This window comes from Ptychodera flava, chromosome 14 (assembly GCF_041260155.1).
Source record: "Ptychodera flava strain L36383 chromosome 14, AS_Pfla_20210202, whole genome shotgun sequence".
NCBI lineage: Eukaryota > Metazoa > Hemichordata > Enteropneusta > Ptychoderidae > Ptychodera > Ptychodera flava.
Window position 1 is genome coordinate 3,179,195 of NC_091941.1, and position 131,811 is coordinate 3,311,005.

Genomic DNA, 131,811 nt, shown 5'->3' on the forward strand with positions numbered 1-131,811 from the left:
TACTTGAATGCGGGTTATACGGGGACTACCAAATGCAAGCTGGTTTTACTCACCATTGGTGCAGTATGATAACATTCAAACGCTTCAATGACATTTCAAGTGCAATTTGGAAAAAATATCATTTACACTAGCAATCACAACTGAACTAGAATGACATACACTCCAAATAATAACGTTGGTTTTGTTATTTTGGGCATATGGATGATAGTTTGGCAGAGATCGTATTCTGTTTCCATGCTGCAATCTTGATGAACAGATCAGTCACGGTGTTGAAATAAATCAGAGTATCCAAATGTTATACTGTGAGGATTTGAGTCAGTCTTCAACCAGGCTGACATACGTACTGTCTGAGAATTATGGCGGGTAAAATGTAAACGGCTTAAGCGTCTTATATCTGAAAGGGAGGGTGTCGTCGGAACTGCGCGTGTGCGACTTTCTTGTTTACAAACAATGTATTTCATGTATAATACCTAGATGCATCACGTCGACATAGCTGCAATATTTAAATTTTACGATATTTGTTGTTAACAAACATGTTTTAATTTTCATCAATCGCCAACGTACCCTAGATACAGTTTTTACATCGGTCGTAGGGGGTCCCTAGCAACCTTTGAGCAGAGTTCCGACGACACCCTCCCTTGAATACTCATCTGATAGTTGTAGATCATATATCAAATATATAGTAAATAAACTCTGTAATACATGGTAAAAAAGTATCTACAAGAGTTTGTTGATCATCGGCACCAGTTTGAGGATAGCACTTGCAAGGAACTAGTATGCTAATAATGTATGTAATTTGCATTACATAAGTGACATGATATTATTGGAGAAAAGACTGGAGTGACCTTACGCTAAACTTGTACATCAAGGTGTATCATTTAACAGGCATTTGTCCTGGGATTTCACCAGGTGTGAGACCACATGGTTGCTGGACCACCCACTACTAGAAGTGAAAATACTCGTGAAGAATGGTGCAATAATTTCACGGTCTTCAGAGAAAAAAATAAATATCACACATTTCACAGATATTTTATCGATGGTAAACTTAAAATTACAAAATTTTTATAGATACCCTGGCTAATTTCAGATTTTGAGACTGATATACCAATTAAGAACACTTAACATCCGTAGTAACATTTAATATGACAGGTGAATGGACGACATATTATGTTCGACCGCAAAAGACATTTTCTTTACTCGACTTGCCACGAAGAAGAGAGCAGATTTCTTTGTTTAGAGCAACTGCGACCGAATTTGTAAAAATTCAACCTTCAAATTAATTCGTGGTATAGAGTAGAGGTACGTGTATTCCACGAAAATGTAACTATACTATTGTTACGATTTGAAGCCGAATGAAAAGCACAAATGTTTCCCCTTTTCTTTGTGGCAATCGTGCCGCAACAATTATAAGGTAGGATCATTTTATTAAAGTGTCATATCCGACTTTTGCAACCTGGATTCTGTATGTGGAGAAAACTTGAAAAGTGGTAAGACGTCGTCAGTACGTGTGTAGATGGCACAATATTCGTTTGAAACCCCCCCCCCCCGGACGAATCTAACAAATTGCCATGTGTGATATGTAATTTTTGAACTTTGTATACTTCCTGTTTGAATATCCTGTATACTCAGTAGACAAAGACAAAAATCATGCCAACACCAGAAAATGTTCTCAAACACCCCCGGATGGGCGGGGTAATTGAAAAACACACAATAACGTAACATCAAATGCTTGCTATCAGTATATGTAGAGTACTTTGATTTAATGAAATTTTGGTGAAGTTGGATCAAATATCAATCGTTTACTTTTACAGTGCTGTAAGTTAGCCTTATTAATGTACGTAAGTGTTTGTCAAAATTAAACCCACAACAGCATACTTTGGCAAGGTTACTTACATGTATATTCTGATTCACGGACTACAGGATCGTAAGAGTGGTTGGGTGTGCTAATTTCATCAGTAGTTGAGTTGGTACAGTAAGCTAATAGTTCATTTCCTGTAACAAGACAACAAACATAGGTAGTAATACTTTGATAAGTTTCTTTACTTTTGTTCGGTGGATCAACGACAGATTTCTGTCCAATGCCCTAATAAGATATTACACACCTCAGGGACAAATTTCAGAAAAGGATTTTTCCATCCATTATACATTGCAATGTGATAAGATTGATTTTGAAAATAATCAGAACATTGGGTGTTCATCATCTTGTTTCCATGCAAATCCACATTTTTCCTAGTATAGGATTAGATGGACGACTATTGTGAATTTCGAATTTACAGTTTGGCTTCTAAATTCTCAAGTTTGCATGCGCGGTGATACGACGCCTTTCTTATTACGATTTTTTAGAGAATAATTAGAGGTGCCTTTCGATAAAACAGGAAAGCGTTCAAGACGTTGATTTTCGAGCTGCATATTACCTTGATGTGTGAGAGAATGTAAAGCACTTGGTTTGCTGACACACTTGGTTTGCCGACACACTTGGTTTGCTGACACACTTGGTTTGCCGACACACTTGGTTTGCCGACACACTTGGTTTGCCGACACACTTGGTTTGCCGACACAGTATTTATGTACGGCCAGCAATGAATTAAGGTAGAATGCACATCGGGAACAGTTTTTTCAGACTCACAAACTTTTACAATATTCGTTTGATCTACCACTTGTGGTGTCTCATATTAAATGTCTGGGAGTGAGAAGCATTTCACAGTCTCAGTATTGTAAAAGACGGGAATTCTACCCCCACCCTTTAGAGATAACACGGGTGGCGGCCATTTTGAATTTCATATGTTGGTAAATATTGGTTAATTTGTTTCTCTATAGTACCGAACATAGCATGGTGACTCCCCTCCCCATTTTTATTCTTGAGTTTGGAAGAGAATGGTTGAAAGATTGTTTGAGGAAAGTTTGTGCAAAATTTGAAGTTGCATCCAAGCTTCAGTTCAGTTCTGAATGATAACAGTGGTTGCTAGCCTACTCGATGTTGTTATGTAGACTTGCTCAAAGCTGAAAACAAGATTATAAACATGCTATTGTCAGTAGACCTAGAAATGAAGCTTATTACTAGATATCGCATAATCGAATTTATGAAAGTATAATCAAACATTGCAGATGCTTTTTAAAATGGTATGTAACAACATAAGCAATTTTATGGAAGTTTGACACAGTATGTAATAAGTATGTAATAGTCTTTTTTTTCAAACATGCTATTTTGAGAACTGTATTTCATTTGTCGTTCATTTGAAATATGTATTTTGGTATAGAGACTTCAAAGTGTTTGTCCACCTCTTTCCTATCGAGTGTATATTCATAGTTAAAAGCATATTTAGGTATTGATAACAAACGACGGCGTTGTATTACGCCACTTTGTCATCAGATCCTGTATACAGTTTCTGTCCATGAAACCTTCAAGTCAACTGTTGAAGTTTAGGTCACAAAGTTTTAGTCATTACCCACAAAAGAGGATAAGTAATTTTCTATGTTCAGTTTACTTCAATTTCTATTTAGCGTTTTGACGATTTACATTGATAAAATTTATAGTTTTGTAACATGTTAATTGCAATAAAGACACAGCTGTTACATTTTCTTGACATATAAATAATATGATGATCTGGTGTCTCAGAAAAGTTCAATAAACACATACTGGTATATGTTTTACGTTTATTAATGTTTCCAACTCCCTCCTTTTCAATCACAATATTGTACTGATGACCCCGTGATTTGAGTGTTAGAGTTTACAATTCCCCGCTTTAATTCTCCTCCTGATACTTTTTTAACCGATGCAATATTGAAAATGTTAATTTGTTTCCACAACTGTCTGTCAAACTTAATATTGATGGAACGGCATCCATACACCAATCTATGTGACGTTTCAAATCTACATGCGGGGTATGAAAATGAAAAACACGAACAGACCGTGTAAACAATCAAAAGAACAACATGTATCATTCTTTTACCAGGCTCTACCATGCATATTGTTTGTCATATTCCGAAAGGTGTCCTTGACCTGAGGTGACCTCAACAAAGAGTCTCATAGGATATACCTAACCTTTCGATAAGAACTCAAGGAGAGTAAGATTATCAAATATCGTATTTCTTTTCTCGTCTGCTCTCCAAGTCTGTCGGAGTGCTTGTAAGATAACACGAAGGTCATATTTTGGCACGGTATTTATTCATGTTAGAAGAACAGGTGATACTGTGGAAAACCTTGGTGGGAAGAAAAAACAGCCAGTGTATAGGTGCCGCGCGACAGCTACAGCAAGATGGTAGCTGTTACAGTTGGATGGTTGTCGTAGCATCGCGTATGTCTACCTTATTTGTCTTTAGGTGTGCAGCTCTACGGGACTACTGTTTGTTGCCCTACAAACATGGCAAAGGAACTCCGACTTCGAGTTCAGCTAACACACCGTGGCGTATACAATTGATGTTGTCATTTCAACTTAGCTATGGTAAGCCTACATTATCGTTGTGACACATTTTGCGCCAGTCCATGTGAAATAGTAGTTTGTTGAAGTTTTCAAGATATTTTTAGATTTATTTGATTCTCTGTTCCGTATTTTCATACGGCAAAGCGATTTTCATTTATACGCTCATAAAGGAATGCTGATAAACAAAGCATGGACGAGCAAAGACATAAAAATATAACTATACAGGAACAAATAACTTAATGGTTTAATAGCATAAATTGCAGCGCGAAAGCTCACATTGATCCTATTCAAATCACAAATAAGGTCAATAACTCTATGAGCGTATAAAGGTAATCATACATTTATTAAGGTAGCATGCGCCTCGAAAGTGAAAGACTTAAACTTTTGCTCAAACTTTCCCTAAGGAATCTTTCAAACATTCTCTTCCAAAATCAAGAATTACAATCGGATATCACCGTGCAAATGTTGGTACAGGAGAAACAAATAACCCAAGATTTATGGATATTTAAAATTCAAGATGGCCGCCGTCCCTGTGTTAACTCTATGGAGAAAAATAAAATTTTCGAATTTCGAAAAACTAAGCCGATGAAAGTTTTCTTACACCAAGAGCTTTAGAATGAAACCCCCACGAGTGGTATATCAGAAAAGAATTGTAAAAGTTTGAGTGTCCAAATCTGTCCCCGAGGCGCGTCCTACCTTAAAACAACATGCCATATATGCGAAACTGACAAGACATGGAAAAGTGAAGAAAACGACTCGGATCTAACGCCTAGAGATTGGTCAAATGTTATGAAATTTGGCGGAAAGCTGCAAAATAATATTACAGACAATGTGAATCGTTTAAAACATAGAAATATTGTTTATTTTTTTATATTAAAACACATACATGTATGTAGGGACGATTATTTCTTACGAGTTAACTCGTGCCACAACGAGTTAATTTGTGTGGTTAGATTTAACGCCTTCTGTAAGTTCTTACGTCATAGCACGTTCTTACACGTTCTTACCTTATAGCAATAATGTCAATTCCCTTGCATTTTTTCGCTTTTTTCCCTTTCCCAGGGTTTGGTTACGCCCTCATTGTTGGTCCAAGCTTCGGTATTGTTGCTCTCCATATCAAAAGAAGGTACGTCCTTGTCAGATCTCCGGTAACGGCTGGTGATTGCATCCTAGCGACAATACTTGTTCCCGTGTTCCAGATTCTGATAAACAAGTATGGCTGGAGGGATAAGTTATTCATTTTCGCTGAATTTACAGATATGCATCTGTAGAGCGCTTTTCAAAGTAACGGACTCTCAAGTAAACGTGCCGAAAGCAACAGGAGAGAGTTCACAACAGTGTGCAGGTGAGTCCGATGTCAGGGAGGATTCGTCGAAATTACCAGCTGAGCTGAGCACGACTCGACCTAGATCTGTTCATCAAGGACAAACAGTTTGATGTCTTTGCCATCGCAAATTTGTAAGGCGCTGTTGGCCTGGTTCACTGGCACACCGGTACGCTCGCGCATGCAGGTGATCTTCTACTTGCTCCATTAGAACAGCCGGCCTTTCTACTTTCTCCTAACTTGATGAGACGCTAAGACAGTATTTATGCGTTTGTTTTCACTTATATCTTTGCCGGGGTGACAAATATCGTAAGTGCACTTACGGAAACCTGTGTCTGTTCATGCGGTTCACGTTGCAATTCTTGGTTTTCAATGCGGTGTTCCTGCAAACCTCATGACTCATTGGTCAACAGAAAATTACAGCAGCGATTGGTCTGTCGAATCCGTTTATGGAGATGGTTGCATTTATAGGCCCAATCACAGCAGGTGAGCATATGCCCACCTGTTAGTGACATTGCTAAAGATGCATTACTCATTCGGATCAGATACAGAGACCATATGACTTACCATCTTCGGAAATTTGACAGAAACTGCATACAAGTTTTTATCTAAAATAGGAAAAAGAGAAGAACTGGAAAACGAAAGGTTTGATTACAGACAATGTTATGACTATCTCTATCGAATGGAGATAAACTAAGGCAGGATGATTACCATACAAAACAAAATGTTCTTGTATTTTCAGAATTTATTTCAAATATATTTGAACAAAATATATTCATCGAAATTTAATCAATGTTTCTGCATCGTACTCCATCTTTTTCATCTTTGATTCTTCTTTCGCGGTATTTTCAGGTTTGACATTTGATCAAATTGGCGATTACGACGCGTTCTATTTCATTGGTGCATTTTCCCTTGGTGGCCGGTCTTTTGGTTGCGGTGTGGCCGACCCTATCATAGACGGCAAAGCCTCCTGAATTCGGAAAGACGAAGTCTACCTGAACGCAAGTCCCTTGTAGAAAACGAAGGAAATCGCTGCAGTTCTGAATTGGTATCTAGGAGCATAGCAGTGGAAATATCAGCCTCATAGAGGCTATGGCATTGACAGAATAATTGTGCCAAAAGTTATCATGATTCCGACAATCTAGACATGTCAAGGTCGAAACAATGTTAAATTTCTCATATAACAAGATGAAATAACGAAAACAATAAATATAATCAGATATATCTTACTTCAGATCGTGTGAAATACAGTCTGCGAGTAGTATACATTTGTTTTATCAAAAATATGTTTGTTTGGCGTGTGTCTTTCGGAATATTGATTTTGTTAAGAAAGTTATTCCTTTGGGGTTGTACAGACTAACGAAAAGTGCAATTCATGTTCTATTCTATGATTTTTTTTGTAATTTGTATTTTAATTATGCAATTTGCGGTAGGTAACTATATCGTGATATTATCCGAGAAAAGACTGAGAAGTGATCTTATTTGATACATCGATATGGCAACTGTGCGTGGAAGTGTATCATTTAACAGTGATTTGTCATGGGATTCTCTACCGCGGAGTGACGTCAGTAGGTGAAATGCATACGAGCGCGGTGAATGAGAGATCAGACGATACAGAAGAGCGAATGACACAGAAATTGTGTGGACAAAAAGCAGAACTAAAAGTTATGTCATTTAGGTATATTAAAACTTTGAATATTGTTTTGGTGGTTGAAAAATCCGAACCCCTTCACGGTGCTGTGACGCAAAAATGACGTAAAAAGCCGCAAGTACCCGGATGACCCGCGGTCGAGAATTGTATCAGATGTTAGACCGCATGGTTGTTTGACCACCATACCGCCACTTGAAAAGTAACTACAAGACTTGTGAAGAATGACAATGACGCAATAATTTTACATAGCTTTCAGAACTAAAGAAATTTGATACATGTAATGATTTTTCTTTTAAAATTACAGCATTAGACTGTTTGCGTAGATGTCCTTCAGGATGATTCGACATGTAGGGGCTAAAATCACCAATCACCTATAATTACAATGATAATTAAAAATTGATTAACATTAGATTTAATAGTAGATCATGACAACAAAGATTTAAAGCTTCATAAGCTGTATCTTTCGGCTATTTTTTCAGAACTTTTGTTTTGTGGCTTCCTTACACTTTCTGCATTGAATGCCCAAGCTGCAATTTAATGCCAAGTATTTAGCATATCAACACAACCTACATGAGTATAATCTCCATTGTTATTGTTGAAAATTGTATTAAAGTCCAGACTAGAATTCATTTGTAAACAATAAACAGTGATCACTACACACATACAAGCTGTGTTGAAAAAAAAGAATACTCGAAATTACAGCATGACAAACGGATTAGGGTCAGACACGGTAGTTGATATACAGAAGCAGAATACTGAAAAAATTGCCACAAGAGTTACAGCTTTCCCTTTAATTGCCTAGGTCAAGTGTGCAGTGTAAAGACTTCTTATTTCCACCGCGATTTCAAATTGATTTATTGGTAATTGTATGGCACCAAAATCTCACATAATGAAACTGGAGTATCGGACTTTTATCATATATGCGTCACAAATCCTGGCAACAAGGTTTTGTCAACATAGGATTTTCAATACGGTGATATAATGTGCAGTATGTCACGTCTCAATGTGTAGCAGTATACTGTTTGAAGTCACGTTGAGTCTCGCCGCCAACAACGTCATAATAGTGCTACACAATGGTCTCTCCTTGGTAGGCTGTAGTATTTACCAAGGTATTAATGTAAGAGATGGACCATTTGATATCCGAGTGCTTGGAAGATGGATTTGGAGCATTATTTTTCTCTGTTCCACTTGGAATTATTTTTTTCGACTAGGCCAATTCTTACAGCTTTAAAAATAATTCTACCCAGGCGCGTGTGAACCTTATTGCCAAGACTCCTTTTCTTTAGTTGAAATGTTACCTTGATATAATGAGAACGATATGGGAAAGAAATATATAGCAACTCAAAGTTGACATCCAACTGTAGGCATAAATAATCTGCTTCAAGAAAGTGGAAAGTGAATAGAAACAACTTGTGCAGGAAGATTAGTGCTGATTGACGACAAAGTGATTACAAAATACCTTGTCGAGGACGCAGAAAAAGACACTTCGCTCTGTGTCATAAAAGCGTTCCGAACGAACCCACAAGATTTTTAAGGCCGCATTCAAAAAAAATGGTGAAAGGGGGGCTGGAGGAATTCGGGGGGGGGGGTTCGAAAATTTTAGGGGTAGTCGAGGGGGGACTTGAAAGTTTTGCTCTGCCTAGAGGGGGGACCTGAAAATATTTTGGCTCCCAACATTTTGATGTCGTCCAATGATTCTAATGTTAGTAATAATTAAATAAAATCTGGAACCGTTTTATTTCATTTTATGACTTTAATCTCGAAAAAATCTAAAAATGTATGAATGCCAGTAAATTTTCGTGAAAACAACAAGTTGGCCTTGTAATGGGGCAGGAGCTGCAACTGTTGATAATTGTTTTCAATATTGCTATGCAATGTATCAAACACAGTTTCTTGGTGTCTCTCTAAGCATGCTGAAAAACACAATATTCAGTTTGTCAACAAAGCCCATTTGTCTAAACATTGTTGATAATTGAATTAGAGTTCAGACTACCGACTGAAAGTTATTTGTCAATGATACAAATGCACGGTACACGTAGGCTGTGTTGGCAAGCTGAATACTGGACAGCTCAACAGGCTACATAGGGAGTAGAACGAGAGCACAATTGTTTAAACTTAACAAAAATATTGTCAAAATGCAAAGTTAATACAGCTACTGCCGTGCTACTGCATACTGGCAGTGACTCTGACTCTGATGTAGTTTAAGAAGAGTTTCGGTCATAGGACACTCAATTGACAGTAAACATACATGTACACAAGATCCGGCCAGACAGCAACACATAATAATAATAATAATAAAGTACATTTGTAGTGCGCCTAATCTCTTAACAGAGCTCTAGGCGCAATAGTGACAATACAATATAACAGAGGAAATGTTGAACCACCGGGACTGGAGACTACGTAAACGAAAAAGGTTAAACTACTGTTTAAAGAGAAAAGTCTTGAGGGAACGGCGGAAGGAAAGGGTAGAGTTGGAGTGGCGAAGGTCAGAAGGAAGTTTGTTCCATAATGCAGGGCCAATGTAAGAGAAAGATCTCTCGCCAAAAGTCTTTGTGGAAACTCTTGGAATACTGAGAAGTCGAGAATCTGAGGAAGAGCGGAGTTGTCTTTTTGGAGTGTATTGATGTAGAAGTTCAGAGAGATATTGCGGTCCTGTGCCCGCAAGTGAATTGAAGCAAGTAGATACAACTTTGTAGTGGATACGAGAACTAATAGGCAGCCAGTGTAATTTTTGCAAAAGGGGTGAACATGATCATACTTTTTAGCATACAGACGAGACGAGCGGCAGCATTTTGCACTCTTTGCAACTTGTCTATAAGCTGTTTAGGGCAACCAGAAGAAGACAATTGCAATAATCTAAACGAGACAGAACAAGTGCAGAGACCAACGTTTGAGTAGCCTGTACGGAGAGAAAGTGACGAATAGAGCTAATTTGTCTAATTTGAATGTATGCAGCTTTGCAAATATTCTGCACATGTTCACACATATTCATGTTAGAGTCGAGTGTGACTCCTAAGTTTTTGACACTGGAGGTGAACATTATATCAAAATCGCCAAGAATTATGGATGAAGAGAGGAAGAGATGATTTGGCAGCTTGTCTGGGTGAAGCTATAAGTATTGCCTCTGTTTTACTGTCATTCAACTGGAGTTTATTCGATGTCATCCACTGCTTGATGGCAGTGATACAACTTTGCACAGATTCAACAGTTGATTTTATTTGATCGATTGTGGTTTCCTTGTATAATTGATTGTCATCGGCAAAGGCGTGGTGATTTAATGAGTATTTTCTGACGAGGCTAAAAAGAGGGTCAGTGTACAACACAAATAGGACAGGTCCAAGAACTGAGCCTTGCGGGACACCAAAAGAGATAGATGATGTTGTTGATCGTATGCCATTGATAGTTACAGTTTGAGTTCTGCCTGAGAGGTAAGATTGAAACCAGGATAGAGCAGTTCCGGAGATGCCAAAAGTATGTTCAAGACGGTGGAGGAGGATGCCATGATCGACAGTATCGAATGCAGCAGATAGATCTAAGAGAGTGAGAATGGTAATTTTGCCAGAATCCAAGGAGGTCAGAATGTCATTGACTATTTTCAATAGAGCAGTTTCAGTACTGTGGTGTGGTTTGTATGCAGACTGAAGAGGATTCAAAAGGTTGGGGGAAGTAAGATGAACACTTAATTGTGATAGAATAATTCTTTCAAGTATTTTAGACAAGAAAGAAAGGTTTGAGACAGGTCGGTAGTTTTTTAGTTGATTTGGGTCAAGAGATTGTTTCTTCAGCAGTGGTTTAACAAGAGCAGTTTTGAAACTAGTAGGGAATGTGCCCGATGCAAGGGAACGATTTATAACCCGTGTGATGAATGGTAACACGGTGTCTAAGCATTTTATCAACAAATCGGTTGGCATTGCGTCTAGGTCGCATGTCTTTGCAGTGGAACTTAAAATGACATTCTTTACAATATCATCGTTTACAAGATTAAAGTTACTGAGAGGCATACCTCGAAAGCAACTTTCTGAGCTCAAAGGCTGGGAGATATTTTGACAATCAAGACTGGCTCTGATTGTCTCAACTTTTTCTTGAAAAAAGTCCAGAAAACGCTGTGGAAGTTCTACTGCAGGGAATATTGTTGGTGTAGGGAAGAAGACTATAGGGGACTAATAGTTACCATGGAATTTGAATTTCGGCATATGAGAACAATTAAATATTAGACAAAAAAGATGGGGTCACCATGCTTGATCTTATACAAATGTACGATGAAAAGTCACAGTTTTTCTAAAATCACTTAAAATCAATATATAAAACCATTCATTTCAAGTTCATGCAGTGAATGAAATTGTCACATCTCATCGTACAATAACACAAAAATAAAATTTTGAACAGTAAAGACTCTAATTTAAATGAAAAATGTGTGACTAAATGGAATCATTTATTTTTTGCCAAATTTGCCATTATTACACCCAAGATTTCTGAGATTAAAACATTAAGTTGATGGAAAATTTTAACCTTCCAGTATTGTCAATTTTGTAAAACATTTATAAGTAGCATCTAAGTCGTATATGTCTTGTACTTTTGGAAAAAAAAAATTTCGATAGGTCACTGTGCTCAGTTTTTCACAATAAGTGTAGCCAGGAATACACAATTTTCATACTCTCTCATGATTGTCATTTTGTGTGCTTTTCAGCTGGTGTCATTGACCTGGCCGGAGTTGGATAAACTCAAGTCAGCTTAGACTGATAAATCAAAAAAGTCCACTGATGCATTTAAAAATGAATCAATTTAAGAACTTGCCCTAGGTATATGGCTCTACAACCTGCTGATAAGAGGTAGTGTTGAACATCTACGTGCAGAACTACGCAATACATGTTTATTTTTATTCCGCGTGCATTCCTAATATATATATACGACTACATGGTAACTGGGGGACTTGGACATTTTTGATCATACAGACGGGGGGACTTGAAAATTTTTGAGGGTATTGAGGGGGGATCTGAAAAAAAAAAATTCAATTGCGATTCCTCCAGCCCCCCCAACCATTTTTTTAACGCAGCCTAAATGGTGCGCATGCACAATCGTCAGGAGAGGGGAATTAAGTGCACGGAGGTAACTAATTACTGCAACTGCTGGGAAGGTAAGGAGGAGTGTTTGATTGCATATTTGGGCATATATATTGCCTTTTCTGCATTAACTGTATCATTTGAACTTTTGAACTGTTGATTGGTAAAGAAATAAGTAAAATGAATGAATGAATGAATGAACGAACGGATAAATAAATAAATAAATAAATAAATAAATAAATAAATAAATAGGTTACAGTCAATCAATCAATCAATCAATCAATCTTTATTATACTCAACTCACACTAGCAGAGAGTGTGGTATGGTACATTCCAAAATTGGACAAAGTACAAAACTGAACACTTTCATGAGGACAACAAAGTATCCAGCTGTTTAACAGCGAGCAAAAAATGCAATCCCCCGGGTGCCATCCCCAAACGCGTGCAAAAAATTTCATGACCCTTCATAATGCTTGCGTGAAAAATGATGGCCCACTTCTTAAAAAACCCGGCCGTCTCCTCTCCTCCCCTTCCGTAATTGTTTTCCATTCCCTGATATTCACCAAATCCCAGAGTGTGTCGGCAGAATGCTCTGCGCTACGCATTCTTCCCTGTGGCTGTAGAGATGCGCGCCCGCAGCCGGGAATGCAGAGAAATTGACCCTTGTGACCGCGCACATTCATGATGTTGCATAACTAAGTAGGAAAGTGACCTTGCATCACAATGCTGTCAAGCGAGCAGCTGAGGTAACAAACAAAACAGCGGTACGGCGCCTCAGTTGTGATACAACCGGCCAAGCGAAGCTCAAATCGTCGTTGAACATCAGTCGAATTATCCATATAAGGTAAATGCCAGTATCATGCCCTTCAAATGTTTCATGTGTTAACGAAAAAATTCAAAAAACGATATTGGATTCCATACAAGTCGGGCGTAACGATTAGTTGTGCCACAATAACGTTAACACCACAGACTTTGCGCGAGCGATGCCGGAGAGTTGGCGCTATGTTGTATCACGGTTACGCTAGAGCATGGAGCTCCATGAGTGGAGTAACCGGGCTGTGGGTGTATGAATAATGCGCACATCCTGGACTAAAATACATATGCTTGACCGCCAGCCATAGTTATTTTCTTGAAAATTTTTAACAAACCTCCAGTGATTGAACACACAACTGATACCTCAGAAGACAACATAGAGGGACACTTGGTGATGTATTAACAAGGCCCCGCCAAATGTTAAATTTCATCAACTTGATTTTGCAAAATCCTCACAAAACTTGTTTTCAAGGCTGATATACCGATTTTTCTTATTTTTGACCTTGACCTAAAATTTGGAGCGGAAAGTAGAGCTGTTCGTAACTGCCCTCCCCCTGAATTTTGATGCCTACTGCCCTCCAGTATCTATTGTCTGCCCGCTCCCCACTCCACACAACAATTCAATGTCCCCCACTGCCCTCTCCCCACTACTGAAATTCCCCATTGCCCAATAGATGCCCACTAACCAATCCAGATTAATGCAAAACCGTGCGAGCAGCTAGCAGTATACCTTGGAACATTGCTCCCCTCTAAGTTAGACGCTCAATTTCCCCTCAAGTTCAATCAACCATGGCTTTCCCCTCCCTCTACGTATTTTTCCGTACCCACTGTCAAAAATGTTCTCCCCGCCCACTGAACAAAATGAAATTTCTTCCCCGCCCACAGTAAATACCGATTATTCTCCCTGTCTGCTGATTAGTTTTGAAATTTGCCCACCTGCTGAACTGCGCATGAACACCTTTTTGCACGAACAGCTTAGTTTGTGGCATCTGATTAACACACGATTCACGATACTGCAGCCAGGTATTTAGGTAGTCAGTATCATGGAGATAGAAGCGAAACTTCCAAGTCCAACCGCCAGGTAAACAGAGAAAGAGAGAATTATTGATCTTGACTAATTAACCAACCAACAGGGCAAATTTCTTGTGACGGTGGCATTGCATCATGGTTGTTATCCCAGTTGATGGTAAACGTCAGTAAGAAATCAACGGAGATCGCGATTGGATGCTCTTCGAACATCCTGTTCTCCATAGCGTCATGTAGTGATTTGAATGTAACATGTATAGTCACTTGGTCTTTAATAAAAGACCAACTTTTTAAAAGTGTGTGATATCAATTCTTATGCAATAAAAAAGAACAAGCTTGAGTGACACTTCCCTTTTCCGAAATTGTAATGTTGCAAGCAAACTTCCTCAGTGAGAAAATTTGGTATTAGCACAAGCAAAGACAATTAGACTTAGTAAGTTCTGTCTGCACATATTTAATATGATAGGTACGGTGTAGTAATTTTGCAGTAGAATTTATTATTGTCAATAGTATTGCTATTCCACTGAAACAAACTTCTGATGTAGGAATATTTATGCAAAAAGTTTTCAGAACCTTGACAGAATGGGACGTGGGATAGTAATCTGGTAACTTTCAAAGACTAGATGCACAAAATACCAGTAATCCAAATGTTTTTGTGAAGGTTGAGGAAGCGCCAGTACAGTTATTATTCTGACACTCTCAATTATGAGGGAGTTGATTAAGAAAGGAAATATTATCACAGGAACACGTATATGTGTCACTTTTTATCAGCTGTCAGGACTCCTGTCAATACTTGTACAAAAATATTTTGATTTTTCACTTTCCCCCAGTAGTTGAGACATTGCTGCTACAGTAAATATTGACATTTTGAACCTGCCTAGGCTTCTGCATTGTTTTATACAATAATGGTATTTCAGGCAGATTTTAAACATTTATTGATTGTTATATAAGACACATACAAGAGTATCAATGGCAGAATATATTTTGTTTTGTTTCTTCTGAAAACATGCAAACACATTTGTGATATTTATAGAGTCAAACACATGCACACACTTGTTCTAGAAAACTTTGCAATCGAAAGAATGTATGAATGCTAAGCAATTATAGGTCTGTATTATAGCAATGTAGGTATTTGTGAAAACTTATCTACAACTATGCAATAACTATGTATATTACTTCATTTATTGTAGGACAGTACGTGACAATGCTGGACGAAGGGAAACTTTCCATATGGGTCCGTTTTTACATCTATGCCATTCATGGCTATTTCACAGAGGTCATGTTTACTGCCGGATGGGAATTTGTTGTCAACATCAACTGGAAATTTCCAGGCTGTTCTAGTGTCTGGTCGTTATTTATATACGGTCTTTCAACAATTATCATAGAGCGTATGTATTTATTGCTGAAGGACCGTTACAACATTCTAGTGAGAGGGCTGATCTACACAGTCTGGATCTATTTTTGGGAGTTTTCAACAGGCTACGTCCTCAAACAGTTTGATGCCTGTCCCTGGGACTACACTCCCTTTGATGCTGATTTCATGGGACTTATTACCTTGGAGTATGCTCCGGGATGGTATATAGGCTCCCTGATGTCTGAGCAACTCCTGATTAAAAACACTCTGCGACTGGAATTTTCAGGATGCGGTGACAGTAGCGCAGCTGATGGCAAGACTAATGGACCAAAGAGCAAAAGTGAATGATACAGATGTAAAGGTGAAAATGTGAAGCAATTTACAGTTGAAGAGCTGGATCTATTTTTGGATTTGATAAAGATGTGTCCTTACCACCTTGATGACAAAGTCAATTAATTGTGATTGTTTTATGTACACCTGTACTTGTTTCGTTGGGTTGTGAAGTCTAGTGGAAGATCTTATATTCATGGCTTGGAATCTGACAGTTTTAATCCAGATGTTTTATTGGTAGATACTAGAAAACTGATCTACAACTTTATTGGAAGGCTAACTCAGGAAAAGTTCGAAGGAACAACTGATGTCATCAAACTCATTGATTTCATTTACAAGGAACTTGAATACACCAGGACTTGCACCATGATGCCAGTGTGTGAGTTTGACTTCTCATCTCTAGCGTTTAAAATTATCATCATTTTTACAGTTCCGCCATATTCATGTCTCTCAAAATAAATGATTCTGCAAGATTTGGGATAACAAGAGATTCTGTATGGCATGAAATTGCTGGCAAGGAGACAGTTTCACCTAATTGCATGGTATAGCTAGTCTGATTATGTAATTTAACCTTTTCCATTAATTTCCAATCACTCACAGCTGAATCACCATGGTAACACATCCTTGCAGTCTACTCTGTTTCAGACACAAGGCCACGTTGTCCTCAAGATGCAAAGTTAACATATCTCCAATGAAGCTTTGTACAGACATAAACAAGTCAAAATTGAAATCCAACAAGTTTTGTCCAAAACAGTGTCCAAGAATTTAATGACCAAATTAACCAGCAAGTGGTATATTAATAAAGTTTCCTGCTGTCTGCATGGATTAGTTTTAAATTACTATCTATAGATTTTCATAGTTAGAATAACAATTCACTTTTTTAGGTACTATATTTAACGTTTTTCTAATGTTCATGCTTCAGATAGATATTACAGCCTATTCACTTGTTGGAATTTGTATTGTTGTGTCTATCGTTAATGGTTGTACGGCTTGTACCTAGTCAAAATATTTTTGTGAGTATTTGCATCATAATTTCAACATTTTTATGCCCAGTTGGTTATGTCATCCCAAAACCAATGCTTGTTTGGTGAATTTCCCTGTATAGTTAGAAGAAGTGAATTGCTAAAATAGGACACCCAGGGCAAAAAGAACCTGAACAGGAGAGTCCCTATCAGGGAAATCATCAAAGTCTTCGTGAGAACCAATCTTTAGCTTCAGAACATGTCACATGATTATTCTAGACTGTCATGTGATCATGACCCATGATGTTCATGTGACTAGATTGTGAGATACCCATGGCTGTTGCTTTTATATCACATTACGTGAACAGAATTCCTTCACCTACATTGGAAATCTTTCCTTTAGGTTAGGGTAACGTAAAATGTAGTACATAAGTGTACTATGCTCCACCACTGTAAATTCTAATTTGAGTGTGCCTGGTGTGTCATAAAGATGTGTAAGGTTTGTCATGACTAAGTACATATAAATATTTCTAAATTATTCAGCGTCAAAAAATTAATTTTGGTGCTATTATTTAGCAGTCCATGTGATGACTGTGCCAGGGTGAGGGATAAATTTTTAAAAATTTGAAGCATTTAAGTATTGTAGTGTTGACAAATTTAACATTGAGATGTAAGTAATCTTTACAGAAACGCACTTAGCAATGCAATATCATTACAACTTTACAAACTATATTATCAATCAGCAGCTAAATCTTGGTCTGCCAGCTACAGGATTCATGGCATAACATTGAATGCTCATGTCTTAGTGTAGAAGGCAGTTTACCCATTCCCATTTTTCAATGAGGATAAAGAAAGTCCATCGCTGAAAGTGTTTAAACAAAATGCAGAGGCTGTTATTATAGTTTCTAGCAACAAAAAGACCTGGAAGTGATTGGTATGTGGCAAAGTTTTAGATTGAGACCAATTCATTCTTATGGTCTGTCTTGTGAGATTTTGAAGAGAAATGTCAAGAAACAATTATTTAAAAGTATTTTACATTTGTTTATTTCTGAAATAGCATCGTTTTCAGAGCTACCTCATTGCAAAGGAACTTTAAATTTTTGTGAATGATGGTACAATATTATATCCAATTTTTTAGCAAGAGTATAGTATCTTTAGCATTTCCTACAGTGACATGAGAATGAACCATTGTCATCTGGTATACTGTCTTCCCCTTCCATTCAGATATTCAGTGAATTTTAGTCCAAATTTTCAACAACTGTTGGCATGACAACAGAATAGTCATTTTAACTAGAAACAGTTTAGAAAACGTGAGTATTTATCACGTGTCGAATAGAAATATTTTATAGAATGAAGGGCAAGTTAGAGTGAATATATTCTGAAACTGTTTCATGACCAAAGGTGACCTTCAAAAAATATGTTCAGGGGTAAATATTATGAAATATTCCACAAATAATAGTAATCTTCTGTTCCTGACAAGTTAAATGCTAAAATGTTTACTGAAATAAATGTCCATGTTTCAAATCCAAGGGGAATTACACAAGAAGATTTTAAATGCTGATGTTGGAGTTTGAATGTAGCATGCAATTTCATTGTTGCCATTTTAAAATGAAGTGTGTACGGTACTGTTATTTTTAGTGATAGATATTTATTAATGATGCATATTTTTTTTTAATGCCAAAGCAATGCAGCTTTTGTTTCAATGAGTGAAAATACAATTTTAAATTACAGTATTTGTGTTTGTGATTTGTACTATTGTGTGCAAATTGTTTTAACAATGCAGTACTTGTTCTCAACATTTTCAGTGTGTTATCTTTCTGCCTGTATCTACTTTTTATGAGCTTCATTTCATCATAGACCTTAAAAAAAGATTACACTCGATGGCTTTATAGACCATCAGTAAATAAAAAAGCGCTGTTTCCAGTTTTATTTTATGGGAATGAAATCCATTACTAATTTTCTTCTGTGAAAACAGGGAAACATTGATTTGCTATCTGAGGAAACTTTATCTTCTTTGTTCAATAACCTCACTGATATATCCACTGGAAATTTGGAATTCCTAATATGTTATGAATTTCTGATTTAAAGATATGTAGGTCTTTCCATAAACAGGATGACTTCATAGTCTGTTACTGACCAGTCTCCCTGACAGATTTCTTTCAGATTAAGTAGTTATATGGATTATTTGTACCAAATGCACAAGTACCAGGCAACGTCATGTTTCCGTTTGTTTTAAATGCTGAAAAGTGACTAAATAACCAAGGCCAAATGAAAGAATGGAATGTTAAATGTTTGCTTTTGAAGACAGAATTGTAAAAAGCCAGTACTCTGACACTTTTAGATGTGTGATCGTGTTACTTTGATACAGGATCAGCCAAAATAATTGATTGACAGAAAGGCAGAGCAGAATTTACTGTAAATGTGTAGTACTTCTTGGAACCATAGACCCTAGAAGCTGACTCTCAGGGTCTATGGTGAACCACTGCTGATGTAATACCAGAATAGTATCCGTCCAGTGTCAGTCTGTATGTATGTATTTATGTCTATATGTTATTTATTGATGAATAATGGATTTATTTATCAACATATCGCACATAAATACATCTACTGGTATGTCCTTTTGTCTTTCATGGTGACATGACCTTTATTGTCAATGGTTCTGTTTTGAATATTACTCAAAATAGATGCGTTTTGCATTGTGTAATATTTAGTCTGAAATTCTGGTCTGCATCTGGGATGGCAAAAAGTTATTTGTAAAATTTACAAAATACAAAAGTATTAGCAAGAGGCAGGTGATAGGTCAATTTCAGTGCACAGAAATTTACATTGTTTTAAGTCAGGGTTTATTCTGAAAGGAGAATGGAAATAAGCTATGGGAGTATTTCTGTAGAAAAAATAAAACCAAAAATATGACTTATTCACATTTCTTTAATGATGCTGTATGTATTGGGTTTGCAATTCTCTTCTTTTTTCTTGCGTCATTAATCTGTTGATGTGATTCAACATGCAAATAACTGAAAACTCAACCTCTTGTGTTGCTATTTATGACAATTTAGCTCTGAAAATGAGGTCATTTTCCAACCATTTCAACCTTTAAATGCCATCTATGGTATTTGTGCAGACCTATCTCTTCTGTAGTTTAACAGTGTCTGTTTGTTTGAAAGAGTACAAATGAAATTTTTACATCAAATTAAGTTTCACATCTCACTGATGTGGCAACAGACTTCCCAAGATAACAGTATTGTGATAATGGTAATACTTGGTGTTTGAGACTTGTATCTGTAGTGTATACACCATGAATTTAATATCAACCACTGTCAGATTAACCCACTGTGTACTTTCACATTCCATAAATGGACAAAGGTTAAAAATGTAGTCCATTTCTAAAAGTGAAAACATTCACAGTTTACTGAATTTACAGTTATGAATATTTAAGATACAAAAAAGTTACTTGATATACGTTGAACACTGCCTGACAAGTTGACAAGTACAAATTTTACCATTAAATAAAGCAACAAAATGCAAATATGTAAAAACATTCTGTGCACAGATTTGAGTATTAGAAGCATTTTGTTTTCCAGTTTGTGCTGTTTCCATAGATGTTATTTTTATTTTCATGAGATTTATGGTTGTTTTAATGAGAAAGAAGTAGTCATATGGTCATGGCGTCAACACAGAGATAATATTTACATCCAAAATCAAATGTCATAGGGTAGGATTAATATCACGGTGGTTGTACACAGAGGGATGTCTCAGTTGCCAAGAAGTGGACCAACTCAAAAGCTATCTAGCTGAATACATTGCTCCTGTACCAAATGCTTTCTGTATACCTATGCATAGAATCCTTCACCATCTGTTGCCAAGTATGTTGTATTCTGTCAGTGACAGCGCCATTCTCTAGTGAATTAGGCCAAGCATGTACATGTAGTGAGTGACATAGTTTATAATTTTATCTCAGTGGTGTCAGCAATATTATTTTTGAAAAAGTACTGTACTTTTTGTTGCAAAATTAATCAGATATTTTTATCATCATTGAAATCTATTACTTGCTTTCCTTTAACCACCTACCCAACAAACGTGTATATCATGAAGGGTTGCTAATATGGTATCAAGTTCTCCACCAGTTTTTCAGATTGCTTAGCTTGAAAATATGAAGAATTTTTGGCCAGATATGAATCCCTTTGCAATGATTGTTTTGATGTTCTGTACAAAAAATAATTTTACCTTTCGTAGATATGGTTTTCACAAAATTTATTCATGAGCTAAGTGAAAAATCAAATGTAATCTTTGCTCACAGTGACAAGCTGGTAGGGCCTCACATAGGACAGGGCATAAGCTGTGTGCCATGTAGTACAGACATTCATTGCTATTTTAGGATGGAAGTGGCAAAAGAGGAAAAATAATAGTCACCAGAATAAATCATCCCAGCCATCTAAATGTCAATTTATAGTACCATGTCAAGCATTCAAAATATGTCACTCATTGACATTTTTGTAGTATAGTCTTTCTGATTCAAAATGATGTATGTGTTGCGCTGAAGCTTGTAAAAGATATGTTTGATGCAAGTTTATTTGTGTGGGATTGTTTACATAAAGTGCTCTGCAGAAAAGATGTTTGATGCAAGTGAATCTGAGTAGGACTGTGTACATTAACTAATGCTTTGAAGAAGTGTTCCTTATTAAATGATGACTGTATGCTTAATATGGACCAAGATATGTAACTCTATATCCCATATTATAATCATACCAATATATTGCGCATATGCAGTGATCTGATAGTCACGATGAGAAAAGAACCATGGCATATTCATGATATACCACAGTTGGCACAAGCGCGAATTCTTGGCAAGTGCAGAAACCCTGTTTTGGCGTTTAATCCCAGAATTTCAATATACTGTTATGATATGATAGCAATAAAGCACACAGGGACGGTATACCACCTGATTCTGACCGATCCACTTCATATATGCTCACACTATCGCTTATGCATGTATATTATGAACTGGTCAAAATCTTGTGGTATATCATTGCTGGGGGTGCTTTAATTAAGACACAGGTTGACCAAGTTTTCAGGAAACCAACATTTTGACACAAAACCATGAGAATGTTTTCTTTCTTTGATGTGCAATGTTGTACATATTTGACTAGATGTTACTGTGATTGCAATGTACATTTTATCTTTAAAAGTGTTAGTTTATCAAATATTTCAGGGCGCATTTCCATAATAAGATTGGAAGTACCGTATTCCACTACCTAGACCAGCATGGACCTCTGTAAAAGTTATGTAATGCATTTGTTTTGTGAACGTAATTGTCTTCCAATGCAGTGTGATATTTACAATCAGTGAATTTTTCTTATAATAGATACCAATCAGATCTGTGACTGTTCATGAACATTACTGGTATTGTTATAGTGTGTAATTTATAAACACCATAAATTCATAATATAGCTGGTGTCTCCACCAACTAATGCAAATGAGAATGTATCAAAGTGAACCCATGTCCAGTACTTTGTGTTACCTAAACCTACAATTTTCAATCAGTGTTTATTGCTAAGGGCTGAACCTGTAAGTAAATTTTACAGGGGTTCCCCAGACATGTTACCAGGGTTCCTCATGGCACAGTTAATGCATGCACCCTTTGCTGCCATGAATGAGATAAATGTATATTTGCAGTTGTCACAAGGTCACGTTATCTGATGTGCATAAATTGTATAGTCAAAAAACCATTTAGTGATTTGTTCAATTATGATAATTGTAATAAATCACTATATTGTCAAACAATTGAATGGTAAACCATGGTCACTTTAATTTTGTGACGGAAAATATCAAAGGAAAAAGCTGCAGATCATTAATGCTTTTGAATAGTCCAGTTTGTGTGTAATTCTTGATTGGAGAATAAATCACAATTAAAATGCATAATTTGGCATTTTATATCTCTTATGATCAGAGTATTTATTTCTCCCATGATTCACTGTGAAGTATTGAATTTTTTATGTGACATCCTATCTCACTTGTCCCATCACAGGGGCAAATATGTAAATTGCTACAATCTACCTTTGCAACTCTTTGCTGATGTTCACTTTCCTGTAGCTGTCAGTTTCACCCATTTTCTCTTGACTTTCAATTGCCTGTATATCAGCCTGTATATCAACCAACAACCTAGCAGCTGATGTAGTCCTATTGTTAGTTTTCACAGAAAGCATCAATAAACAATCACTGCATTGCACCTGAAATCCAATACACATGCCACTTTGAATGATATCTGTACTATTAATTGACTAAAATATACTCTCTGAAACCAGTAAAATAATTCTTTAGAGGGAACAGCATTGCCAATTTTTTATTTCAAATATTGGTAAATTAAGAATAATTCGTCTCCCTAATACCAAAAATTGTATAAAAGTTGATGTCAAGTAGCTTGCTTTTTAATAACAACGTCACTTTTGATGATTTCTGAATATTTTTGTGTGTATTGGATGTGACCACAAATTCTTGATCTGATACCTGCTGAAAAATATCTACCGGTGTTTGGCTTATAATTGCAACTGTATACTATTGTTGTTGATGAACTATAAGCTAAAGAACTAAAATAAGTTTTCACCAAACTCGGTATGTTTGCATGTAATTTAGGCTGTGTTAATGAGCCAAATAAATGGACATTTCACAAGCTAGGGAAAAATAATGAAATGACCAGGACAAACTTTCCAAAGGTTGTCAGTTACAAAATTTTTACTGTTCCATCAATCATAAAGTGTAGATTTTACACAGTAAACGTAGCATTATGCTCTTCCCAAACAATTTGGTGAAAGGAAGCATTGAATATGTGATATAAAAGTCTAAAATTTACCTGAAGGCATGATGTTATAAATAAGTTCCTGTAGTTTGACCTCCGCTGTTTTATCTGTTTCTCTTACATACAGTAGCTAGTAGATTGCCATGTTGTTGTTTTTTCCAAGCTATTTTTAGCTAAATTGCTTTTCAATGGTGATTACCAGGAATCTTTTTTTTTTCCGAAGTTTTTCCAGAGCCCCCACCCCCGATTTTCCAATTGCTCAACCCTTATCAACCCCCTTCGCAAGTTTCGCATCGCGGTCATGCACTCGTCATTTGTTTGTATGGGAGCCCTCAATCAGCCCTTGTGAGAAAGGATGAAGCATGCATTAACGGACACGGTTTCGTCAGTCAGAGTTCAAAATACTTTTAGTTTATCCAAGTCCCTCCACAATCACTGGATTGATATAAATTACCGTATAAAATAAAGATTTTATTTTGCTTTCTTAAATAGCTCAGGTTATTGATACAGGCAACTTTTGTACGGCTCGGTCAGTCCGGCCATAGCGTGTCATCATCGGCGAGAGGGCGCCGTGACCTTTGCATCGGCGATGTCAGTAGATTCAGCTGCAAGTCGAGCTCAACGGCGGTTTCTCTCATCAACATTCAATATATTGCCATACTGAAATACTGTACAACAGAAAGGGTACACAGACATGTGGGTGTTTGGCTATGGATCATTGATTTGGAAAGTTGATTTCCCGTACACTAGACGAATTGCCGGATACGTTGACGGGTTCAAGAGGAGATTCTGGCAAGGGAGCACAGATCATCGCGGTGTACCGGGCAAGGTTTGTACTCGCTGCGGATCCGTAGCCCTGCGACTCCCTCATGTTTTTATTTTTGCACTCCCCCATACAAATAGTCAGGGAGTGGCAGGGCTACAGATCCATAGCGAGACATTGGGCGCACAGTTGCTTGGGGCTACAGTAGTAGGGTCTACATATAGACGGTACAGTAGACGGCCGCTGTACCGTCAATGGTTTACACCAGCTCGTATACTCCCTTCGAGTCTTTACTGGTGAGATTCGTCTCTGATACCATGAAGGTACTAGGTCTGAGTTAATTCATTTCCCTCCCTGGATCCGACGGAAAAGATAATTTTATAGTACAATGCTGAGTCACAGTGTGTAACTAGCGCCATCATCATCACCAGTGGTCAGAGGCACTGAGAGCCGGTTTTATACAAACAATGTGTTAGGGTTGATACACAACAAAACATCCCATTTATATACATTCCTAACGTTTTGATGAATTGAAACATATGCATGGTCACTACATCTGAGATATATCATTATCACGTAATTTGTTGTTTGATTTGATGAGTGTGAATGAAACAAAGCATTCTCCTCTACATCTGTACCAGTATATATGTAAGAGTGAAAACCTTTCAACATTATATCAGTAAAATTTTATGAATATTTGAACAGACTCCAATCTTCTTTAAAATTACAATTTCATGGAGCATCTGAAAATTATGATATCCATTGATGAAGCGTTCCCATGCCAGTTTTAGTCTGTTGGATTCATCGATGTACATCCATGGTTTAACGTACAATGCTGTTGTTTTCCGTATGCTATATGCTGTGAGCTGTATATGGGGGATCTCAAAAACCATTTGGCAAATTTTTTTAAACCATGTTGCGATGCGATGGTTACTCTGGCAAATATCACCAGTTGATTTTTTTTGTTTTATTCATTGTCTAAAAGTTGTTTTACTTCCTTTGGACCAGAAGTCCAACCTCAGTACTGGAGAGAGGGGCTCTGCTTCAATGGACTGATGTAAAGGCTTTTCATATCATGATCTTCACACTGTGTTTAATGTTGTTTTGAATTTTCTTCCAGCCTGGTAGAGTCGTTACACTAATAGAAGATCCAAAAGTAAGTTACCAAATTTTCAAATACTTCATGAATGCAATGTTAGGAAGCAAGTGACACTGATACAATTGTGGTTTCTTTCTGACATGACATGTGAGATTTCATTCTAGTGTAAATGAGTGCATCTCCAGTGTTTTGATTTGCTACACCAGGATGCTCTAATGTATTCTTGTTTTTCCTTTTATAGGAGACAGTATGGGGCATTGCATATGAAGTTCCAAAAGATGAAATTCAGAAAGTGAAGGACCATTTAGACTACAGGGAAAAAGGTGGTTACACAGCAACCACTGTTCTGTTTCACCCAAGAGACAACAGCGTCAAACCAATACCAGTCACTATTTACATTGGCACTGAGCGAAATCCAAACTATCTGGGAGATGCACCGCTTGATGACATTGCTAAACAAATCTTTGAATCCATCGGTCCAAGTGGCAAGAACATTGAATATTTGATGGAGTTAGCCAAGGCATTCAGGGAAAACTTTGAAGGCATTGAGGATTTGCATCTCTTTGACTTGGAAAGAAAAGTTTTATCTTTATCAGAAGAACATACAGATACAAAAACAGATGTATGATCATTGATGGGAAGATATCATTATTGACTCATCTCACAGGAATTCTTCACACAACTGTGCAACAAATGTGCACCCTCAGAATGTAATCAACTTTAAGACACTGTATCAAGATTTGATAAAATGTGTTATGGATTTGTATTATGGAGGTCAGATGAACAGCCAATGAGACCACTGTTATTTATACTGATAATTTTAATCATCATCTGTTTACAGAAATAAATGTCTTTCACTTTTTAACATCAGTGCGATGGAAGTGTGGAAATCTCTTCCCTAATCACAGGTTTGGCTTTCATGTCTGTCATTATCAACAGGTATAAGTGATAATGAGCAGAACTAACAAATATTACTATTGTTTTCTCATGACAATATGCAAATCTGTGGTTACATTCATATCTCACACTTAAAAATTAATTTTCATCCACTTTTTCTAATCATCTTATTTCATTGGATTACAAAGGTTTTGCAAAAAGAGCTTTCATCTCAAGATTAAAATTATTATTGCACAGGTTCATAAATGTTGATTTAACCCCTTTTTAATCAGGTTTATCAATTACTATCAGGTTAAGCTGATTAAACTAATAGGGCATTATATGTCCTACATATAATTTAACAGACAACTATTTGAAGACACTTTGAGATATTTATCATTAATTTGATTTTTCTCTTTCTTAGCACCTTGATTGTGTTGTACTGATATTAAATGACTTCTCTTGAAAAGAATATTCAGAACAACATTAACAGATATCATCTATATCACATGGTGACAAGTTGTATTTATCTGTTGACACTGAAAAATTGTATGAAAATAATTCTTGTTAATGGTGTTATTATTATTTAAAATCAAACATTCCAGGAACAAACTATGCATTCAATATGAAAGATACCAGGGCAAACAGCAAAGGCTAGTGTTGAAATAACCTCAATTACAGGTCAGCTGTTATTTTAAAACTACTGCCTCACATAGCAGATTAACTTGAAAAGCAACGATGCAGCTTAGGAGTGGACTCAGCATCTCTGATACATTTCAGTTTAATCTAAAACTAAGTTTTCAAATTTAAAATCCATATAATGCATACACCTGGGAAGTAACACTTGTCAAGAAAACAATTTGTTTCCTAATTGTATAACTACATGATGATGTACGCAATGCTGATGTTTTTTCCTTTTGAGTTGTGGATAGAGTTTGTCACATGATGCATTGAGAAGCATCATGAATTATCAAAGTGTAATGACAACGTTTAAGTACCTGCATTGTAAATGTAAATGTGATATGACACTGTCATTACCAATGTTGTCAATTCACTGATTTGTAAAGTAAACCATCAACATTGCTTGCCATGTTGGATGAACTATTGATATAAACCTTAATCAGCAGTTAAAGAATGCATTGCAGTCCATGTGACTAAATTGAGGCTGTACAGGCAAGATCAATGATATAAGATTTGAATTACGCATAGAATAGTGTTACTTGAGAGACTACAACTTTAAAGTCATAAACAGTGTCCAAACATCAGGTCAAAGTGCACATATTTGCTGAGTCATATTAATTTGAAAGTCATAATCATAATAAAGTCAGCCCCCACATGAAACTTAATAAAATTATAACTTTCCCCTGCACATATTTTTTAATTCTTGTGCCACTACAAGAGATGTTTGAATCAATCTGTTTTGACTTAACTAATCTCTCTCTTCATCCAAAATATTGTAATAGCTGGATCTGAAACAGATTTAAGAGGGGGAGGAAGTGGAGGAGGAGGAGGAGGGGGTGCACTTTGAGCAGATGGTGCAGAGGTACCGGTACTTGGAGCTGTAGGAACACTGTCGGTTGAAGGACAGCATGAAACGCTGCTTGTTTGGCAACTACCACATGAAGATTTAATCTTCTCTTTGTCTCCCTTACATGACGAAGTCTCGGTACAGGAGTCTTTGCATCCAAGATTATCTCCGGGTCCTGGCATACAGTCACAGGTTTCTAACATCTGATGGATGAGTGAGAAAAATAAAGATATAACAATTACACAGGGACAATAAGCATTGTAACTTTGTTGAAGGGATGAAATTACAGTTTTAAAATGGATTTTGTCACATTCTTTTGTGAAAAATCATTCTGCTCACTGAAATATTCTAAGTCAATGGGTATCATCATCTTGTCCTAAACCTTGTTCATCTGAGGTGCAGGTGACACACATGCAATAGCCAGGCTGTGAACAGGGCTTTGAGGTTTGACCTTATCACTTGTCAGTGGCAGAAAGGTAGAATATTATGTGAAACAAAAATAAGAAAAATATTTTCAAAAGATTATTGTCCATTTTGAAGGCTTCCAGCTGGTTTTCAAACAGAAAGCATTATGCATTTAATGGAAGCGTAGTCAGATGCACATAAAACATGGACTGACCTGAGCACCTAGTGTGTTTACTGGCTCACAGTAGATATATCCGATATGCTGATAAAAATCTTGTTTGTCTTTTGTACACAAGTACACAACATTGCGCCCAGTATCTATAGCATGCTGTTCTGATAGTCGCATTAATTTCTTTCCCAGACCCTGTCCTCGTCTTGCTTTGTCCACAACCACTGGTGATATAGAAACAATGCAACATCTCGAATGTCCACAATAATTGCAGCATGCACAAAATATGCATTGGTCACACAGTGCTCTTGTTGTTTGTGTAAGATGTAATGGTGAGAAATTTTTCACCAATTCTGAATATTGTGAGCTGATATGAATCATAAATATGGTTGAAAATGGAAACACCGATAACTTGCCTGATTCTATCAATACAGCTTTGCTTTCACCGATAACCCTGCAAAGTCTGCTGTGACCTAAAACATGCTCCTCTCCATCGCTGTCTTTTTCAACCATTACCAGAGAATAGGGCAGGTCATCAGATGATTTGTCAAGTGAGTGGAGTCTTCAAAAGAAATGAAAAATAAACAATACATCAAGAATTGTGATCCTGCCTGACAATCTAGACAATCTAGAGGGCTTGGTTTCATGGATTCAGTTTGAAGAATGACACTGGCTAAGTTATGGAGACTGTATGAATTAAAAAAAAAATAGGTTGTGACTTAGATTATTTCATGCATAGCATACACGACTGGACAAATGCCAAGGGCTGGACCACTGACATGTGAGGGTGGATACATTATGGAGAAAAGGTTAAAAACACTATAAAGTGTTAAGATTTGGTTTTATACTAGTTCATACAATTCTCATTTCACCAAATTTCTGTTTTTTTCCTTCATAAATCAAAGGCATAGGATTATTCTCATCCCAATACACTGTACTGTTTCTTTTACAATTCTCTCCTCTCAGACACTTAAACTGCGTGGCAATTTACAGTGATTGTAGATCAAGCTGACTAATAAATTTGCTGACTTCATATATCTGGAGTTTTACCTTCTAAAAAACTGAATACTGTTTCAAAAATTCAGGTTTAAGAAGTTTCATAATCCAAAGGTATGGTAAATATCTGTTGCATTCTGAGAAAAAAAATGCTTGAAGGAAAGGAAAGTTCCTAAACCACACTGACTTGCCATATTGAAAGCATGGAATCATTGAGAGAAGAGATTGAATGTCAGGAGCAATTGTTTGATGTCATTACGCTGATTGGTCCAATTCAGGGTAATATAGAAGGTTAAGGTTGGCGTAGTAACTGTTGTCCTGAATAAGACACCCTAAATTAAACACACTTAATGACTACACCTTACTGGGCGTACTATTTGAAAATGAAAATAATGATAACTTGAGAATCCAAATGAAGCTGACAGGTACAGCATTAGTTCTTTTTTTATATGATGCCCGTCCATACCAGTGCCTGGAGTTGCCTGTGTGCATGCATGCATGTACACAGGCAACTCCAGGCACCTGTGTGGAGGGGCATGTACACAGGCAACTCCAGGCACCGCTGTGGAGGGGCATGTACACAGGCAACTCAAGGCACCTGTGTGGAGGGGCATGTACACAGGCAACTCCAGGCACCTGTGTGGAGGGGCATGTACACAGGCAACTCCAGGCACCAGTGTGGAGGGGCATGTACACAGGCAACTCCAGGCACCTGTGTGGAGGGGCATGTACACAGGCAACTCCAGGCACCAGTGTGGAGGGGCATGTACACAGGCAACTCCAGGCACCTGTGTGGAGGGGCATGTACACAGGCAACTCAAGGCACCTGTGTGGAGGGGCATGTACACAGGCAACTCCAGGCACCAGTGTGGAGGGGCATGTACACAGGCAACTCCAGGCACCTGTGTGGAGGGGCATGTACACAGGCAACTCCAGGCACTGTGTGGAGGGGCATGTACACAGGCAACTCCAGGCACCAGTGTGGAGGGGCATGTACACAGGCAACTCAAGGCACCTGTGTGGAGGGGCATGTACACAGGCAACTCCAGGCACCTGTGTGGAGGGGCATGTACACAGGCAACTCCAGGCACCTGTGCCCCTCCATATGAAATGGTCTATCCCCTAAAGTTTTACAGAGGAAAGTGCATCTCTTAAGTCGGAGTTCCTGATCATCTCTCCTACCTGAGGCCCATGAAATAACAAACCTATCCTCTCCTCGGTCTTCATTGACCAAGGGGTCAGAGGGGCGACCCTCGTGGATTATGTCCATCGTGACTTTGTCTGAGGGTCACAGCTCGGAAGTTACGTATTATAGTTACCGTGCAGTTTTACTTCGAGGCCACTCGCTGTTGAGTAAATTAGCACATCCCTCTTTCAAGTCTGGTCTTTTGTGCAAAGCACACATGTACATTTCCCTTGCCATGGTAAATTCAACGCGTATCAACTTCGCGGTGTGGTTGAAAACATCTGGATCAGTTGCTTCTCACGAGTGTGACACTAGTGCGCCCTCAAATGGTCGGGTCATTCTCGGGTCAAAGGTGGAGTTGGAGCGCCGAGTCAGACAGAACTTGCTTGAGTGTAGAGAAATGATGGCAAATATCGAAGAATTTCCTGAGCCGCTGTCGGCAAAATATCGAGAGTAAGTTTTTGAGCTTCATAAAACGAGTCTTTCAAGTCATGGTTTAAGGCGTGGTGATAGGACAATTACCATTAAACTGTGTACTAATATTAGCGTCGGACATGCCACGATATCATCGAGAGAAGGTGAAACTCAAACTGGCAAGACTGAAGATTAGTGGACACACACAAAAAAAGATTGTTTGAATTGTCAGTAACCTAGGGAGTCCACTCATACCATCACTTTTATTTAGAACCCCATGAGAAAATCCACTTGAATTCGCAACCAGAGGAGTGTCCACTAATTTTCAGTCATCCCCTGAAACTCGACTTTTATTAAGCCGGATGCGGAAGGGAAGGTGTCACTGTCACAGGCCAAAGACACAGGTGCATGTAACCATTAGCAGATGTATCAGCAGTCGGCGCAGATACCTGCCAGGCGAGTCAATTGGTTGAGCGTTTCTTGATACTACCACTAATGCTCAGCCTGTGGCCTCGTTTAGCGGGTTTTAGCACAGGCGACCCAAAATTATTACTGAGTTTTTCATAGTTTTCTCTATCATTTTCTCTTGATCGGAGTAAATAAAATAAATGGTTATATAACCTAACCTAGCCTCTGTGACTCTTTATTTATTTTACACTCCATTACAAGGACGTATATCTCTCAGACACACATGCTGTAATTAATTAGTCAACACAATTAATTATGCTAATCCGTGGACTTATCAGAGGTTGGTCAGCATCGGAAAGATAGAGATGTAAATGAATAAGGAGCCAATTTTAGTAACCTTTCCTATCTTTCGTGATGTTGACCAACCTGTAAAATCCCTGATAAGTCCACTGATTAGCAATAATTAGTTATGTTGACTAATTAATTACTGCATCCTTGTAATGGAGTGTAAAATAAATAAAGAGTCACAGAGGCTAGGTTAGGTTATTTAACCATTTATTTTATTTACTCCGATCAGTCAGAGCATGAAGAAAGGAGAGAAAATGATACAGAAAACAGTATGAAAAACTCAGTAATAATATTTGGGTCGCCTGTGGTTTTAGACATCAACTGCTTAACCCAGCTATATTCTAAGCACCTGTGACAGGCAGATGCAGTCAAGTTGAGTGACTTATGTCAATGATAAAATCAGTGATCACAGCACAGGAGATGCCGCGGCAGATAGGGTCATTCATGTTTATAATCAGAGATGTTGTATGGCTTGATTTGTTAATTTCATTTTCTATCAAAAATATGGAATTATAAATTATGGGAATGGCATCACAGAAGCCAGTCCGCTGGCAAAGTTCTTTGTTATTGTCAACTTTTCCAGTATCCTGCCACTGAGTGTCAGCCCTGTCGCTTGCCTACCTGTCAAGTCAGTAAAAACAAGTATTGAGCCAAACGTACACTTTATTTTTACCTACTTGTGTGCTATAGTAGTTTAACTCAGTAAAAATATTTACATTATCAATTTTTCTGGGCCTTCCAATTTTCAAGTATCTCTTAGAAATGCCCACTTGACATGATTGTGAAATATGAACTTAGCAAGGTAAAGGATAAAGGATTGCTTCAGTGGATTATAGAAATGTTTTTTTTACGTAAGCCATATTTACCAAAGTTATGTGTTGTAATGTTTATTTGGTGTTATTGTGTGTGTTTTTATAGGCAGTTTGCATACCCAACAATTAAAGACCGCCTTCCAACGATTCTCACCAGAGTTGTGGATACTGTCTACCAATATAAAAATAAAGCATTTGAGGAGTTTGGTGAGGTAAGTTCACTCCATTACACATCAACAGGATGAGGATTAATGAAGTTTTAGTCTTCCCAAAGACAGTTGTACACATCATATGACATGGGACCAAACGCTTTGACAGAAACACCATTATTTTATGCATTCTTTTAGCCACACCAAATCAATCAAGTGTATATATATGTGTTTATACAGCTCGTGAAACAGAAAATAACACGCAAAAAAATAAAATTTTTCAAGTTGATGGTAAAGAGAGATATGAGACACTATGTTTGTTAGTTTTTTTCGGTAAGGCTAATAAAGCTTCTGGTTTTGAAATGTTTGCACTATAAAACTGAGTGGGCTTCATTGTTCTATAAGTTGTCAATTGTAACCATCATGGATTATTTTATGAAGTGGAGAAATTAGTACAAGTTTAGCTAACCCTCATTTACATACATTTGTTACCGGAGCATTTAATATATTGTCATGCCAAATTATAGAATTTGATGGGTAAATATTGTTGCTGTGTAGAATTAAAATTCAGCAAGGAATGTATTCTGAATGTGTTTATTGTTATTCTAACAGTGTGGAATAAATGACAACAAAGCTATATAGAAAAGAGATTAAGAGTAATTCATGGAAAAGTAAATTTTTTAACCTATCCTTCCTTAATTCAAGGATCAAACTATCTGCTGCACATACTGGTTTGTACTAGTGCTGGGCAGTGGAGAACGTCAAAGATCTGTAGATCTCAATACTGCTGGCACAGGATAAAAAATCTACAATAATACTGATGTCAGTCTTTCAACATATCTATTTTTATTCTTTTCTGTCAGGATGGCCCTGAAGACTGTAAATTTATTGTTAGCAAGTTGTCTGAGTTGAAAAACTACATGCAGACAGACAAAGCTCTGAAAGCATTGGAAGATGACAGAGAAGATGTTGAAATATGGAATGAATTCATAGAGAAAGAAAAAGAGAAATACGGAGCTAGCTTCCCAAGTTGGTTCAAATCACCATGGTTACTGGTAGAATGCTACATGTACAGAAGAATCAATGACATCATCAGGTTAAGGTATGTACAGCTTTATTCTTCCTGCACTGGTTGCACAGGCCCCTGTCTTCTTGCATATCACACCCAGTTTTAATGTACCCTTTCACCCCCAGTTCCCTGTATACAGGTCCAACTTTACCATAGAAAACAATGGATTTGGGACAAACCATGGTGGTGAAAGTTTTAATGTAAATTTGCGGATGACACACTTAAACACTGTGCCACAAATCACTAGGTATTCAAAAGTTTTGAAGATGTTTCCTACGTAGCCTTCTCACAGTGAATTCTCCAAGACAATAACTACTGGGTACTACACCCAATAGAATAATAAACCAAATAACCACTTGCTTTTGTAAATTCCCATATACATGTAGCTGTCTTATCAGATATGCTGTCAAATTTTTGAAATGTTATAACAGGCAATAGTCTCAAGCCAAAGCAAGGTACAATATATACTCTGTCTTGGGAGTATTTAATTTATGAAATAAAATAACAACCTGGATAGAAGTTGTAAGGGAGATGCCTGGATCAAATATAAGGCATTTAAGTGTCCAGTAGCTGAACTTGGATGTACTAATAATAGATATCCTATAAGCCATTACCACATATTTTCGCAATGTTTTAATCTTTTGAAATCTTTATAAAGTTTGTTTTTATATCAAAATCTCTGAATTCATATTGACAGTTCAAATCTGAAAGATTATGATCCCTTTGGTGATCAGAAGAGGCATGCATTTATTGTGTCCAATGAAGCTGAAATTATTCTCAGCGAGTACTTGAATGGTGTCACCAAAGACAGCAAGGCGGCAACTTATGAAGTATTTTCTGAATTTGTTCAGGTAAGAGAAATTATCTTTCAATTAATCTTGCTTCGTTTTAATCCAGTACTGTTTGCAAGTTTCTTAAGATCACTTGGATAATTGGAATTCATTTCTTACAGATTGCACTGTGGGGCAACAAGTGTGACTTGTCAATATCTGCTGGAATTGAAAATTCCCAGAAAGTCAGTCCGTTGGCTCATCTCCAACAGATGAAATCCAAGATCCTGGTTGATGGCACTCCTCAGCTATGGCAGACTCTTCAAGATTCCAGGAAAGATGCCAAGCCAGTGAGAGTTGACATTGTGCTTGACAACGCTGGTTTTGAACTCTTTGGTGATCTTTGCTTTGCAGAATATCTACTGCGATCATCCCTGGCCGATGTCATTCATATGCATTACAAAGCAATGCCTTGGTTTGTTTCTGATGTTACGTTGTCAGATTTCATATGGACTCTACAGACAATGGCTGACGATCCAAGTCCAGTTCTCAGTCACCTTGGCAAGTCCTGGCAAAGACGTCTCCAAGACGGTTCTTGGGTTATCAAGGGGGATATTTTCTGGACCACCCACTATGACTTTAGTAAAATGAAATCAATCGCTCCAAAGTTGTACCAGGATCTCAGTGAATCTGCTCTGTGTTTCTTCAAAGGAGATTTGAACTACCGCAAGCTGGTTGGTGATTTGAATTGGAAACATACCACACCCTATGATGTCACTCTCAGGGGGTTTCATCCATCGGCCCAATGCTCACTCCGAGCGCTGAAAGCTGACCTCATTCTTGGCTTGAAAGAAGGTCAAGCTGAAGCCGTAGAGAAGGAATACAGTGATTGGATGATCAGTGGAAACTTTGCTGTCATTCAGTTCAGCGGAAAAGTTGAAAAATGAATGCCACATCTGAATCAAAGGTCAAAGATGTATGTATCATCACAGTGTCATGTCGATTCAGAACACTGGCAAAAGAATGTCTATTTCTTGCTATAAAGACACTGTCATTTGCTTGCAATGCTAAGAATATCAGAATTACAGGTATAAAGTTATCACCCAGGGTCCTGGCTAGTGTAGGCATTTAATAGATATTTACATTATGGATTTGGAGAACCAGGCATTAAAAACTCACTCTCTGTTAGACTCAAAATTCAATTCATCTCTTACTTAAAATCATCAGTGTACATTCTCTTCATCCACTCTCACAAAATGTTGCTCTCTAACTAATAAGAGTAAGAATACTGTATGCAATATACATATTAAATGCATATTATACATATTAAATGCACATCACAAGTCACACATATCACTGATAAATTTTCTCATTTCTAAATATGGACTCATGTTTTATCAAAAGGTTTTGAATAAGAAATCTTTTTCCACTGAATATTTTAAGAGAAATACTCTTGAGCAATTATGCTTTCTTCAGGTTTAATAAAACAGGTCTAACCAAAACAAGGACATGTGTGTCGGAATTGCAATATTATTTTGCTTACAGACACCAGAAAAGACACTGACATGACACCATAGTGATACTCTACATAATCATGGTCCCTCTATAGAGGGACTGTGACATAATTAACTCTCATGCAGATTTTGTTAAAATGCAGGTGCTACTATTACGTGTCTGGGATGAATCTGTCCATGTTATCAAACTTATATGATTGTAATCTGACAGGCATGTCAATGATTTTCATGTGATTTTGTCGTTCAAAATGACTTCGTGAAATTATCAGGAAATTTTTGGTAATTATAAATTATATTACCATGCCCTGTCCATCGCCTTTTAATTGGTCGAGCTGAACCACATGACCACAAATACACAGTAATGGTTTAATTGAAGGAATAAATTTCAACCGACCATTGCATTAGTGGTAGATTGTTGCGTAGATCATGGGTTGAACACATTGGTCCTTAGCAGTAACTACTGCCAGTAACTGTTGCCGGGAAAAGTCAAGCGACTTGGGCAAGTCTGTGACAAAGTAAGTGAAGCTTCACGTCTTTTGTGTGAAAATACTGACCAAGTCAAGAGTGATGGCAGACATAGATGAGCATTTTGTCTCACTTTGAACAGTTACCATAAAGGGCATGGTTGTGTCATAGAATGCACCATGGCGTTTGTGTATTCTTTCAGATCACCAAGTGTCGACCTTTTCACTATGTAACAGATCAGGAACAGTAGAAAAACAAATTTACAGAAATTGAAGATTAATCTTGGGATTAATTTCTTCAAGATTGAAAATAACACGCACAGACATTTCATCACAGAGTTTCATAAGCAATTATATTTATTCTTGTAGAATTCAGGAAAAAATCACTAACAAGAGAGGTGTTGATGACAATGTTTATCAAAAGCAGTAATACTGAGCAACACTACAGGAATACAAGGCAAAACTCAATCAAAAACATGTTCACAACATCACTTTTGAACTGTGTATTTTGTTTAGCTTTCATCCAGTATGAGAAGCTGAGTGTTATCCAATGATGAGAAAATTACAAATCCCCCTGTGAGGTTTTCACATCTAACTGGAAGTATTGCATGAGTTGTATACACTGTCACACATCAGGACATGCATGTATTGAAAATACTTAGCAGTATAAACACCCTTGGTTTGGTGGTATGTTGGACACACATCATGGCCGCAAACAGTGCTGTATGTCAATTACAGAGAAAACACATGATTTGTGAACCTAGCACAATTTTCTGCAGTCTCCTCATGAAACTGTTGTCAGAAGAAGATGCACTCGCAGAAAATGACTTCAGAATTCACAAACATTCACTCAACAGGAAATGTTGATTGGTATGGTATGATGAGATGGCATCTCCATTAATGAGTAGGCATCCCAATTATAACATTCATACCCCAATCTCTGTAACAGTATAACTTTCACAATACTGAAGAAAAATGTATTTTACACCGTGAAAGAATACATTTCATGAAACAGAAACAACAACAACAACCAATTTTGTCTTGTAGGAAATAAATGAGTAAAGAAACATAAAACCATTTCATTGCACTCAGAACTTAAAAGTAGAACTAGAATTTGTTACAGATGTTTGATCTTCAAATAGTTTGGGAATGAAAAAGTTTGTTATGATATCAAATTTGGCTTATCAGAAAGACAAACAAGAAGTACAATGGTGAAATTTAAGACATAAACCTTGCTGTACATGATATTCTGTAACCTAGAAAGTAAAACAAAAAAGGTGGCAGATATATACAGAGACATAAATCTCTCATAAATACTGGTTTATGAAATGGCCAAAATATTGCAAAATATTTACATTTCTTTTTCATGTGACCTCAAACATCACAATAAATACTATGAAATACACTGTACCCTAAAATATACTTTTGATATCACGATTTATGAATATCTGCCAAACTTATATTATAATCCTGTAAAGCTGTTCAGATGTAGGCTATCATACATGTATTAAATTGGAAGCTTGATCATATTTCTGTTAGGTCTCTCCGAACTAATCTTACACGTATGCTACTGCTTTTCCATGGAAAACAGCTTCCATGGAAGAGCATTATATACCACTTGCAGGAATTAATGGATTTATCAATGTTCAAGATGATAGATACCCATAGACATTCTATCTTGGTTGAAGCATTTCAGACTCTTGAAAAGATCACTGGACCAATATCCCTTGTGGTAGAAATCAGTATTTGTCAACCCATAGACATTCTATCTTGGTTGAAGCATTTCAGACTCTTGAAAAGATCACTGGACCAATATCCCTTGTGGTAGAAATCAGTATTTGTCAAGGGGCCCTTTCAAGATGAATTTACACAAACACATTCCTTAGGAAGGTGTCAAATTGTACTGTGGCTAAGCATGGCCCAATGTCTTTCCACATTTTCAACTGTCCCTTTCTGAGTAGAATATCTTAGCATACTTGTAATTGATATCATTCATGGAGCTCTTTCAAGAATAATAAAAAGACATTATGATACTCGAGGATGGATACTCAGTATCTTGCTCTACATAATTCCATTTATGAACCTAAGAACATCTTGAATGACACTCCATGGGTCTGTATAAACCAACATGAATGAGTTTGCAAGACACAGAGATATTGCCATATACATACTTGACATTGCAAAAAACAAGTAGACATATCTTTTTTCAGTTTCAAATATGCTACTTTTAAAATGCCCTATCTGCTCCAGGGCTTAAGTGAGAACTCACATCAACTTCAATAGCTTAGTTTTTGTATGCAAGCACTGGATAGTATTTAAGAAGAGAAAACAATTTATCATAATTCATCATAAATATAGTATATATACAAGTCTAGTTTCACTGTTTATATACAATGTAAGGCAACAGTGTCCATGTAAATTTCAATACTTGATCTGAAGTAGGTTTTGTACCTAAACACCAACTGATATGTTCAAGAATTCAAAAGTGAAACAAAAATTACTCATACACATTTCTTCAGTGATATAATCACAAGAAATTTTTAAAAGCTGCTGTTTGAATAGCATCAAAATAACAAAACAAACACACACAATATCTTTTGCAGCATGATTTTTACACCCAATACTATAACACTGAATAAATTTGACATTGAAAACAACTATCCATACTGTGAAGGTCAATGAAGACTGACTGGTTTTTATTTAGTGAAATGAAGAGATGTGAATATGTCCACATGTACACATTTTAATACCCAATGCACGATTTAATTTTTTCAACACTGTACAAGAAAGGCTGAAATTTTACTACCTGGTGAATAATCACGGCGTTTTAATGGAGAATTCTAATTTCTTTCTCTGTGAACCATCCAACATGATTTTGGTAGAAACATAAGGTAGTGCTGTGTAGACTCAATTAGGTTCAAAGGTTTTAAACCTTCTGACAGTCCTGACATTTTAACTTCAGCATTATTCAAAGTACTTTTATTCTTGCTTTGACTGAGGTATAACCACGAGTATGAATTTTTTTACTTGATGTGACAACAGAATTGTAGTCTGCACACATCATTATGGTACTCCTTTCCTAACAGACTTTTAAAGCTTCAGACACTATCGATAGTCAGCCAGAAAGTAACACAGGACATGATGTAAAGGTTATGAGATCATCATACACAAGTGTCACTCTTTCATTCTTTGTATCCGTACCAGTCACAACTGGAGCAAAGGGAAAAGTTAGCCAATGTTTGTCTGCATTTTGGGGCTACAGGAAACCCAAGCAGTTAATTTTGTTCAGTCATGTTGCATTCGACAAGATATTTCTGAATCTCCAACAAAGTAAACAAAAAAATGGTGAATGAAACAAGTTCAACTTCACAGAAAATCTTCCCCATTGTACGCCAATAAGCTTGATTAAATCTGTCGTGTCAATGAGAATGTTGAATTTGGATACTTTGAAATTTAAAAACCATCGACCTTGCAAAAACATTTTTTTATCTTTCTTGATAAAATGCACACAGTAATAGCAGAAAGTCAATCTATTCATGTTTTATAAAAATATTTCTTTTTCTTTCATATCAATCATCTGAAACAAACAATCTAAATCCCAACATTTTCTGGTGCCGAGACCAGGATGGAAGATATACTGAAGAGACATACTCTGCTAAGGCAAATGACCAAACTCAAGCAGGCGGCTTTGAACCTTAACATTTCTGTCAACTCATATTGCAATGTACATAATAGCGGTATAACTTAAAAAAGAGCTATGTCCAGTCTTCAAAATTTTGTTAATCACATATAATCTTTTATGTACATATTTCTACATATAACCAGACCACAAAAATGCCAGTGTACAGTTTTTACATCTCTTTCAAAGACTAGGAGACTTCCATTGAGTGCGGTGCTACTCCGTTCATACCTTCAAATGAAGAAGTTTGTTTTGCTGATGGGTTACCCTGTGGCAGAATACTCTGCGGTTTCTGCTTCCTGTCTTTGATCAGTTGGTCTTGGCGTCTTGTTGATACCAAATTTTTCATGGCTTTCCTGTTTGCTCCTCCAGAATCACTGTCTGCATAGATATGAAACAGATGCTATTTATGTGACATGATTTCTTTATGTGTTCCGAATCCTAATTTCAGATCTGCTGATCAGTTTAAACTCTGCCAAAATACCTTGAGATCAGATGCCCCCTACTCTCTATTCTTTTAAATCAAACCTTAAAACACACCTTTTTAAATTAGCCTTTAGTTAATATTTTTATGTACTTTTTGGGTGATTTAACGTTGCCAGATTAGTTGACATGCAAAGTGTTTTTGTTGATTTTTAATTTTTTTCACTTGTATATTTTTCTTTTAGTTGTGAACTTTTCTCATTTCTAAATAGCAGTGTAATTTTACAGCATCTTTGATCACTGTTATCACAGTGGATATAGACACTTTATAAATAAATCATTATCATTATTATTTATTATGCTAGGTGATAACCACTCAGGGATTCCAAATTCTGAACAAAAATAAGCCTTGACAAGATTCAGTCATTGTAATGTTTCATAGACAGGTATTCGGCATTGAAAAATATCAGTCTAAAATACAAGCACTGTTTCTGCGAATAAACTGGGAGACAACAACACCAGCACTTCCAAAATGTAGTGAGACATTTATTATAAAATTCACTGATATTGATTCACAGTGCTGAATCATGAATCCTACATCCCAGATGTAATAAGTGTAAATATAATAGACATCAAAGAAATCAGACTTGACTTACTGTCTAACGATGCTCTCAGGTCGTAAGTTTCTTCCTGTGTTGCACTGCTATAGGACAGCTTGCCATCTAGGGAATTTGGTGAGTCTGTGAAAGTACAAATAGGTTCTAACAAAATGTTTTCTTTGTCATTTACAAATCTACCACTTATCATGGGAACAAGTGTAGAGACCTTGATGTGAAATTCAATGACCTTCCAGGCATTTTTCAGCAATTTTCTTGGAGGATTTTTGCATGAGTTATACCAGGTTTGTTTGAGTGTTTGACTAGGGCAAGTATTTGAATCTTATCAACATCTACCATGTATTGTATCAGACATTTTCAAGAATAATTTTTACAGGTCCCTCCAACACAATAGACATTTCCACAACTGTCCCTGAAACATGTGAAATTTCATGACATGCAAGAAGTGTACAAAGCTAGAGAAGCAAAAACTTAAATCACTGAATGTCTTGCTATTACAAAGCACATACATGTAGTTATTTCTAACTGGATTTAAAAAACATCCATGTTATTATTATCTTTCATTGTAATTTATGATAGGAGTAATCTAACATGTTATGATGAGGAAACTTTGCTGACAGTGCATCACGCATTCAATCTGAGTTAAACAATTCCTCATAGGGACACAGATATCTTTATCCGAGGACAAAATGTCTGAGACAGATGTAAAGTTGATAAGTCCCTATCAATATGCCTTGCAATGTTCCTATCTCCCAGGGAAACAGCCCCTGGAAACAACAAAGAACTAAGACTTTCAGTTTACCATCTTTCCTGCTGCTTGCTGCGTGTGTTATCTTCCCTTGACTCCCTCCCTTTCCCTTGTTCTGTGAATAAACCCAAAACAATCGACCACAGCACACGCACATGCATTTTGCTTATAAAATCAATAATAATAACGATCCTATGTGTTAACTTTATTTACATCCCACATAGCGAATATTTGTAACATTCTGTGTGCACAAATTGCTGCAGATTATCGAGTTGAATAGCCTTGTCTAGCTGGGAAGTGGAGAGACATTGAGGAAAGAAAACACACTCAGCAAGCAGCAGGACATGTCATACACCACCAGTCTAAGTTCCTTGCAGTCTTCCTAGAGAGAAAGGAACTTTGCAAGGGATATTGATAGGGATTTATCAACTTTGATGTCTCAATAATTTTGTCATCCTGGACAAAAGAAGAAGACTCACTTCCTCTCATGAGTCTCATCTGAGCACTGCTGTATTTGCCTGGAAACATCTGGTTTCTCTGTGGCTGTGCCTTCTTGTACTGAGGGCATTCCTTTGTTGTACGATGACTAAAAGGAGATTTGACATAGTGTGGTAGAGTCATTGGTGTTGGTGCTGCTGTTGACCTCTGTGGCTGTACAGAACTTGGTCTCCAGTCTGGATTCATGCCTGGAAATTGAATTGTCATACCAGATTAGAACAACTTAGTGAAAAAAATTTGATGTGAGGGAAGCATAATGATGACGATCACAGTTATTATAACAGTACTGCCATCAATACAGGTTAATGGCACTGTGTACTTCCAGTTGAACAACCCGTGAAAATACCAGAAGTACCGGTATAGAGAGATATTTTATAAATTTTCACTTTTGACTACACTTAGAGAGCTTAGCAATGTAAACACACACTCAGTATGAACACAGATGGGCACATAAATGGAAATATCTGAACATAAATCACAGAAAGAAGACAATACATAGATTTTGTAAAAGAACATGAATAATTTCTTAATCATTTTGGTCAAATTTTTGTCATACAAATTACTTCCCGTGTCGAAATTTTAAATGATTTGAAACAACGTACTTCAAAACAATATGGCTACTCACTTTCTTTTTTTGATCCTGTTCCTGGTCTGGTCACCTTGACTGGTTTGACTTTGTAAAATCTGACATTTTGTGGACGGACTGATTGTTTCTTTTTAGCATACTCCATGTTCTTTTTCTTGACCCATTCAGTATGTTTATTTTTTCTGAGCTGCTCAATGTCTATTTCTCTGTGATTGAAAAAAGATGAAATTGCTTATTTTGAAATGCTCACCGTTTAAAATTCAGATTTTTACATTTTAGGCAGTATTTCATTGATCACCAATCCATAAAACATTACATCTCATCACCCTGTGATCAAAGTAGACATGCACATCTGTGCCCGTCTTAATGGGAGTAATGGTTCAAAGTTCATATTAAGGTAGTTTGCACCTTGAAAGTGAAAGACAAACTTTCGCTCAAACTTTCCTCAATGAAACTTTCAATTATTGTCTTACAAAATAAAAATGAAAATTAGGGGTCATCATGCAAATTTGGTACTAGAGAAACAATTTACCTAATATTGTTTGATATTTGAAATTCAAAATGGCCATCATCCTTGTGTTAACTCTATGAGGAAAAAACTAAAATGGTGAATTTTTTTTTATTCTAAGAGATTTACAATGAGCCCTTAACAAGTGGTACATCAATGAGCAATTGTAAAAATTCCAGAGTCCTAAAAGCTGTCCCCAAGGTGCATTCTTCCTCAAACAAGAAAACACAAAGTGAAATAAAAACACTCTTGAAGGATGTACCGGCCTCTACTGTACATGATTATGCAGTCAACCGCAAATCAAGGATTTGAATGCACCAAATAAAATGTTTTTCCTCACAGGAATGTGTCAATGTAACACTTAATTCAAATATTTGGAAACTGGAACCAGTTTTAATTAACAAGTACAATGCCTGTTTAGATGGAACAAAGACTAATGGAACACGTGTGGTTATTTGTCTCCATGGTGATAAACAGTTTCTGTCAACAAATGTTAATGAATATTAGAACAGAAGTATTCACTTAAAGTTCTAATCACAGTCATAACAACTGTAGCTCTTTAAGCCCTGTCACCACCATGGTTTGTCCCAAATCCGTTGTTTTCTATGGTAAAGTTGGACCTGTACACAGGGAACTGGGGGTGAAAGGGTTAAGCCCTGTCACCAGCTGGACTCAAAGAACTTCCAATACTGCAGCTACAATCACAGGTCATAATGTTGTATTTCCTTTGACGTACAGAACTCAAATTTCCTGTAAGAATAGTAAAGCTCACCTCGTTGCAGTATTGTTGTCTTAATACGTTATTGAATTATAAAATATTTTCACGTATGACTGGCAAATCATACATAACCTCCCAATACTTTTAAACCAGTTGGCACAAACATCAACATCGCTCATTAACTGCACACTTACTCAATCTCATCTTCCTCGGAATCATCGTCAATGGGTAATGGCGGGTTGTAGTAATCCATGGTTTTCATGCGTAACCACTGTTCCAGTGTTGGTCTTCTTCCTGGTGTCAGTCGGTTCAACTGTTCCTCACGTAAGTCATTCTGTTGTTGAGTTTTGAGCCTGGACTCCCTAGCTCCCATTGAAACTCTCTGAGTTAGCAATCAAAAAAATAGGTAAACAGGTAAATAACTCAATCAATCTATAATAATAATTATAAATAGGGAGCAACAATAAACATTAATCATAAGTAAACTTTACAAGTGCTGATTTCCATCTTTTAAAATATTAATTTTGTGGTTTCTCTTAGACTTGTAAAATCCGGCTTTGATTTCAAAGCAGCATCAAATTCTTTGCCGATACATTCCTGTAACTATAATCATTATATGCAAATATGATATCAGTGAACATAATCACATCCTGAAAGTACACATATGTTGGTCCATCTGCTGAACACATTAGTAAACAGTGCACTGTTCTCCTTCAAGTGTAATACTCTCCTCAAAAGCAATGTTAATAGCTGGCCAATACTCTCCTCAAAAGCAATGTTAGTAGCTGGCCAATGCAACAGTCACCATCAAAACCATGTTAGTAAGTTAGTCAATACATTTTTACCGTAAATGTGTTGTCAGCTTCTTCAAGTCCCTCTTGAAGCTCCTGTTCCATCTTATCATTGTTTTCTTTGTCTTTTTCCTTCAAATTTGAATGAGAGAAGACAGATTTTCTCACCAGATGCAACTTGACAAGTGACTGGTTGTACATTTATACTTCAATAACACAGCACACACATTCATGAAAGACCAACAGTCACACTTAGTCACACTTTTCTGTTATCCTCCTCTGATTATCAATCCATTCCCATGAGTTAGAGATATTAAGGCACAATTCGCCTTGGGGACAGATATTTGGACTCTCAAATTTTCATCATTCTTTTCTGATCTACAACTTATCGGGGCTCATTTCAAAGCTCTTGGAGAAGGAAAAATTTTCACTGTCTTAGTTTTTGCTAAATCAAATATTGTATTTTTCCCCAAGAGTTAACACAGGGATGGCAGCAATTTAGAATTTCAAATATCGGTAAATGTCAGGAAATTTATTCCTGTAATAACAAACTTTGTGAAATGAACCCTGATTTTTATTGTTGATTTGGTAAGAGAATGAATGTATCTATTAAGGAATGTTTCAGTTTGATTGCAAGTCTTTCATGTTTGAAGCACATACTACATTAAGGGTTAATCTGTGTACATTGCTAGCAATACATGTGTGTTGAATTCTACATGCAGTGAGTGTTACTGTGATAATTTCAAATCAACAATGAAACTACCTGATATTGTCTAATGATGAAAGAATACTTTGACAGCAATAAGGGTTTAGAACTTTTTCAAAGTATCATTTATTTGTAGAGATAGCTGATATTGGCAGGTTGTAGATCAGTTTGACCATACACCACTTACATGTTTTATATGTCATTTCTTTTAAAACTCACAGATATTGAAATGACGAGTGCAGGTGGTTAGTGTTTGTCAATGTATGCCAAAACCCAATCAAAATTATTGGCCAAACTGGAAAGACAGGAAAACATCAATCTGAAAAGTGAACCTTACTGCTTCATGCCGCAGACTTATGTCCAACTGTCTTGAATTATGGTCCACTCTACGTTTGAGTTCATTGAGGTGTCTAGCCAGTTCAGCTTTGTACAGCTCTGCCTCTTCATGGATTTCGTCAAAGGCTGGGTGGTTACACTTGATGATCTCGTCAAGAAATGACAATTCCTCTGTTCAAAAGAATTCAAAGAATCTGTTATCCCGTTTGTGAGTACATGTCTGGCTGTGAGAAAATGTTGATCCAACTGTTTCTTCATTATGAACGTACTTCTTTTGCATGAAATTTCACCCAACCTCTGAAAGTAAACTGGTATTTCAAAAGAGTTTTGAAAGTATGGTTGATTTTCGAAATATCTTTGATAAAAGTACAATTATTGTCACTCACCTTCCAAGTATTTATCCCAGTTTAACATTTTTTGCTGAACTTCAAATGCGATTAAATCCGAATCAATAGGCATCTCAGCTCGAGTAATCGGTGAAATGTTTCTTGGGTTCTGTTGATGATGAGTTTGTATCAGTTCGTTTTGTCTTTCTTCTCTCAATTCAGCACTGAGAGCATTTTTCTGTGCATCTCCTTCACTGTGGACACTCGTTGGAGTGCTAGCTCCTGCTCGCCGGGTTCCTGCACTTCTTGTCGCCCGTGGCCTGCCTGTTGGAGAGTTCCTCGGAGGGCTTCTAGAAATAACTGGTGGAGGAGTCTTCTCCCCATTCCATAGTGATACTGGTTTTACAAATCCCTGGCTAGCCTCTTTATCATAACTAGTTTCCACGATAGCTTTCTGAGTTTGCACTTTCTTTGTGCCTTTCTTCTTCTTATCAGCTAGCCAGGGTTGAGGGGCAAGGTAAGGACTTTTCATTTTCTTTGAAGTCTTTTCTGTATCTTTCTTGTTCTCAGTGTCCTCTTCTTCCTTCACTTCACCATTTTCAAGAACTGTTACGGTAGTTTCCCCGTTCTTTTGTTGTTCATTTCTTTGCTGTCCTGATGAATCAGCAACTGACGCTGTATTTGTCTCTGAGTTTTGTTTCTGGATGTCACCGTTTGCAATAGCTTGTTCACCTGATTCACCGTTGTTGCTGCCAGGTGTATTTCCACCCTCCTCTTTCTCCTTGGCTTCTAACTCTCTTCGTCTCTGATGGTTACGGTAAGTCCTGCCGATGATGATGGAAGCATCATTTATAATTGATGAGGCTCGTTTACCACCAACACTCTTCAAATATTCAACCGTATATCTGTTGCCGCCTTTTTCCATGGCTGAATCTAGAGGAGTGGAGTACTTGAACTGCAATGTGAAAAAAGACAGGACAAAACATAAGCATGGACGAAATACTGATAACTTCAGCAATTGTGGCCATTTTATTTGTTAAAAATCAAACTTTCAGAAATCACCAAAACACCATATCACATGCATAGATAGAGCTGATCCGTGACCTTACTGGTTAGGTAGAGATGAAATATATATAGCTGTAATTGCAAGTGTACTTGACTCCCGATGTAAGATTTTGTACTCGGATACAAAATGTCACTCACTGATTAATGTTATGGATTTTCACTTAATTTGTGAGTTAGTTTCAACTAAGTGGGCAGTGTGACAAATTGTTGAGATGAAGTGAAGCCATGATGTTTTATTTGCTTTGTTTTGTAGTATTTATATCTCACTCTTTCAATGTCAACATATTTATTCTGTGATAAAAGATTTCATAAAAATTTTGTCTTTCTATTAAAAAACTCTATAGTTTCAGAACAGAAGTAGAAAGACTTTTGACAGTTGTTTTTGTTGATACTTAGAATGAAAATTATTTGTTGTACAAGGGATTAGCTTGTCATGGTAAAGTCAAGGAGCATTAGCTGAAATTGTTCAAGCAGTTACTTCCATGTCTCTTTCAAATTAGCACATTAATTATGGATTCATTTCAGAAACAAAGTGACTGTGTTACAAGACATTCTGGTAAGTTTCTCTACCACAGTGTACATCCTGGGAAATATGCACAGAGCAAACCATTGCATCGACTCGTACTGCTTGTACTAATTTGCACCAGTTACATTCTTGAGTTGAATTAATACACACCCTTCTCCATACATAGGTACCTACAGATGTTGACAGATGTTTCACATGTTTTCATAATTACTATTAACTAGTTCCAGTCAAGCACACAACAGACTTACTTCGTCAGTTTTCATAATTTCGTTGACGCGAGCCCCTGCATCAACTAACATTTTACAGATGACTTCATTATTGGCAGCGGCCGCTTGGTGCAGTGCGGTCATCCCTGCATCATTTGCAGAGTTGGGATCGCATCCAAACTCCAACAAATATTGCACAACATCTGGTTGAAAAAAAAATCAAAGTCAGGTTAGCATAATTCAAAACTTGATCTACAATATGACCATTTGGATTTCTCAGTGAAAACAGCCCTTGATTCTTTAACACAGATGTTCTTATAAATCTGATGTGCAACAGGATACTGTTAAGAAACTATACAGCCTGACCTCTACATTCACAGAAGGAAATCTTTGTCACAGAAACATTCAGAAAGTCAAACAATACGTCTTGAAAACAAAAAAACAGCTCGAGTTATTACCTTGCTTTTTTAATTACTCTTGTCATTTGGAATTTTGAAGGAGTGCATCTTTTCACTTTGTTTGAAAATGACAATAGTCTTTTGACTTGGTTAAACAAAGGTCATCTGGATGTATTCTCCATTAAATAATCACAAATCTGAATCCTTTGATGAACTGTGATGAGAGCATTGATCTTACACTATAACACGCATTGATGACCTCTACATTGCTGCATTACAATTTAATGACGCAATACTTCAGATGACTTCTTTTAAATGTCTTTACTCATTGACATCAAAGACATTGAAACTGTAAATTTTTTCCTGTTTGTCAATCCATTGCCAAATATTTCACCATCATGGTTGACTCGACAACCTATTACCTTTTGATAACCCAATGTCATCTGCTAGTCTGACAGACTAATGCTAAAATTTGCCACTGATACAAGCGATCGGCATTTGTATCTATAAAAAATCCTCCCATCTCCACCGAAGTTTATGAGTAAATAACAATAGTAAGTCTTCTAAAGAATAAAAAACTTCATCTGTTTTTACTTTGAATTTTTTTCAGTCAAATTCACTGCATGGGCATAAAAATATCAGAAGTATCTTATGTCACTTCACCATCGCGGGATGACAAGCGCATAAAATTTGTAGCAGGTTTACATTGGCACTTGATATTTTCTCTTCCTAAGCTATTAACTTCTCACTGCTATGTGTGACAATTTCCTGCTTTTTTTAAAGTTTTTAACTATTTCTTTCCGTAATGTACCACAGTTTATATTCAATTGTTCCCATAAAATATATTCAACTAGGAGGATATTCTAGTTTTGTTAAATTCAGGATTAAGCCAGTGAATCAAGTCTTAAAATAATTTAAAAGTTAGAATATACCATACACAATATCATTCTTGCATTTACAGTTCTCAGCTGTCGGTAACTTTGGTTCCTTTGAAGTATTCACATGTATGAGTAAACATTCCCTTGTCAACTCAAACACACAAACAACACTGAGGTTTTAACACTTAGCAATCTGGGCTGGGTCTGTTTTGTGAAGGATGTCTGTCTATTTGCTCATTTGCTAAAAAGCTTCAGTTAATTAAAACTTAAGCTCTACTTTAATGAAATATTGAAACTCTATAACTTCAACAGAAAGCAGTTGTGATACACAGCAAAGCAATTAAGACTAGCCACAGCACATAGCTATGTTTTAATATGTTGAGTTATAATATTCCAACTAACTTGGCACTGAAACTCTAACTCATATTTTAATATCTCATTCTCTGTCCATATTTTCTGGATCGCATCTTTTTCTCTTCTAGGAATAAGATGTCCTGTCCTTTCAAATAGATATTGGTATTGGTTTAATGCAAACTATACTACACAGATGGCATGCAGGCAAAACGAACTGAATACAAAATTTTCATGTGTTACTCAATAGCATTTTGTGACAAAGTCAAGTATGAAATATATGCAGCATCAATGTTAATTCAAGCAGAATAAAAAGAAAGCTGCTATATGTTAGAACAAGAGAGAAAAAAATGACCTGAATTATGTATGGCATGGACAGATTTTCCACTCACCTCTGTGTCCTTTATGGATAGCGTCGTGTAATGGATGGTTACCAGCCTTGTTGGCCATATTCAGTGGTGCCTTGGCATTGGCAAGTAGTTTCAGACATCCCAAGTTACCCTTGACAGCGGCACAGTGAGCAGGGCTGCCAAAATCAAGGAAAGGCAGTCAAATTTTAAGTGAGGAAAATTCAAAGACAAATGAGTGAGTTGCTCCGTTGCAGAGTACAGTCATTAGATGTGGATCATGTAGCACAGGTGTGTGAATGAACACGACTGGTTCAGCTACTGATGTATAACTTCCAACAACTGAACTCCAAGGCTAATTAGCATATGACACATGGTAAACTTCAAACTAGACAAGCCAGGTCAAACACGGTAAAGTGTCTCCAATGCTGAGTCTATACAACATGAAAGCAATCATGATCTGATTTTGATATGCGTCACATTTAAAGAGTGGCTGGAACTAACGGCGGTGTGGTTTTCACAAGTAAAGTGAACTCACCAGAGACTGCAGAAAGCTTTCACCTAGTTCACTTAAAATATCCTTAAGAAAGTACCACCTTTTAACGGAACACAGCTGCCAACAATGTGAACGTACTTTAAAGGACTATTCTTTGATGTATGACTGGCTTTGCTTACTAACTGAGGAACACTTGAATGCATTTGAACACACTCAACTGAATAGGCTAACAATAATTGGCCCATTCAGACTATCCCCCTAACGTCTGGCCCATCAGACACTAACCGGAAAAGAAAAGACATTAACATAACTGTACCTTCATTTTTGGTTGTGAAATTATCCAAGCAAACACACTAGAAGCTGTGAAATCCCTTGATAAACTCCTCCAAAGGGAATCAAGACTTTTGCTCAGGCTGACTTTGTGCACTGATCATCAAACAAGTTTCCTATAGCAACCAGCGATGACCTTACAGTAACGAGCAACAGTTATCTGAGACTATTGTCATGTTGATGATTTGTGTAAGCAGACAATAAAGCTGTCATTGTGTCAAATGCCGACAATAGACAGCAATTGTTGTCCATCAAAGACAGTTACTAACAGTTACAAACTTTAAAGACCCCTGTCTTTCCCGTTTTATGTTTGTCACAGTGGATCTGGTAGGCTGTAATCAACTTTGCATGTAAAAAACAACAATACATAGTAACGACATCTCTTCATTGACGAAAACATCTTCCTAATGTAATCTTGCTCATCGTATCAAATGCTGCCCTCACCGATTATGGCATTAATTTCCTTTGATTAGCCTTACTGTAATGCACCATGGAAATATAATATCTCCATTCCCTACATGCAGGGAACCTTAAGAAATGTGTAAAAACACTTTAATATTTTATTTCCGACAACAAAATATCACCACTCCAGTGTTATGTTTTTGTACATAAAGGGTATCACGGTCAACTACAACAACGACAGCATCAACTACAACAACAAAAATAATGGCAACTACAATAATGATAAAAATAATATTTGTATCAATAATAATAATTTGATAAATTTGAAATGAATTTACATGTGAATTGATATCTTGAATCAGGAAGAACTTTCTCCGAGTCAGTTTTTCATTAATTTGGTCAACATGATACACGGAATTCCATAAATGCATTGAAATTTCAATCATTATCCGGTATAATGTACTGTTAATAAGGTTGTTTTCATGACTTCAGAGTTCTGTCTAATAATTGTCTTTTCCCTGTCTGCACATTCTCATTCTCAAGAAGCCAGGTCTAAAAGTTATCTCTTTTTTCTGAGCAAATATTTTCTGTCCAGAGTCACAAAACTCGCACATCAAAAGTCAAAATCACATCCTCAAGTCTAGGCAACAGTAAACAAAATAAAGTCCTATCTATCTGTCAAAGGTTGGAATCATATAAACTATGCCATGGGTTACTGGTCAGGAATGAGGGTCACATGTCTGATTAAAATACAGTAACACAAAATCAGTGAGACATGGCTAGTGTATTTGGAAAAATATGAGCATGAACCTGTGGCTGTTATAAGTGCAACGAAGATATTAGTCTACGGCCATTGCAGCATATGCATCAACATATCACTAGGCTTGGGAAATCTGTTCTCATCAATTCTACAAAAGTTATACGGGGTCAAGAGCCTGGTTGGTACATTTGTATTCAAGTTAAGTGGTAAACTGATTGTGATAACAAAGTTTACTTTAGCAGATAATCCTATCCATGCACCTCATTGGAGGAAATCATAAACATACGCACATACATAAAAGAATAACAGGAATACAGTATCATGATTAAGATTTTTTACCTTCTTCCTTTGATATCTTGCGTTGTAGTACTGGCATTGTATTCAAGAAGCAAAGATACACACTTCAGGTGTCCCAGTGTCAAGGCATAAAACAAAGGTGTACAGCCATTTTTGTCCTTGGGATCAACTTCAGATTTGCAGTCAACGACAAGGGTCTTGACACACTCTGGATGACCTCGGCTACCAGCACAGTGAAGGGCTGTCAGTGAAAATAAATTGTTATCTTTCAAGTTACTTTCAAATCAATTTAATTTCAAAAGAGAGAGATGAAATCATTCACAATATGTATTCATGAATCTCTATTAACTTTTGGACACTGAAGTGAAGTATATCATTTTTTAAAATCTGAAATAAAGAACATTTTCAATGCTATAAAAACTTTCCTCATCACAAAATCTACGGTTCATAACATCCACAAAACACCAAAAACATACCACATGCATCACTCACAAACAATGTCTTGAGAACAGAAATAATTTTAGAAATTTAAAGAGTTATTACAAGTGTCTTGTAAAATTCTCTGTTATCTTTTAGAAATGATAAATTATCAAGAAGAAGAAAGTTTTCAAGTATTTGTTCAGCAAGATTAGTTTATTATCATTTATTTTGATCAGTATTTAGTTTGATAAATTTGGCACTTACGCTGTAATTTTTGATGGCCATAACAGAATCAGACATTGATTGACAAATAGTGATCTAGAAATAAGTTTGTTACCTTGGAAACATACAATGGTTGCCACTACTTGTATGTTGTCCATTTGTATTCTTTAGTGTGCAACCTGTAGAGTGCGCCCTCACAGCTCAGTTTCTACCAAAATTTTGTTTTTCCCGATTATCAGTAAATAAGTAGTATTTCAGATGTTCTCAATTCAATTACTGAGACTTCAGTATATTTAAATGTTTTTACTTCGAGGTATGGAATATTTCCCTAAGATTTATTGAATGCAGTGATGAATTCACTGCAGATATCTAGTTCAGCAATCCCATGTGTATATAACTAGTAACGGTTTCATATAAAACCTCACTTTCAAAATATTACAATGTATTAAAAATTAAAATGTGTCAATATCTGGGACAACTACCTGTCAACATATCCTTATCAGTTGCCATGACGTCAGCTCCTTCCTGTACCAGCATCTGACATGCCGCACTGCTTCCTGCACTGGCTGCCCATAGCAACGGCTGGCGGCCATTATTATCCTTACAATCATAGGCAGCTTTGTTTTTCAGCAGAGCTTTGAGACATCGTAAGCCTAAGTGTTGCACCTGAGTGTCCCCACACATTTGTGCTGCATAGTGCATGGGATATGCATCATGAATGTCTGGCAGTGAAGGTTCTGCTCCATTCTGTATCAGGTATTCTATCAAGTCACCATGACCACAGACTGAAAGAAAAGTTATTGTTTGAGGTTTAATCTTTCCAAATTATGGTTGAGGAAATCTATTCCTGATCCAAGGAGTGATTGTCCATAAGAAGTGCTTACTTCAAGGATTAAATGTGTAACACTCTGACATGCATTACTTTAATTCATGTGATGATCAAAAAATTGAAAATGCCATAAATCTACCATAATTGGCTATTTTCATGACCCTTACATGACCTTACATCCTGGTATTTTGAGGGTTGGAATTTAAATCAACTTGTTAGATGGCATTCTCTGTTACAACCAACAGTATTTATTGAATTCTGTGCTGCACTGCCAGTGTGATTTATTTCATACAAAAAGCAAAATGTTAACTATTGAATGATACATCAAACAGAAATACTAGGATACAAAATCATGCCGGGGCATACAAAAAGCTCTGACTGAACTATTTTTATCTTTTGAGCCACGCCTTATTCACAGTAGTTTGGCATCATCAATGCTTTTTCCCACAAAATATTGACTTCACATCTGAAAAATCTTTTACGTAGCTTTTTCGACAAAAGGAAATTTTTTAATGTTGCACCAACTGATTGGCCTGTATCCAGCTTGTTCATGAGCCCTATGACATGTTCACACTGTAATGTGTGGTACGGTACGGTTGATGTGTTACTAGGAGTAACAAGACATGCATCTCACAAGGGATCCATCCAACATGTAGCTGAACCCCAAAGGACTTCAACCTGCATGCTCTAAATCATTTAGCACAAATCTGTGGCTTCTCTCTGACATGTCTCTCAAGAAGGGAGGGGACGGCTTACATACAACACCGACTCTACAACACTGATGGGCATTTTCAGATCAGGTCATAGTACATACAAATAGGCACAAGATTTGTAGAAAATGTTTTCTGACTGCAAGCGTACCTGATGCAAAATACTGCATTGACATTTGAGAAAGCTGAAGCAACAGCCATTTTGATACAGACACACGATAAGTTGAGCCGACTGATTTCTTGGCTGACTATAAAGACAAAATCTTCATGACTGATGAATGCTGCTTAAAATGTCATGGTGAATCATTTAATATAAAACCTTCATTGATTAACCCTCTAAGACAAGAAGAATATGCTATTTTCATGTGAGCGCACATCAATATTGACCATTCTAATTCTTTCCATCACTTTAGGACAAGATTGAGAGCTGACAAGGATTTCACCACATTGTAAATTCTCTATACATGTCTTGGATTAAATTGGACCAGTCTTCTCAATGGAATGAGTGAGAAGATCAAGTTAGTACGACTTTCGGACTTGAACATTCAATGAACTTTTCAGAAGATTTATAACCAATTCAGGAATCTGCAGCCTTATTTAGGTCAACCACTTTGACTTTGTTATAGATCACTGAGTGACAATTCAGTATTTTCAATAAAATAAAAATATCAGTTGATAGGGTAATCCACAAGTAGAGAAAAAATAGGTAAGTACTTTTGCTTTCCAACAAAAATCTGAAAATGTTTTCAACACAAATCAAACTATTGACCTGAAAGCACTCTGAACAAACAATTCATACCCTGTCATAAAAACTGAAAAAGTCACCATTTAACTGTTATATAAAACAAATGCTGTGATTCTAAAATGGAAATACCGGTAGAATAACTGGTCGGAGGCTTCTGATTTGTCAATTTCTACAGATACATAGTAAAATATTTCTGTGGATTGTTAATAATAAAGTATTTATTTTAACAAAGCAGAGTCATTTTGACTGTCATTAGTACAGAATTTATGGTTACAGACAGGACTGTTTTATATGGTATTTACAGTATATCACGGACTGTGTGTTTTACTGTCATAAATACAGTATTTAAGAAACTTACCCGTTGCCCAATGAACTGGTGTATGCTTTTCAAGGTCAGTGCCGTTAATATCAGCATACTTAATTAGTACTGAAACCAAGACTTTATTAGCACCAATTGTTGCCAAATGTAATGCTGTATGTCCATCCTTATCTTTGACGTCAGCAATGCTGCTATTGGCTTCCAGCAAAGCTTCCGCGCATTCTGCTTCCTTGTTTTCCACTGTGTAATGCAAGGCAGTCTTTCCTTTGTTGCATTTTGTGTCCAGGGGAACCTGATTACGGAGAAAATTGAAGTAACAACATCAGGGTACTGGCTGCTTTCTGTTCGATTTGTTTTCTATTCAAGATCATGAAGATTGAATCCTGTGTTATCAACACTTCATCAAAGCCTACAGGTGAACACTGACATTGTAACAAAGAGATTTTACAAGTGATCAATTTTATCACAGGACAACAATAATATAATGACAGGTCTGAGATGATATATGAGATGCAAGTCACACTAATAATCTAATTTTGCTCACGAAGATTGAAATGAGGGACAACATGGTCATTGGTAGTTTTTTCATGACACACTCACCATAAAAAATCTCTATACTTATTACATTTAAACCCTTAAAAGCCGAAAGTAGTTCAGTTGAAAATGTTGGCAGGAAACATCATTGGAAGCAGGACAAATTCAATTTGATGTCTTTGTTTTCTTAAAAAAGAAAACTGATATTACTAGCAAAGAATTACACTGAATGCTTTTATGTATGAATATTAATTTCAACTTTAAAAACTGAAAACAATTATCAGAAGCATATTTGAATTACTTGGTCATTTTTCATATTTACGATGCACTACTGTGAATTGTCCACATTTACACTGCATGAAGAAAGGCACATTTGATTACAATAGGCTAAATATACAGGTCTATTCCAGAATAAAATAGTGCTGGTGTTAATTTTTGCAATGTTGCATGAGCACAATACAAGAAAAAAATTGTTTAATGGTGGTACAAAATCCACAAAAAGCCAATAACTGCTTGTAGAAACTGCACAAGTGAATGTTGTTTTCTTTCCACCCAAGTCCATTAAAATTCTACTGTCACCTGTTCCAATTTTGCCAGTTACCATGGAAAGAGAAAATCTAACCAATCACAGATTTTAAGTGGGTGGCCGCTTTTTAAAAATAGCGCCCTCACATTGGCATTTTGAATACCAAGGAACGCCCCTTTGACCATATATGGGCTTATTTAGATTACAGGTGACTGTATACCTTTAAAATTCTAGCTTTCACTTCTGGGTTATCATCACGTATCATCTAAGACAGTACCTTCAGTGCCCTGGTTGCCATGGTTTTACCTATCTCTCTATGTGATTGCTGCTTATTGTCAATGAAAGTCACTTGACATGTTGCAACAAACATGATTAAAAATCAGTCATATGGAAAAACCGCTTGTTTTTTGTGATATAAATAATTTAACCAATAATACACCAGTATGTATGCAGAACCAATGTTATTCACTAAATTAGAGTAATTATCATATTTTTTTCAACTGTATTTGATTTTGTGCATAGTTGGATGAAAAAAGTTAGTTCATTTGTCAAAACTGTACCGGTATATGCACCTTTGACAATAATGATGAACACTACAGGTATTTGTTTATCAAATGTACAAATTTGAATTGAACTTCTGAGTGAGGGCTCACGAAATATATAACATATATTTTGATTTTTTCAAAAAGTAGGAAGTCACACCACTTTATCTTCAACAGCCTTTTGAATGCCTTTGTTATTTGCAGAGTGATTGACAAAGAATACACATACCCCTTCTATGATAAGCAACTTGATTTGTTGATGGTTTTCTCTTTGGCAAGCTATCATCAACGGAGTGATTCCTTTCTCATTGGCAGAACTCAATGTAGACATTTTCTTCTCCTTCAGGTACTTGATAATCGTTTCCAGGTAACGGCAGTCACTACTCATACATGCTAAGTCTACAGCAGTAATGTCATTGGCATCAACGACATCTGGTCTGGCTTCATTACTGAAATCATAGTTTACACATACATGTACTGATCAATTTTCATGAAAACTTTCATTAGCTTGAAGAATTCCTTGGAGATATATGCAGGGCTGTGACACATATGTACCTACTGAAACAAATATGTGCATTTACCCTATTCTGTCATACCAATATTCCAAAGATCTGTTAACAGCAAATATCCATTATTGGGAAGTTTAAAAACTCATGTTTCAATTCACCACATACAAACACAATATTCTATGAGAATTTTTTCAGAACCATCATATGTAATACAGTATATGTACGAGGACATAAATCCTGATATTTTGTGAATAGCTTTGTGGTATTTGACACTTGTTATACTAGTACGATGCATCAGCATTATTTTTCGAGCAGGTAACAACAAAGAAACAACTTTTCCTCTTTAAGACAAGCAACATGACCTTTTTGTTACTTATTGGTCTCTGTGTGATGTACAGAAGCAGAAACTAAATACAATAGTTTTACTGTATGGAGATCCTGTATTGTAGTGATTTGGTCTTTGAATATTGGCTCAGATTTTTATTAGTAAACAACACTGTTATCATTATACACCAAAATGGCTTCTATAAATGTATCACTGGGCTGAATTTAAAACGTGAGCAAGTCAATGCACATGCACACATAAACAAACTGATTTGACAAGTAATATGCTAGGTCTATTATAATTAATACTTCTTCGAGGAAAACCAGATGCTGTGGCTGCATACATAGTATAGGGACAATAAACCTGTAGAGGACCAGCTAGTCCATTTATCAAAGCATTTCATAAAATGTCTTGTTATTTTATTTCTCTCTGATATTTAATGTCAATATCCTATTTCTTGAAACCAATTACAAAAGCTGTACTGGACAGAACATTTGTCACAATGTCTTTTTCTCACAGAATGATAATTTTTATCTGAGGACAAAGGCAGTCAGCAACTCCTGTAAATGATTTCTGATAGTTTAGTATAAAGGCTTTGCAAAATATGTGTATGTTGGGTTGCAACACGCTGCCAATGGTTACATGCAGAACAAATAGTAATTACAGCTATGTGACAAATAGATGTGACACAATACGGTCACTGAATGGAATCTGTGAGTATTAAGAAAGGCAGACATGTACGGGTACATTGGAGTCAGTCACTGGAACATTAACATTTCCAGTACACTGAGATCCAGTATACTGAGTACCTGTTAAGTATGGTCTACACAACAGCCATTTAATATACTTTGTGCTCTATACCTTCCCATGCAGCTGTATTGACATTGATTTATTCCTCAACAAGATGAATAATTTCCCCTCTGCCAGCCTTTAAATGTACTCTGCATGGCTGGTTTGTTCTCAAAGTTTACTTAAGGACCAGCAGAAGACAAAGCTGGTGTTCAAATTCGCCGTTGCCATTCAACAGAACAAATAAGAATTGGGTAAAGCTGATTCAAATCTTTCCAAGGACGTTGAAAAGCATCTGTCATTTCTGTTTACAGTCTCTACTATGTTGCATTTAGATAGTCCAGTTTCTCAGTTGCTATAATACCACACATATTGTACACTATGTACACAACAACATTCTACAATGTGTACCAGTTACTATCACATTTCACGTTAAATTTTCAGGAAAGAAAGAAAGAGAAAAAGAATGACCATATTCCTAAAAGATTTTGCTCGGCTACTTAAACTAGTACATTTCAGACCTGTGTTCCAATTTACGACTCGTCTTTGTCATGTTCCTTTACCCTTATTTTTAAAATTGGACTTTTCTAGAAAAACCAACACAATAACTGCCCATTTCCAATCATCATAAGTGATATATGCAACAAGCCATACATGGATTTTGGTCAATTAATTTCTACAACATCAGAGTCAATAGACCATAGACTCTAAGCCTTTTTTTGGGAGTCTATAAACTGACTCAAAAATTTACAATATACTGTACACAGTACATGTACCACACCTGTAATGATAAAAATGGCTTTTTATGCAAATGAAGTATTTTGGTTTGTCTTACAGAGCACAGCTTATTTAAGTGTGCAAGTTAAATATCTATTTAAAGCGGACACCATTTTTCCTAAAGCATTTAAAAAACCCCAATTGTTCAACTGGTAATAGTGTTAAAGCAAAGAGAAGAGAATTAGTAGTGCAGAATGAAATACTTCGTAGATCACTGAACGTATTGCAAACAAAACAAGAAATAAATTCATGGGCAAACTTTGCTGATTGAATACTGTTATCTATCTAATGGAAACTAATAACTGTATTTTCAGAGACATATTCCACACTTTCCGTTTTTCTTACCTGAGTAAAAACTCCAGCAAATCCAGTCGTTTGGTTTCTATTGCACAGTGACTAGCTGTCTTATTGACGTCGCACTCTTCTTTTTTGTTCACGTCAACTCCAGCAGTAACTAAAACTTCACAGCTATCTAGGTGGCCTTGTTGGATAGCATAGATAATCAGAGGTATTCCTTTGCTGTTGGGCTCCTCAAGAACCTGAAAAAAAACGATAGAGCCCGTGAATTATAATAATGATACAAGATATCACGAAAGACCTGAGCCAGGGTACGCATCACGGAAGGTGTATCGGATAACCAAGTCAGGGACGACCTTTGTCGGTACTGTTGGCATGGAAGACAACAAATGTCTAGGGGCATAAACTGTGCAACAAAAATTTACAAGCTCACACGGAGAATACAACAGATTGTTGTCTGCAGAGGATGAAGTTCAATGCAGAAAATGAAAATAAAACAGAAAGTCGTTGCTGCACAAACACTAAAAATATATTTTCAGATGAGCTCTACTGCACAAATGTAATAGATTTAGCTATGCTGATGTCATGCATAATTCATGTTTCTGACTGAAAGCAAATGCAAAGGTTCTTGCTTTATTCATTGTTTTCATCTCCTTGGTACGTACAGAGTGAAAATGCAAGGGAATATGACATTCAGATACAGCCAAGTGATGTAGCGGTATGCTCAAAGGGAATGACAATGTTTGAACACAGGCTGTTTGTACATGTTCATTTGCAATTTAAACTGATAGAAAGCATTAATCATACTCGAAAGAAGATATATTCACTATTGTTTCTCATTCACTATTGTTTCTCATTAGACTGTGAATCCTGATGCAACGTTTAAAACTCTTGTATTTTTTATGTACTTCCCCATTTTTTTGGAGATCACTTTTGATTCTGAGTGCGTATATTTTCACATTCAGGTCAATAGTGCTTTTGTTTACATTGTGTAAAATCTGGAACATATGAACGGATAATTTTTACTTACTATTAAATTTATTAAAAACACTAAATTTCTTCGCTACTATAAGATACTATGATTGAAGAGAAACCAGAGGAATCAATTGTCTTTCATACCATATTACCTATCATTTCATTTTAATTTGCTCATTTTAAAAAAATAAATTATGTCAATTAATTAGTTTCTTCCAATATGTAATGGGATAAGCCATAGACAGTAGAGAATCTACTGTCAATGAATAAGCATATTAATATATCTGTTACAAAAGCTAACCACATTATGGGACTACATGTGGCCACACCTGTTCCATTAAAATGAAACGCCAACTGTATTTATCCCTTGTCCGTAGTATTCTTGATTATTCATCCCAGTCTTGGGCTGTCACAACAAATTAATCATTGCTACATCTTGAAGGTGTCCAAAAGAGAGCTACCACATATATTCTGGGATACCAAAAGGAAATATATTAAAGAGCATATGATTACATTGAATTTGCTCCCGTTGAGCTACAGGAGAGAATTAAATGATTGTGTCTTTTTTGCTAAATGTTTTATTGGTATGTATGATTTAAATTTAAGCCAGTTTGTCACATTCAAATCCCCTGATGATACTTCCATAAAGATGCCACTTTTTAACCTTTTCCTGCCAATTTGGTCAAGATTAGGTCAAAAGTCAGTGTAGCCAGAAGATTGCACTTTTGGCCGTTACTCTGCCAAGTCGGTAGATTTCTGGCCATTTTAGCCTACCCCATATCCTTCTAAAACACCACCATGTAGCTAGCCGTGTGCACTGCCAGGTCATCCGAGGACAGGTTTTCTGGTGCAGCACGGCTATTCCTCTCGGAATGGGTTTGCAGGGAGTCGAATGATAGGGAAAGGTTCAGTAAACTGTCTGGCCAATTCCCTACACCCGTGGGGGCTTGGGTTTTTTTTTGCCCGAATTTTAGCGTACTTGGAAGGAATGCACAGTGATGTTCGTTGGTGTAGTTGGACATACCAGTACTTGGCTCCTAGGCACTTTACAGATCGCAGCCAAGTGAGACCAACTCGACAATGCATATCTAAAAGGCTATGGTCTAAGAACAACTTAGATGATGGCGCCAATATTGCGAGACGGAAAGCACTGACTTTATGGTCGTGATTGATGGAAAATGCAAACGTTTTTTAACCGGGATGGCTTTACTTGTTCCTGTGATGGAACAGAAATGAACAGACTGAGTAGAACGTAAGGACAACAACCACTGCCTTGTACCGACTTGGTAATACCGTTATAAATTGGCGTAAGGCGTTGTCAGCTGCACTTAGATTCAAGCCAGGCAATGCCATATACACCACCTTGGCCTTGCCATTCAGCAACATGGCTTTGGATATTTTATCCACTATTCACAATTATTGGCTGTAATTTGGAGCCAATGATGGGTTGTCAAGCACTTGGTTGCTCTATGTATGCTTTACCTGAGTGTACTCAGAAGGGACATGAGGATAATGGTAGGGTTTCCCATCCTACTGTCGAGCAGCGACTTCTTTTGTTATGCAAACCACCAGGGCGATATGTATACTGTAGCATGCAAGTCCTGGTAGCATGATAAATGGTACGGAAAGGCGATTTACGTGACAGGTGAGAATGTCAGCGCCTTTTGGTGGACCGATTGTAGTGCCAGTAGTGCAGCTATATCCGGACCATGCGACAGTTTCAAGTTTAACTTGATGCAGATTAGCAATATTAAAAGTGGATATTATCTGTTAAACTAAATTCAGAAACAGACAATAAATAATGTTTATAAAGTGCAATACTGTACTCCAAAAGACATATTTTGATGGGGAGATCACATATTGCCCACCTTACTTCAAGTCATTACATGAAGGTGAGAATTTCAGAGTTCTAACGTGAAGACTGAGAGAACAAAATATTGATATTTAACTGGAATGAATCATTTCATGTGACATTTACACGTAACATTAATTTATTCATTCAATAAAGTGTTTAATTGCATTTACCCTATTCTTGTTGCTTTTCTCACAACGAACAGGACACTTTGCTACAGATCCTAATGCATATTAATGGACACTTTGCTACAGATCCTAATGCACATTAATGGACACTTTGCTACAGATCCTAATGCACATTAATGGACACTTTGCTACAGATCCTAATGTACATTAATGGACATTTTGCTACAGATCCTAATGCACATTAACCCTTTTCCTGCCAAGTCGGTGAAAATCCGCTTGAAATTCGGTGTAGCTAGAATCTGAGCAGCCACGGCCGTTATCCTGCCAAGGCGGTGGAAATCGGGCTACTTTTTGGTACCCCCTTTCCTGCCTAGTCGACGGAACTACGTGTAGCAAACCGTTGCTCGCGCTAGGGGTCGTTCGAGGACAGGTTTTGGGCGAGGAACGGCGTTTGCTCTCGAAATGGGTTCACAGAGAGTCCAACGACAGGGAAAGGTGCGGAAGCTACCCAGCCAGTCCCCCACCCCGGTGGGGGACTGGCTGGGTAGCTTCCGCACCTTTCCCTGTGGGGGACTGGTTTTTTGGGGGGGGGACGAGTAGCGTACTTGGCAGGTTAGCACGTTGACGTATTCTAGCGGAGTTTGGGGTAACTTGGCTCTGAGGCACTACATAGATTGCGGCCGAAATTGACCGTCTCGGCAACGCTAATCTGTAAGGCAACCGCCTAAGACCGCCTCAGCTGGCGGTGCAATTTTTTGCCAATGGTGCGAGACGAAAATCACGGACTTGGTCCTGATTGACGGGAAGTGCGGACGGATTTGACGGACTCGGCTTGATTAGTCCCTGACATGGAACTGATCCGAACGGACTTGAGCGACATTTGTGAAGGGTAACCACCGCTTTTAACCGACTTGTTACCTTCTCGAAAAGACTACCCACTCAGATGTCGGACGTTGTCGGCTGCACTTGGCTCTAGACGTTCAAGCCATGCAACGAAACACACCGCCTCAGCCTTGCCATTCACGAACATGGCCTCAAAATTTGATACCATTGTTCACCGACTTGGCGGCTGTGGTTAGGTGCGTGAACCGTTGTTCACCGACTTGTTACGCCTATGTTGTCCCTGTGAAGTTCGGCTAACGGCCGAGTCTAACGGGAGTTGGCAGACCTGTGTTTGGTTTATACCGTAGTATGACCGACTCAGGTAGAGGTACCTGTCGGTATATTCCGAGTTTTACGCACTCGGGCGTTAATGACGGGTCGTCATCACCGCTGATGACGTAGACGTGCTGGCCACGTTATTTGAAGGAGCCATGTTTGCCCAACGACGAGGCCGAGACAGCCGTTGACAATTTTGGCATCCTTCATCTTTGACCGCCTTAGTTGGGTAAGCCGCTCGGCAGGCGACGGTTATGACCTGAACAAGCCGCTGAAGCACTGTTCGTTGCCGTACAAGAACGAGACGGCCAGTCCATTACTGCTTAATGGGCGATCTGTCGGGTTGGCTTGTCACCGACTTGGATGACAATACGCCCTGCGCAGGCGTACTTAGAAGGGACATGAGGTTAAAGAGACGGGTTGAGACGGGTTTCCCACCCGTACTAAACATGGGCTTGGGCCAACGTCCTTGGGTGGCAGGTGCGCATGCCACGTACCCAGCTGGACGGAATGTCAAGTTGAGATGCTAATGACATTGACTATGTTATGCTAAGTGCTCGAGGATTTGCATCGCAAATGAGTATTATTAGCATATCAAATGGTGTGGACAGGCAATTTACATGACGGGTAGGAATGTCAGCGCCGGTTGGTGGACTGATTGCCGTAGGTCCATTATAATAACAGGTGGATGCATATATTAACACCCCTGCGTCCAATCATGTCCAGGGCTTTGTTTCCCTGTGGCTTTAAAAGGGAGGGACCTGCTAGTCTGTTGACACTGTTCCAGACATGAGCTTGACGGACCGCAAAAGTTTTCTGAAGGCGAGCAGACGACTGAAGCTCAAAGATGCAGAGTCTCTGGGCGGTAGTGGTAGCGATCGTTGTGATGTCCCTAGTAAACGTTCTAAGAAGTCGGGCAAGAAACGCTCCCGTAAGGCGAAGCCATCTCCAGCTGAAAAACCCAGTGGTAAGCGTAAACGTAAGAGCGATCGTTCTGCCGATGAGGATGATGACGGGTCACCGGTCGCCAGTGGTTCTCACCCGGCTGCTCCGGGAGAGACTACTTCACCTGCAGAGACTACATCTGCTCTTGTGGGAGATACTTCACCTGCACAGACTACGTCTGCTGCTGCTAGTGAGACAGTGAGTAACGAGACGGCTGATGCCATTGGTTCTCCCCCGGCTGCTCCGGGAGAGACACCACCTGTTGCTACTATGAGCCCTCATCCTGCGTCAGGAGAGGTTCCTGTGCCCAGTGCGAAAGAGCTTGAGTCCTCGTCATCAGCAGAGGCTGCCCAGCCCGCTCCTGCCATAGTTTCGTGTGCTGCGATGTCCCCGCCGAAAAAGATAGTGCGGAGGGTCGTTATCAGGATAGCCCACCTGATTTTGAGCCAGATATGATCCTTGATGCCGCTACGGGCGATTCAGGCCCAGACGCCCAGACGACGGTGATATCACCGCTGAGTCCGACTCGGAGGTTGACGAGGATGCGGCAGAGGACGATGACTTTTATGACAGGCAGTATGTAGGTGAAGCAAGCTCTGACGACGATGATGACGTTGCTGCTGTGTTGGCGGAGGACGACACCCCTCCTGTCTGGCGTATGTCGGAGACTACCGATGCTAATATATTTGAGGAGACCGATTTTGACCATGAGAGAGGACCGACTTTCACCTTGCCCAGCCACTCCCGTGAGCTCGATTACTTTTTTAAGTTTATTCCAGCTACACTGATCAGATTGGCCAAGGACGAGACTAATAAATACGCCAAATTCCACCAGCGATATATTGCTAGGAAAATAGATAAATACTGGCGTAACGCTGACTACCGAGAGGTGCAGGCGTTCATTGGCGTCTTAGTCTGTATGGGTATCGACCGTAAATCATCAGTGGAGGATTATTGGTCTAGCGATCCCTTTCTGAGAAACCAGGGTATTTCTACTGTGATTACCCGCAGTCGCTTTCAGCAGCTTATGCGATACTTTCATCTGGCAGACCCAGAGAACATCCACGTCGTGATCCTGATGAGGCACGCCGCCGACGTCGGTGTCAGGAGGATCCCCTGTATAAAATCAATCCATGGATGGAGCCCATAGTTGACCGGTGCGTAAATAATTATAAGATGGGTAGAGAGATCTCCATCGACGAGGGCATGGTGCGATTTAAGGGCCGTTCTAAATTTAAGCAGAGATTACCGCATAAGCCTGATCGAGACGGTTTCAAGATATGGCAGCTGTGTGACTCCACCACTGCATACATCGCTAACTTTGCACCGTACCTACATGTAGGTGTGAAATTTCGGGATCAGACTGATGGGAGACGGCAGGAGCGAGGTGTGGTGAAAAGAATTACGATGGAGCTGGTCCAGCCATTCTGTGGATATAATCACAGCCTATTCGTGATAGCCTGTTTAGCACGGTCGTTACTGCTAGAGAGCTGATGGAGACCGGGATCTACATGGTCGGGAGTTTTAACCGCTGTAATCGTCGCACCATGCCCCCTCAATTAATTCCGCCGGGTAGAGGAAGCGCCTTCCTCTGTCTGTTGGGGATATGAAAGCCACGACCAGAACGGACTCTCGTCTTAACATCACTGCTTATCAGGATAGTAACGCTCAGGTGCTGATCTTGAATACGGTCTATCCACCCTTGGAGTGCGTGCCAGTGGGGGAGGGAGACGAGCGGCGACAAGTGCCTCTGTCGCTGTATAATTATCGCCGGTACATGGGAGGCGTCGACCGAGCCAACCAGAAGCGCAAGTACTTTCACACTGGGCGCAAGAACCACAGATGGTGGACATATCTGGCATGTTACCTGATTGATGTTGCCCTGGTAAATGCATATATATGCTTCAAGCATGTACACCCTGATAGTAAGCTGACCCATAAGATGTTTCATCTGCGTGTCGGGAAACAACTCATTGGCGGTTATTGTGGGCGATCGCAGCCCAGTGTGAGAGAGGTCGAGGCCACCGTTTCTCTTGTCTCGTACATCAATCCACAAATCAGCCGATGCACGTTGTCAGCCGTTTGGAGGGCGGCAGAAATGCTGTAAAGTATGCAGCAGAGAGGGTAAGACCACTGCGAGCGGACGACTGTCTGAGACGTCCAAAGGATGTAGTCTGTGCGGTTTCATCTTCACGAGGGCAAGTGTTTTGCGGCTTTTCATCATCGCATGATGCTACGAGGTAAGAGGAGCATTGGCGTGCAGACCTCTACTCATACAGCCCCGACGACACCCATCAGCAAGAGAACCCGACGTAAATAACGGACAGGGGACAGCTTCGCCTAACATGGCTTGACTGTATTCTTAACACGGACCATGATCACATTTTGAGCACGGTTGTGCCGTTTGTTTGTGCTTTATGATCCCGCTGATTGTAAATTGAAACACGGATTATTTTGTACAATCCCCCGATTGTAATCTTTGTAACACGGACCATGCACTCGGACGTCGAGACAGACTCTGAGATTTATTATTCGGCATAATGTAAATTATTCCCGAATAAAATACTATCTATGGATCGCATATTTTCGTTTGTTTTGTTTAGACGGATTATTTTGTACAATTCCCCCCTATTATAATTTTTGAAACACGGATCTGCCACCCCGATTGTAATTTTTGAAACACGGACCATGCACTCGGACGTCGAGACAGACTCCGAGATTTATTGTTCGGCATAATGTAAATTATTCCCGAATAAAATACTATCTATGATCGCATATTTTCGTTTGTTTTGTTTTTACCCCCACTTTCGTTTTTGGCAGATCCGTAAGGACGCTATAGTAATGGATGAATGTGCGTTGTATCACGTGGGAGGGGCACAGCCCAACGGAGGCTGTGCTCGTGCGACGTAGACGTTGTACCAACCATCTGTCGTTGGGGTTAGTGCATAGAGCAGTTGCACTGTCCAGAGCTAAGGTGGTACAAAACTGCACCTTAGTAACAACTGCACAACTAACGTGTTAAGAAACGGTAACACTAACGAGCTAAGTGTTCACTGAACTGGCCAAACTACGTACACGCCTTCCTTCAATGGCGGAACTATGTCGTTGACACTACGTCAAAGCAGACTGCACTGTGCGACTCTTCCAAGTCGTTCAAAGTACGTGGCCAAGTGACACAACCCAGGGGAAACAGGACAGGTTTGAGGGTGCTGCCGCACCCATAGCACTAACCCCTGGGTCTTCTACTAACCCACGAGAGAGGTGACGTTTCCCCGGTGTGGCCGTGCGTGCCGGCGAACGAGCTTTACTTCCGCGAAAGTAAGCTAGAAAAGGGCATAAAAGTGCACGTCCCCCGGGGCAAACAACGCCCGTGACCTCGTCATTTTCTGGACACAACCTCATCAGCGGTTGCCCCTCTATACGGGCATGCAAAAATTTTTGAAGTCTAACACGTATATGGTCGGTAATCGTACCCCGAAAATGCGGTATTTTCCCGCCAAATGCCTGGCAGGAAAGCGTGCAGGAGAGCCTATCTTCTGTAGACACGAAAAAGGGGGCCGGTTTTGACCGACTTGGCAGGATAACGGACAGGGGCGCTCGGCAGGAAAAGGGTTAATGGACACTTTGCTACAGATCCTAATGCACATTAATGGACACTTTGCTACAGATCCTAATGCACATTAATGGACACTTTGCTACAGATCCTAATGCACATTAATGGACACTTTGCTACAGATCCTAATGCACATTAATGGACACTTTGCTACAGATCCTAATGCACATTAATGGACACTTTGCTACAGATCCTAATGCACATTAATGGACACTTTGGTACAGATCCTAATGCACATTAATGGACACTTTGCTACAGATCCTAATGCACATTAATGAACACTTTGCTACAGATCCTAATGCACATTAATGGACACTTTGCTACAGATCCTAATGTACATTAATGGACATTTTGCTACAGATCCTAATGCACATTAATGGACACATTGCTACAGATCCTAATGCACATTAATGGACACTTTGCTACAGATCCTAATGCACATTAATGGACACTTTGCTACAGATCCTAATGCACATTAATGGACACTTTGCTACAGATCCTAATGTACATTAATGGACACTTTGCTACAGATCCTAATGCACATTAATGGACACTTTGCTACAGATCCTAATGCACATTAATGGACACTTTGCTACAGATCCTAATGCACATTAATGGACACTTTGCTACAGATCCTAATGCACATTAATGGACACTTTGCTACAGATCCTAATGCACATTAATGGACACTTTGCTACAGATCCTAATGCACATTAATGGACACTTTGCTACAGATCCTAATGCACATTAATGGACACTTTGCTACAGATCCTAATGCACATTAATGGACACTTTGCTACAGATCCTAATGCACATTAATGGACACTTTGCTACAGATCCTAATGCACATTAATGGACACTTTGCTACAGATCCTAATGCACATTAATGGACACTTTGCTACAGATCCTAATGCACATTAATGGACACTTTGCTACAGATCCTAATGCACATTAATCATTCATGTTCATCCTTTTTCAAAAGATGACACGCTTCAAAACATTTTATTATTTTGTCGACAGTTTTGAGTCAATGACTGATCATTTTTTTATCTTGTTTTGTTGCAGTGTTTATTAAAATTTGTTTTGTTCAACTAAATATAAAAAGCTAAGGAAAGATGTCCTCTTCATTGACACAAAAATGACTCATAAACATCTTTAAGTAAATGACTGCAATACCAATTTGATTTCAATATTCTTGTAAATTGAATACAGTAATATCAAAAATTTTGCCGGCAATTCAGGTTGTTTTTCCTCAACATACAATATTTTTAAAATGCTTCCTGCTTATCAGACATTCCATGTTAATGTTGAAACTTTATTATAGTTCAAGAAAACCACACATACAACATAGCAAATAAAGCAATGAGAAAGAAAACACAGAGAACACATTTGCCATACAAGGACACACTGACGCTTTCACAGTAAATGAACACAAGGTGATTAGGACACACAAGGCCAACAGTCACAAAAATTGTCAAGCTCAGTAAATTTCGCAGTTTTCGCCTTCAAGCCTGACAGATGACATTAATAATGTATATTATATAAACCTATTACATGAAATGATCACAGTATGATCTTAAAATAGAATTGAAAATTTTTATTACAGGTAAAATGCAAATGCAAAATTTAGCTCTACAAAGCAAACATAACATGTTGCTATATAACAAAATTTGCATTATTCCGAAATTACTGATCGATAATACAAATAATGGGATGAATAATGGTACAAAATATGGAATATAAAAGGTTCTCATCCACAGAAAATGGCAGCAACTTTGCATTCAATTTTAATGCTGATCTATTGCAGTTATCTCTGTTATTTTGTCTGAAAGATGTTGAAACGAAGTCATTTCATCAGGACACAATTGGGTGTATGACTATTACATTCAATATTGATAGCGGATATACATCAACCTTATACTGTATTCTCACAAAGATATTTTATAGCCTCTTTCATTGTTGCCATGACAACATGAAATGAATCACCAGTGATCCCTCTGACAAGTCATTTGACAGTTGCCATGGGTCCATGATAGATAAACTGGCGTATTTCAGATCAGTGGTAGCAAGGATGATGAGTTTTGAGTAAGGTATCTCATGACTTCAAGGTCAAAGGATTACATTCAATTTTACTGGATGTAAGGAAAGCAATTCCCTATCAAAACTTTGACAATTTATCTCCTACAACATTCCTCAGGGAGAATAGATTCTGAACTCCTTCATGTACAACAATGAATTTCACAGATGTATGTGTTGTCAGCTGATATGTATGGCCATTGTGAAGTGCAAACATGAATGTCACAATGAATTAAACAAGAATCTGGATCACAAGCTGTTTCTAGTATCTGTAGCTGGCACATACAGGTACCTATGATGTGCCCTTCATCTTTCTGAATGGTGATTTAATTTGTCCAGTTTAGAGATGATGAATATTACAATTTATGTCACCGATATGCATGTATTATGGTGCAATTGTAATTGCATATGACAGGGGGAATGTTAGATGTGAAAGCAGAGAGGGCATTAACAATTTACATTCTATATTTTCAGTGTCACTTATGCTTTTATATTTTTCTGTTTCATACTGTAAAAGATTTGAAGCAGGTTTTATAGATAACATTCCTGTAGTGACCACATTGGATGGATTATGATTGACAATAACTCAAAGTTTAACCAGTCTTTCGAGAGGAAAATGATGATTGAAATTTAGAATTGCTTTACTGTGAGTGTTATTGTATTTTTTCGTAATCCCAATAAATATTTACTGATTATCATTGAGGTACAGCATTTCAATTTATTCATGACATTCAAATAATCTATTTCCTGACAAACATTAGAGATGATTTGTTGAAGTACAAAGATTGTACAAAGAATATGTTTACTGGCAAAATTTCATATATGCGTAATGTTATAAAACTGTAAACATGTTCTGACATCGGTGGCTATAATTGAAATGTCTCAACTGCAGAGGTGCATGGAACAAAAACTGCAAAAGGTAAAAAACCAAACTGCATCCAGGAGATATTTGGCAAAGATGTCTTCACTGGGTTTCTTTTACTTTTGGACTGAGCTAAGAAGTATTAGTGTTGTAGTCATCTTCCATGACCAATACTGATTATTTTAGTTGGAAAGCTTTGGTTGTGATATCTGCTATGCCCAATACCTTGACAACAGCTATAATTCAAATAAACACAAGCCACTACTAGTCTTCAAACAAATGTACACACCGATGTACACCTTGTGACAGTGAAATAGGATGCAACATGTATCTGATGTATGTACTTTAAAAATTGGAAAATAACCATAATTGTATTTATAGATTTTTTAAAGCAGATTATTCTCCAAAAAATTTTGACCATTTCTAATAATTCATCATGACCGAGGCAATAAACAGTTGCATATCAAAATGTTAATGAACAACACATCCCAATCCCTGACCCAGCTCTTCCCGGCATGTACCTCCCACCAACACTTCCCTCCCAATCTACCCCTAATACCTGTATGTTCAGCAGACCAATTGTATGTAACAATTTATGATAAAATATATAAATACACAAGTTCTTATCTATAGTAAACAAATCAAATAATTTTTTTAATACAATACCTGACAATCTAATATAACTTACAATCAGAAATGATAAATTACTAATTTAAAAGTAGTTATTATTTCAATCAGGATGTAGGGCAGAATTTGAAATTTCAACTTAATTATAAATACTTAGCATTGGTTGGAAAAACATGCATGCAACTCATACAGTCCTTGAGGTATTAAGTGGAGAAATTAGATCTCTCTGGCTGTGTATTGATCTCTGTAGCAATTACACTGATGTACAGAGTGTGTGGTTACTCAATATCAATTTGTCCACGGAAGGGAGATTTAAAACAACACTATACTGGTATATGACTTTGATAATGAAACAAAACCATGCCATTCCGTATACAGGAATTAATCAACAATTATTCAACATCAGAATCAATTGCCTCATATTTAAACAACCTGGCTCAATCAGCGTCCCAAATTTTCACGACACAAATTGGATTTAAATATGGAATATATATTTCCATTCACATCACAGGCAGCTATATGTCAGTTGCTTGGTTACACGTAAACATAACATCACGCTGTCATCGTGTTCAGTAGTATTTAGATAACCTAGTTTGGTGGCAGTAGTCCAACACACCATCACCTCCTAACAATCTGAAAGTCTCCCTGTATTGAGAAACTTGTTTGCTTTGCTTTCTATACACAACAACATCCACAGCCTAGCTAACACGCAGAACAGAAATCCTTGTACAGGATTCAGATGATTATACTACTGTCTGGTTTTCCATGGAAACGATAACATCTGTGCATTTGAAATATAAATAAAATTTATGGTAAAGTATTCAGCCATTACAGAGACCTGGCATGCATAGATCAAAAGAACATACTGAAACAGAAGGAGAGTAGCAGATGGCCACTGCACTATCAGGAATCGTGATCCAGTCAACGAATTAATTGATTGTTGAGGGCAAAAATTGAATCTTAAACAGTGTATTTTTGTAGCAATTTCGGCTGATACACAAACAGTTACCAGCAATGAAGCTTTTCTTTTGCTTAAAAAACAGGAAAATATTAGAAATATTAAAATGTTGTCATATCTCAACATCATTTGACCTGACTGACATACTTGACCTGACCCCTTGGTTGCTCAGCAACTGTTGCTAGGGATCAGAGAAATCAACACTTCAAATGTTGTGATATGGCAGCAAATTTTCCCCTCTAGTTTGAATGACATACATGAAGTTGATAGCTACCAGTATATCGAAATATAGTGAGAAAGCGGTGATACAAAACAATGCTACAATTCATTCAATGTTTAAATCCTTGCAATTGATTTTGGCTTATTATAATTTCTATAAAAGAGTAGCATTTACCATTTAAACCCTCTGTAATAAAAAATAAATTATGTGCTGTACTTGGTAACAAAACTGTTAAGTAATTTCATTAAGAACAATCAGTGGTTGAATAAAGTGACATTCTGGAAACGACAAGGCCATGATATGGTTTGTTAAATGTTAGGTACAGCACACATACGACAGATAAATACTGCCCAGCTTATGACCTCTCTGGCTGTCTGACTGCTCAGGGTCATGTACAGTGGCATACATTTAGCATGCACTGAATTGCAACGACTTTCTGAAATTCAACTCAACTTTAAACACTAGTGGTGTGGGTGTGCAGACAACTCACTATGAATGAATAATGGAACTGTGCAGTGAAAAATAAAATATTGTGATCTCCTTCTGCTGAGAAACAAGCAACACCATGGAAACCGAAGGAGGCTCTATCTGACATATTGCTAATCTCACTGAGATGTCGATATGAATGATACAGAGTTGAGGTAGCTGTATATTCACCAATAAGTGTGATTGTGGTATTATTTACAGGAAACCATTGTAATCAGTGAAATTTACCTTGATCACTTGTTGAAATTTCATGTGGTTCAATCTCATATTTCAGTGTAACAAAATTACTCCAAGTAACTGTATCCTTAAAACCCATATGTGCCACTCATTCCTTCCTAAAAATGTCCATGTTGAAACACTAATATCCGTGTTTATGGTGGGCAGGAAGTCTTTGTATCGTGTTGTACACAACATGAATATTGTACAATTTTTGTATTTATACAAAAATTTACTGAATATATCAAAGGGTAGCAACTGTTGTAAAACCTTGAATTAAAATACATCTGAATGCTGTAACAAGTAATAATCCAGTTTTGTTTGATCAATGGATGAAGAATTCCAGTGATTCATGAACATTTTGTATTATGAGTGTTTTTTTGGAACATGGACTGATCAACTCTATATACCATTGATACTCTGCGTTGATACTGCCAGATACATTAGAAATTACAGGGTACATGTAAAAATGAAAAAGATACAATATCAAAACAGTTTTCTCACAAAACATTGAAGTACCTCTGCTTCATATCAGTGAACACACTTTACTATCAGACCTTTCCAGGTAAATAATCAAATATCCGTACTGCCTTAGGCAGTGATTTTCTATGTTGATGTGATTTTACAGGAAATCGTACTCTTAAGCACTGAAGTCATCTGTGGTCATTCTTTACTTGCTAAATCAACCCGTCTGACAGGATATTAATTTGCTGAAAAAATCCCCTCGTGAATTTCTGTATGATATTGAAATATTAATGCTGTTTCTGCCAGAAAGTCTACAAACACATGAACAGAAACGCAACATATTCTTTCTCTACATATGGGCTTCAAATGATACAACATTGTAACCAAATACTATGAGAAGTAGCAATAGCTTTCCAAATGCAGACTAAATTTCAGTCCCTGTAAAAGGCTGTATTGGTTTACCTTTGACAATCTTCAACTGTTTTACTGATAGTGATACAGTGTTCTTTCTACCAAGACTATAAAAAACCTTGCTTTAACATTTCTTGTCCTTTGCAGACAATTATATTCAAAACATACAATACTTTATTAAGTAACTGCAAAAATATAAAATTTCATTTCAAAACAGCTATGAGTGGTTATGATAATGCCTTTTTTGATCCTGAAGTTTTAGATTATAATCTTCAGGGGTGTGCAACAGCTCTTTGTATTTTTACTTTTACATTTGCTAACAACGTACAGTGCATATCTAGCGGCAGTATTGTAACACAGCTTAGCTGAGATCCGTCTATGCAGATCAAAATTAAGTGGAATTTGCCATACAGAGTATATACTAGTGTTCAAAACTTGGTACACAGATCACAGCATATTACAGAACACTTTGGTGCAGTGGTTATAATTATCAATGCCACAGTTTTGAACACAGAACTTATGACTAGACAGTCTTTCACATCCAACAATGGAGTTTGTTTCAATGAACGGACTCCAGTATCGGAAAGAGAAAGCAACAAATACAAGCAGAGCATTTCCCTTGCAGCAAAACTTCTTTACACTAGAATTGGACAATTATCCTTTCAAGTTTAAATCTCTTGGATTGCGTCAATGTCAGGCAACAGTCACTCTACAGTGAAGGGACCGTGGTCAGGCTCAGTATTTCTCACCATATTCAACTGATGCTGTTGCAACATTTGTGAAAAAATAGTACTTCATGCATACCTAAGGTTTTTTAAGTATACTTCATTGCTCTTAGTGCAAGATGTTAAGTGGATTTGTATTAATTTATGCAGATTATTTTAATTAGCATTGTTTCGGAATTGAAATTTTATGCTAATGATTCTTTATCGATATGGAATATTAATATTCATGTACCTCACATCTTTCATTTTATACTTCATTTGGAAAAAACTTGTGGATATACACTACACGTGACTGTGAATAATGGCTTCTGTCGAGAAGACCATCTAGTAGTGACTCTATATGTTAACTAAATCTGGCATTATAATAAATTGGAACTTTGGGATTGTCCACAATATACGAAACGATAACCAATCACCTAGGATCCAACTTCATTGCAGTATGTCAGACCTCTTTCTCATGGTTATCATTCAAAAGCAATGGAATTGCACTGTGTCGGCAATCTGAAATAGTAACACTAGACTTCATGACTTGTTAATGGTTAGATTTCTTGCCCATAAAATATCAACAGATAGGTTGTCCATTCCTAATAATCAGACGTGGTCTGCTCATGAGCAAAGACGTTCAGAACAATAGATTATGTCAACTATTTATCATTATGTACTGTATAGGCATTTAGCACTCCAAAAATTCAGGATGACGTGGATAACAGACGGATGGGAGTGGCTGAAAGATGGCACTGTCAGGAAATAGAACAGTGTAGATGATACAGATTGCTGACAATGTTGGCAACAGAGCAATAGTATAGCTCTGTATTTTGTGCAGTTCTTCCTTAATATATAACCAACAATAAAGCCATGAAAATACAACAAAAAGTATCAATAATTCGATAATTATTTGATGTGCAAGTAAAAATCAACCAATCCTTGACACCAACATGGCCGATTAACAAGAGTTACTGAACCCCCTGGTTGAAGGTGAGAATTTCAAAATATACCATTTCAGAATTCATGCATATGTTTTGAAATTAATCCTTAGAAATTGGAAGATTGTCACTGACCCTAGTCAAACTGTACCAAATTTCTTCACCAGCACTGCAGGTAGGAAGTCAATGGATGGTACGACATTGCTTCAAACAACACAACAATACTGCTTTGGCAGACCCCCACACACCTACCATCCATGAATGCGCAGATACAATAACAAAGAAAGTGAGTTTACAGCCTGTTTCATTTGTCACAATTGCACCATGAAAATTAAGAGGTATGGATTGTATGTGACCTTTTAATGCCACATAACTTAGATTACAGTAAGTCTTGCCAGCAACCAGTGACCTGTCTACAGAGGTTTAATATCTAATGATCATCAGCAGGACTTTTGCTAATTTTTACTTCCTGAGCTTTTAACTAGCATTGATAATTTTGATACACAAAATAGAAAATCACAAACCAGTAAATAGTCAACATAGAGCTAACTTACAGATAAATTTATTGGGAAATACAAGAAGAATTGGAGGGGTCAGAGCAGGAAGTATACCTTTGGGATACATAAGTCAAGTATAGTGTACTTATTGTAATCATTCAATCAATACATTCCTGAGGAACTGTGACTTTTAAATATGTGGTTAAATCCATTTTAGGGATTAGATATAAATGTGTGAGATTAACGATGACGTACGTGGTTAATACCCTGCTGTGATCAATAAATTCACAGTGAATGAATACGGTAGATGTAATATTCATGCATGATGACAAGAATTTGATAACCAGATCAGTACAAACCAGTGAAGTGAACACTACGACGAGCTACATGTAGTAAAGCTTCATCAAACCTGCACAATCTCTTCTTGTATGTAGAACGCCTCTATCATTTTTTTCTGCGAAACACTATCAAAAAACCTCACCACATATAAAAATCATGCAAAATAGCAAGGGGTGGAAGTGTAGGTGTTAGGGTAAGGGTGACAATTACAATTGACAAGTCAAGTATTTCTATAAAGATTTGATGTGACCTGATTTGCAGATAGAGCACAATTTTTTTCTGAAAAGAGATATAGATTATCAGATGCTAATCAGCAGTAAGTTCAGTGACCTTGCCGAAGGCACTTCCACATAGATCTGAAATTGCGGGAAGGTACAAGTTTTCCTGATAAATGGAATGATAGTATGGAAGTGATCAGGAAGCTGTATTTCTACTCAATACATTCCTTGAACTTTCTGCAAATCTGATTACTCTATCACTTGAATTGACTAATTCTCATTGGTGCACCTGGTGTTTCAACAGTTACGGTTTTGTTGCACAGTCTGGAAATTCATAAATTTTGATGATCCTGAAGCAGAAGTGGTCATTAACTGCCCTGGTCATTCAGATGGCAGATCTTACCTGTAAACCTGACAATACAACAAAAGATGACAATATCAAGAAAGTTAAGTGTCCTTGCTATTTTACGAGACCTGCTCAGAAGACAGCTGAAATAAAATTTTGTAGTTAAAAACTAATTGACTATTATCAATCCTCTGAGTATTTTGTCGCAATTTACTTTATAGCATCTCACAAACCTTATAGCATCTCACAAACCTTGATGTCAATCGCTGCCTTATTGATTTTTTGATCAACAAATGAACTATGCCTGGAGATTTCATAAACCAATGTGACATCTAGATATTTCTAAAGGGGACCTATGTTGCTGTTCTGAACTTTCCTGGAGAAATTATGCAGCAAATTGTGAAAGCTAGAGATTTGAATTTGTTAATGTTTGGTATGGTTGCTAGTGTTTCTAAGATACTGTACCTAGCAAATGGAAGCAATGTACATCCCTGTAGATGAATAGAGTGCACTACTGTCATATTATCCTCTAATTAACATCAGCTAAATGTTTCATTCCAGATAGCTTTTATTGATAAACTGGAATCCAGGGAGTCACTGTATATAAAAGCAATACAATGGGCGATGCAAACACCTGTGATGATCGTGTAGTGTGACAAGACAAATAGCTTGTTTAATATGCTAACGTGTACTTCCATTAGAAAATTAGTAAAGATTAGTCAAAAATTGGCACAAAAAAAACAGGAAAAATTAACACAACATTCAGCGTTTAACGAAAAGACCATGGGGTAAAATTGACACACTAATTGCTACAGTTACTTTTGATAATTATAAAATATTGACATTAGTTAGTATGTTTAATATACAATTAGTCTATCAATATATCATTTATTCATTTATGGGTTTCTATCCTTGTTGAGCTGTTTCCATGGCAATGGGTAAATATTTTGCAACACTTGGTGAAAATAAATACAGAAGGAATCAGTATGTGACTTGTGTCAACACATTTACTTAAATACTGGTGATAACACAGATTGTATCAATGCCATGCAAAGAGATAGTCTCTTTCTGTATTTGTTTACTGACAAACTCATTTGAAAAACATGTGAGTGCTCCTGAATACTTCAAACATGATTATCAAAGCTAGAATGGCCACGGGAGCATTGCTAAGGTGTGTAATGACTCTCTTAGTGACTGCTGAAGAGACAATACACTTGACATTTTTGTAAGGCTATTGTTTTACCTGTTGGTGCTTGTAACACCAGCAAACTTGACAATGATATGACATTTTCTGTTTCTGATTTCATTTAACATGAGTGATCAGAGTTTGTTTGCTTGTACAACGATTTTCAATTATTGCAAATTATTGACATAAATCTGTTGATAAGTAAAACTTTCAAAAACACAGGCTCCTTAGATCTCACTGAAAGATGCCACCCTCATGGCAGAACCGGTAGAATGCAATGAGTAAATATTTACTTATGCTACTGTTGACCCATGGTTACACTCAACCTGTGTCATCCATGTTCAATGGATGGTTCAATGCACTGAAAGCACTTTGTTCAGTTAAGATTTATTGGTTGGTACAGGCAACTCTTAAACATTTTATGATAAAAAGTGTCAAACTGGTCATTTCAAAAGATAAGGAAATCAGTCAGAAAGAGTTCAATCAACCCTTTGAGTGCTGAAATTTTTTCCAACCAAATTTGAGTGCAACATTTTACCAATTCTTACAAATTTTTTCTGTATTTTTTTTTGGATAATTTTGGGCAAAATGGACCTAAAATTTCTTTGCCTACAGTTTTTTATCAAAATTTTGGCAAAAATCTGAAAAAAAATTGACTGGGTACATTTTATAAAGGCAATAAAAATTGACTTTGGCACTCAAAGGGTTAAAGATAATATAGACATTCCTTTTCAGAATGTTTGTCAGTCCTGACTATTTTAAACTGTACTCTGATATTCAAATTATCATCTCTAAGATAAGATCCAACATTTCCTAAGGGGTACTAATTCTAAATGATAAATTGAGGGTAAACAGACATTAAAGTGGGAGATGATGGTGTCTATGAATTTCATCAAACTGTTACCATGGTAACATGATTTGCAGCAACATAAAATCACATCAAAGTGACTCCAAGTGGCAATTAATGTCAGTATTGAAGCCAATTACAGTAACAGTAATTTGTGTATCTACCAGGGACCCTGATGGCCCATATTCAATAATGGATTTAGATTGCAGTGAATGACTTTTATTATTATGAAGCATGCATCAGGTACATGTCTATAGTTAGTAAATGACTGCTACGGCAACTTCTCTAAATCTTACAAAATAACCAGGTTGTTTTTAATCATGCAATTTTTTTTTACTTAAGTTGACTGGCTGTATTTTAACATTATTCTGGTCAATATTTTGCATGTATCTTGATGAATTGAATATTTTGAAGGATTCCTGATTCTATACTACTATGGATTTGCAGGAGATGACATTTAAGAAAAATATTTATTTTATAATGAAAATTGTTTGAAGTATTGTGTATATTACTCATCCCATTTTTTTACAGATTTAGAGAAAAATAAAAAGTGGAATATTTCAAATCATGCAGTATTCAAATCCAATGAAAACATAAATGTCATGTACAAAAGAAAAAAGTCACAAAAATTACTGAATATTTGTCCTTGGATTCTTTCAATCATTTCATGCTTTGGTGGGATTTCCCCACCAACCTAAGATGCATATCCGATGTGCATGAGCAAGCTGTCATTTTCACACTAGATATTGGTTTAGTTTAAGGTAGTATGTGCCTCGAAAGCGAAAGACTTACACTTTTGTTCAAACTTTCCTCAAGGAATCTTTTCACCATTCTCTTTCAGAATAAAGAATTAAAATCGGGGTTCACTGTGCAAATTTTATTACTGCAGAAACAAATTATCCAAGATTTACCAATCTTTGACATTCCAAATGGCCGTCATCCCTGTGTTAAGTCTATGGAGAAAAATTTAATTTTCAATTTTTCAAAAAACTTAGATGGTGATAAATTTTTTTACAGCAAGAGCTTTAAAATGAACCCCTACACAAGGTAGATCAGAAAAGAATTTAAAAGTTTGAGAGTCTGAATATCTGTCTAACTTAAAAGTACAATAAATTATTAAAAACGCAATTCGCCTTTTTCCAAAATACTGATAAATACTTTCTATGAATTCTTCTTTCCATTTATTCATCAATTCCTTGGCAGATGTCAATGGTCAGGAAGTTAATACATTCTCAAGAAAAAATTAAATTTCATTCAGATTATTTACAAACTACCAGCATTTGAGTCAAAGTATACATAATGCTGCATATTGTTTTGTCCAAGAGTTGAGGACAATACAGAAAGTGTAGGATGCAAAAGGACGTTTATCTAGTCTGGTTTACGAATATTAGTAGTAGGCACCTTTAAAAGAATTGTAAAGGAAAGGCAAAAGTATATTTGTTTTTAGAATGTCCTGTACATACATGGCATTGTGCAATGACGCACAGAATACAAGAGGAGTCTGAGATAATTAATTAAAGGGAGGGGGTTGTCAGAACTCTGCTCAAAGGTTGCCAGGGACCCCTATACCTGATGTAAACACTGTATGTGGGCGATTGATGAAAATTAAAACATGTTTGTTAGCTAAGGCCAAAAAAATAATAGGTTTGATGATGATGCAGCAACACGATCTTTTTTTCATTTTTTTTAATTTTTGGTGGAATTTGATACATTTTCCCTTTTTTCCATAGGGGCAAATGAAAAACAGGAAAAAAATGAGTTGACGCACACACTTTGAAGTGATGCGGGTGGTGACCAGAAACAAACCAATTTTTTTTTTTGCCTAACAATGAATATCATAATTTAAATGTTGCAGCTATGTTGAAGTGATGCATATAGATATCATGCATAAATACATTATTTGTAAACAAGAAAGTTGTACACATGCAGTTCCGACGACCCCCCTCCCTTTAAAATAATCGTATTACTGAGTTGTATATGCAACTAAAACAAAACAGCACATAATAGCATGGCCAAGATCAAAATTTGTTGCCTCGGCCCAAGGGGGATGGTGTTCATGATAGTTATATTGATGATGGCCCAGCCAAAGACATTCGCATGCCATGGTAACCGTCGATGATAATATATGTGCAGGAATGACTGGTGAACTAGACTCAAAATGCTGTGGACCCAAAGCAGACAATATCACATCTAGCAGGATAGAGTCTCCTCTATCACGTTATGAGTATATCACAGGTTTACTGTTAAATCCTATGACTAAGTCTCAGCCAAAACTGTCCTATATAACTGAATGACATGGAAGGCGTAATAAAGGGTCAAACTCACCTAGCCATCGCTACTTAGAGCATTAGGAGAATCTTATCTTGCACACTTTAATTTTCAATTTGTCATTTGCATGAAAATCTGCATTTCTTCCGAGTTTCATATAGCTTAACAGTTGAAAAAATTAATGTCACAGAAGTAATATCTTGCGCAATGGTCAGCATTCAGCAATTCCAATTGTAATGTATTGCTTACATCCTAATCAAGACTACAGACATATGCTTTGTTTTGTGTGTGTAATAACTATCATGCATTTACAACATGTTTTGCAAAATTTGATTGGGTTCAGTTATACATTGCGTCCAGAGAGATCTGAGTCGAAACGGTAATTTCTCTATAATTTCCCAATGGAAACTTTGCCTAATTAATATCTGAGGCATGTGTTCAAATCAAATTAACGAGCAAAGAAATACACCAATATTTACATTGGCATGTTTGCATATATATTTTTTTTCATTTTTCTGCAGTTTCATTTTTTCTAATCAAAGGCAGAAGCATTAGTCAACTGCTATCAAGTTTAAATTTATGAGTGGCATGTTTTTTTTACGTCATAGACTGTCAGTGAAGCGCTGACAGTAAATGGCTTATTTCATTTATGAAGCATATCATCTTTCGCTGTCATGGCAACACTTCCAAATTATTTTGATGTGTCTTTAGTAAAAAACAGATGCCAGGAAGTGGGCAGATAATTGTCATCTCACGTTGAATGCATGCCTACTCTGGTTGAGCATCAAGGAGACTTTAATAAGAAGCCTTAGTTTCAGGGTTTCCTATTTAAATTATTTGATAATAACATGATCCGTTTTTCATTACAGTCAAACACTGACCTCCTTGGCGTTCCCCACACTAAGAACTGAGATGGCACCCACTCACACTCAGTGTTATTTAGTCTGGGTGGGTGATCCCATCGACCGCCGTCCTGTTTATGAATCGTACTTACCCGTGGCTGACACTAGCACAACACTGCAGCGCGGTTTATATCCACTGTATTCTGGAAGGGTTTTGTGCACAAACAGCAGGCATGGTGATACAACAACGAACACCTGATGCTTCCGCTTTGCGCGTTCAGTTACAATACATGTCTGACTGAGAGGTTTCGTTTGAGACGTGTCTCATGATTGTACTTCCCGGTAACATTCCGGAGGACTTTCACAGTTTCATTCAACGCGACCAGAATAACATTTGTGGCGAAGACTTGACACAGACAGACATTTGATCGCAGATTTAAGCCTCTATGGAAACAATCTACACACCCGCTTCAGCTCTTTTCACATTCAAAATCACACGGTTTTGGTACAGGTGAAAAGACGTAAGGCACTTTGCATATAAAAAAAGATCTATCAAGCGCAACAATAAAGCGATTCAAAAAGGAGTGAGAGATCGGGAAAACACAAAACTGCAGACCGTAAACACATGTCCAACGTGTAGTACAAGAACTCGCGGGGAATGAATGAATGAATGAATGATCTCCGAAGCCAAAAGACGTTTCCTTACCTCAGTATCGCCCAAGTCACACAGGACTACAAGGGAATCAACGGCGTGTATCCGCACAGCGAAGTGAAACACGTTCTGCCCGCCGTCATCTTCAATTTTCGGATCAGCTGATTCATTTAACAGCTCAGCAACCAAGTCTGATTTATTGTAGAATACGGCCCAGTGTAATGCCGTTCTCCCAAGCTGATCTCGATGGTTCAAGGCGGCACCAGCGGCTATCAGTCGCCTGCAGCATAGTATATATTCGTTCTTGGTAGCATCCTTCGCCATTCGCGATCCCTGTACGCACTGAATAAGCGGAGTTGCTCCGTCATTTGACGTGCAGTTGATGTCCACTTTAGTACCATTTTTCTTGAGAAATTTATCCAAAGCTTTCTTTTTCCCTGAATGAGCCGTAAATAGTAGCTCGTCTTCAAGATTCATCGCTATTACCCATCAAGACTACATACCGGCCGTTGAAACAAGTGTGACGGGGATGGCTGTTTGTTTGGCTCCGATACGATATTTACTAGATCGATATCTGAGTGACGACCACAACGAGGCTAACCATTCCACGTGACTTTTCCAGGTTGCCCCTTAGCGGAATGTTTGTAATCCAGGATAATTGAATATCCAGTTGCTGTATGTGACTCTCTCTCTCTCTCTCTCTCTCTCTCTCTCTCTCTCTCTCTCTCCGCGACATTTTCTATTCTGAATATTTTTAGCGACGATATATAGGCCTAAGCTTACTTTCGTTGGCAATTAGTCCCACCCCGGGGGCCCGGTTTACAATTGTTTTCCGGAACTTAATTTCAACCCGGATTTAAACTAATCATACATGGTTACCAGGGGAAACTACGACTAATTTTTGTACTTACTTTACTAGAGAGGAGATACCGACAGAGAACGAGCAAGACTGGTGACGGCGCCATCGTTCCATGGAAGTTTAGTTTTATTGTGAAGGACTAAGCTTATGGTTTAGTTTTGTAGTCTGTATTAAATAATTTAAATCTAAATAAATAATTTTCTCAACAAAATCGATCATTCAAATGAAACACACCGAATCTTATTTTCCTTCTAACAAAGACAAGGTTCAGCATTTAATAAAAACCCCACAGATCATACTCATACCTAGCCTAGATTCTATTCGTCCGCTTGCCTCCGTACCTCCGACGTGACATTACATAAACTAAGAAATACCTATCTAGTTAGTTATTAGTCGCTATTTTTTCTTGCAAAGGCCTAAATGAACAGCGTTAATCTTATTCATAAACTTTCATTTCTACAAAAGGAAACGTAAACATTTATAAGCAATTACTATGACTCTTATTATTATTGTTGTTATTGTTATTGTTGTTGTTTTTGTTGTTATCCGATAAAGTAAAGTTTACTCTTATTTTAATGGATATTCGACTTGCACATTATTGTGGAGAATTCTCGTAATTGAAGTGCTGACATTTTGTTTTCTTTTGTGGTTTTCTATCAACTCTACTACCCAGAAACATTGTTGCATCAAGAAGGCATTACAGACGTGTCGACTTTGACGACAAGTAAGCCTATTTTATATTTCTTTTCTTTAAAACGTGTAAGCCAATAGCACATAAATCTCTGAACCTCTGACTATATAGAGTACCGGAATTAAAAGTGGCGAGACCGGGAGTGGGCCTGCGAAGTCCAGGGATCGTCACCCTAAATTTGAAAACTGAAAGGGGCGGGGGTCATGTAATTTGCAAACGGCACAGAGAGGAGGGGGTCACATGATGTTCATAAGTATCCATCCCATCAAAAAGCAGCTTCAGTGTACAAAAATATTCTGGGAAATAAATATGATTAGCTGAATGATTCCATGCTCTGAAGTCATTTAACTGTTATCTGAATAAAAGTATATGTATTATCTGTCATATATGAAGATCTTGCCTTGGCAAATCTATACAGGCTGTCTTCTTATAAATTGAGCTCGCAGAGGGCAATGAACAATTCCTATCAACCATTGGCTGTGATAAGGCAGTGATTAGGTGCAAGCTATGTTAAACTGAAACCTTGCTTGCATTGAAGGATCCCCTTGAACTGTCGCATAGTACTACTGTTGATATCTGACCAATTTCAGGTTCAGGAAAGAAATGTACAAAACTTAATCTGGATAAATAAACACAAATGGAATGTAGGCCTATTAAAATAAAAAGTTTCAATGTCTTTGTTTTAATGACAATTAGCAACGAGGAAGAAATATATAAATATAAAATTATTTATTCTAACTCTTAAAATAAATATAAAATATGCTTAGGCCTATCCTTCAGGTAGCATTCTGGTGCAGCGACAGTGGCACAGACTCAGAGCTTTTTGCCGAGGAAGAGGATGATGATGTTGTGGTCAATGAAATTGGCAGCAACACAAGAACTTTTTGAAACTTCCGAGACACTGTACAGTGTATACAAGTTTTGGAAGAAGAGCAGGATCTTGGAAAAAATCTCTTTTCCACTGATGTTATATTGTATCTGTGCACCGGTCTGACCGGTAAAAGCCACTGTTATCATTCAAAATGGATCAATACTTACCCAAACAATTGGCGGCGGGGTCATGCAATTGTTGTCATCTTAAAAAGAGGGTTATCAGTTTCGGGGGGGGGGGGCAAAGGGGGTTTCACTTATTTTTACTGGTGCACTGATGCACGCCTATAAAACTGAACGCTCCCTAATGTTTTCAAATTCCATACCTAACTCCTCATGCAATTTAGAGTTCAGCTGAACTTTGACCTGTACGCATTATGGAAGTTTCGAAACTTTTATGTACAGTTAAGGGACTGGTCAGTTTTTTCGGCCTGGGGGGGGCGGGGTGGATTATATTTTGCCGACGTCTAAAAGTGGCTGACCCCCCTATTCCAAATTTCGAAAACAGGGTGACCCCCCCCCCCACACGCGATATTTTACATACATTTATAGTTTAACAGTCATTCTGTGTTTTAATGAAATTGTTGACATGTCAGTTGTAAGATAGGAATTTCAAAGTGTCAATCTTAAAGTTTGAATACAGTACATTTTGAATGAGCTGTGAATGTATTTCACACTTTCTATGCTTAACCAGATGTCCTGAATTGTTGTACAGAAATGGATGTCAATCATTAATATCAAACAGGAAAAAGCAGTAAATCAAAAACTTTGATGGGTGTTAAGACTTGCCAGCCATCCAATTAAATCTCCTGAGGAGCCATAGAGAGGCATTTTAGCCAAATCTGATGTGTGCATTGTCTGAGATGACCTTTTCTTGTAACATTGAAACCATAAAAGCACAGCTAATAATGACAAAATTTGCCTTTTTTAATTGTTATTTTGGTCATGAAAAAAGCATCATTGTACAGAAAACCTGAGACACAAAGGAAAACAGTTGCATCAATGAGAACGAAAGATATCTTGTCATTTTTCTATCTCTAAAATAAGTCACTGTATCAAATATATATTGTGAAATATTTGTGCATGTTGCTTTCTCATACTGAATTCTCATAGAGAGAACAGAAAAGTATCAGGAATTTGTCATGCTTTTCATATGAAATGCAGATTTCATAATGGTACACTTTCACTTAGCAAACATCAAGATATCTCTGGCATATATCTCTGATTTATTAAAGTATGGCGAGCGGAGAAAAATATGAAACATCCTGATATCTCTGATATATATGTCTTGTATATTAAAGTCATGCACAGGAAGGGCGTGCTGAAAATGTCTGATATATTAAAGTAATGTGCTCGAAGAGCACGCTGAAAAATATTGAACATACATATATCTCTGATATATGTATGCCTGATATGTTAAAGTTGGGTGTGCTGAAAAATATGTCTGATTATTAAAGTTACGCGCCCCAAGGGCGCGCCGAAAAATGCAACTGGATGAAATTTGTGGCTGACACGATGCATTTTAGGCAATAATGAGCCTGTGTCGAAATTCAAAAACACACTGACCCCCCCCCCTTCCTATTGGGCATTTCAAAAACATGGTGACCCCCGCTTTCACCAAAGTCAAAAACAGGGTGACCCCCCCTTAATCCACCGGCCCCCAGGCCGAAGAAACTGGCCAGTCCCTAAAAGGAAAACCATTATAGGTATCCGGGAGGGGACCGAAGGTTTTGAAGGACATATGCAGGCCAGATGACGAGAAAAAAATTCCAAGCAATAGAAAGACCAAAAAAATCAGAGGAGGTTTAAAAAGAAATTTACCTAATGCATCAAACCTGATAACGTATCTGATATATCAGGAAAAAGTAGTTACACCATGTTGCATATGCAATACTGCTAGTGCCAGAAAAAAACTGGCTGTAATGTTGTCATTGTCAAATCTGTGAAAAGGAGATAAATTAATAATGACTATACGCCTCAATTATTTAGTTGAAACAAAAACCATTTAATAATCCCTTACATTCATAAATGTGAACACTTATTTACCCTTGTTCCTCCAACGCCTCCAAACGAAGTTATTTCAAACAAAGTGACGACGATCTATGCGAACCGGCGATATTCTAAACCTTGCCTTGCTGGTACAGTTGGCAGCTACAAAAAGGAGCTACAATGCCCGCCATAGGATTCATGCAAAAAATATTACATGTGACACTTTGTGTTGTGTTGTGCACGGTATTAGAGGGACTGGTACTGTATGCTATACAGTAAATGGCAGAAAAAATGTGGGAGTGAATTTATGTTTGTAGATTAGGGCCTACCGTGACTTTGTAGATGGTAGTTGTGTTTACGTGTAGCAAATACAGATCGAATGATTGTTTCCTTCACTTGCAGAATATTGTCAAGTACGATGGGCCTGTTGTAGGTAAAATTTCAGTCCTCAAGTAAACAAAGAGATTTCTACGATGTTGAGTCTAGATAACTCGGTTGACAATTGACTAGGACAAATGTATTCAGTAATTTGTGTGAGTGAGGTGTAGCACTTGATTTCTGGTCAAACCATATGTATATATAGTTGGCAGTGTAGCTGTACTGCATGTTGCACCCACCCACTAAAACACTGACCCTCTCACATTAGAGCTACGATATTGCACCTATATAAACAAATAAGAACAGCTCATTTGTGTTTCAGCAAATACATATACGAATGTGATAGCCATTGCATGCTATGTGTATAGAGGGATAGCTAGAGGGAGATAGCTCCATACTTTGATCCGGGCTAGGCTGCGTCCACAAACACCTTTTAAGAGTATATTACGGGGGTCTCAATAATACCTTGGGTCTGACAGGAGATACGGGAAAATAATAATACCGCTGATTAGAAATATCATAATTCACCAATATTGAACAAAACTTACTGTAACCTGAAAATAAAGCTGTGTTCATAAATTAATATCTTTGAACCCGGGCGGGGGAGGGGGAAGAGAGAATCAAGAAAATGTTCACTGATTTTCTGAGTCCCCCCTGACAAACTCAAAAATATTTAAAGTACTCCCTTTCAACTGATGATAGTGTCCCCCCCCCCTCCCATTATACTAACATATATCTCAATTTTTTGCACAATGCAATATGCGTGTTACTTTTTCTTGTGAAAAAGTCAAAACTGATCAGTAGAAGAAACTAGGTGACTCCCCTCACCTGTCAAAACATTGTACCTGATGATTCTATGTATGCAAAGCTATATCTAGCATGGTATTTGAAACCATGTTCTCTAAAATATTGTATGTACAGAGCAAAGAGAGACAAATGGGCGGCCAGTTTGCTGTCGCCAGTGGGAAGAGGGGGCGTTGGGTATGAAAGATATTTGAATGAGAGAAACTTTCCGAAAAATGAACACATTTTGGAGAAATTTCATGTGTTTTTAGGCCTTGAGAACCGGGAGAGACACCTAGCCAAAGAGATACAGACCATGCACGATGTGTTCATATAAACTGACCTTCGAAAGAATAGCATACAGGAGACGTAATTAAGTCTGACTATAGTTTAGGGGTTTCTGGAACCTGAAAACACAAGTTACATTCTGCAGGTGCAGCTAACGGAGCTATTCATCGAAAAGGCTATTCCAGGAGCAATTTTGAGGGCAGGGAATTTTAATTTTGCTAGGGCAGGGGACATGTTTTTAGGTGGTAGGGAGCAAATTTTAGGGTTCTTTTGTAGGGCAGGGCGGATATCGGTTGATTGTCCTGGGGACAGGGCTTGGCGAAAAACTTTTTGAGGGGAATTGTTTCCAGGGCAGGGGAAATTGGCATTTTTTTTCGCCACGGGGCGAGGGAGCTTCAAAAGTTCACAGTGGGGAGGGGAAACAGGCAAAAATAAGAAATGAAGTTTGAGTGTGGGAGGGTAAGTCGAAAAATTTCTGTGGGAGGGCAAATTATGAACAGCTAATTAATTACCCTCTTGACTTAAAATTAGTCAGTTCACATTACTTGTCATGCACAATATATCTTATCATAGTAAGGACCTTTTTAAAAGTGCATTGTTCGTTGGCTGCACCTGATTCTGAACAAGATGGTACGGCTACGTAATTTACAGTATGTAAGACAGCCCTGATTAATTTCCGACAAAAGAAGCAATTTGGGGTGATCTCGATTGTACTGTGCTCTTGATTATCTTGTTTCATCGGAGAATATCCATCGTGTGTTGTTTTTAAGTGATTCTTTCGTTTTTCTTCCTTCAATTCTTCTCCCGGCTCCTTCTCACTTACCCCCCGATCTGGGTACAGGTACTCTGGAGAGTTAAAACTACAAAGCACAAAGTCTAAAATTTGACGTAAAATCGGGGTTAAAAGTCGATATTTTGGCCCAAATAATGCCGTAAAAAACTCTACATTTCCTACAAAAAGATGGGTTTAAAACAGTCGATCAAAAGTCTACATTCACACAGGCCAATAAGGCATTCATAGCCAGAGCTAAATATTAATAATTATGAAATTTGAATGTTATAAAATAATCAATTTGGTATATGATTATGGTTGGGTGTTCCTTTCCGCTCTGCAATATCTGAAAAATCACTATATGGGTTGAGTTTCCCTTCCGCTCAGAGTGTACGAGTCAAAACTTGCTTGAAACATATATATGTGAACGAGGCCTTTAACGCATTGTAGGGTGGCACGAGGTTCTGGAAGATATTTGAATGTTTCTGCTGCTTTTGTTTGCGTTCTAGTGTTCTAGTATTCTCTCTTACGTCTATCGTTTGTATAATTTTTTTGAGGATCTATGGCTGACTTTGCCAGTCCTACACCGCAGCGTTATATTCATAATTAGTACTTTATTTCTTTAGAAATCACGAACATGGTACATAAAAAAGGAGAAAACTAAAAAAGTATTTCTGGTAAGGTCATGGAAATACTTCTATTTGAACTAGTCAAGTCTGTAACCCTAACAAATGTGATTATACTATAGCGAGTTCAAGTGTAACCGTATGAGAAACCTTTAAAAAAGCATAATAGTAGTTTACTAAATGTTAACTGCAAATTAACGACAAAGAAGATTACAATGCTTAATGCAATAAAATACAATACACAGTAAAATTACATGAGAAAGTACGCCTTTATCACAGCTGCAAATAATCTTTTATCTGAAATATTTTGACATGATTTGGTAGGGAGTTCAATGAAGTGTTGCAGCATATATACGTACAATTGTGTTTACTCTGTGTCAAATGAACTTTAGGAATAGAAAAATTGTCAAGAGAAGCAAAGCGGGTGGTATAATCATGGGGAATTAGATTTAGGTAATGATGTATATCATGGGCAAAATGATCTTTACGCAGATCATATATGAACATCTAAGATTCAAAGTTGTTTGAACAAAATGGCAGAGGGAGCGCGGAAGAAAATGTAATCAGACGGACAAGTTTCTTTTGTAACAGGAGTATTGGCTCCAGATACGATCCGGAAGTAAATGCATTGCCTCATATTTCAATACAGTACGTAATATGCGGTAGAATGAGTGAATTATACAACAAAAGAAGGATATGTCTTGGTACATATTGCCTTAACTGAGAAATTAGACCAATTTTTGGGGGCTATAGCCTTTACAACTTTTTGAACATGAGACTTCCATGTGAGGTTCTCATCAAGTGAAACCCAAGGTAAATTGCTGACTGAACACTTTCTATGGGACATCCGTCAATTTCCACCCTGCCATGCACATTTACCTTTCTTCTCGATGTTTTAAAGATCATGAAGTTGGTCTTTTCAACACTGATAGTCAGCCTGTTAGCTTAGCACAAATCACAGACATTCTGGAAGTCTGAATTTATGTTCGCTAGATTGAGTTCATTGCCTTCCGAAAACTTAATATCATCAGCAAAAAGTCTAAAGTGAAAGGAGTTGCTACAGTTTGCAATGTCATTGATATAAATTAAAAACAGTATTGGGCCAAGAATAAACCCTTGTGGGATGCCACATTTTATTTCCCTATATGAAGATGACACATTGTCAATGCTGACAGACTGTTTTCGACAGGATAAATAACTTTCAAACCAGTGTATAAGGAATCCCTCTGATACCATAATGCTCCAATTTATGTATCAGGATGGTATGGTCGATGGTATCAAAAGCTTTTTTTAGGTCAATAAAAAGACCAAGTGTAGGATGACCGTTGTCCAGATGCTTTGATATATCAGAGACCAAGTCTACAAGTGTTAGCTTTGTACTAAATTTATTACGAAAACCAAACTGTGTGTCTAAAAGCATATTTTTAGTCTCTAGGTAATTCATAAACTGCTTATTGACTACTGATTCAAAGATTTTGCTAAGAATGGGGAGAACAGATATAGGTTTATAGTTACTGACTTCTTAGACGGTCCCTTTTTGAAAACTGGAGTTATCTTTGCTATTTTCAGTGCATCGGGAAATATAGCATGGGATAATTAACAGTTAATGGTGTGTGCAAGGGGACGGGAAATGATACTAGCAGCATCGACAACTCGTTTAGGGTGAATTTTATCGTAACCAACAGCTTTTTTATTTCATTTAGGACTTACTGTTCAGAAATAGGGCGAAAAAAGAACGAATTCTGATAGCGCCCACTGAGGTATCGTTTGTAATTCAAGGCAGAAGTAAACCTAGAAGCAAGATTTGGGCTAATGTTTGTAAAAAACCTGTTGAATTCATCTGCGCTGTCGGTGCTATCTGTCAAGACAACTGTATCGGGTGCAGACGAATTAATTTTACAGGGAGTAAGTTTCCTGGTACTTTTGTTCAAAATCTCATTAATTACTTGCCAGGTTTTGTTTGAATTGCCCTGGGCTAACATAAACTTATTTGAATAGTACCGTTTCTTTGCTATCCTAAGGACTTTTGTTAAACAATTTCGGTAGCTCCTATATTTATTTTTGTAATAGACACTTTTGGGATGGGTTTTCATACTCGGTCGTGTAAATAATTTGTTTGGTGGGTATAGACTTGAGAAGCCCCTTAGAAAGCCATGGTTTACGGATTTTGGGGTGACGGATAACTTCACTACGAAGGTGATTTTAAGCTGTATTAGAAAAAAATGTCTGCAAACAATGCATACGTATCATATTTGTCATCGCCAAAGAGCGATCACTCCACCGTTTGGCTGCAAGGGACTTGTGACAATCACGATCGTTTCTTCCTTCTCGAACAGTTCGTAAATCCTTGTGAACCGACCTACATGCATATTCATATTCTGTCAGCCAGTCACTAAGCAGTGTAGATACTATACAATTCATTGATACATGATGCTTGATTTTGACCTGTGGAATAAGTCTGCAATTCATAAAATGTCTCAATTCAACACGTCAGTTTATGGCCAGGTATACGGTTTTCTTTAGTTGGTCGAGTCGAACAAGACGCATGTTGAAATATGACTGAAAACTGAGCCAATCATAAAATATTCCTGTGAGTCCGAGATGAGAGTCTTGACAAATTGTTGTGTTTAACTGTTGGAAAATACATATGTAACTGGAAAACTATTCTAGGTGTTTTAGATGTAGTACTCTTTGGATATAGTAAATGCATGTATCTCAAACATGTCAAATTGTAGATACATGCAATTCCGTTACCTCAAGCTCAAAAGACTTAGTATTTTCAACTGGAGAGAAGTCTTTGGCCGTCTGGTCATCTTTCTTGTCATCCTTCTTGTCATCTTTCTTGTCGTCTTTTTCGCTTTTTGGCAACCTCAACGCCGCTATCAAGTGCAATAAACCACCGAGCACATTCGCTGACCCAATTATCGAAAACGCAACTTTGTAATTTTTGGTGATGTCATACAAAAACCCTGAAAGATGAAGAAATTAACGTCACAAATATGAATTTTTTCTTGAACTATCACAGATTCGACGTTTTCCAACAATCCTCATATGGAAGTGTATTCGTATACCATTTTTCGTAGCACACAATGTCGTAATTGCGAGTGTTAAATATCTGTAATTACGGGATTTGTCGTTCTCGTGATGAGATATTTCTTTAATTCATGATGATTACGAGGGTTCTCGGAATGCAATCAATAATACATATACAGCAGGAGAACGAAATCGAAACTCAGGATTGCTATCGATTTAAAAATAATAATTACTAGAATTGAAATATTGCAGTTTTCAGATTGACAAACTCGTCATATCAAAAACTGAAATCTCGTAATTACCAGACTGAATCGAAGACTTGTTAAACGAGATATTGTCATGCCTTATATAAAAAGATGGCCCCCAACCACCAGTCCATGGATATAATTTAAACATGTTCATTTTTCAAATGATGTGGATCCTACGGTCGGTTGATCTTTTCCATTATATCTCGGAGAGTCTACGACCCGAGTAAAACTGCAGAAGTAGCAAACTATCCGCTAGCTTGACTGGATTATTTATTTATTGCCACAAATGTGATGTAAATCCTATATTTACAAGCAAGCAATAAAATATTATTATTATTAATGTTTTCCATGGGCTCGTTCATGAAATAGGTGTGTACCTTATTACATGCCTCGATATGCGTGCAAATCAGTGCATTGATTTGAATAGGAACATACGGGGAGTTAGCGGGCAGGTGAACGATATACTGACCGGTTTCCATGGTTACCCGGTCCAGTGAAGCCCTTCGACGTTTTCGACGTCAAAGTAGACGTTAGATGTAAAATATCCATGCGCGCACAGTGCACTGCTATTTTGACTTTCGTTAAAATCTGTTTGATGCTGGTCGATAATGGTAAAATTGTTTGAAAAATGCCATGCATGTAACTAAATATCATATAGCATTAACTGTGAGGAGGCATGTAATAAAAATATTATTGCCTGAATACATGGGTTTATGTGCCCTCGCAGCAGGAGACAATTTGCCCTCCTGGCGTCGGGCAAATTGTCACCTGCTCTCAGGCACATAAACCCATGTTTTCAGGCAATAATATATAATATTGGACTATGTCTTTCAAAAATATAATCCCAGCATTAATATCACCATATAACTTTTCCTTCGCCATTACTGTCTTTGTAAAAGGGTCGAACGAACATGTTCAACAAGGTTCTTCCTTATGCTGCTAGGTCAAAATGGGAAGGGACCTGTATTCACACTCACCTCCAAGCGGCGGACCAGTGACGTATCCAATACCGGAGAAGAACAGAGTTAATCCAACGGCCATGGTGTAATTTTGCCCTGTAATTCTATTGACAAGCAGCCAAAGGCTCGGGGCGTAGAAACCTTGACCAAGGCCGATAATAGTGCAGGCAATGACCATGATGATGAACGTTGATGAGAACGGAAAACATATGAAGAAAGTAGCTGGTATCCACGTGGACAGTGTCGGCATGAATTTACGCGAGTCGCGTAGACACGGGAGGTCCATGCAAGCTGCAGACAAAAGTCTGGCGACAAGCGATGCGATCCCTACCGATGACATCAGTAGGGAAGCCGACATGCTAGAAATGCCCCTTCCAATGGCACACGGAACAATCAACAAGGCTGTGCATGCAAATGACATGGCACTGAGACCCTCTCCAAGAATTACGAAAATAAAACTTTTTGTTCTGCAGACAAAGCCATAGCCAAGGCGTTCGCCAAGTGAAACTTTGCCAGAGTGCTTCTTGCAGTTTGGCTCAGGAGATTTTGATTTTTGGATGAAACCTTTTCGGGTCTTCTTCCTCTTGATTAACGGTAATGGTCATCTCAATTGGGGGAATCAAAACAGCGCACACAAAGAGGTTTGCATTGATTGCAGACAATACCATAAAACATCCTCTCCACCCGTAAGAGTCCAGAAGAAATTGGTTGAGAGGCGAGAACCCCATGTAGCCAACGCCGATCCCCATGAGCGCTAGAGAACTAGCCAGACCAAGGTATCTTTTGAAGTAGATGCCAAGCACAGAAAATATGGGTGCATAAACCATTCCATGGCCAAAACCTGTAGAGTAAGAACAAATTCAATTATAAAGAGGTGAAGTTCACAGTACGGTATATCCATGGCCAATTTTGCGAATAACCAGAGAATCACGGGAGACCACAAAGGATAGCTGCTGTAAAGGACTATACTGCAGGCTGTGTGTATGAAATAACGTAAAACGTTTTGTCGGGTTGAAAAGTCGTCGAGCACTAAAACTTGACTTTTATACCAAATCATGGTTTGACATAAACCCTTCCTAGGTAACTACTTCCATTACATTGGTCATAACACACAGACAGACACAAAGACATACACACATACACACACACACACACACACACACACACACAGATACATACATAGTCTCTGAACTCCCCTTACCGACTAGAATTCCATAGGAAAACCAAAGGTAATAGATACTGGTGGCGAATGAACTTGTGATGAGACCCAAAGATGAGACAAGACCCCCAGCAGCAACCACTGTACGAGTTCCATACTTGTCAAGAAAACTGCTGAACGGAGCTGGTGAAAGATGTACAGGTGACAGGTCACAATATCTTGGTCACAGACAGTAAACGTTTTTGTGATATTTGCGCTATTGTACAAACACTGAATCTCCCCATGTTCGTTGTACAATAAAAGATTTTCAATGACGGTAGTTATTCGAAAGAATCTGTATGACTTAAAATCACATATACCGCTCATCTGGCACAACAAAGCATGTATAGAAACATTTTTGACAAGTAAATGAGATACATTGCAGGGCTGTAGCCGTTTCTGTACTGTCAATATGTAAATTTATTGAAATTACCGAATAGCTACCTAACCTTAGATAGTTTTTGCCCCCTAACCCTTGGCAATTTGGTTATGCTACGACCCTGCATTGTATCAGAACACCCACGCCAGGGAGAAGTGAAAAAGCATGGCAATATTCATCATTCTTGTCAAATCATCCAATAATGACAATATGGCAACGCTTTTTACCGTACTGTACACATACTTGTAATGTACATCATCACATGTAGATCGACCGTCGGCCGTCTAGATGTTTGAATTTTGCACGATTTCTCCTTAATAGAAAGAAAACGACGACGCAGTCACTAATTACTGAACATCCACACCGAAATGATTGTCAAGCCTCAATAGCATTACTAACTTGTTATCAATTTCAATACCCTGTGACGAACACTGAAATCTTTACAATTCCTTCCAATTTCATCTGTCTACCATCATTAGTACAACATTTTCAACTTTCAAAGCTTGTTTAAAGTATAATGCAGCTCGAGGACAGATATTCGGACTCTCAAACTTTTACATACTTTTCGGTCTACCACTTGTTAGGAATAAGCTTCATTTTTAAGACCATGGAATATTACAGTTTTTTTTTATCATCGAAAGTTAGATTTTTTCCCCATGGAGTTAATAAAAGAATGTCGGTTATATCGAATTTCAAGAGTCAGTATATATTGAGTTATTTGTTTCTCTAGTGTCAAATTTTACATGGGGACCCCGTAGTTTTACTTTTGAGTTCGAAAGAACGATTTTAAGTTTCCTACTGAAAATTTGAGCAAAAGTTTAAGTGTCTAAATTTCGACTCGAGGGGTACTAACTACTTTTAACAATTATCATATTTCTTTGCGCAGCTTTTTGAAGAGGGGTGGGGGCTAACGGCTGTGCAATAAGCGCGTTGAAAATGAAGTTGACTTGGTAAAACACGAAAAGAATGTTAATGAAGTTAAAAAAGTAATGGATGGTCTCACCTACAAAACAGCACAGGCTGATAGCAACGGAGAATATGGTCGACACTTCTACCAGGTCTGCCTCAAAGTAACTTGTCAGTGGCGGTATCATGACACCGGTGGCAAACATACACCCGGCATTCAATGTTTGTGAAACGAAGTTAGCCAACACCACTAGCCAACCACACCCACCGTCGGGTGGGTTCTTTAATTTTCGTTTTGATGTCATCTCTACCTGAACACATGAAACAATGAGTCGATGAAGTAAGGGTTGACAGATATCATTAATTGAAATGCTCATATTCCTCAATGATATTCGTTTACGCGAAGTTAATCAATGAGCATTGACACCCCCCCCCGAAGTGTTGTAAAACTAAACCCCCTGCTATCCATCGACCCCCCGGTCAAAACTGAAAGTTCCCAAAGTTTGATTCACGTGGTACAAATTTCAAATTTCGCTTTGCTGTCAACATCGCACAATTAGATGTTTCGCCATTAACGTCTCTATTCGTATTCGGGAAAACCAACTACAATTTAGCATTTTACCCGGTTCGGAATTTATAATTGCATTTATTGATTAAAAATAAGGTTGGCCATAAAGATTGTGCGCTGAACGTGTTATTCTTAATTCAGAAATACAGCGCTAAGAAAACACATCAAAGATCGAAATGTGGTCCAGTTTCAATGTAAATGGTCACGTGAACAGGTTAAATAATGAAATTTACCCATATTTCGACTTCCATTTTTTTTATTTCAGGGTGAAAAAATGGTTGGCCGAATAATGTCAGGGATTTATCTTCAATGTACATAGCAAGTTTCATCAACTTTGGTCTATTTTTTACATCCATGGTCAGGGCAATCCATTGTAAAAGTTCATCAAATATGCAAAATAGCAATTAACTCTCATATCACTCTTTAATATCTTACACGACAGATATATTCTCATCAAATCTCATCCGTTCTCAATGTATATCCGTTTTTACAAACTCATTGATAATGCAAATAAGCATCAGGTATGCAACCACACCAGTCAAATAGTACAGTTCTTGCCATTCCCAAACAGAATGTTTGTACACGATTTCATTCCAATCCTATCAGTTGTTCTTGAGATATCGCATCAACAGACAGACAGACAGACAGACAGACAGACAGAGACACCAGGCAGACAGACAGACAGACAGACATCGGTACAACATTATGCATAAGCCCACGTGCGTGTTTGTAAAAGAGTACGGCCTTTCGTATTCCCTTTGGTATCTTGATACATAAATACAATAGAAGAATGTGTGTAAACACATGAGCTAAACAAGGTGTGCCTGAAGAGCACGCCGACAATCATATGGGCGCCCGTGGAAGGAGGGGGCGCCGAAAATCAACATTAAAGACTTGAAGTAACTGTCCGTGCATTATTTTTTTACTTTATATCTGCTATTTTTATTTTTTGTTCCATTCTCGGTTGGATTTTTCTTCAAAGGCACCCTCTCGGATTTTTTTTTTCGGACACCAGCCCATGTGGAGTATTCTCCGATGTCTTCGAAATATGCAAAAAAGTAATGGCCTATATGACACCCTGGTTACGTCATGGCCTATATGACACCCTGGTTACGTCATGATCAAACCTAAGACAAATCCTACCTTGTTCCTGTAATTTCCCTTAAAATCACTGATTTGTTTTCTTTGGGAATCCTATTATATTTCCCTGCAATAAGTGGCTATATTATTTTTTAAGAATCGATCTCTTTAACTTTTCCCCAAAATCTTCCAAGCCACATTATAGCAACTTGAAATGGTCCACCCCTATCGGGTTCAATTCAAATACTCTACTGTCCCTAAATACTAGTAGAAATTTGCCTTCGGGCTCATTAAATACAGATTAAAATAGTACAAATCGCCAGAGCATACTGATAAATGAGATGCTGTTCTACAGTAAACAGACAGACAAACAATCAAACAAACAAAAACAGCAACACGGATGCAAAAAAATTAAACATTTGCAAACACCCGCAGTAGCTAAAAACCGACTGGAAGTTTGAAACAATTATTTGAGCTTAGAATTACGTAAGGCTTCGACTTATACAACAGGTGGTGTTCAATTTGTTGTTTCCAAGCCTGAATAGTGATGAAATATGAGGAATATTCCCGGTGTATTAATATAATACTTACAGGATATGTTAGCCAGTTTTCATTCCTGTATGTAGTAAAATCTTGATTGACTTTAGAACACCCTACATTCGAATCATAGTTAAGCAGGGACAGCAAAGCCGCCTGGGTAATCCCCTATGAACATCTTTCAGTCATGGCTAATATTTAACCTTTTGAGTCAAGGCCATGGCAGCTCCTTGTGATGATATGTTATTACCCATGATAAACCTACCATTGTAAGTGCCCTGGGAGCAATCCCCAAACCAGATTCTTCTGATGTCCGCCTCATACATGATTGCAGTCAACCGGAGGGTAGCTCTCTTAATGACTATGCCTTCCTTGATTCCTTTCAATATCAAACAATAGATGATGCCATCCGCCTCATCACACCTGGTTGCTTCCTTGCTAAAGTTGATTTGAAGTCAGCTTACAGGTCAGTCAAAATCCATCCGTCTAATTTCCCTGCCGCGGGGTTGCAATGGACCTTTAAGGGGGACTCGTCTCCCACTTATACAGGTGCAGCCAACGGAGCTATTCATCGAAAAAGCTATTCCAGGAGCAATTTTTAAGGGCAGGGGAAATTTTAATTTTGCTAGGGCAGGGGACATGTTTTTAGGTGGTAGGGGAGCAAATTTTAGTTTTGTTTGTAGGGCAGGGCGGATATCGGTTGATTGTCCTGGGGACAGGGCTTGGCGAAAAACTTTTTGAGGGGAATTGTTTCCAGGGCAGGGGAAATTGGCAAGTTTTTTTTCGCCACAGGGCGAGGGAGCTTCAAAAATTCACAGTGGGGATGGGAAACAGGCAAAAATAAGTGGGGAGTGGGTAAAAATGAAGTTTGAGTGTGGGAGGGTAAGTCAAAAAATTTTCTGTGGGAGGGTAAATTATGAACAGCTAATTAATTACCCTCTTGACTTAAAATTAGTCAGTTCACATTATTTGTCATGCACAATATATCTTATCATAGTAAGGACCTTTTTAAAAGTGCATTGTTCGTTGGCTGCACCTACTTATATGTATGACACCCGCTTGCCCTTTGGAGCTAGGAAATCACCTAGCATTTTCCACCGAATTACTCAAAGTGTAAAGCGGATGATGGCCCGCCGCAACATCAGTGCCCTTGTGGTATATTTAGACGATTTCCTTATAATTGCCGATGACTACCAGGCCTGCTTGCATGCTCTAAACACTCTCATTCGTTTGCTTCGGAAATTTGGGTTCCACATTGTTTGGCACAAGGTTGTTGGCCCGACGCAAAACCTCACTTTCTTGGGTACTGTTATTGACACAGTGAATATAACGCTTCAGCTGCCGCCTGCCAAATTAAGGAGTTGCACTCCTTGCTGCTTGCATTTTCAGCCCGCAAACGAGCTTCTTGCCGCCAGCTGCAATCCCTTGCAGGCAAACTTTTCTGGGCCTGCCGTGTTATTAAAGGGTGAGGTAGAACTTTCCTCCGCAGAGTGCTTGACAATATTTGCCACCTGCGCAAACCTTCGCATAAGGTTTTACTTTCACACGACTTTCACCAGGATATTGCCTGGTGGCTACGCTACCTCACCATTTTTAATGGCACCCACCTACCTAAATGGACAAACAAAACAGTCCTCTTCACAGATAGCCAAGTGGCTATGGCCAACATAAATAGTGGCACCTCCCGCCATCCGTTAGTCATGACGGCACTTCGTGAGTTGTTCTGGTTATCAGTGTGCTTTGATTTTAATGTCAAAGCTACACATGTCGCAGGCCAACACAACAATATCCCTGATGCCATCTCCCGACTCCATAAACCTGGACAGTGGCTTCGACTTCATTCCCTTCTGCAGCCCTCTCCCTCACACTGACTTAGGGACTGGTCAGTTTCTTCGGCCTGGGGGTGGATTCATGGGGGGTACACCCTGTTTTGGACTCTTTGGTGATAGGGGGGGTCACCATGTTTTTGAAATGCCCAATAGGGGGGAGGGGTCAGTGTGTTTTTGAATTTCGACACAGGCTCATCATTGCCTAAAATGCATCGTGTCAGCCACAAGTTTCATCATTCAGTTGCATTTTTCGGCGCGCCCTTCGGGCGCGTAACTTTAATAATCAGACATATTTTCAGCATGCCCAACTTTAATGTATCAGGCATACATATATCAGAGACATCTGTATGTTCAATATTTTTCAGCGTGCTCTTTAAGCACATTACTTTAATGTATCAGACATTTTTTAACACGCCCTTCCTGTGCATTACTTTAATATACAAGAAATATATATCAGAGGTATCAGGATGTTTCATATTTTTCTCCGCACCCTTCGGGCGCCATACTTTAATAAATCAGAGATATATGCCAGCGATATCTTGATGTTTGCTAAGTGAAAGTGTACCGTTATGAAATCTGCATTTCATATAAAAAGCATGACAAATTCCTGATACTTTTCTGTTCTCTGTATGAGAATTCAGTATGAGAAAGCAACATGCACAAATATGTCACAATATATATTTGATAAGTGACTTATTTTAGAGATAGAAAATTGACAAGATATCTTTCGTTGTCATTGATGCAACTGTTTTCCTTTGTGTCTTTGTGAAAATAGGCTGTGATTATATCCACAAAATGGCTGGACCAGCTCCATCGTAATTCTTTTCACCACACCTCGCTCCTGCCGTCTCCCATCAGTCCGATCCCGAAATTTCACACCTAGGTACGGTGCAAAGTTAGCGATGTATGCAGTGCTGGAGTCGCACAGCTGCCATATCTTAAAACCGTCTCGGTCAGGCTTATGCGGTAATCTCTGCTTAAATTTAGAACGGCCCTTAAATCGCACCATGCCCTCGTCGATGGAGATCTCTCTACCCATCTTATAATTATTTACGCACTTGTCAACTATGGGCTCCATCCATGGATTGATTTATAAAGGGGATCCTCCTGACACCGACGTCGGCGGCGTGCCTCATCAGGATCACGACGTGGATCGTTCTCTGGGTCTGCAGATGAAAGTATCGCATAAGCTGCTGAAAGCGACTGCGGGTAATCACAGTAGAAATACCCTGGTTTCTCAGAAAGGGATCGCTAGACCAATAATCCTCCACTGATGATTTACGGTCGATACCCATACAGACTAAGACGCCAATGAACGCCTGCACCTCTCGGTAGTCAGCGTTACGCCAGTATTTATCGATCTTTCTAGCGATATATCGCTGGTGGAATTTGGCGTATTTATTAGTCTCGTCCTTTGCCAATCTGATCAGTGTAGCTGGAATAAACTTAAAAAAGTAATCGATCTCACGGGAGTGGCTGGGCAAGGTGAAGGTCGGTCCTCTCTCATGGTCAAAATCGGTCTCCTCAAATATATTAGCATCGGTAGTTTCCGACATACGCCAGACAGGAGGGGTGTCGTCCTCCGCCAACACAGCAGCAACGTCATCATCGTCGTCAGAGCTTGCCTCACCTACATACTGCCTGTCATAAAAGTCATCGTCCTCTGCCGCATCCTCGTCAACCTCCGAGTCGGACTCAGCGGTGATATCACCGTCGTCTGGGCCTGAACTCGCCCGTAGCGGCATCAAGGATCATATCTGGCTCAAAATCAGGTGGGCTATCCTGATAACGAACCCTCCGCACTATCTTTTTCGGCGGGGACATCGCAGCACACGAAACTATGGCAGGAGCGGGCTGGGCAGCCTCTGCTGATGACGAGGACTCAAGCTCTTTCGCACTGGGCACAGGAACCTCTCCTGACGCAGGATGAGGGCTCATGGTGCACGCAACAGGTGGTGTCTCTCCCGGAGCAGCCGGGGGAGAACCAATGGCATCAGCCGTCTCGTTACTAACTGTCTCACTAGCAGCAGCAGACGTAGTCTGTGCAGGTGAAGTATCTCCCACAAGAGCAGATGTAGTCTCTGCAGGTGAAGTAGTCTCTCCTGGAGCAGCCGGGTGAGAACCACTGGCAACCGGTGACCCATCATCATCCTCATCGAAGAACGATCAGTCTTACGTTTACGCTTACCACTGGGTTTTTCAGCCGGAGATAGCTTCGCCTTACGGAAGCGTTTCTTGCCCGACTTCTTAGAACGTTTACTAGGGACATCACAACGATCGCTACCACTACCGCCCGGAGACTCTGCATCTTGAGCTTCAGTCGTCTGCTCGCCTTCAGAAACTTTTGCGGTCCGTCAAGCTCATGTCTGGAACAGTGTCGACAGACTAGCAGGTCCCACCCTTTTAAAGCCACAGGGAAACAAAGCCCTGGACATGATTGGACGCAGGGGTGTTTATATATGCATCCACCTGTTATTATAATTGACTACGGCAATCAGTCCACCAACCGGCGCTGACATTCCTACCCGTCATGTAAATTGCCTGTCCGCACCATTTGATATGCTGATAATACTCATTTGCAATGCAAATCCCTCGAGCACTTAGCATAACATAGTCAATGTCATTAGCATCTCAACTTGACATTCCGTCCAGCTGGGTACGTGGCATGCGCACCTGCCACCCAAGGACGTTGGCCCAAGCCCATGTTTAGTACGGGTGGGAAACCCGTATCTTTAACCTCATGTCCCTTCTAAGTACGCCTGCGCAGGGCGTATTGTCATCCAAGTCGGTGACAAGCCAACCCGACAGATCGCCCATTAAGCAGTAATGGACTGGCCGTCTCATTCTTGTACGGCAACGAACAGTGCTTCAGCGGCTTGTTTAGGTCATAACCGTCGCCTGCCGACCGGCTTACCCAACTAAGGCGGTCAAAGATGAAGGATGCCAAAATTGTCAACAGCTGTCTCGGCCTCGTCCGTTGGGCAAACATGGCTCCTTCAAATAACGTGGCCAGCACGTCTACGTCATCAGCGGTGATGACGACCCGTCATTGACGCCCGAGTGCGTAAAACTCGGAATATACCGACAGGTACCTCTACCTGAGTCGGTCATACTACGGTATAAACCAAACACACGTCTGCCAACTCCCGTTAGACTCGGCCGTTAGCCGAACTTCACAGGGACAACATAGGCGTAACAAGTCGGTGAACAACGGTTCACGCACCTAACCGCAGCCGCCAAGTCGGTGAACAATGGTATCAAATTTTGAGGCCATGTTCATGAATGACAAGGCTGAGGCGGTGTGTTTCGTTGCACGGCTTGAACGTCTAGAGCCAAGTGCAGCCGACAACGTCCGACATCTGAGTGGGTAGTCTTTTCGAGAAGGTAACAAGTCGGTTAAAAGCGGTGGTTACCCTTCACAAATGTCGCTCATGTCCGTTCGGATCAGTTCCATGTCAGGGACTAATCAAGCCGAGTCCGTCAAATCCGTCCGCACTTCCCGTCAATCAGGACTAAGTCCGTGATTTTCGTCTCGCACCATTGGCAAAAATTGCACCGCCAGCTGAGGTGGTCTTAGGCAGTTGCCTTACAGATTAGCGTTGCCGAGACGGTCAATTTCGGCCGCAATGTATGTAGTGCCTCAGACCCAAGTTAGCCCAAACTTCGCTAGGATACGTCACCGTGCTAACCTGCCAAGTACGCTACTCGTCCCCCCCCCAAAAAACAGTCCCCCAACGGGGTGGGGGACTGGCTGGGTAGCTTCTGCACCTTTCCCTGTTGTGGACTCCCTGTGAACCCATTTCGAGAGCAAACGCCGTTCCTCGCCCAAAACCTGTCCTCGAACGACCCCTAGCGTGAGCAAGGGTTTGCTACACGTAGTTCCGTCGACTAGGCAGGAAAGGGGGTACCAAAAAGTAGCCCGATTTCCACCGCCTTGGCAGGATAACGGCCGTGGCTGCTCAGATTCTAGCTACACCGAATTTCAAGCGGATTTTCACCGACTTGGCAGGAAAAGGGTTAATTACAAGTCCTCAGAGAGGATAGAGTCCTCTTCATTTGGTCTGTGATAAAAGTACTTTGATACAGATAGCGCTCAATGGCCAAGAATGAGTTCCATGGTGGTGAAAACATAAAACCAATGTAGGCACCATCCTAATTACAAAAGATCATTAAATGAATCAACTAGGAATTAATCGACAGGATGTTGCCAAAATTTTTTGCATACTATCCTAACACTAACAGATTATCACCGTACCATATTTCATAAAGTTTAATGCAGTATTTACAACACTATGAGATCAACATTTGTATCAAGTTTCATCAAATTTGACGTTGTATTTGTGGATATATCACTTTAATTAGGAAAGTTCATTACATATGCAATTCCAAATTAATTAAAATGACACTGATAAATTTTTTTGCACTGTTAAAGCAATGTAAGCTTAACATCTGTACCAAGTTTCATGAAATTTGATGCAGTATTTCTTGACATATCAGCCTAATTACGAAACTTCAGTAATTGACATGATACTGCTACATGCCATGAAACAAATTGAGGTGCATATGTATGACATAGGTCAATGTCCTTGTATCAACTTTGAGTGATACTGGTGGAAATATGTCCGAGTTATGGCTCTGTACATAAAAAATTGTAACAAAATCACTGCCACGCAGCCATATTTGATCTTAACGTCTAAAAAATCAACATGCATATGTAAAACATAAGTCAATGTCCATGTACCAACTTTGAATAAAATCGGTTGAGACTTGCCAGAGTTATGGCTCTCGACATGAAAAAACCATAACAAAATGGCCACCATGTGGCCATATTGGATCATATCGTGAAACAAATCGACGTACATATGTATAACATAAGTCAATGTCCTTGTACCAACTTTGAATAAATTCGTTTGATACATGTCTGAGTTATGGTTCCGGACATGAAAAAATCGTAAGAAAATGGTCACCATGCAGCCATATTCAATCTTATTGTAAAACAAATCAATGTGCATATGCATGACATAGGTCAATGTCCTTGTACCAACTTTGAATAAATTGGTTGAGACGTGCCTGAGTTATGGCTAGGACATGAAAATATTGTAACAAAATGGCCGCCATGCGGCAACTGGATCATATCATGAAACAAATTGACCAGCATATGTATAACATAGGTCAATGTCCTTGTATTAACTTTGAATAAAATCAGTTGAGATGTGCCTGAGTTATGGCTCTGTACATGAAAAAATCATTAAAAAATGGCCGCACGGCGGCCATATTGGATTGTATCACAAAACAAATCAATGTGCATATGTATGACATACCGTAGAGTATGTCCTTGTACCAAGTTTAAATAAAATCGGTCGAGACATGCCTGAGTTTTGGCTAAGGACATGAACAAATTGTAACAAAATGGCTGCCATGCGGCTATATTGGATCATATCATGAAACAAATTGACATGCATATGTATGACATAGGTTAATGTCCTTGTACCAACTTTGAATAAAATCGGTTGAGATATGCTTGAGTTGTGGCTCCGTACATGAAAAAATCATGACAAAATGGCTGCACGGCGGCCATATTGGATCATATCACGAGATAAATCGACTTGCATATGTATGACATATGCTTGTACCAAGTTAGAATGAAATCACTCCTGGCATCTCTGAGATATCTGCTTGAACGGACGCACGTACTGACATGACCAAACCTATAAGTCCCCCCAGACGGTGTTCGTGGGGACTAAAAAACACTAAACAAATAAGATTGCCATAAGTTGACAAAGTACACAGGTTATAGCAGTGTGATCTTTCGGTCATTTGATTCCATGAGAAAAGACCAAACCAAACAAACATTTCCTCGCTTTCAAGGATTATCACAAACTGGAATACATCCTACATGTGAGAGTTTTGTCACTTTAGGAAATAATTCCTCATCTTTGAGGAGTTATAGACACAGATAATAGCAATCAGATATGTTCCTTTTACGCAAAGAACACAAAATGCAAGCCCTTAAGGGACCGTCTCAGATTGTCGCAGAAGTTCAAAAAGCGAAATTTATTCGTTTAGGGGGGAGGGGGTTTGACCTCCATTCAATTAGTGAACTTCACTTTCGCACTTTTATTTTGTGATCACAAGTTTTCGTGTGTTTATTTTAAATTAAAGAAAAACTGCACACTCGTGCCAACAAATTTGTAACTTTCCATCTCGTTTGTGCCCCAAACACAATTTACCGATAGGAACATTGTATCCTAAACATTTCATTCATCAAATTATGCAAAGACAAAAAGTATCATTTTTTTAAAAATGTGCTATTTATATGCGTCTGCTCTAACCACTAGATGTCTTTATTCTCACTTGTTATGCACCTGGTCATAGTCGTTTTAATGATATGATTGAACATGCCTGGGCCCCCTTGTCAAAGTTTTTCGCTTATTTACCGCCCCTACCAAGTACAAATTGCGTGTTCACAAAGACAAAGAACAGCACAAGAGATGCAAAAAGAGAAAGTAAAATAAAATGAAACTTTTATGCGGTAAAATGCCCTGTTAGTACTCAAATCTGATCGTTTACTTCAATTGTACTGTGGCAAGGGGAATACGTTTTTAGTAGCTATAGCAAAATGCAACATTGTACTCTCAGGCAGACATGAACATTTCGCACTTTTGAAGTTTCGTTTAGGGGAGGGGGAGGGGGTTTTGATCTAAACGAAGAAATTTCGTTTCTTGAACTTCTGCGACAATCTGAGACGGTCCCTAAGCAATTACATGTATATGTGCATATGTTTGATCTGGGATGCTGACACTATGCAGGGTTCAAAATAACCAGTGGTCATGCATCAAATAACCACAAAGTTCCCCACTGTGACTAACACTTTCAATTTTTGGTGGTCAAGCTTGACCACCAAGTTTTGGCGCTCATGCTAGTACACTGCAGAGCTGTAAATGTAGGACCTCCACTGAGAGATTTCAATAGACATCCAGCTCTACAAATGTGGTGGAATGGTGCCAGAACAAGACGTTGGCCCACGGACCTCAACCTCCAGATGAATTACTTTCTGATATTGACTGATTTTATTTGACCACCAAAATTTGGATCTTGTCGTCAATGCCGACCATCAAACAAATAAATAAATTTTGCACCTTGCTATGGAAATACTCTAGTTGTACAATTTATAAAATTTATCATTGATCCTGACATCACCTTTACAGAAATGACATTTCCAAATTCTTATGACTAAAGATGGGACCTGAGAGCATCAATCTATCAGTCACAGGACGTATTTCAAACAAATGTGACAGAAATGTCAGGAAAGCGACAAAATGAAATAAAGATGAACCAATTTATTGGCCAATGTGACTTACATCATCTCAAATGGTACATTAGCTTGGTATATTTACAAATGCAAATATTTGTGTTTTCCTTTGTTTTATCTATCCTCTGCCTGATGCTGCTGTTTTAAGTACTGCACGCATGCATATTGGGGATTTCGATTAACAACCTATTAACTGAACACGTTTTACAAAAAGAATGGCAAATAAAAAGCATTTTTTCCATCAGAATTATTTATGGGGGTCTATGCTATAAAAAAAACTGTTATTTTTACTGCTACCTGAAATAGTTTTGCTGCGCCAAATTTTAAATAGTTATTTTTCTAATTAAGATGATGTAAAAAGTAGAAATATAAGAAACAAATCAATTCAAGACTTATTTTTTCCTTTTTTCAATCCTTGAATAAATGGTTAATTATTCTCATGTTAATTTTCAACATTTGTGAGAAACTGATGTCCTAAGTGAAACACTCTTGATAAAAGGAACAATGCGAATAAACACGTAAATCTGATATATATTATAAATTTGGTCAAGATAAGTAAAGATTTGATGTTCAATGCCACTACAATAAGTGTTATAATTTCAAGATTGCCAGGCTGACCATATGGCATCACAAACAGATGCAGGTTGGATAATTTCACCACTTCTGCAATGAACTATCTTGTGCTCTCTGTAAACATGTTGAGAACTATCTCCTAAATTGTTAATGAACAAAATAGCAAAAATAAGAATGCTGATCCAGTATTTGTCATTCAAAATTTGTTCGAGTTTTTTTTGCTATCTATAAAATACCACATAATCTACCAATGTCAGTCTTCCATCTTTCACAACGTCACATTCACATCTCTTTACACACAGTTTCAAAAACACTGAAGTCAAGTATGAATGCCATCAAAATTGTCATACACCTGCAAATTTTTATCTTAAACTTGCTCCCCTGAAATATGTCAATCCCACTACCTCACCATCAGATTGCCCAGTAAACAAAAAACAAATATACAGACAAACCTACATAAGACTAGCATTGATTATTCTGAGAAAAACAAAATGCAGAGAATTCTTTCTCAGAAAGCTGTAAGACAGACAATAAGCTTTTGGTGAGAGGGAGAGCGAAAGAGATCTATCTAATGGCTAGAGAAGCTGCTGCATAGCTGACTGAACTCTCATCCATGCTCCGACACTGTTGAGACTGATCATAGTTCAAGAACTTCAAGGACATCTTATGACCATTCTCTTTCTCTCGCAGAGTTGCTATAGCCTGGAAAAAACACAAAAAGGATTGCATTTCAATTTTTAAATCAGTTTATATCAAATCAAATGAAATAATCTACAAGATGATAATTCATTCCTCACCAAGGGGCAAAATTATGGAGATCACATTTCATATCCTGCATGTACATACTAAGCTTTCTATGAGGGAGAGAAAGAGATCTTGCAACAACAAATGCTGCATTTTGTGAAGAAAAACTGTAGAAATATGCATCTATTAGTGTTGTTCAGAGCAGTGCAAACTATGAGGGAATACAAGAGAGTTGTAAGAATTAGCAAACATGTTATGGAGGATGACTCAACGACATTGCATCCACTTTGTCATGAGTCATGAATTTAATTGTCTTTGTAGCAAAAACCTGAACAATGTCAATGTGGTAGATATACATAACAATTTACTCTCCTCACTTGAATGAATAAAGCAGCTTTAAGAAGAATAAAACGTTTGTTTCTCATCCTCGCATGCATTAATTCAGACCCGCCGCGTCAACCTTTTTTTTCTGCTCATGAGGAAATAAAATGAAAAAAAATAAAGGCAAAAATATGGGATGATAGTTCATAACTAAGTGCTGTATAAAATTTAACTGTAAACAAAATAACGGACATAAACATTCCATTCAGAACTGTACACATATGTCTGTGCATTGCTGCACTAAAAGTCAAACCACAGAACTGTTGCTATACAAAAGTACTCAAGCAACACTGCTGTGCATTTATCTCTGCATGCATTCCTATATTGTTTTCATGATTTTTGCGCGTTCTTGTTGAAGAATAAAAAAATTGAGAAGGAAAAAACTTGCATCACTGCATCATTTTTACAATATGTCTAGGATGAGAAACAAACTTTTTATTTTTCTTGGCCTTACTCTGAATTTGACACAAGTAAGAGATCAATATCAGGTTTGAAAGAGATGCAATATGAGGGGCTTCTACATAATACTAGATTGTTTATCCATTCTGGACATGAAAGTTGTGTGTTTGAAATTTATTTTGAGAGGAAAAGAGTAGAAGGATTTACTGAGTTAACAATCCCTTCCTGGCAACTTTATACAAGCACTCCAAGTATTTGACTGGTAACAAACCTAAGGTACTTTAACTGATCCTCTTTGGCAAAATTATCAATACTTAATAAAACTTTTAAGACAGAAACAAGTCACTAGTTTCTTCTATTGAAAGTATGTAACTTACATTGAGTAATACACCGATGGGATGTCTACCACAGATAGTATTGCCATATTTTTTCAAATAATGAGCAAATCCAGCTGGGTCAAGATCTTCAATTAATTTCATCCCCTGTAAATAAATTGTTACATGATGATTAACCTGGCTACAACAATAACATTCGTCATGTTACCGTCCCTCTCGTGGTTGGGCCATGATCATGAACATTAATGCACTGCATGTATGATTGCTCTTCTAATGTACCTGACCTTGAGGGTGGCATGCTACATGCTCAGTCTCCTTGCAATTTTTTTTGCATGGACAGCGCCCTCAACGCCTCATAATGTATGGGCTGAAATGAGGCGGCTTCTTTGTGGACACTGCTAGAATGGTGTGCTTTTTGACTTAAACTGCTGACTTCATTTTCAGCCTGTGTCAGATAGTTGAATTTACATATAGAAGACTAAAGACTACTGTTGTTACAAAACTGTTCATGAAATTAGTAAAACTTGGTAGTAGAACAATTTCCTGGACATCTTACCTTGTGGTCCAATGCTTCTATAGATTTGTAAATTTCACCGTGAGATTTGTCGTAATGAGTGAATCGAAAACGCTCTCCTAATGACATACAAGTAACAATAAAAGCCATATTAATGACTCAGTTATTACCATGTAAATATCAATGTGTATTCAATCAGCAAAGTCACTCTTAGACAGTTCTGATTAGCCAACATTCTTCAAAAGCCAGTCCTTGTCACACAAAAGTTATCTGTGTGTGTCCTAGTCATCTAAACTACATCCATGGTAAAATTCACACAACTTACCCCAATGACAGAAGTCAGAACTAATGACAAAAAGGTTCTCTGGTTGAGCCAAGTACTTTGAAAACAGTCTGCCATATTTTTGTTCTTTTTCTGTGCTCAATGCTCCAACTAGGACTGGTACTATGGTAAAGTCATTTTTACGGCTGAAAGACATGATAAATAACTGCTTTACACATACTGGTACATATAACAAACAGTTATAAAGTAAAGTGCTTCCATAGATCTTTGTTGCTCAAGGTAAAAGGTGCCTCGGGGACAGATATTCGGACTCTAAAACTTTTACGATTCTGTTCTGCCATACCACTTGTGGGGGTTCATTTTAAAGCTCTTGGTGTAAGAAAACTTTTCACTAGCTTAGTTTTTTGAAATTTGAAAATTTTATTTTTCTCAATAGAGTTAACACAAGGATGGCAGCCATTTTGAATTTTAAACATCGGTAAATGTTTGGTTGCTTGTTTCACTAGTTCAAAAATTTGCACGGTGACCCCCGATTTTTATTCTTGATTTTGAAATAGAATGGTTAAAAGATTCCTTACAGAAAGTTTGAGCAAAAGTTTATGTCTTTCACTTTTGAGGCGAAACCACATTAACCACATAATTCTACTCCTTCACAATAGTGAATGTCTATAGCATTCATAAGGCAAGGTTTTTTCAGCTTTTATCTCACAACAATGTACAAAGTGGACAACGTTCCAAGGAGAACAGAGGATTAACATCACATAAATAATCAATATCAACAAGCATTATTACACAAGAGCATGGAATAGAGGACTGCCCCTTTAAAGCTTGCTGTGATGGTGAAATGGCATGATAAGCTTTGTCTTGAAACATACCTCATACTTTTGATCAGAAAATATCAAAAACTTTTTACATTTCTGATGATGCTGTTTCTTGGCAAACTTTGAGTACTATGAGTCAAATGCAAAGTTTGTTGACAGAGGTCAAAGAGAATACAGCTTTGAATCACAAATCAATGTATGTAGTACTTCATGAAAACTTTGAATATTGCATATAAATTTGTATAAATTACCTTTCCATGACTTTTGCAATGTATGGTAACTGCATTTCAATACTATGTTCATCTTCATCCGTCTGTAATGACATCTTTTCAAATTCTCCTGTGGCCCACAATTCCCTGTAAACTAAAGAAGATATACAAATGCTATGGGTAGTTCAATTTTTACATCATCATGTATCAGGTATCAAAATAATTTATTTTTCTCAAGTAATTTGCACACTGTTGATCTAAATCCATCTCCACTGGTCATTCAGTCACAGTATGTGATGAAAGACTTACAGTTTTAGCAAATTACAGCAAAACATTTTTTCCAGCATTGTAGACAGCTCACAACTTTCTTTTTCTTTGATGATTTTGACTCATTAGACGTACCGTACTCGTCCGAGTATAAGCCCCCGGTTCGGCAACACTGAACAGCGGTAAAACTAGGGGAGGGGCTTATACTCGAGCAACCCCATGTTATCTGGCATGGACGCTTAATTTATGCTAATTTTATGCACGATTTTTTTCAACACCACTCGATCTTTCTATCGCTTTCAAAATCGACTTACACATCCAAAGAAATTGATTGTACAATCTCTGAATACAGAAGTGACATTTTGGTGAAATTTCAGCGTCGAAAAAAACCCAAACTTGAAACAAAGACGTCATGTATGCTGCTGATCAACAGTAATGTGAACAGGCATGCATTGCCCACACGGAAAGGCAACTCAATATTCCAATATCAAACTGTCTACATCTTGTGAAAACAACAACATAGCAGTGAAAATTGTAATAGTCACCAGGAAAAGTCTTCACAAATGAAAGGATAATTGCTTCAAACAAAAGAAACTGCATGTTTCAAGCATGAAAACATCATGGCCGTGAATGAAAGTAAACAATGGCGGACGTGAGTGAGACTATTCTATTTAGGCGACGGGGGTGAGTAGGGTCAAAGAATCAAGATAGTACTGGAAAAACGTGTCATTTTCCTTACGATATTGTCAAGGGAACTCCAGTTTCCCATTGTTTTAACATCTTTTAATAGTTTCTTTATTATCTAAAGTTAATTTTACCAAGTTAAATGACCAAATATACTCTCCTAACCTTTCTGTATTTGAGTTACACTAGGGTAGGGGCTTATACACGGATGTAATGCATTTTCTAAAATCCTCTAAAATCAGTAGGGGGGCTTATACACGAGCAGGGGCTTATACTCGGACGAGTACGGTATATCATTCAGGACATAAATTTGTGTCCTAAACCTAGCGTCGCTCACGTTCATTGGTAGGTCTTATGGTCTTATGTCCCTATGTCCCATTTGCGTTCATTCATTGGCTACCTTTATGTCCTCAAGTCTCATTAATATTTACTGTTCCGAATGCAAGTCATTGATTGGCCGCCATATGTTCTTGTCCTTGCCTCACTTTCGAGTGTTCCTTGTCTCGTTCTGCCATGTGCTCATTACTGTAACGCATCTGTGAGCCTAGCCAATCATTACCAGACAGCTAGAGCGTTGTCTTCACAAACATTGCGACTACGCTCTAGCTGTCTGGTAATGATTGCCTAGGCTCGCAGATGCGTTACAGTAATGAGCACATGGCAGAACGAGACAAGGAACACTCGAAAGTGAGGCAAGGACAAGAACATATGGCGGCCAATCAATGAGTTGCATTCGGAACAGTAAATATTAATGAGACTTGAGGACATAAAGGTAGCCAATGAATGAACGCAAATGGGACATAGGGACATAAGACCTACCAATCAACGTGAGCGACGCTGGGGTTTAGGACACAAATTTATGTCCTAAATGATATACGTCTCATTATGACTCAACAGTTTTTTTGCAGAAACATTATCACTGGTAATTGTATTTGTGTTGCTGTGACTGTAACTTAACATTCATAAAAATGACATATTAAAATGACCTTGACAAGACACATGATACATCAACTAATCAGCGAGCTTTTCACTTACTTTCAGTATCTATTGGTAAATTGTACAGTGGTGTATTGTAAGTTGTGGTCATAGACAGTGCACAACCTCCAAGACGTACATGGTGAGATGGTCCCAGGATAAACACACGCCTCCTGTAATATAAACACAGCAAAATCCTGCATCAAACACTACAAAAGACACCAGATTATTCTAGACTACACCAAACATCATCAATACATATTGCATCGTACAAAAAATGTTTTTACGTTTTGGGTAGTAGTAATGGAGATGTAAAATATTCTTTATTTACAACAGCGATGAAGATCTTTATTAAATTGTTGAGTACTATACCTCAAACACACCTTTGAATTTTGTGATAAATGGACTACAGTGAAGACTGGTCCTTATAGCTAGTGTGTAGATATGAATATTTGTAACTTAAAACATGCTATCTATACTGTGTTTGAATAATCAATTGAATAACGTTCTCTAGAAATTAATGATCGTGGAAATATCAGAGATTACACTTAAATGAAATATATACCAAACACAGCAGTTGGAAGAATTAGACAAGCTGAATGGTCAGATTATTTGAGTAAGTTAATCAGACACAGAATAATTTTTCTTCTAAAGTACACTCGTTTTGCCTCTGAAACTACAATTTCCCAACAGAAAAGCTGAACAAACATCACAATGCAGTTGACTATAGGACTGTTGACTGTTGGAAAATAAAACTTACACATGTGCTGCATCAACTTGTCTGTACGCATGGGCTCCACATTTACCGCAGTAGAAGTATCCGGCATGTCTACATTCAAAGAAAGCAATGGAAAGTAAGAGTGCCACTGAACACACACCACCATCACATGGATGAAAATAAATCATCTAAACATTAGACTTATATGTAGTGAGGTCAGAGGTTTCCTATCCAGAAAGTACACTGACCTTGTCGTAACCTGGGAATATTTGTCTGCCTGTGTAACACTACACATGGACGGCGGCATTTGTGATCTGACAAATGAGTCAATGGTAGAGATACTCCAGGGACTGGGTTATAAGATCTGTATATCAATCAATATGTTGCTGCAGTAGAGTTCATTGAAATTAAGCCTTCCTCAATTCAGAATTTTCAAGATGTAAACATAAATGTAAAGGTTTTGGTTTTTCTAGTCTTGACAAATTACTTTCCGTCAGCCTAATCTTCAACAGATACAATGGAATGATGAGCAATAATAATTAACCAGAGCAGAAGACAATTTACAAGACTTTGTATCTGATTTGAAGTTCTAGGGAGCTAATTTTTGTTTTGCTAATGACATACCAATAAAGCAACAATGGCTTGTGATGTACTTACAGGGCAATGATGGCTTGTGATGTACTTATCTGACAATGATGGCTCGATGTACTTATGGGCAAATGATGGCTCAATGATGTACTTACAGGCCATGATGGCTCAATGATGTACTTACAGGGCAATGATAGTTCAATGATGTACTTACAGGGCAATGATAGTTCAATGATGTACTTACAGGGCAATGATGGCTCAATGATGTACTTACAGGGCAATGATAGTTCAATGATGTACTTACAGGGCAATGATAGTTCAATGATGTACTTACAGGGCAATGATGGCTCAATGATGTACTTACAGGGCAATGATAGTTCAATGATGTACTTACAGGGCAATGATAGTTCAATGATGTACTTACAGGGCAATGATGGCTCAATGATGTACTTACAGGGCAATGATGGCTCAATGATGTACTTACAGGGCAATGATAGTTCAATGATGTAGTTACAGGGCAATGATGGCTCAATGATGTACTTACAGGGCAATGATAGTTCAATGATGTAGTTACAGGGCAATGATGGCTCAATGATGTACTTACAGGGCAATGATGGCTCAATGATGTACTTACAGGGGCAATGATGGCTCAATGATGTACTTACAGGGCAATGATAGTTCAATGATGTACTTACAGGGAAATGATGACTCAATGATGTACTTACAGGGCAATGATAGTTCAATGATGTAGTTACAGGGCGATGATGGCTCAATGATGTACTTACAGGGCAATGATAGTTCAATGATGTACTTACAGGGAAATGATGGCTCAATGATGTACTTACAGGGCAATGATAGTTCAATGATGTACTTACAGGGCAATGATGGCTCAATGATGTACTTACAGGGCAATGATAGTTCAATGATGTACTTACAGGGCAATGATAGTTCAATGATGTAGTTACAGGGCAATGATGGCTCAATGATGTACTTACAGGGCAATGATAGTTCAATGATGTAGTTACAGGGCAATGATGGCTCAATGATGTACTTACAGGGCAATGATAGTTCAATGATGTACTTACAGGGAAATGATGGCTCAATGATGTACTTACAGGGCAATGATAGTTCAATGATGTAGTTACAGGGCAATGATGGCTCAATGATGTACTTACAGGGCAATGATGGCTCAATGATGTACTTACAGGGCAATGATGGTTCAATGATGTACTTACAGGGCAATGATGGCTCAATGATGTACTTACAGGGCAATGATGGCTCAATGATGTACTTACAGGGCAATGATAGTTCAATGATGTACTTACAGGGAAATGATGGCTCAATGATGTACTTACAGGGCAATGATAGTTCAATGATGTACTTACAGGGCAATGATGGCTCAATGATGTACTTACAGGGCAATGATAGTTCAATGATGTACTTACAGGGAAATGATGGCTCAATGATGTACTTACAGGGCAATGATAGTTCAATGATGTACTTACAGGGCAATGATGGCTCAATGATGTACTTACAGGGCAATGATGGCTCAATGATGTACTTACAGGGCAATGATGGCTCAATGATGTACTTACAGGGCAATGATGGCTCAGTGATGTACTTACAGGCCAATGATGGCTCGATGATTTGCTTACAGGGCAATGATGGCTCAATAATGTATTTACAGGGCAATGATGGCTCAATGATGTACTTACAGGGCAATGATGGCTCAATGATGTACTTACGGGGCAATGATGGCTCGATGATGTACTTACACGTCAATGATAGTTCAATTATGTACTTACGGGGCAATGATAGCTCGTGCTGGTCTGTGATCGTGATCAGCTGCTGCTGCGGCTAACCACTGTCCTAGTTCTGCTGACAAATCTTTTCCTAAAGACAAGGAAAGGGAGAAATAATTACCCTGTTGTGTACATGTGTCTGGTATTGGTCATGTTTAGTTTGAAGTTCTTCTTGTCAGTGTTATAAACATCCATTCATATTATTTGCTCCTAGGCCTGCCTAACGCCAGTGCAAGTGAAAGCATTTGATGTTCAAATATGGCAGGTACTTTACACAGTCTTGATACATGATATGACACTGATAGGTTACAGTTCTTTATATTTGTTTTTCCTTTCTTCTGTGCGGCAGTGGTTTGTTATACTTTAACCCTGACAGCATTGTAAGCTTTATAGATCAGAGGTTGGAAATTATCTGAAGAATGATTAAAGAAAACAGGCCTTGTGTAACCTTTTCATTCAATACATGATACCATATCAAATACTTGTATGACAGCTACTGTCAACTCAATGGATAGATTTGTAAACTTTCCCAACATCATTTTTTTTTTCTCACTTAAAACTTTGAATAGATTCTTAAAGGCAGAATGCGCCTTGGGTATAGATATTTACTGATGTACCACTTGTAGAGGCTCATTTCAAAGCTCTTGGAGTAAGAAAAACTTTCACTGTCTTAGTTTTTTGAAAAATCTGAAATTTTATTTTTCCTCATAGAGTTAACACAGGGATGGCAGCCATTTTGAATTTCAAATACTGGTAAATGTTAGGCTGTTTGTTTCTCTAGAACTAAACCCTTATTCTTGATTTGGTATGAGAATGTTGAAAGTTTCACTGAAGAAAAAGTTTGGGCTAAAGTTTAAGTCTTTCACTTTAGAGGCGCACACTGCCCTATAAATCACATATGATAATCACATTTTGTGATGGAACTGCCATGTGAATTACATTTAATAGCTTGTATTTTTATTTGGAAACTTGGATGAAAGCTCAATACAATAATGTGCATTGAGCATCGACAATTTGAGACATTTTTATGGCTCAAGTGGGGTCACTTTACTGATCATTAATACTCGATAATCTATGGGATGTTTTCAATCTTGTGAATGATCTAGTGTAATAAACAATAGGTATTCACCTATATTTGAAAAACACAACCTAAAGCCTGCATAAATTTGGATTCATTGAATCATCTAAGCAGGTATGCAATAGTACATTTGGAGTTATTTGGGTGGATATAAATCCCTTTTTTTCACATAAACGACTAAATATCACTGTACCAAACATGCAGCAGACAACACATGTACACATGTCTCTACTGTGCACAATGAATCTTTGCTCAAGCAAACAAAACTCTTTAGCCATCATATGCACAACATGATATCTTAGCTATGGAGTTGATTATTTGATTTCTATAAATTTCCAGAGCAGTGGTTGACCTGACAACATCTAGGTGTTCCATTGGCCACTTACTTGTACAGAGAAAGAAGTCACCTAAGTGAATGGATATGAGTATGACCTGATACCATTTGTACAATACACACGGCAAGCGATCATTGTTCTATGTATGTCACATCTGCTTGTCCATGTTCAAGGGCAAACCAGTATCTTGTACACAAAATTTCACAGATAATGGGGACTTCTTTGGTGTTGATGAAATAAATAGTGTATAAATAAAGGGTTCTGCCCTGACCTTGCATGTTTATTTCATGAAATATTTTAATCATTATGAATACCATAATGGGCAAGGCATGGCATTACAGGTCACAGCATCATCCTTAATACCTTCATTGTGTACTTGTAACTATTCCTAGAGTTCATGCTCACCACTTGTGCGATGACTTGTTTCATGAACACCTTTTCTATGAAAATGAAATAAAATATGCAAACTGCATTGCCCTTTCACTCATAGGAAAATATCCTGATGTCGTTGAGGGGCTGAACTGTGCGTCAATAATCATAATTTGAGTTATATTGCTTGCACACATTGTCCATAAATTAGGCCTGCTCTTGTTACTAATTATAACTGCTATTGCAAATATGATCATAATAAGCCTGCTCTTGTACGTGAATCATTGGCTGAGAGATCATGGCCAAGTTTGATGAAATATTCCATTTTAAATATGAATAAATTCATCATAATTAAGGTTCATTAATCTTATGCTTGTTACAACCATAGACCCTCGAGAGGATTTTCTCACTCAAGGGTTTATGTGACTCAAATTTATATATCCTCTTATTCTGTTATTTATATGTTTGTTCTCGTGTCCTCGTTGTTTACTCGTTTATTAGTCACCTACAACATTGAGTGCAACCATGTGATTTCCCATGTGCTCTGACACAGACTAGAGAAATGTCGTCTTTCGGAGTTGTGAGTGTTCACATCTTTCATATGAAAATTTTCTTGGCGTTTTTACCATCTTTTCATGGGAAAGGGGCGCTGGGGGTTTTATACCGAGCAGTGAGTGACCTATGAGTATGAACGGCAACTTATTCCACCATCATCAAACAACCAGTGGCCTCCACTCGACTCTCATCATGGCCTTCACTTCGGTCACAACAAAGCAGCTACTGAGAGCTGACAATGAAATTTGCTGGGATGAGGACTAAGTTAGCGTATATAATGTAGGACCTTACCTGATCTTGAGTACCAGCTACCTGCATGTGTAGCTTTCCTGGTTTGACTTGACATTTTAGGCCCTATTTTGGCTTGGGTTTCAGCAAGCAGCAACTTCGGATCCCACAAACAACAGACGAACCGTCCTCGGTAAAGAGCAGACTCATTCTGCCGTATTTTAGGGCGCCCTCAATAGAGTAGAGGGCGCTTTTTAATATCCTGCCCGATGCGATCGATGTGAGCTCTTGCTCTCGAGCAGACTCTCTACTCGGTGATGAAAAAGACAACCTTACTCTTTCTCTGCGACTTTATTCTTCTTTTTGGCGTAGCAGGCTCATTGCCTCCTATTACTATATTTACTTCTGTTTTTAAACAATGTCCTGTATATCAGAGTTGCCGGTCTGAATAGTTTATTCTCTCGTGTCATTTTGCGTCCAGAGATATGTGACATAAGCTTAGGGACTGGTCAGTTTCTTCAGCCTGGGGGGGGGGGGGGGGCGGTGGATTCATGGGGGGGGGGTCACCCTGTTTTTGACTTTGGTGATGGGGGGGGGGGGTCACCATGTTTTTGAAATGCCCAATAGGGGGGGTCAGTGTGTTTTTGAATTTTGACACAGGCTCATCATTGCCTAAAATGCTAGTGTCAGCCACAAAATTCATCATTCAGTTGTATTTTTCGGCGCGCCCTTCGGGCGCGTAACTTTAATAATCAGTCATATTTTTCAGCACGCCCAACTTTAACATATCAAGCATACATACATCAGAGATATCTGTATGTTCAATATTTTTCAGCGTGCTCTTCAAGCTCATTACTTTAATATATCATACATCTTTCAGCATGCCCTTCAGGTGCATGACTTTAATATACAAGGCATATATATCAGAGATATCAAGATGTTCATATTTTTTGGCGCGCCCTTCGGGCGCCATACTTTCAGAGATATCTTGATGTTTGCTAAGTGAAAGTGTACCATTATGAAATCTGCATTTCATATGAAAAGGATGACAAATTCCTGATACTTTTCTGTTCAGTCTGTGAGAATTCAGTATGAGAAAGCAACATGCACAATATTTCACAATATATATTTGATACAGTGACTTATTTTAGAGATAGATAAATGACAAGATATCTTTCCTTCTTATTGATGCAATTATTTTCCTTTGTTTCATAGGTTTTCTGTAGAAAGATGCTTTTTATGACAAAATAACAGTTAAAAAAGGCAGTTTTTGTCATTATTAGCTGTGCTTTTATGGTTTCAATGTTACACAAGAAAAGGTCCTCTCAGACACTGTACACATTAGATTTGGCTAAAAAAGCTCTCTATGGCTCCTCAGTAGATTTAATTGGATGCTTGGCAAGTCTTAACACCCATCAAAGTTTTGATTCACTGCTTTTTCCTCTTTGATATTAATGATTGACATCCATTTCTGTACAACAGTTCAGGACATCTGGTTAAGCAGAGAAAGTGTGAAATACATTCACAGCTCATTCAAAATACAGCTCATTCAAAATGTACTGTATTTAAACTTTAAGATTGACACTTTGAAATTCCTATCTTACAACTGACATGTCAACAAGTTCACTAAAACATAGAATGACTATTTAAAATATAAATATATGTAAAATGTAAAATATAATATATATATATATATATATATATATATATATTATATATATATATATATATATATATATATATATATATAATTTATGTCCATCTTTTGTTTTACCTTTGTCGCGCCCGGGGGGGGGGGGTCACCCTGTTTTAGAAATTTGGAATAGGGGGGGGTCACCCTGTTTTCAAAATTTGGAATAGGGGGTCAGCCACTTTTTGACGTCGGCAAAAAATAATCCACCGCCCCCCCCCCAGGCCGAAGAAACTGACCAGTCCCTTATTGTCCAAATAGACCTTAATCACGGGCATTTGAAGGATCTAGACGGAGGAATCTATTAAAACGACGAGAATATAGGAAGGTTAGACCTATAAAGCATAAATCTTTCATGACAAACTGCTCAATATCACATGCCATCAGCATCAATTTTACGCATGTTCACTTCTTTATCTGCACCGACGACGCAGGGAGGATAGAATTGTGGGAACGCCATGGTGAAAGATGGAGAAAGAGACTCCATTGTGCAACACTGTGGATTGCTCGTTAGGCCCGTATCAAATATGCAGTATAAGGTAGGACTATAGGATGAAATACTATCTTCTGCACAAATGTGTAAACACTATCTGTCGACGTTATTCAAACAAGCTGAAAGTTTAGGTCAAAAAAAATAACTAATCGTTTGCTTCTTCTAATTCTATCGATTTTGATTTTTTGGTGAAAATAGCCGAAAAAACTTCCGCACCACAGGCTGCAATATTTGAGAACTAAATAGTGATGAAGGGACTTTGTTCATCTCGAGACTTTGAACAAGGCCTTTTCGAATAATGGTGTAGCATACAAACAAAGCATGATAGTTTTCTTTTGATCATGAGTAGTAGTTTCATTGCATTTCAAGGCCTATCATGGGAATCCATCTTAAATATACAAAATATACACCTGGAAAGACGACAGTTCCAAGGAAGTGTTATATCACGGAGTAGGGGTGGAGAAGAGCCTAACCGTGATTATATGCATTAATTTTTTTTTTAATATTTGTCGTTTCTTTCTCCAAATGCATGGATTCGTTATCTTAAAATTATTGAGTATGATCATCGGTAGAAAATTTTCTCGTCGCCCTGTTGCTTTGCTCAGAAAATCAGAGGAACATTATTTTTGTCTAGTTCTGGATAGTTTGCAAACGCAAAGAGTTGACAAATAAGACATTGTTGGCAAATCAGATTAATACAAAAATCGGACAAACACGGCTTGTCGCTAGTGGGCGCCCTTTGACATCTCTATTAACTTGCCGAACAAGGACAATGTCAGAGGTAGCTGCAAATTCCACGGAGGCTCAGCGACCTTTCAGTCAGTTCTTTGACAGAAAAGCTTTGCACGTACATGTTTCCCAGCTTGGGCCCCTTTTTCAAGCAGGTCCTCTTTTCATGTCTCTTTTTATTTCCAATAAAGTAGGATGTTAAAGGGAAATTCGATCATGTCAGTGTAGCAATCCCTTCCGTTGGTAATCCCCGACATCAAGCCAGTCAAGTGGTATAGACGGATGATACGAACTGTTTTCTTTAAGGTGAATACAGGAGGTGAATATATGCAGCCATGAAGAGTGAGATATTAAAACGCTGATAACTTTGTCAATACCATACCGTGCCTTGATTTAATGACAACATGATTAGGGCAGGCAAGTGAAAGATTTTCAGTACACCTGTCAAGTGCCACAAAATTTACCAAGTTGAAATTATTAAATGATATTGTATTCAATAATATGAGAAATTATGCTGAACGTATATGCTTCACGAATACTTCATTTTCAACTTAACAGAGGAAGCTGGAACTGACGGATGAAAGAGAGTGAAAACTTGTGTATTGTTGTGAGCGGAAGAGAGACTTGGTTTCTCGGTAATTTCGGTATGACCGGAAAAACTCAGTGTGGTATTGCAGGGTGGTATAGAAACCAAAGAGTATAGCATATCGAGACCGCAGTGGTCTCCATGATTTCCGCTTTCGGGGGAAAAAAATGTCATTTACATAGACACAATCGCATTAGCGTAAGTGAAAGGATAAGAATCCACCCGGTAGACTGGTAAAAATCGTCCGGCTTACCAGCTCTATCAGCTTTTATTACTTGCTGCTTTCTTCAAATCCCTGAACTATATTCCGTCTCAAAAGCTGCCGTCCTCGCAAACTGCATTTCAAGGTATGTATTCAGTTTTACAACTTTAGCCAGAAGAATTGATATTGTTCCCTGCTCGGAATTATCATTGCTAATCATATAGAGGCTGTTTATCATAAACGCCGTCAACTGAGACGCAAATTCGTCCAGATGGCAATCTTTCACATAGTTTGAACGGTAACCTTGTACGCGTTGCTTCATCAAACAATGAATAGATTTTTTTGGAAAAAAAAACCAGTTTGAGTTCTACCAGGGAGTGTTATTGTAGGTCACAGTGTTTTTTGCTCCCAATATCATTTTTTGCTTACCAAATGTTCATTCAATTTTCAATAATTTATTAACCACACATTGGTAGAGTTTACTTTTTTGTATGACATATTGTAACTTTAGGGTAAAGTTATGCAAATATTAACAAATTTATTCTATTTTCAACCGGAGAATTTGTTCGTGAAAAGAACTACAAGAAATTCAACAGTAAAAACCTTTAGAAATGTATAAAAACCGTACCAGTGCGAGTGTAAAAGAGATATAATTGCAATAAAAGAAAAAAACGGCAGATAAAAACTGACGAAGGGTCAAGCCCGAAACGTCTACATTTGTAATCCTCTAAACCCGGTGTTTTTACCTGCCGTTTTTCCGTTATTGTAATTTTATCTCTTATACAATAAATTCACTTGCTATTTCTCTTGTCCTACCAAGAAAATCTTAGACATGTTGATTGTTTTTTCTACTTTTCTGGCCAATGTTATTTTTATGGAATATTAAATTTCTTTATATTGCCAGAGTGATATGAACAAGCCTATTATACATCGTATTGATCGTCAAGTTTTGGCAAGTCACTTCACAGACCTCTCTGTTATTTAGGAATCAAATTTTCTTCGACGTTCTGCTTTCACACGTAGATCATGGAATGGGTCTGCTTTACATTTTGAACAGTTATTGAATGTAACCACGTTAAACCACCGTACCTATATTTTTACTGTTTTCAGTTGACATTTTTTCTGTGTATCAGCTACATCTTCTCCATGCAACACAACCACAGCTTGTCAGTACAATGCACGTGTAAAATATTATGTTAGGTGCGTCGCTATTGAATGTTGACAGTTGAAGTCAAGCAAGAAATTCGTGAACAACCTTACAACAAAGCACAAAACGAACATACGAACTTTGATGGATATCCGACTCGGTACTGATACTTCCATATTCTGTATGGCGTAGACCAAGAAATTCTTGTTAATTCATATGACAAATAGGTCTATATCAATTAAAATATATGAAATAAAAACCATTAAAGTTGTGGTTACACGAGGGTCACGGACAAGTCATATTTGTCATGCATTTTTCTTTCATGTCCAAGGTTGTCCACTTCAACAGATCGATCCCTTCTAGTGTCCACTTCAATTAGTATTCTGGACAGAAAATAACGACAGTAGAGCAACAGGCGCTCAGAGTGTCCTGCCTTTTTTTAACATCACTGTACACATGCGTACTCCGAGCGCTTGTGGTAGAACACATCAAGCATGATTTCACTTCCACACTAGTGTCCCAATGGAGATGTATTGCATCTGCAAAGCAAAACTATGATATAGGATTTAAGGGAAATACATAACTATTAGTGGATCGTGTTAGAAGTAAAAAAAAATCACTGAATTTAATGAATAACATTTTTAGAGTGATCATGGCGATAATACTTCTTACTAGAAACATTCTGACACTGAACTAGGAAAATACAATTACCAACAAAGGATGTTGATAACAGCTGATGCAACCGAAAACAAAAGAAGACTTGTGATGGTAACTACAGCAAAAAAGGCTGATACATTGGTGATTAAAAACTACATAAAAAAAGCTGACCATCGGTAATGAACGCTGATAAATCGGTAATTAAAAATGAAGAGTATTTTCTCAATTATTTTACAGCGATTTCCTCTGGTGTCCTTCAAACTCAAATTATTCGTCATATTCGGGTCTTATGTAAACTCTTTTAGCAGCCAGCAGGCTGCCTGTGAACAACTACATTTTGAAGTCGTACTAACATTTCAAAAATTTACCCAGGATTATGAAAGGCGCAGATAACATCACCCACCCGTGAGTTTATAAAACTGTACACAAACAAAACAAGGACACGTAGAATCGAAGCTCGGATACCGGAACGATGGCGCAATTTCACTGTTTTAGAAATATGCAAGCTGTTAAAACGTCATACTATCATAGTCGGTAAAAGGAACAGGACTTCGACGGTAATCTCCCAGGTGCCTGCTAAGACTCAAGTCTCAAAGGAAAGGGAAATTATTTTCAGAAGCTGTAACAGATAAGAAAGCTACATCTTAGATAAAACGTCAAAGGGGAAGTGAAAACGATAATCAGGCAGGTTTCGGGAAAGTGATATCATAACACAGGAAGACTGATACGCCTGAAATTGACAACACCCGAAAAGCTTCATTTTACACCTGCAAATTGAGTCCGAGGGTGAATATGACCTAGTCAGACTATACGTCAGACAGTTTATTGAGTCGATGGTGAATATAACCTAGTCAGACTATACGTCATACAATTTATTGAGTCGATGGTGAATATAACCTAGTCAGACTATACGTCATACAGTTTATTGAGTCGATGGTGAATATAACCTAGTCAGACTATACGTCAGACAGTTTATTGAGTCGATGGTGAATATAACCTAGTCAGACTATACGTCATACAGTCTATTGAGTCGATGGTGAATATAACCTAGTCAGACTATACGTCATACAGTCTATTGAGTCGATGGTGAATATAACCTAGTCAGACTTACGTCATACAGTTTATTGAGTCGATGGTGAATATAACCTAGTCAGACTATACGTCAGACAGTTATTGAGTCGATGGTGAATATAACCTAGTCAGACTATACGTCATACAGTCTATTGAGTCGATGGTGAATATAACCTAGTCAGACTATACGTCATACAGTCTATTGAGTCGATGGTGAATATAACCTAGTCAGACTATACGTCAGACAGTTTATTGAGTCGATGGTGAATATAACCTAGTCAGACTATACGTCATACAGTCTATTGAGTCGATGGTGAATATAACCTAGTCAGACTATACGTCATACAGTCTATTGAGTCGATGGTGAATATAACCTAGTCAGACTATACGTCATACAGTCTATTAAGTCGATGGTGAATATAATCTAGTCAGACTATACGTCATACATTTTCACGTGCGGACAGACAAATCAGTACTGACAATACTTAAAAATGTATCTTGCATATGGTTTTGTAACTTCACAGACGTTGGTAGTGTAAAATAAAAATATAACAAAAATAACAAAATTAACAAGCCCCCACCACAAAAAAACACAAAAAACAGCAAAAACAAAAACAAGAATTCTTGCATTTTTCTCTTATGTTGGATTTTCAACAATTATCAGGGTTGAATAAGGTTTAAGGTACATCAGGTTACCACAAGTATCCACGTTTATTCTTGGCGGTACACTCAGCAAATCTAAGATATTGCTCTATGTGCGTTTCCAGTTCTGTCAATGAAATTTACTATGAACCTTCTTGCAAGTGCCCAGCTCCAGAGCCCATTAAAATCATACTCAAACAGAGAGGATTAATTGCATCACAATTTTTTTTACTACTCCCCCCAAAAAACATTTACGTTCCTTCATTCTCGATTGTTGGGATAATTTTTTACATTTGGCCGGCAACGATTTTATTTTTGAAAATCCTTGAACCCCCCCCCCCCAATAATACTATGCCCCTTATCGAGTAGATCTGTACATGATAGTATAGATACGATAGGAGACCGGAACATGCTGACTGGAAGTCGATAAGCTTCAACATGGAGAGAATTTCTAGTAAAGAATTACCAGCTTTGGATAGAGAGATGTGGGCATTATGTGTTTAAAGGTTCCTTTGTTCAAGAATATTTTAGGAAAAAAACGGACAAGCGAATAAATAAATAAATAAATAAATAAATAAATAAATAAACGAATAAAGTCAACATGTCAACAATGCGCAAGCGAAGGAAGTATAGCGAAGGAAAAAGTAAACAAAACAAACCAAAACAAACAAATAATGAACTCCGCAACAAGACTCACATTACATGTCTAAGTATGTGTGCCCTGACAAGGTGACTCATGAAAGAGAGAGAATAACAGAAACAACTGACAATTAATATGGAACAAAAACATGACAGTCGGAATAAACATCGCTTTTTCGGTGATGTATAAACTATTTTGGTCTCAAAGTTATTTGCTTATCTTCGATTGGCAATTTGTCTTGGTCAGAGAATCAACTTTAAAAACTCTGCAAATATCTTATTGAACTTTATTCACTTAAATATAATGAGTGATCGGTCTTTAAAATACTCCAAAACATGGCATCTAAAGAAAGTTATGAATTTTCCATTTACAGGGAGAACACCGAAATGATGTTAAACAATCCTGAAAGATTTGGAAATTATGATGATTTTAAAAAGTCTCGAAAGAGGCACTTCAATATATAAACATTGAAAGTTTTGTAGGAGCAATACGAATCGCCATTCCGATATCCTAATAATAGAAAATGTCTGGGAAACGGTATCAACTATAGAAAGAGCACACAAGAATATGGGATACGCCGAAATCTCTAGTTATACAAATGTATCAGTTATTTAATAGTTTTTGTTCCACTGCAGATGTAAGGAAAAATAAATAGATTCTTACTTGCGTGTAAAGATATACAAACAATAAAAACCTTGGAGTTGCAACTGTATATTGTGAAAATGTATATCTCTGATTACACAAACATCCGTTACTCTTTTCAAAAGAGGATGAGCACGAGGAACACTAAAAGAAATGACGTAAAATGTAAAACTCCGAATTCCCTTTTTCGCCGAATGGCTTTCACAACACAGTTTTAACGACGTTCAAAATTATCATAGAAAACTTTCGAATCCCCGGCTTTACAACTCTGTCTTCCCTATTTACTGATAGCTTAATAGCCATCATAGACCCAGCATACACCGAGCATTTCATGCTTCCCGGGCCGTGGAAATCCTTTCATGAAGTTTCGTGACAATCGCAGTTAATAGGATCAGTCATTATTTACAGATGGGGGTCGGTGGAATTTCATCGGGAACTCCGAAATTTCGAGTAACACCTCCCCCTGCCAACCATGATGCATTTGAGTAACCCTCCTCTCTAACTCGGAAATTTTGACTGAACCCCCTCGCCCCTCCAACTTGGAAAAGTTAATACCGATACATGTATTTGTAAATTGACATAAATACAGCAATAGTAAAGACCTTTCAAATCCTGATGTACCCTGCTAGATTATCATCGTTCATCTCGTGACAGCTGGAAAAGATTAAGCCAACAAAATGAAATTCAAAGTGACAACAAAATACAGATATAACAGCTCAGGCTATAACCAGTATCCAACCATATAGTATGGTTTAACTTGGTTGGGTATCATGACAGAGTTTTCACTAGGATATCTGACTGAGTACAATTTGAAAGTACAGGGGCAGAACACGTGTGCACACGAGAGGTTGAGGGGGAAGTGTCAGAGGGGGCTGTCCCCTATCTTGCGTGGAAAATTATTGAGAAATTGATGTATGCAGTCTGGTGCAATCTGAGAGGTGTTTTCGATTTGTCTTTTACTAGTAAAACTGTTAGAATAAACCTTTGTGGAGGGACCGTGGAATAAATAATGACGGCTCCCCTAGCTGATTGGAAGTTTTGTCCAATATTGAGAAAGTCCTGTCAAACAATAAAAACACATTAAATTGAGAGAAGCCCTGAGTAGTCCATGACTGTAGAAAAAAATGTCAAGGCCTGTGACGTCAAAAAGGTCTACCCCTGGAATACCTATGCAGGTAGAATGCGCCACAGAACTACATACGTAATCATACATACTCAAGTAAGTTAATGCATGTACCCATCAAGCCCAAAAGTAAGAAAACGATCAATTATCTTTAAAAACCACCAGATTTGATTGATATTTGGCCTAATTATTGGAATTATTAAATTCTTTAAACAAATGTCTGCCTAAATCTTGACGAGTTGAGTCACGTGACCAAATCTGATATTTTCCCGCCAAAATTTACGTCTTTATTAATTTTAATATTCCAACCGTAAACCGTTAAATTTTCTTGATTTTCTTCGCACTTTTGGAAACAACATCTATCATATTCTTTCAAAAATACATGGCACTCATGAAACTCTATCTATACTTCTTTCTGATATTCAAAATATTCATGTAAAACGTCAAAATATTGTATTTTTGTTTTTTTTTGAAGAAATAATATTCAAAATTCAATAATTTTGCATCTGCCACTAGTTCTAACACAAGTTCCCATCCCATTTACATTAATTGGTCATAATATTTTAAATATTTGACGTTTTAGCGGTTGGAATATTCAGTTATTTGCAATATACAATTTTGGCGGGAAAATAACAGATTATGGTCACGTGACCTGACATAGGTAATATATTATGATAAATTTCAACTTAATCAAATGCGAAACATATTTTTGGCAATTTTCACAATTTTCTGACCAGGTCTGATTAAAAAGTATGTTCAAACTGATTTTACATGTATGTAAGCCTATGCCCATGCATTAACATACCTGAGATCACACAATGGCAACGATTCAAACTATTTGTATACCCATTATAGTACATGCACTGCCGACCAGCTGAGTGTTTACGCTTCATTTTTCAGACTTCCTCCATACATCATATTAGTTTCCTCGACACATAGTACATTAATCAGA

General features: G+C 37.8%; 7 protein-coding genes and 1 long non-coding RNA gene across 8 annotated transcripts in view; 4 read left to right on the top strand and 4 right to left on the bottom strand.

Annotated features, from left to right (window-relative positions):
• The window catches only part of LOC139149009 (monocarboxylate transporter 13-like), a 6,726-nt gene extending 6,562 nt beyond the window's left edge, over nucleotides 1–164 (top strand). Inside the window, exon 4 of the mRNA XM_070720500.1 lies at nucleotides 1–164. This exon is cut by the window's left edge and continues 1,284 nt beyond it. The gene's annotated coding sequence lies outside the window, so the exon portion shown is untranslated.
• A 12,988-nt stretch (nucleotides 165–13,152) lies between these two features.
• LOC139149014 (uncharacterized) lies at nucleotides 13,153–22,871 on the top strand. The gene is made up of 2 exons (XR_011556060.1): nucleotides 13,153–13,299; nucleotides 15,485–22,871. It is a non-coding gene; the product is annotated as an uncharacterized lncRNA (long non-coding RNA).
• A 1,430-nt stretch (nucleotides 22,872–24,301) lies between these two features.
• On the top strand, nucleotides 24,302–26,465 carry LOC139149013 (putative glutathione-specific gamma-glutamylcyclotransferase 2). The gene is made up of 3 exons (XM_070720505.1): nucleotides 24,302–24,562; nucleotides 25,617–25,652; nucleotides 25,837–26,465. The coding sequence occupies exons 1-3, from the start codon at nucleotides 24,428–24,430 to the stop codon at nucleotides 26,221–26,223; spliced, it is 558 nt and encodes a 185-aa protein (XP_070576606.1). The 5' UTR covers nucleotides 24,302–24,427; the 3' UTR covers nucleotides 26,224–26,465.
• LOC139149012 (N-alpha-acetyltransferase 80-like) lies at nucleotides 26,398–31,026 on the bottom strand. The gene is made up of 4 exons (XM_070720504.1): nucleotides 30,889–31,026; nucleotides 28,990–29,135; nucleotides 28,619–28,797; nucleotides 26,398–28,202 (listed from the first exon to the last, which is right to left on the bottom strand). Exons 1-4 carry the CDS (start codon nucleotides 30,990–30,992, stop codon nucleotides 27,897–27,899), a joined length of 735 nt encoding a protein of 244 aa, XP_070576605.1. The 5' UTR covers nucleotides 30,993–31,026; the 3' UTR covers nucleotides 26,398–27,896.
• On the top strand, nucleotides 30,973–36,233 carry LOC139149011 (damage-control phosphatase ARMT1-like). Its single transcript, XM_070720503.1, has 5 exons — nucleotides 30,973–31,208; nucleotides 32,844–32,949; nucleotides 33,750–33,988; nucleotides 34,653–34,806; nucleotides 34,908–36,233. The coding sequence occupies exons 1-5, from the start codon at nucleotides 30,973–30,975 to the stop codon at nucleotides 35,670–35,672; spliced, it is 1,500 nt and encodes a 499-aa protein (XP_070576604.1). The 3' UTR covers nucleotides 35,673–36,233.
• An 804-nt stretch (nucleotides 36,234–37,037) lies between these two features.
• Nucleotides 37,038–84,661, bottom strand: LOC139149010 (inversin-A-like). Its single transcript, XM_070720502.1, has 16 exons — nucleotides 84,129–84,661; nucleotides 60,288–60,481; nucleotides 57,772–57,991; nucleotides 55,980–56,232; nucleotides 53,820–54,122; nucleotides 52,738–52,936; nucleotides 50,456–50,589; nucleotides 48,479–48,639; nucleotides 46,700–47,594; nucleotides 46,315–46,484; nucleotides 45,326–45,403; nucleotides 44,675–44,862; nucleotides 43,294–43,460; nucleotides 42,650–42,856; nucleotides 41,462–41,545; nucleotides 37,038–40,763 (listed from the first exon to the last, which is right to left on the bottom strand). The coding sequence occupies exons 1-16, from the start codon at nucleotides 84,549–84,551 to the stop codon at nucleotides 40,573–40,575; spliced, it is 3,867 nt and encodes a 1,288-aa protein (XP_070576603.1). The 5' UTR covers nucleotides 84,552–84,661; the 3' UTR covers nucleotides 37,038–40,572.
• A 6,637-nt stretch (nucleotides 84,662–91,298) lies between these two features.
• On the bottom strand, nucleotides 91,299–100,736 carry LOC139148972 (monocarboxylate transporter 13-like). The gene is made up of 5 exons (XM_070720448.1): nucleotides 100,293–100,736; nucleotides 98,151–98,364; nucleotides 96,772–96,912; nucleotides 95,589–96,411; nucleotides 91,299–94,299 (listed from the first exon to the last, which is right to left on the bottom strand). The coding sequence occupies exons 2-4, from the start codon at nucleotides 98,356–98,358 to the stop codon at nucleotides 96,107–96,109; spliced, it is 654 nt and encodes a 217-aa protein (XP_070576549.1). The 5' UTR covers nucleotides 98,359–98,364; nucleotides 100,293–100,736; the 3' UTR covers nucleotides 91,299–94,299; nucleotides 95,589–96,106.
• An 8,651-nt stretch (nucleotides 100,737–109,387) lies between these two features.
• Nucleotides 109,388–121,456, bottom strand: LOC139148973 (protein MEMO1-like). The gene is made up of 9 exons (XM_070720449.1): nucleotides 121,301–121,456; nucleotides 118,676–118,763; nucleotides 116,325–116,393; nucleotides 115,625–115,737; nucleotides 113,681–113,792; nucleotides 112,651–112,793; nucleotides 112,368–112,444; nucleotides 111,854–111,958; nucleotides 109,388–110,654 (listed from the first exon to the last, which is right to left on the bottom strand). Exons 1-9 carry the CDS (start codon nucleotides 121,353–121,355, stop codon nucleotides 110,517–110,519), a joined length of 900 nt encoding a protein of 299 aa, XP_070576550.1. The 5' UTR covers nucleotides 121,356–121,456; the 3' UTR covers nucleotides 109,388–110,516.
• Between the last annotated feature and the right edge of the window lie 10,355 nt (nucleotides 121,457–131,811).

What these genes read in the sequence shown, in the direction of transcription:
- LOC139149013 (XM_070720505.1), top strand. Translation starts at nt 24,428, where the DNA reads ATGTGGGTGTTTGGCTATGGATCATTGATTTGGAAAGTTGATTTCCCG. An exon ending in ATCGCGGTGTACCGGGCAAG is followed by an intron (nt 24,563 to 25,616) that starts GTTTGTACTCGC and finishes ATTTTCTTCCAG; the next exon opens with CCTGGTAGAGTCGTTACACT. An exon ending in CACTAATAGAAGATCCAAAA is followed by an intron (nt 25,653 to 25,836) that starts GTAAGTTACCAA and finishes TTCCTTTTATAG; the next exon opens with GAGACAGTATGGGGCATTGC.
- LOC139148972 (XM_070720448.1), bottom strand. Translation starts at nt 98,358, where the DNA reads ATGACATCAAAACGAAAATTAAAGAACCCACCCGACGGTGGGTGTGGT. An exon ending in CAGCCTGTGCTGTTTTGTAG is followed by an intron (nt 96,913 to 98,150) that starts GTGAGACCATCC and finishes ATCTTTCACCAG; the next exon opens with CTCCGTTCAGCAGTTTTCTT. An exon ending in TTCCTATGGAATTCTAGTCG is followed by an intron (nt 96,412 to 96,771) that starts GTAAGGGGAGTT and finishes CTTACTCTACAG; the next exon opens with GTTTTGGCCATGGAATGGTT.
- LOC139149011 (XM_070720503.1), top strand. Translation starts at nt 30,973, where the DNA reads ATGTACATTTCCCTTGCCATGGTAAATTCAACGCGTATCAACTTCGCG. An exon ending in CTGTCGGCAAAATATCGAGA is followed by an intron (nt 31,209 to 32,843) that starts GTAAGTTTTTGA and finishes GTGTTTTTATAG; the next exon opens with GCAGTTTGCATACCCAACAA. An exon ending in AATGACATCATCAGGTTAAG is followed by an intron (nt 33,989 to 34,652) that starts GTATGTACAGCT and finishes TCATATTGACAG; the next exon opens with TTCAAATCTGAAAGATTATG.
- LOC139148973 (XM_070720449.1), bottom strand. Translation starts at nt 121,355, where the DNA reads ATGTCAAGTCAAACCAGGAAAGCTACACATGCAGGTAGCTGGTACTCA. An exon ending in TTCTGACTTCTGTCATTGGG is followed by an intron (nt 112,445 to 112,650) that starts GTAAGTTGTGTG and finishes GTATGTCATTAG; the next exon opens with GAGAGCGTTTTCGATTCACT. An exon ending in TAGAAGCATTGGACCACAAG is followed by an intron (nt 111,959 to 112,367) that starts GTAAGATGTCCA and finishes ATTTATTTACAG; the next exon opens with GGGATGAAATTAATTGAAGA.
- LOC139149010 (XM_070720502.1), bottom strand. Translation starts at nt 84,551, where the DNA reads ATGAATCTTGAAGACGAGCTACTATTTACGGCTCATTCAGGGAAAAAG. An exon ending in TGATAAGGATATGTTGACAG is followed by an intron (nt 52,937 to 53,819) that starts GTAGTTGTCCCA and finishes TTTCACTGACAG; the next exon opens with CCCTTCACTGTGCTGGTAGC. An exon ending in GATGAGACTCATGAGAGGAA is followed by an intron (nt 41,546 to 42,649) that starts GTGAGTCTTCTT and finishes GTACTTTCACAG; the next exon opens with ACTCACCAAATTCCCTAGAT.
- LOC139149012 (XM_070720504.1), bottom strand. Translation starts at nt 30,992, where the DNA reads ATGGCAAGGGAAATGTACATGTGTGCTTTGCACAAAAGACCAGACTTG. An exon ending in CCTCGAAGTAAAACTGCACG is followed by an intron (nt 29,136 to 30,888) that starts GTAACTATAATA and finishes TTTCTTTTGAAG; the next exon opens with ACTCCACTCACTTGACAAAT. An exon ending in AGCTGTATTGATAGAATCAG is followed by an intron (nt 28,798 to 28,989) that starts GCAAGTTATCGG and finishes CTATATCACCAG; the next exon opens with TGGTTGTGGACAAAGCAAGA.